This window comes from Eurosta solidaginis, unplaced genomic scaffold (assembly GCF_040869045.1).
Source record: "Eurosta solidaginis isolate ZX-2024a unplaced genomic scaffold, ASM4086904v1 ctg00001092.1, whole genome shotgun sequence".
In the NCBI taxonomy this organism is placed as follows: Eukaryota; Metazoa; Arthropoda; class Insecta; order Diptera; family Tephritidae; genus Eurosta; species Eurosta solidaginis.
In genome coordinates, this window is record NW_027137026.1 from 99,858 (window position 1) to 244,036 (window position 144,179).

The 144,179-nt window shown below is 40.3% G+C and overlaps 1 protein-coding gene across 2 annotated transcripts; it reads left to right on the forward strand.

Moving 5' to 3' along the window:
- Nucleotides 1–40,784: 40,784 nt before the first annotated feature.
- On the forward strand, nucleotides 40,785–114,451 carry LOC137236030 (uncharacterized). 2 transcript variants are annotated; one of them, XM_067758748.1, is made up of 6 exons: nucleotides 40,785–40,878; nucleotides 65,975–66,092; nucleotides 68,944–69,089; nucleotides 107,614–107,696; nucleotides 107,761–107,880; nucleotides 114,178–114,451. In XM_067758748.1, exons 1-6 carry the CDS (start codon nucleotides 40,856–40,858, stop codon nucleotides 114,354–114,356), a joined length of 669 nt encoding a protein of 222 aa, XP_067614849.1. In that variant the 5' UTR covers nucleotides 40,785–40,855; the 3' UTR covers nucleotides 114,357–114,451. The 2 variants fall into 2 exon arrangements, with proteins under 2 accessions (XP_067614849.1, XP_067614850.1); XM_067758749.1 differs by lacking the exon at nucleotides 40,785–40,878 and adding an exon at nucleotides 49,879–49,940.
- The last annotated feature ends 29,728 nt before the right edge of the window (nucleotides 114,452–144,179 follow it).

The following is a 144,179-nucleotide window of genomic DNA, read 5'->3' on the forward strand; positions in this document are numbered from 1 at the left end:
CCAGGGGTGACTCTAGAATGTGTTTGTACGATATGGATATCAAATTAAAGGTATTAATGAGGGTTTTAAAAGCGAGTGGCCCTTAGATGTATATGTGAAGGTGTTCTCGCGATATCGCCCAAAATGTGGACCAGGTGATCCAGAAAATCATCTGTCGGGTACTGCCAAATTATTTATATATGCAATACCACTAACAGTATTCCTGCTAAGATTCCAAGGGCTGTTGATTTCGCCTTGTAGAACTTTTTCATTTTCTTCTACTTAATATGGTAGGTGTCACACCCATTTTACAAAGTTTTTTCCAAAGTTATATTTTGCGTCAATAAACCAATCCAGTTACCATGTTTCATCCCTTTTTTCGTATTTGGTATAGAATTATGGCATTTTTTTCATTTTTCGTAATTTTCGATATCGATAAAGTGGGCGTGGTTATGGTCGGATTTCGGCCATTTTTTATACAAAGATAAAGTGAGTTCAGATAAGTAGGTGGGCTAAGTTTAGTAAAGATATATCGTTGTTTGCTCAAGTTATTGTGTTAACGGCCGAGCGGAAGGACAGACGGTGGACTGTGTATAAAAACTGGGCGTGGCTTCTAACGATTTCGCCCATTTTCACAAAGAACAGTTACCGTCATAGAATCTATGTCCCTACCAAATTTGAGAAGGATTGGTAAATTTTTGTTCGACTTATGGCATTAAAAGTATTCTAGACAAACTAAATGAAACTGGGCGGAGCCACGCCCACTTTGAAATTTTCTTTTATTTTTGTATTTTGTTGCATCAAATCATTACAGGAGTTGAATTTTGACTTAATTTACTTATATACAGTAAAGATATTAAATTTATTGTTAAAATTTGAATTAAAAAAAAATTTTTTTTTAAAAGTGGGCGTGTTCTTCATCCAATTTTGCTAATTTTTATTTGGCACATATATAGTAATAGTAGTAGCGTTTCTGCCAAATTTCATTATGATATCTTCAACGACTGCCAAATTACAGCTTGCAAAACTTTTAAATTACCTTCTTGTAAAAGTGGGCGGTGCCACGCCCATTGTCCAAAATCTTACTAATTTTCTATTCTGTGTCATAACGTCAACCCATCTGCCAAGTTTCATCGCTTTAACCGCCTTTGGCAATGAATTATCGCATTTTTTCGGTTTTTCGAAATTTTCGATATCGAAAAAGTGGGCGTGGTTATAGTCCGATATCGTTCATTTTAAATAGCGATCTGAGATGAGTGCCCAGGAATCTGCATACCAAATTTTATCAAGATACCTCAAAATTTACTAAAGTTATCGTGTTAACGGACGGACGGACGGACGGACATGGCTCAATCAAATTTTTTTTCGATCCTGATTATTTTGATATATGGAAGTCTATATCTATCTCGATTCCTTTATATATGTACAACCAACCGTTATCCAATCAAACTTAATATACTCTGTGAGCTCTGCTCAACTGAGTATAAAAATCAATAAGTTTTAGAACAAAAATGAATACCCAGCAGAAAATGAAGAGCGGGACATTTAGTATTCACACTTGTACCAATAGCGCTTAGGTTCGAGCTAGGTATATATATTTAAATAAATTAATCAAAGTCTGCGACTATTTCAAAACCACCTGCCACTGAATTAGTTAAAGACGCGTTCAAAAGGCAAGATCATTGTATACCTTTTTAAAGCGTTCCTAATTGGTGTCTTAGGTGGTTCTGAAATACTCGTAAACTTTTATTAATTAATTTAAATACATATTGGTCAGACTTCAGCATTGTTGATACAAGTGTGGCTACCTACTCTCCCGATATGCATCCGATTAGCACCAGTTTGGAGGTAGTCATTAAGGGCCGTTTTAGCATCTCCAGCTAAGGTAGATCTTATCTGGAGGATACCTACCTACCAGATAGATTAATTTGACACTTATGTTTTCACGTACACAGGGTGACCAACCAAGGGTTGAATCTATGATTGGGAAATTTTTTATTTATGGTAAAACTATTAAGGCGGATGATAAACAGTCCATTTCTGCTTGGCGAGGTGATGTTTAATGTCCCTATTAGGTCCTCTCGGTATTTCCAACCGCTATATTTAATACATGTATTTATCGAATTTTCAAATGCATGAACCTCTTCGTTGTCTGTGTCAAGATTTCAATAATATCTGCAATAATATTGATACTTGCGACACACTTTACAGTATAAAACAAGTAAGGAAGGTTAAGTTCGGGTGTAACCGAACATTACATACTCAGTTGAGAGCAATGGTGACAACATAAGGGAAAATAACCATGTAGGAAAATGAACAGAGGGAAACCCTGGAATGTGTTTGTATGACATGTGTATCAAATGAAAGGCATTAAAGAGTATTTTATGAGGGAGTGCGCCATAGTTCTATAGGTGGACGCCATTTAGGGATATAGCCATAAAGGTGGATCAGGGTTGACTCCAGAATGCGTTTGCACAATATGGGCATCAAACGAAAGGTGTTAATGAGTATTTTAAAAGGGAGTGGGCCTTAGTTCTATAGGTGGACGCCGTTTCGAGATATCGTCATAAAGGTGGACCAGGGGTGACTCTAGAATGCGTTTGTACGATATGGGTATCAAATGAAAGGTGTTAATGAGTATTTTAAAAGGGAGTAATCCTTAGTTCCATAGGTGGACGCCGTTTCGAGATATCGCCACAGAGGTGGACCAGGGGTGACCCTAGAATTTGTTTGTACAATATGGGCATCAAACGAATGGTGTTAATGAGTATTTTTAAAGGGAGAGGGCCTTAGTTCTATAGGTGGATGCCGTTTCGAAATATCGCCATAAAAGTGGACCAGGGGTGACTCTAGAATGCGTTTGTACGATATGGATATCAAATTAAAGGTATTAATGAGGATTTTAAAAGGGAGTGGTGGTTGTTGTATGGGTGGTCGCCTTTTCGAAATATCGCCATTAAGGTGGACCAGGGGTGACTCTAGAATGCGTTTGTACGATATGGATATCAAATTAAAGGTATTAATGAGTATTTTAAAAGGGAGTAATCCTTAGTTCCATAGGTGGACGCCGTTTCGAGATATCGCCATAAAGGTGGACCAGGGGTGACCCTAGAATTTGTTTGTACAATATGGGTATCAAAAGAAAGGCGTTAATGAGTATTTTAAAACGGAGTAATCCTTAGTTCCATAGGTGGACGCCGTTTCGAGATATCGCCATAAAGGTGGACCAGGGGTGACCCTAGAATTTGTTTGTACAATATGGGTATCAAAAGAAAGGTGTTAATGAGTATTTTAAAAGGGTGTGGGGCTTAGTTCTATAGGTGGACACCTTTTCGGAATATCGCCACAAAGGTGGACCAGGGGTGACTCTAGAATGTGTTTGTACGATATGGGTATCAAATTAAAGGTATTAATGAGGGTTTTAAAAGGGAGTGGTGGTTGTTGTATAGGTGGTCGCATTTTCGAGATATCGCCATAAAGGTGGACCAGGGGTGACCCTAGAATTTGTTTGTACAATATGGGTATCAAAAGAAAGGCGTTAATGAGTATTTTAAAAGGGAGTAATCCTTAGTTCCATAGGTGGACGCCGTTTCGAGATATCGCCATAAAGGTGGACCAGGGGTGACCCTAGAATTTGTTTGTACAATATGGGTATCAAAAGAAAGGTGTTAATGAGTATTTTAAAAGGGTGTGGGGCTTAGTTCTATAGGTGGACGCCTTTTCGAGATATCGCAATAAAGCTGGACCAGGGGTGACTCTAGAATGAGTTTGTACGGTATGGGTATCAAATTAAAGGTATTAATGAGGGTTTTAAAAGGGAGTGGTGGTAGTTGTATATGTGAAGGCGTTTTCCAGATATCGACCAAAATGTGGACTAGGGTGACCCAGAACATTATCGGTTGGATACCGCTAATTTATTTATATATGTAATACCTGGCAAGATTTTAAGGGTGTTTTATTTCGCCCTGCAGAACTTTTTCATTTTCTTCTACTTAATATGGTAGGTGTCACAACCATTTTATAAAGTTTTTTCTAAAGTTATATTTCGCGTCAATAAAACAATCCAATTACCTTACCATGTTTCATCCCTTTTTTCGTATTTGGTATAGAATTATGGCATTTTTTTCATTTTTCGCAATTTTCGATATCGAAAAAGTGGGCGTGGTCATAGTCGGATTTCGTTTATTTTTCATACCAAGGTAAAGTGGGTTCAGATAAGTACGTGAACTGAGTTTAGTAAAGATATATCGATTTTTGCTCAAGTTATCGTGTTAACGGCCATGCGGAAGGACAGACGGACGACTGTGTATAAAAACTGGGCGTGGCATCAACCGATTTCGCCCATTTTCACAGAAAACAGTTAACGCCATAAAATCTATGCCCCTACCAAATTTCAAAAGGATTGGTTAATTTTTGTTCGATTTATGGCATTAAAAGTATCCTAGACAAATTAAATGAAAAAGGGCGGAGCCACGCCCATTTTGAAATTTTCTTTTATTTTTGTATTTTGTTGCACCATATCATTACTGGAGTTGAATCTTGACATAATTTACATATATACTGTAAAGATATTAAATTTTTTGTTAAAATTTTACTTTAAAAAAAATTTTTTTTTAAAAGTGGGCGTCGTCTTTCTCCGATTTTGCTAATTTTTATTAAGCGTACATACAGTAATAAGAGTAACGTTCGTGCCAAATTTCATCATGATATCTTCAAGGACTGCCAAATTACAGCTTGCAAAATTTTAAATTACCTTCTTTAAAAAGTGGGCGGTGCCACGCCCATTGTCCAAAATTTTACTAATTTTATATTTTGCGTCATAAGTTCAACTCATCTACCAAGTTTCGTCGCTTTATCTGTCTTTTGTAATGAATTATCGCACTTTTTCGATTTTTCGAAATTTTCGATATCAAAAAAGTGGGCGTGGTTATAGTCCGATATCGTTCATTTTAAATAGCGATCTGAGATGAGTGCTCAGGAACCTACATACCAAATTTCATCAAGATACCTCAAAATTTACTTAAGTTATCGTGTTAACGGACGGACGGACGGACGGACGGACATGGCTCAATCAAATTTTTTTTCGATCCTGATTATTTTGATATATGGAAGTCTATATCTATCTCGATTCCTTTATATATGTACAACCAACCGTTATCCAATCAAACTTAATATACTCTGTGAGCTCTGCTCAACTGAGTATAAAAAATCTATTAAGCTTTGCCCTCGTCTTCTCCACGCCCAATAGCTTGTGTATTAAAGCGCATATATTTACAAAGTCACCTGTTTTAGTAGTGACAATAGCCGCTTTTTTTTGCTAGAGGAAATAAAACGCTAGGTATATTAGCGAATTGCATAGAAAGCAACAAAACAAAGTAAGCTAGTTCAGTTGGCTAAGCGGTTTGGTTGAGTGTCTAAAACGTACTGTTCCAGAAGTAGAAATGTCAAAGCAGCTAAAAAAACGTACCAATTAGCTGATAAACTTCCACCTTTAGGGTTCCGCTATGATGAGACTGTTTACCTAGTTGAAGCGTTTTTTCAAGCTCGTTTGCAAAAAAAAGCAATTCATGTTTTATGCCAGCGTACATTTGTATTCACATACGTACAATAATGAATGGAAAGCAATGGTAAACAAAATTTATGCACTGATCAAATTAAGCACTGGGGGGAGTGCAGACTAAAATCAAGTAAATGCTTACATACATTCTTACGTATGCATGGAAGAATGTATACCCATAAGGGTATGAAAAATTACATTAACACGAAAAAGTGATGATAAAAAATAAAAATGGATTAGTAGTTTATACTGAAATTCATATAAAATGAATTTCGTATCAAAGGCTGAAAAAACGTACATTTTGAACCCGACACCCTCAGAATTTGATGAAATTTTGCATGGGGTTACATCTTACCCACCCAAACACAACCTCATTTTTAGAAATTGCATTTTCGAAAAATTGTGGGCGTGGCAAGGTATCGAAATATCCGAAAATATTAGAAAAATTACGATAATAGGTACTTTTAAAGTGTGATTACTACGGAATGGCTTTACCGATTTCAAACATCTTCATACCATTAGAAAGGTATTGAAATAAGCTTTCAAAAAAGAACACTGTAAAAATTGTTTAGTACACTGAAAAAAAAAATTTTTTTAATAAAATTTAAAACTGAAAAAACACTTCAAAGATCAAGCGATTTTGAAAAATAAAATTTTATTTTAGAAAGGTCTATTTAATATATATAACATATCTGAAAACTAAAAAGGGGTTGTTTTTTAATTTATTTAAAACTGAAAAAACACTTCAAAGATCAAGCGATTTTGAAAAATAAAATTTTATTTTAGAAAGGTCTATTTAATATATATAACATATCTGAAAACTAAAAAGGGGTTTTTTTAATTTATTTAAGTAAATGCATCTCTTGGTTACTTTCTCATATTTGGATATCACGCGTAAATTAATCAACCAATTTGAAAAATTTTTATACCGTTAGAAAGGTATTAAAATCACCTTTGAAAACATATACTGTAAAGACTATATTAAACTGAAAGAAAACAAATTTTTTAATTTTTTTCTACATTTTTTTTTTTTTCAAACTGGGAAAACACTTCAAAGACCAAGCGATTTAAAAAAAAATTTTTTTAGAAAGGTCGATTTAATATAAAAGCTAGAATGGTGTTTTTTTTTTCTTTTAAAAAAATTTATAAGTAAAACCATCTCTTGTTAACTTTTTTTATACCTTTCATGAAAATGAAATGGTATATTAATTTCGTCACGAAACCGAAAATTGTAAGTCCTTAAAGGAAAATAGATAGACCCACCATTAAGTATACCGAAATAATCAGGTTGAAGAGCTGAGTTGATTTAGCCATGTCCGTCTGTCCGTCTGTCTGTTTGTATGCAAACTAGTCCCTCAATTTTTGAGATATCTTGATAAAATTTGGTGATCGGGTGTATTTGGGTGTCCGATTAGACATTTGTCGGAACCGACCGGATCGGACCACTATAGCATATATCCTCCATACAACCGATTTTTCAGAAAAAGAGGATTTTTGTAATATCTTACGCAATTTAACAGATTGAAGCTTCAAACTTCACCATATACTTTCGTAAATTGCACATATTGTTGCCTGAAAAAATTGATAAGATCGGTCGTATATATAGTATATATCCCCCACAACCGATTGTTCAGATAAGGAACTTTTCGTAATTACTGCCCCATTTTAAGAGCTAGAGGCTTCAAATTTCAACGAATGCTTAGGTGTATAGCATATATTGTTGTCTGAAAAAATCATAAAGATCGGTGGTATATATAGTATATATATGTTGGTATATATAGTATATATATATAGTATATATATATATATATATATATATATATATTTTTGGCAAATTTTAGCCCCATTTTAACAGCTAGAAGCTTCAAATTTCACCGAATACTTACGTATATAGCATATATTGTTGTCTGAAAAAATCATAGAGACCGGTTGTATATATAGTATATATCTCATACAACCGATTGTTCAGATACGAAACTTTTCGCAATTTCTACCCCATTTTAACAGCTATAAGCTTCAAATTTCACCGATTGCTTACGTATATAGCATATATTGTTGTCTTAAAGAATCATAGAGATCGGTTGTATATATAGTATATATCTCATACAACCGATTGTTCAGATAAGAAACTTTTCGCAATTTCTACCCCAATTTAACAGCTAGAAGCTTCAAATTTCACCAAATGCTTACGTATATAGCATATATTGTTGTCTGAAAAAATCATAGAGATCGGTGGTATATATAGTATATATCTCATACAACCGATTGTTCAGATAAGAAACTTTGCGCAATTTCTGCCCCGTTTTAACAGCTAGAAGCTTCAAATTTCACAAAATGCTTACGGATATAGCATATATTGTTGTCTGAAAAAATTATAGAGATCGGTGGTATATATATTATACACTTCATACAAACTGTCATTTTTGCCCCTTTTTTACGGCTAGAAGCTTCAAAATTCATCAAATTTCATCAAATAGTTACGTTAACGTCATATATTTTTGAAATACGTGATTCATAGTCATAGTTTTTACATGCAGACCACAAAAAACGTGAAGCTTTGCATCCTCACACAGATTACCTACCTATTTTTATACCTCTCATGAATTAATTTCGTCACGGAACCGAAAATTGTAAGTCCTTAAAGGCAAATAGATAGACCCACCGTAATTACTGCCCTATTTTAAGAGCTAGAGGCTTAAAATTTCAGCGAATGCTTACGTATATAGCATATATTGTTGTCTGAAAAAATCATAAAGATCGGTGGAATATATAGTATATATATGGTGGTATATATAGTATATATAAATAGTATATATATATTTTCGCAAATTTTAGCCCCATTTTAACAGCTAGAAGCTTCAAATTTCACCGAATATTTACTTATGTAGCATATATTGTTGTCTGAAAAAATCATAGAGATCGGTTGTATATATAGTATATATCTCATACAACCGATTGTTCAGATAAGAAACTTTTCGCTATTTCTACCCCATTTTAACAGCTATAAGCTTCAAATTTCACCGATTGCTTACGTATATAGCATATATTGTTGTCTGAAAGAATCATAGAGATCGTTTGTATATATAGTATATATCTCATACAACCGATTGTTCAGATAAGAAACTTTTCGCAATTTCTACCCCATTTTAACAGCTATAACCTTCAAATTTCGCCGATTGCTTACGTATATAGCATATATTGTTGTCTGAAAAAATCATGGAGATCGGTTGTATATATAGTATATATCTCATACAACCGATTGTTCAGATAAGAAACTTTTCGCAATTTCTACCCCATTTTAACAGCTAGAAGCTTCAAATTTCACCAACTGCTTACGTGTATAGCATATATTGATGTCTGAAAAAATCATTGAGATCGGTGGTATACATAGTATATATCTCATACAACCGATTGTTCAGGTAAGAAACTGCGCAATTTCTGACAAATTTCACAAAATGCTTTCGTATATAGCATATATTGTTGTCTGAAAAAATCATAGAGATCGGTGGTATATATAGTATATATATGGTGGTATATATAGTATATATATATAGTATATATATATATATGTTTTCGCAAATTTTAGCCCCATTTTAACAGCTAGAAGCTTCAAATTTCACCGAATATTTACTTATATAGCATATATTGTTGTCTGAAAAAATCATAGAGATCGGTTGTATATATAGTATATATCTCATACAACCGATTGTTCAGATAAAAAACTTTTCGCAATTTCTACCCCATTTTAACAGCTATAAGCTTCAAACTTCACCGATTGCTTACGTATATAGCATATATTGTTGTCTGAAAGAATCATAGAGATCGGTTGTATATATAGTATATATCTCATACAACCGATTGTTCAGATAAGAAACTTTTCGCAATTTCTACCCCATTTTAACAGCTATAAGCTTCAAATTTCACTGATTGCTTACGTATATAGCATATATTGTTGTCTGAAAAAATCATAGAGATCGGTGGTATATATATTATATACTTCATATAAACTGTCATATTGACCCCTTTTTTACGGCTAGAAGCTTCAAGATTCATCAAATTTCATCAAATATTTACGTTTACGTCATATATTTTTGAAATACGTGATTCGTAGCCATAGTTTTTACATGCAGACCACAAAAAACGTGAAGCATTGCATCCTCACGCAGATTACCTACCTATTTTTATACTCAGTTGAGCAGAGCTCACAGAGTATATTAAGTTTGATTGGATAACGGTTGGTTGTACATATATAAAGGAATCGAGATAGATATAGACTTCCATATATCAAAATAATCAGGATCGAAAAAAAATTTGATTGAGCCATGTCCGTCCGTCCGTCCGTCCGTCCGTCCGTCCGTTAACACGATAACTTGAGTAAATTTTGAGCTATCTTGATGAAATTTGGTATGTAGATTCCTGGGCACTCATCTCAGATCGCTATTTAAAATGAACGATATCGGACTATAACCACGCCCACTTTTTCGATATCGAAAATTTCGAAAAACCGAAAAAATGCGATAATTCATTGCCAAAGGCAATTAAAGCGATGAAACTTGGCAGATGGGTTGACGTTATGACGCAGAAAAGAAAATTAGTAAGATTTTGGACAATGGGCGTGGCACCGCCCACTTTTACAAGAAGGTAATTTAAAAGTTTTGCAAGCTGTAATTTGGCAGTCGTTGAAGATATCATGATGAAATTTGGCAGGAACGCTGCTACTATTACTATAAATGTGCTAAATAAAAATTAGCAAAATTGGATGAAGAACACGCCCACTTTTTAAAAAAAAAAATTTTTTCATTCAAATTTTAACAAAAAATTTAATATCTTTACTGTATATAAGTAAATTAAGTCAAAATTCAACTCCTGTAATGATATGATGCAACAAAATATAAAAATAAAAGAAAATTTCAAAATGGGCGTGGCTCCGCCCATTTTCATTTAGTTTGTCTAGAATACTTTTAATGCCATAAGTCGAACAAAAATTTACCAATCCTTCTCAAATTTGGTAGGTACATAGATTCTATGACGGTAACTGTTCTCTGTGAAAATGGCCGAAATCGGTGGAAGCCACGCCCAGTTTTTATACACAGTCCTCCGTCTGTCCTTCCGCTCGGCTGTTAACACAATAACTTGAGCAAAAACCGATATATCTTTACTAAACTTAGCCCACCTACTTATCTGAACTCACTTTATCTCGGTATAAAAAATAGCCGAAATCCGACCATAACCACGCCCACTTTATCGATATCGAAAATTACGAAAAATTAAAAAAATGCCATAATTCTATACCAAATACGAAAAAAGGGATGAAACATGGTAACTGGATTGGTTTATTGACGCAAAATATAACTTTGGAAAAAATTTTGTAAAATGGGTGTGACACCTACCATATTAAGTAGAAGAAAATGAAAAAGTTATACAAGGCAAAATCAACAGCCCTTGGAATCTTGGCAGGAATACTGTTAGTGGTATTGCATATATAAATAAATTAGCAGTACCCGACAGATGATTTTCTGGATCACCTGGTCCACATTTTGGTCGATATCGCGAGAACACCTTCACATATACATCTAAGGGCCACTCGCTTTTAAAACCGTCATTAATACCTTTAATTTGATATCCATATCGTAGAAACACATTCTAGAGTCACCCCTGGCCCACCCTAATGGCGATATCTCGAAAAGGCGTCCACCTATAGACCTAATGCCCACTCCCTCTTAAAATGCTCAGTAACACCTTTCGTTTGATACCCATATCGTACAAACATTCTAGAGTCACCTCTGGCCCACCCTAATGGCGATATCTCGAAAAGGCGTCCACCTATAGACCTAATGTCCACTCCCTCTTAAAATGCTCAGTAACACCTTTCGTTTGATACCCATATCGTACAAACATTCTAGAGTCACCCCTGGCCCACCCTATTGGCGATGTCTCGAAAAGGCCACCTATAGACCTAATGCCCACTCCCTCTTAAAATGCTCAGTAACACATTTCGTTTGATACCCATATCGTACAAACATTCTAAAGTCCCCCTGGCCCACCCTAATGGCGATATCTCGAAAAGGCGTCCACCTATAGACCTAATGCCCACTCCCTCTTAAAATACTCAGTCACACCTTTCGTTTGATACCCATATCGTACAAACATTCTAGAGTCACCCTTGGTCCACCTTTATGGCGATATCTCGAAAAGGCGTCCACCTATAGACCTAATGCCCACTCCCTCTTAAAATGCTCAGTAACACCTTTCGTTTGATACCCATATCGTACAAACATTCTAGAGTCACCCTTGGTCCACCTTTATGGCGATATCTCGAAAAGGCGTCCACATATAGAACTAAGGATTACTCCCTTTTAAAATACTCATTACCACCTTTCATTTGATACCCATATCGTACAAACACATTCTAGAGTCACCCCTGGCCCACCCTAATGGCGATATCTCGAAAAGGCGTCCACCTATAGACCTAATGCCCACTCCCTCTTAAAATGCTCAGTAACACCTTTCGTTTGATACCCATATCGCACAAACATTATAGAGTCACCCCTGGCCCACACTAATGGCGATATCTCGAAAAGACGTCCACCTATAGACCTAATGCCCACTCCCTCTTAAAATGCTCAGTAACACCTTTCGTTTGATACCCATATCGTACAAACACATTCTAGAGTCACCCCTGGCCCACCCTAATGACGATATCTCGAAAAGGCGTCCACTTATAGACCTAATGCCCACTCCCTCTTAAAATGCTCAGTAACACCTTTCGTTTGATACCCATATCGTACAAACATTCTAGAGTCACCCTTGGTCCACCTTTATGGCGATATATCGAAAAGGCGTCCACCTATAGAACTAAGGATTACTCCCTTTTAAGATACTCATTACCATCTTTCATTTGATACCCATATCATACAAACACATTCTAGAGTCACCCCTGGCCCACCCTAATGGCGACATTTCGAAAAGGCGTCCACCTATAGACCTATTGCCCACTCCCTCTTAAAATGCTCAGTAACACTTTTCGTTTTATACCCATATCGTACAAACATTCTAGAGTCACCCCTGGCCCACCCTAATGGCAATATCTCGAAAAGGCGTCCACCTATAGACCTAATGCCCACTCCCTCTTAAAATGCTCAGTAACACCTTTCATTTGATTCCCATATCGTACAAACACATTCTAGAGACACCCCTGGTCCACCTTTATGGCGATATCTCGAAACGGCGGCCACCTATGGACTAAGGATCACTCCTTTTCAAAATACTCATTAACAGCTTTCCTTTGATACCCATATCGTACAAACATATTCTAGAGTCACCCCTGGTCCACCTTTATGGCGATTTCTCGAAAAGGCGTTCACCTATAGAACTAAAGCCCATTCCCTTTTAAAATACTCATTACCACCTTTCATTTGATACCCATATCGTACAAACACATTCTAGAGTCACCCCTGGTCCACCTTAATGGCGATATCTCGAAAGGGCGTCCATCGATAGACCTAAGGCCCACTCCCTCTTAAAATGCTCAGTAACACCTTTCATTTGATACCCATATCGTACAAACAAATTCTAGAGTCAGCCCTGGTCCACCTTTATGGCGATATTCCTAAATGGCGTCCATCCATAGAACTATGGCCTACTCTCTCTTAAAATACTCTTTAATACCTTCCATTTGATACACATGTCATACAACCACATTCCAAGGTTACCCTAGGTTCATTTTCCTACATGGTGATTTTCCTTATTTTGTCTCCATAGCTCTCAACTGAGTATGTAATGTTCGGTTACACCCGAACTTAGCCTTCCTTACTTGTTTATTTTATATTTATCTTAAAAATCGTTTAGATATTTTCAAATTTCACCAAATGCTTACGTGTATAGCATATATTGTTGTCTGAGAAAATCATAAATACCGGTGGTATATATAGTATATATCCCATACAACCGATTGTCCAGATAAGAAACTTTGCGCAATTTCTTCCCCATTTTAACAGTCATAAGCTTCAAATTTCACCGATTGCTTACGTATATAGTATGTATTGTTGTGTCAAAAAATCATAGAGATCGGTGATATATATAATATATATATGATGGTATATATAGTATATATATATAGTATATATATATTTTTTTTACGATTTCGGCCCCATTTTAACAGCTAGAAGCTTCAAATTTCACCAACTGTTCACGTGTATAGCATATATTGATGTCTGAAAAAATCATTGAGATCGGTGGTACACATAGCATATATCTCATACAACCGATTGTTCAGATAAGAAACTTTGCGCAATTTCTGCCCCGTTTTAACAGTTAGAAGCTTCAAATTTCACAAAATGCTTACGTATATAGCATATATTGTTGTCTGAAAAAATCATAGAGATCGGTCGTATATATATTATATACTTCATATAAACTGTCATTTTGACCCCTTTTTTACGGCTAGAATCTTCAAAATTCATCAAATTTCATAAAATAGTTACGTTTTCGTCATATATTTTTGAAATACGTGATTCGTAGTCATAGTTTTTACACGCAGACCACAAAAAACCTGAAACTTTGCATCCTCACACAAAGTACCTACCTGTTTTTTATTTTATATTTATCTTAAAAATCGTTAAGGTATGTAGATCTGTTCACTATATATTTCTTATCTTATACATCCGATTATTCGGAGATTACGAACGGGATAAGATTATTGTTCAGCCCCATTCATGAAAGGTATGAAGTCTTCGGCACAGCCGAAGACAGTCCCGTTCTTACTTGTTTTATTTTGCTATTATTGTGTGACAAAAAAGGTACCTAGCTATACTTTGGAAGTTATACAGATACAGGTACTATGACTAAGTATTCTAATAGATTCGAACAAGAATCGTATTATCAAATTTTTCAGACACGCACAATAAATAGACATACACTTAATAAAGTTAATTTTTAATTTTTATTTATTTAGATTTAATATACAACTTTGCGCAGCTCATACTGCTGACTTTCGGAATATTTGCTTACTTTTAGTGATGTTTCATCTAAAGCTACAAAATAATGGAAGCTTTGAGTTCCTGTAATAGTTTTGGCATTTTTGTATCTTGAAAGTAAGTCTTCTTTAGTTTTGTTGTATTCATCAGCGTCTGCGTAAGCAACTTCTATGGAGGTGTTATACGTTTGTGAAGCCCAATGATAAAGGTCCTTCGCCGTTTGAATTTGAGTTTTATTTGCCATGCTATAATTCCGAGCGCCTCTTTTTAATGTCCCACCTATACCATCACATGCAGATTTTCCATGGCTAGTTGCGTAAAAGTGCCACTCAGCGAATATTTCGAAATCAATTTTATGATGACATAAATTAATTAAGTTGTATTTGTTTTTGTACTGTGCTCCTGCACCATCTGACACGTAGATAATTTTCGTAATTGAATTGCTTATATTAGTCTTAACAAAATTAATCAGTTTTGAAATATATAGATGAACTGCTAAGCTATCATGGATATTACAATCGGATATTATGGCAAAGGTTCTATGAATTAAATTATCGTTATCTTTGTAATAAATAATATATATAATAATATAGTAAGCTGGGTCGATTTATTAACCTATATCGCGCCATCGATTTTTCGATAGGTTTTGAGCTCAGGAAAAAAGATTCTACTACGCATATCCAAAAAAACATATATGTAATACTCCTACGTATATTACTAATAGAAAATGCTCGCAATGTGTTTTGAATTCGAAATCAAAACAAGACAGCCTATAAAATTTTTGTGATTGTAGCAGCATAAGTGTGACAAGACAAAATTCAAATTTAGGTACATTCGATTATTGAATACAAAAACAAAAACGTTTAAACAGCAATATATCGGCACTCTGATGTTTGGGAATGCACCTAGCCTGTTGTAGCAATATAGGAGTATTACATATATGCTGAAAATATATAAAAAATGAAAAACCAAACATTTGAGTAATCAGAAGGCAGAAAGACTTAAACTTAAAATTTGGAAAATAACCAGACGACTGAAAAAAAAAATTCAGAAGTTAAACTTCAGAAGTCAAAATTCAGAAAGTAATCAGACAGCAAAAAAACATAAAATTTTGCGCAAAATTTAATGTTTTTTTGCTGTCTGATTACTTTCTGAATTTTGACTTCTGAAATTTGACTTCTGAAATTTGACTTCTGAAAATTGACTTCTGCAATTTTGTTTTCTGAATTTTTGTTTCTGAGTTTTGACTTCTGAATTTTTGCTTTCTGAAAACAGAGTTCTGACTAATGTTTTCTGAAAAAATGTGTTTCTGAATTTTTGTTTTCTGAGTTTATGGGGGGAACCATCGAAAAGGCGACCACCTATACAACTACCACCAATCCCTTTTAAAACCCTCATTAATACCTTGAATTTGATACCCATATTGTACAAACGCATTCTAGAGTCACCCCTGGTCCACCTTTATGGCGGTATCTCGAAAAGGCGTCCACTTATAGAACTAAGGCCCACTCCCTTTTAAAATGTTCATTAACCCCTTTCACTTGATACCCATATCGTACAAACAAATTCTAGGGTCACCCCTGGTCCACCTTTATGGCGATATCTCGAAACGGCGTCCACCTATGGAACTAAGGATCACTCCCTTTTAAAATACTCATTAACACCTTTCATTTGATACACATGTCATACAAACACATTCCAGGATTACCCTTGGATCATTTTCCTACATGGTTATTTTCCCTTATGTTGTCACCATAGCTCTCAACTGAGTATGTAATGTTCGGTTACACCCGAACTCAACCTTCCTTACTTGTTAATCTTGTGTTGTTGTAGAAGGTCCTGCTACTGTTATATAAACTCTTTTTAATTGAAAATTATTTTCTATTTTTTAGTTCGGTTAGCTATAAAAGCGTGCTTTTTAGTTTTTTTAAACTATTATTTAGTTTTTACACTGTGTTTGAGGGCCACGCCCACTTCACAGTTTTTTTCAAGCTTGCTGGTAACAAAGAATTCAACTAAGATATACAGTCAAATGAAATTGATATAACTGAGCGAAGTTCGAAAGTTAGAAAATGTTTGAAAATGGGTGTGGCACCGCCACTTTTTTAGTAAATCTCCCTTATTCATATACATTGAAAATCAATGAGGTAAATCCTCGCCTAATTAATATCAATAAACAATTTTGGTAAATTCTATGTCTATAGTCAAGAGCCCTTTTGTGGGCTCACAGAGGCACATACTAGGAAAGCCATAAGTAACTGGGAAGCAAAACAATTCAGACAACACTGGATTTAATGCCCAGGGCAAAGACAGACCAATTCGTTTATGCCCCCAGCAATGAAAGTATCAGCCCACTCATTAATCTAAGGTGAGAGAACTCTCACTGGGTACTTTACGAGACACTGTAGTCTACGATATCACCTAAGTAATACTAGGTTCAAACACACACCAAATTAACAATTTATACTATTTGGGCAATTTATTACACAATTTATCATATAATAAATTGTAATAACAAATTGCCAATTTAAAAAGAATTGCGTAATAAATTGTTTCAAACTGCAAATGCAACCTTGTATAGTGTGTTTATTGAGTAGATTTCAACGTCAGTTCCGCATGGCTGAACTATATGGTTGGCTCATCTCATCAGCTGATTTTATGTCTTTCATTTCACTGTAGTAGGGATTGTCAAAAGAAGATGGCAAACTCAAAATGAAACCAAAACATTGAACACATTTTCTTACAACACACAAAAATTTCAAAGTTTTATGTTTTCATTCCATTTCATTCGCCTAATACCAACACGCACATTTTGACAGTCTGAACAAAGGTATGTTCTTGCTGTAGAGATGAGCCAACCAGCTATCAAATTACTATTGTGTAAGCTAAATCGAGTTGTATGAACAGCACTCAATTCAAATCGAAATTTCCTCAATTTATTTTTCTGTTTGAACATAGTATAAGTTAAATATATCCGACACACAAATACGTCACTTTTGTGAGCTGGAGGATGAAACGCTGTTAAGGCAGAGAAATTTCCGCCTAGGTAGCGCGTCTCTTATTTCCTTCGCGATTTGAACAAAAAAGCCTGAAGAAGTACTTAAATACATTAAAAGCCTCCACATACAGTAGAAGGTTGAGAGGCCAAGCACAAATAATAGATCTAAATAAAGGTTGCAGTTCATCGAGGCCTAATAATAATAAAATAATAAAAAAAGCTCTTTGTATTCCCATAAATATAACAAAGAAACCTGTCTTTTGAACCACCAACAAAAAATGCCTTGAGCCAAAGCTAACATACAAAGTGTGTACAGAATAAACTATGCAATGAAGGCAATTGGGGCACGTTGCATAACAAAAAGGACATAGCCCTTACTGAATGTGCTTCTAACGATTCAGACTTCGGAGGAGTGTTGGTTCGAATCACTCTCCCGTGAGAAAAGGCTCTGAAGATATTTACAAAGTATAATAGAAAAATCTGTCACATTGTCCGTCCTGATGCGACGTTTTTTAATTCTTTCCCAAATTATTAATATATTATCCACGAATTCTCACAATATTTGATGAGAGCATTGATTTTAAAACAATAACTGTTTATGGAAAAAATAGGCGGAAACAATTTGAAATCACGCTTACTTCTTATACCCAGCCTTCCATCTGTCTTTCCATATCGAAAGTTTCGAGATATAAAAAACTGGGACAATACATTAACAAGGACTGATAAAGTGCGTGAATGGAGCCGTGTGTAAAAGGCCACGAAAGTGGGCAAAACAAAACTTCTGATCGCCATTCACCTGTAAATAGCCAGAGCGATTCTTTTGCATGCTGTGCAAGCAGCTTACTACTTCCGGTCGCCTGCGGCCAAATATCCCCTGGGTAGCCACTAATGTGAGAATGTGAAAACTTGGCTAGGCCACTCAGATATAACCGGTTTAAGGGCTAGCAGGGTGCAGATGCCCGGCTGGTTGATGCCCTTGCCAAAGCAAAATCTGGCATCACCGCCATCCAATAAATGCCTTGGATGAAGCAAGGAAGAAGGAATCTAAAAAATTATGACATCTATTGGAGTGGCCATACAAATAAACGCAGTTTTGACTCTGAAATCCAGCGAAGAATGACTCTTGCCAATAAATGCTACTTTGGACTAGGTAAAAAAAAAAAAAAACAATAAATGTAAGGCGCAATAACCTCCGAAGGGATTTAAGACCGAGCTTCTCTTCCAATTTGTGTCGTGCTCCTCTTGATTTTCCCTACAAATTGGCCGGACGGGAACTACATGTTTATGCAGCGGAAAAATACACATAAACACATTAATCGTCGTTTACCAACATGCATACAAGGCAGCGAAGAGATAACTCACACACAGATGTACATAGTTAGTCAACAGTCAAATTATTACTCACATATATACACGCATATGCCTATGCGAGAGTCTATAAACTACAAATATGTATACATATATGTGGCTCAATTACTAGGGTAAAAAAGTAGAACATTCTACAAGGAGAAACATCTGGAATATCCCAACGATGCAGAAAAGAGCATAAAAGCGGCAAAAGCGGAGTAGTCTTACTTGAGTTTGATTTAAAACACGATAACAGTTGTGAAGTATAAGTGTTATTCAAAGTAGTCTAATAAAGACCGTTTTGCATAATTAAATATTTGATTTATTTATTCGACAATTTAGCGATACGAACGTAAAAAGCAAGTTGAAAATAATCGGCGTTACAGTAAAATCGTTACAATTGGTGTTACAATTCCTGTTGAATAAATTCCGAAGATTGCGAATACATCTTGGACATGGCAAGGTTAAGTGAATTAAGGATCCATCAACTGAAAAAGGAGTTGGAGAACCATGGATTGAATACAACCGGCAATAAGGTCGAACTTCAAGTACGGCTACAAGAGGTAATGGAGTCGGAGGGAATTAATGTGGACGATGATGTCTTTCATCCTGATGGCGAGGAGACAACAACAAAAATTGAGGAGAAAACCGAAACATCGCAGACAGTTACGAGCACAGACTTGAACATGATTTTGGCGGCAATATCTTCTCAAACATCGACAGTGTCATCTCAACTGGCAAAACAGAAGACATATATGTCATCTCAACTGCAGGAACAGAAGACATATACATATGACATCACAAATATCATCTCAACTAGAATCACAGGAGACACGCATAACATCACAGATTGAAGCTCAAGAAACGCGTATTTCAGAAATGTCGACACAGATTACATCGAAGATTGAAGCACAATAAACACGTATAACAGAAATTTCATCACAAATATCCACAAATATGGCATCTCAACTGGAAGAACAGAAGATATATATGATATCTCAGTTGGCTCAGCAGTTGAAAGCGCAAGAGAATCGCATATCATCGCAGTTGGAGGGTTTTAGTGAACGACAAGATAAAATGGAGGCTGAGATGGATGCTTTGAAAGATCGGATTCAGGAAACGGCGTCACTATTGAGTAAACCAGCATACAAAGCTCATCGTGTGGAAGTAGAAAGGCCAGAGTGGGTAGATACAATTTTGGAAGTTTTGAAGGGATCACAACAGAAAAATGCCGGAGTTATGAAATGTTTCAAGTGCGGTAACCCAGGTCACATTGCACGTCATTGCAGTAGCAATTCCAATAGTTCCAACAATGTGGGTGGCCGTAAACGCAGAGCTGAAGGAGATAAGCAAATCTCCAAGTATACTCAATCGTTAAACTAAAGCGAGTCATCCGCAAGGGGCGACAGCTGGCTCCCCCAATTGAATGCCCATAATCTCTATCTCGCAAATCGAAAGGAGGTCAAACAATCTTACTGTAGGAGGACATGTGGATGGCAAGGAACATTTACTGGCTGTAGATGCGGGTGCATCTCATTCCATTATTCGAGCGGATTTAGTCAACAGGAAGATAAGAACATTGCATGGAGCAAAATTGCGTACTGGAGAAGACACCACTGTCCTAGGAGAAGTAGTATGTGAAGTCGCAATTGGGAACATCACGGCAGTATACAATTTTTTAGTGGTGGAGATTCTTGATGAAATCATAATCGGAGTGGACTTCTTAATCGAACAAGGCATCAAGATCGATATGCAAAGAAATATGATGCGATATAAGGACATGGATGTGCCACTTAATTTCGGCTACGAGAGAGGCTACAGCAGGAAACGAGTGATGGTGGAAGAGAATCAGCAAATACCACCGAAATCAGAAGCAGTCATCTGGGCAAAGTTTGATGGAGATTGTGGGACAAACAAATTGTGGGTTGTCGAAGCAGCAAACAAATCAACACCGAATGTTCTTGTAGGAAAAACCCTGGCTATGACAAAACAAGGTGGACGTATTCCGATAAGAGTACTCAACGAGTTCAATTCACCAATCAAACTTACCAAACGAGCTACATTGGGAAGATGTCAAGAGGCTGATGTAATTATTAACTGTGATCAGCTCCAGGAGCACGTTCCAACCAGCAACAATGATCTTTCAAATGACATCATGGCATGGACGGAGGGGCTAGACGAAGATTATCAGAGTAAAGCAAAACAACTGCTCCTAAACTACGCGAATATATTTGACCAGGATGGCTTCAAACCAGGCCGGACCAAAGTTGTGAAACATCAAATTGACACTGGAGATGCGAGGCTGATTCGTCAAGCTCCTCGTAGTGTTCCACTTGCGAAGCGGGAAGTTTTAAGTCAAATCGTGCAAGAAATGAGCGACAGTGGCGTCATCGAACCATCAGCTAGACCATGGAGCTCACCCGTGGTATTTGTGAAGAAGAAGGCTGGAAAAATGAGGTTTTGCGTGGACTACCGCAAGTTGAACGACGTTACGAAGAAGGATAGCTACCCATTGCCAAGAATTGACGATACTCTGGACTCTCTAACTGGTACGAAATGGTTTTCCACACTGGACGTGAAAAGCGGCTACTGGCAAGTGGATGTGAAGGAGGAAGACAAAGAGAAAACAGCCTTCAGTGTTGGTGATGGTCTTTGGCAATTTACAGTGATGCCTTTTGGACTTTGTAATGCACCAGCTACTTTCGAGAGACTCATGGATGAGGTATTGAAAGACTACATTGGAAAACATGCTTGGTGTACCTGGGCGACATCACCGTATTGGGCAAGAACTTTGATGAACATCTTAAGAACTTGGAGGAAGTTTTCCAGAGAATAGCTGACGCTTGTCTGAAGTTAAGTCCCAAAAAGTGTGCGCTGTTTAAAAAGGAAGTAAATTATTTGGGTCACAAGGTAACGACAGAGGGCATCTGTACTTCGAATGAAAAAATAGAAGCTGTAAACGATTGGCCAAGACCACAGAACTTGCATGAATTAAGAAGTTTCCTTGGGCTGTGCACATATTACCGCCGAATTGTACCAAACTTTTCCAGCGTAGCGCATAGCCTTCACGAGCTTACAAGAAAAAATAAAGCTTTTCAGTGGAAAAGGGAGCAAGAAGTGGCTTTCCAAACATTGAAAGAGCGATTGTGCACTGCCCTGTGTTGGCATATCCGATTCCAGGAGCAACGTTTATTCTAGATACCGATGCGAGTGGATATGCTATAGGAGGCGTTTTATCACAACTGGTCGATGGACAGGAGAAGGTAGTTGCATATTACAGCCGATCAATTGGAAAACCAGAGGAACTATTGCGTTACACGGAGAGAACTATTAGCATTGGTAGAGTGCATTAAACATTTTCATAAATACCTCTACGGCAGCGATTCCGCGCCAGGACAGATCACGCAGCATTGAAATGGCTCCTACAGTTCCGTAACCCAGAAGGTCAATTGGCACGGTGGATCGAGCGACTACAAAGCTATGACTTTTCCATTGAGCATCGAAAAGGTAGTACCCATGGAAATGCTGATGCAATGTCACGAAGACCATGTAGTTTGGAATGTAAACACTGTTCAAAAGCTGAGGCTAAGGAAGACATTATAGATGTTCGGCTTATGACTATGACGTGTTCGGATCACTGGGACATGGAACAGCTAAGGAAGTGTCAGCTAGAAAATTCAGATCTGTCCCATGTTATGCACGGGCTCGAACGAAATGAGACACCGAATAAAGAGGAGATGTCAGCAGAAAGTCCTATTGTGAAGTCATATTGGGCCCAGTGGAATAGTTTACAATTGATATCCGGTTGCCTGTATCGAATATGGGAGGGTGAGGACGGCCAGTGCAAGAAGAAACTGATAGTTGTTCCCAGGAAAAGGATTCCTAACGTTCTCAATGAGCTACATAATGGTCCAAGTGGAGGTCATCTGGGAATCACGAAAACGCTCGAGAAGATTAAACAGAGATTCTATTGGGTTGGTTGCCGTCAGTCGGTCACTGAGTGGATTGCCAACTGCGAGGTTTGCAGCAGAGCCAAAGGGCCCAGAACACGAAGTCATGGCCAGATGAAGCAATATAACTCAGGTGCACCGTTTGAAAGGATTTCTTTAGATGTCGCGGGTCCATTTCCTACTAGTAAAAGCGGAAACAAATACGTATTGGTGGTTATGGATTATTTTAGCAAATGGCCAGAGGTATACCCAATCCCAAATCAAGAAGTGGAAACAATTGCAGTCTTGGTTGTAAATAATTGGGTTGCAAGGTATGTTGTACCAATGGAATTACATTTTGACCAAGGCGGGAATTTTGAATCAGCTGTGTTCCAAGAAATGTGTAAAATACTTGGCATTCGAAAAACACGGACAGCTGCATTGCATCCTCAGTCCGATGGTATGGTGGAACGATTCAATAGAACCTTGGAGGAGCACTTAAGGAAAGTAGTCGACAAGTACCATAAAGAGTGGGATACGCACATACAATTATTTTTGATGGCTTACCGATCGGCAGTGCATGAGACAACAGGCCAAACCCCAACAAAAGTAATTTTTGGTAATGACCTTCGACTGCCAGCCGATTTGGAGTTGGGATTAATGCCGATGCGGAGAGAAATGCCAAGAAATCCACTGGTGTCTTGGAAGAAGAGATGAGAGAAATACACGATCTTGTAAGACAACGGACAAAGATTATGAGTGACAAGATGAAAGCCAGATACGATAAAGCAATTAATTCGGAAGGTTTTCAGGAAGGCGATTTGGTGCTGTTATATAACCCACAACGGAAGAAAGGTTTGTCCCCGAAATAGCAGTGTAATTGGGAAGGCCCATACAAAATTTTAAAGCGAATCAACGATGTAGTTTACCGCATACAAACCATCGGCAAACCACGAACCGAAATGAAGGTGGTTCATTTGGAGAGGCTAGCAACGTTTAGATCAGGAGATTTGTCTGATCGGGACGATCCGACTTAGGTGGAGGGCAGTGTCACGAATATTAGAATCACTAAGTGATACTCACATCACATCGCTAGGGTGATTCTAAGCAGTATGTGCGTAAATAAATAAATCATTATGTACAAATTACGACAAGCAACATTTACATACATACACGCAGCGGGGAAATACACATAAACACATTAATCGTCGTTTACCCACATGCACACAAGGCAACCAAGAGATAACTCACACACAGATGTACATAGTTAGTCAACAGTCAAAGTATTACTCACATATATACACGCATATGCCTATGTGAGAGTCTATAAACTACAAATAGGTATACATATATCTAGCTCAATTACTAGGGTAAACAAGTAGAACATTCTACAAGGAGAAACATCTGGAATATCCCAACCATTCAGAAAAGAGTATAAAAGCGGCAAAAGCGGAGTAGTCTGACTTGAGTTTGATTTAAAACACGATAACAGTTTTGAAGTATAAGTGTTATTCAAAGTAGTCTAATAAGGCCGTTTTGCATAATTAAATATTTGATTTATTTATTCCACAATTTAGCGATACGAACGTAAGAAGCAAGTTGAAAATAATCGGCGTTACAGTAAAATCGTTACAATATATATCCCATACAACCGACTGTTCCGGTAAGAGGATTTTCATCATTTTTGTCGAAATCGATTTTCAGTCCGATTAAGACGATTTTTTCAGACAACCGTCTATGCCGAATGCGTAAGCTTGTGGTAGCTGTTAAAATTTGCTAGCTGTTAAAATGAGGCAGAAATAGCGCAGAAATGGCAAAAGCCCTCTTATTGAACAATCGGTTGTATGGGAGGTATATGCTATAGTGGTCCGATCCGGTCAATTCCGACAAATGTCAAATTCCCCATCAAAATATGCCTGCTTACCAAATTTCATCAAGATATCTCAAAAATTGAGGGACTTGTTTGCGTTCAAACAAACAGACAGACGGACATGGCTAAATCAACTCAGCTCGCTCCCTGATCATTTTGGTATACTTATTGGTGGGTCTAACGGAAACATATACATAAAAAATGATATGGAGCACTGAAAATTAAAAAAATCGATTTCGACCAAAACAAGTCCCAAAAACCAAAAAAAAAAAAATATATATATATTTTTTAAAACTGTTAATGCCAACGTTTTTATCGCATAATTTTAAGTGGGATAGGAACTATGAGGCAAATTCGTTTTCATCAGCAACACTTTTGCACGTTTCTGAAGAAACTCTTAAAAAAAAAAAACAGGCAAAAAAAATAAATTTTTTCACCAAAACACTCCTCAAAACCAAAAAAAATATTTTTTTTTTTTCAAAAATCTGTTATCGCCAAAGTTTTTAGCGGACAATTTTGAGTCGGACAGGGTATACATGAAAATTTTTTAGTAGGTCATGAAAAAAACCTTAAAAATCAAAGAAAAAAAAGTCAAATAAATAATAGTTTAAAAAAAGTAAAAAAAAAACGCTTTTATAGTAAACCGAACTAAAAAATAGAAAATAGTTTTCAATTAAAAAGAATTTATATAACAGTAGTAGAAGGTCAAACAATCGTTTATAGTTAATCACCTCAAAATAAAATTATAATAAAATTTAAGTTATTAACAGAATAATTTAATTCAGAGTAAAAAGCGTGGGGTACATTTGACTACATTTCATATCTTTCCTCTCAGATAGTTGCCAATAGAATGATTGTAACATTCAATATCAAGCACCCCACGCTTTTTACTGTGAATTTAATTATTCTGTTAATAAATTAAATTTTATTATAATTTTATTTTGAGGTGGTTAACTATAAACGATTGTTTGACCTTTCACTACTGTTATATAAACTCTTTTTAATTGAAAACTATTTTCTATTTTTATACTCAGTTGAGCAGAGCTCACAGAGTATATTAAGTTTGATTGGATAACGGTTGGTTGTACATATATAAAGGAATCGAGATAGATATAGACTTCCATATATCAAAATAATCAGGATCGAAAAAAAATTTGATTGAGCCATGTCCGTCCGTCCGTCCGTCCGTCCGTCCGTCCGTTAACACGATAACTTGAGTAAATTTTGAGGTATCTTGATGAAATTTGGTATGTAGGTTCCTGAGCGCTCATCTCAGATCGCTATTTAAAATGAACGATATCGGACTATAACCACGCGCACTTTTTCGATATCGAAAATTTCGAAAAATGGAAAAAGTACGATAATTCATTACATAAGACAGATAAAGCGACGAAACTTGGTAGATGAGTTGAACTTATGACGTAAAATATAAAATTAGTAAAATTTTGGACAATGGGCGTGGCACCGCCCACTTTTTAAAGAAGGTAATTTAAAATTTTGCAAGCTGTAATTTGGCAGTCCTTGAAGATATCATGATGAAATTTGGCACGAACGTTACTCTTATTACTGTATGTACGCTTAATAAAAATTAGCAAAATCGGAGAAGGACGACGCCCACTTTTAAAAAAAAATTTTTTTTAAAGTAAAATTTTAACAAGATTCAACTCCAGTAATGATATGGTGCAACAAAATACAAAAATAAAAGAAAATTTCAAAATGGGCGTGGCTCCGCCCTTTTCATTTAATTTGTCTAGGATACTTTTAATGCCATAAATCGAACAAAAATTAACCAATCCTTTTGAAATTTGGTAGGGGCATAGATTTTATGGCGTTAACTGTTTTCTGTGAAAATGGGCGAAATCGGTTGATGCCACGCCCAGTTTTTATACACAGTCGTCCGTCTGTCCTTCCGCATGGCCGTTAACACGATAACTTGAGCAAAAATCGATATATCTTTACTAAACTCAGTTCACGTACTTATCTGAACCCACTTTACCTTGGTATGAAAAATAAACGAAATCCGACTATGACCACGCCCACTTTTTCGATATCGAAAATTGCGAAAAATGAAAAAAATGCCATAATTCTATACCAAATACGAAAAAAGGGATGAAACATGGTAACTGGATTGGTTTATTGACGCAAAATATAACTTTAGAAAAAACTTTATAAAATGGTTGTGACACCTACCATATTAAGTAGAAGAAAATGAAAAAGTTCTGCAGGGCGAAATAAAACACCCTTAAAATCTTGCCAGGTATTACATATATAAATAAATTAGCGGTATCCAACCGATAATGTTCTGGGTCACCCTAGTCCACATTTTGGTCGATATCTGGAAAACGCCTTCACATATACAACTACCACCACTCCCCTTTAAAACCCTCATTAATCCCTTTAATTTGATATCCATATCGTACAAACACATTCTAGTGTCACCCCTGGTCCACTTTTATAGCGATATTTCGAAACGGCATCCACCTATAGAACTAAGGCCCTCTCCCTTTAAAAATACTCATTAACACCATTCGTTTGATGCCCATATTGTACAAACAAATTCTAGGGTCACCCCTGGTCCACCTTTATGGCGATATCTCGAAACGGCGTCCACCTATGGAACTAAGGATTACTCCCTTTTAAAATACTCATTAACACCTTTCATTTGATACCCATATCGTACAAACGCATTCTAGAGTCACCCCTGGTCCACCTTTATGACGATATCTCGAAACGGCGTCCACCTATAGAACTAAGGCCCACTCCCTTTTAAAATACTCATTAACACCTTTCGTTTGATGCCCATATTGTGCAAACGCATTCTGGAGTCAACCCTGATCCACCTTTATGGCTATATCCCTAAATGGCGTCCACCTATACAACTATGGCGCACTCCCTCATAAAATACTCTTTAATGCCTTTCATTTGATACACATGTCATACAAACACATTCCAGGGTTTCCCTCGGTTCATTTTCCTACATGGTTATTTTCCCTTATGTTGTCACCATAGCTCTCAACTGTGTATGTAATGTTCGGTTACACCCGAACTTAACCTTCCTTACTTGTTTTTTAGTTCGGTTTACTATAAAAGCGTGTTTTTTTAGTTTTTTTAAACTATTATTTTTTATTTTTAATTTTTTAGTTCAAGTAATTTTAAAAGTTTTAGTCGAGAGTGATGAAACCTCGAAACGCCAGCGGTCCATGGATGAATCCAACCCCATGGCACCGAAAAGGGCCAAGACGCAGGGAGGCTGGACGCGGTATTTCGCCGAAATTGCCAAGGGTCGGCAGATCATTGGCATTATAGACGAGAGCAGCGAAGATGGCAGGATCCCGAAACAACAGTGGAAGTGGATCGAGGCCGCGCTCGCTACGGTGGCCGTTAAGGTTAAGAAAGACAACCCTGGCCCACCGCCATCTTACATTGATGCAGGGTGGTTCCAGGGCAATGTCAAGCTAATTGCCTGTGACGACGCCAGATCGGTAAACCTCTACAGGGCCGCCGTCACACTGATAGGGGTGGTATATCCGGGCGCGCGCCTGGGTTCCAGTGACGCCAGCGGATCCAGCTGACATCCTGGAGCTGCTCCAGGAGTACAACCCGCCACAGTTTTGGAAGTCAACCGGGATAAAACCGAGCTTGTTTTCTTCACGAAGAGGTACAAAGTACCAAATCTTACACCGCCAAGAATTGGGGGAACGTTCTTAGCGTTTAGCGATCAAGTCAAGTATTTGGGAGTCATTCTGGATAGGAAGCTATTATGGAGTGACCATATAGTGGAGCGATCCAAGAAGGCAGCAACAGAGCTGTTCACCTGCAAAATGGCAATTGGCACGTCCTGGGTATTCTCCCATAAGGTGACCTACTGGATTTACACAGCCATTGTGTGCCCGATTCTTCCTTATGGTGCCTTGGTCTAGTGGCCTGCACTAGCTAAAAGTACCTATCTTAAAATGCTTCAAAAGTTGCAACGGAGTTTGGAGCTCTGCATTACCGGGGCTCTCGGCTCCACTACAGAGTCCGTTACATACATACATGGATACATAGATACATAGATAGATACAGGCCAAGCTAATAAAAGCGTGTTAAAAAGGGCTCCAGTATGCTCTTTCGTAGATGTGCCATGCATCCACTTCTATCATTAATAAAGGAATGCGTTTTTCGCATTATGTACAAGGTTTCAAATCTATGGCCATTTGGGGTGGTCATAAGTTCAATTGACCTTATGTCCGTTAACCTTATGTGACCCCCCCCCCCCCCCCCCCCCCCCATCACATTATCGCTTTGTCGTCGAGCCTTGATACGTGTGCAAAGTTTCAATCAAACTTATGGCCATTCAAAGTGGTAATAAGGCCAATTGATCTTATCGCCGTTGACTTTATGTCACCACACCATCACATTAATGCATTGTCATCGAGCCGTGATACGTGTGCAAAGTTTCAATCAAACTTATGGCCGTTCAAAGTGGTAATAAGGCCAATTGAACTTCTGGCCGTTAACCTTATGTGACCCCACCATCACATTATTGCATGGTCATCGAGCCTTGATACGTGTGCAAAGTTTCAATCAAACTTATGGCCATTCAAAGTGGTAATAAGGCGATGTGATCTTATGGCCGTTGACTTTATGTCACCACACCATCACACTAATGCATTGTCATCGAGCCTTGATACGTGTGCAAAGTTTCAATCAAACTTATGGCCATTCAAAGTGGTAATAAGGCCAATTGACCTTCTGGCCGTTGACCTTATGTCACCACACCATCACATTAATGCATTGTCATCGAGCCGTGATACGTGTGCAAAGTTTCAATCAAACTTATGGCCATTCAAAGTGGTAATAAGGCCAATTGACCTTCTGGCCGTTGACCTTATGTCACCACACCATCACACTAATGCATTGTCATCGAGCCGTAATACGTGTGCAAAGTTTCAATCAAACTTATGGCCATTCAAAGTGGTAATAAGGCCAATTGACCTTATGGCCGTTGACCCTATGTCACCACACCATCATATTAATGCATTGTCATCGGTCCTTGATACGTACGCAAAGCTTCAAATTAATCAGACTTCTAGAAACCGGTGAAAATTAAGCTCAAAGATTCCGTTACATAGATACAGGCCAAGCTAATAAAAGCGTGTTAAAAACGCAAATTTTGCGACTCGAAAATTATTTGTTTGCATATATTTAATACTCCTATATTGCCACAAAAGGCTAGGTACATTCCCAAACATCAGAGTGCCGATATATGTATTGCTGTTTAAAGGTTTTTGTTTTTGTATTGAATAATCGAATGTACCTAAATTAAGATTATTTCTTGTCACACATATGCTGCTAAAATCACAAAAATTTTATAGGCTGTCTTGTTTTGATTTCGAATTCAAAACACATTGCGAGCATTTTCTATTAGCAACATAGGAGTATTACATATATGTTTTCTTGGGTATGCGTAGTAGAACTTTTTTCTCCTGAGCTCAAAACCTATCGAAAAATCGATGGCGTGATATAGGTTAATAAATCGACCCAGCTTACTATATAACATTTCGGAAAACACAAAAACCTGATTATTTAGTAAATAATACACCTAGAATGTTGAAATTTGATGTGTGGACTGATATTGAGACTCTTGATAAAAATTTTAAAAAAATTTTTAAAATATGATAGAATCAATTTTACAAATATTATTAATCATAAATTAAAAATCGGTAAACCTATCGTAACAAAATTCGGCAAAGAGGCTGGCTTTACTATAAGGAATGCTTTAAAGAAAAATTTACGAAATCTTTTAAGGACCACGCCCACTTTTATGTAAGAGATCGTGGACGAATAATATAAGCTATATCTTTGCAAAAAAGAGCTTCATATCAATGATATTTCATTTCCGAAGTGGTTTTATAACAATAAATAGGAAAAATTTAAAATTAAAAAAATGGGCGTGGCACCGCGCCTTTTATGACTAAGCAATTTGATATGTTTCGGGAGCCATAACTCGAAGAAAAATTAGTTAAGAATAGAACCATATGTATATGTATTATTGCGCAGCCTTGTAACACTATTAAGCACACAAAACAAACAACAACAGCATTTCAAGTGTACAGCTGGGTATGTAAAGTTCGGTTTCACCCGAACTTAGACTTCCTTACTTGTTTAAACTGTATTTATTGAAGAACTTTATTTTGATTTTAAACACAAATTTTTAAAGTTTTAATCAAGGCGATTCCATAAAAGGTGATGACAAAACGAATTCAAACAATTAGCCGTGCAGAAGAACGTCAAGTCAAAACAAAATTTTCATTGATTTCGATTAACTGACATATTGTTGTACAAGGCGTTGCATGGAAAATAATCATGAAGAAGCAATCATCTGTTGGGATAACAACACCTGGTACTGAATTCGCCTTGGTTTTATTTGATAGGTATTTCCAATGATTCACAAAAATTTTTCAAATTTTAAATAAATAAAACAACTTTTTAGAATGAGATGAAATGAAATGTCAGACTGTTGCTTAAAAAGAGTCGCCGTGCGTAAATATGAGAAGCATCTCTAAAAGAGAATTTGCCGATAATCAGCAAGCAATGTAATTATCGCTTTTGACGTTGTATGAGAAGTCGTTTTTATTGATTTGACCAAAATTGTAAAACGAAAACCAAGCTATAGGTTGTTATAACGTGGATTTAGTCATTTTCAAAGGATTTGATGTTGGGAGTAGATGAGAATTTCTGCAGGTTAAATGCCACTTTATTTATTTTTCACGAAATACTTCTTTGTTTACTTTTGAACAGGTGAAAAATATCTTAAAAACAATTTTTTTTTTGTTCAAATAAATAGGTGATTAATTGTCAAACATCATAATTGAAACCTTAATTAATGTGCTTTGTTTGCTTTGTATAAACAAATGGCAAAAACTAGAAAAATAATACCTTAAAAATAACAAAATATTTCCCAATGAACCCATGGCAAAAGAATGTTTTAAGGTCAGTGACTAAAGTTGAAAGGGTTTTGGAACACTCTTTAATTTTTTTGTATGCTTGCACTGATCCCTTTCATGTTTATAACTAAATCCTTTACTGTACGAATGCATTAGGTATATTAAGTAAACAAATGTAAGCCCTAGATACTAAGGCATTGAGAACCGGGAATTCCCATGCCTTCACAGCCTTCTTTAGATGTTACACAACTCAATAATAGATATCAAAATAGATCTTTAAACTTCACTTCACTTATAAGGAACTGCATTATCGTTTTTTTTATTGCACCTTCGCTGACAATGCACATTCGTATGTGTAACCCGCAAACTTTCATTATTTCGTCGCTGATCCACAAATGGGATTTGCGTCTTGTCATTGCAATAGTGCCTATGCATTAGACTGGGTGATTTATTAACCGATATCGCGCCATCGATTTTTCGATAGGACTTGGGCTAAGGAAAACAAGTTCCACTACGCCTGAGAAATTATATTTTTGGGCCGGAAAGGTTATACATATGAAATTTTTTTTAGTAGGTCATGAAAAAAACCTTAAAAATCAAAGTCGAAAAAAGTCAAAAAATGAAATTTCGCAGGGTCGAAAATTATTTTTTTGGGTATGTGTAGAGGAACTTTTTCCTGAGCACAAATCCTATCGAAAGATCGATGGCGCGATATCGTTTAACTTTCGTCCATACAAATCGACCCAACCTAATTAAATAAAATAAGAGAAGTATTATTTTTTATCAAATAAAAATGTTTTCCGTGTTAAATTCGCTGAAAATTTCCTGAAAATTGAAATGAAAACAAAACAAAACCAATTAAAAGCATTGAAAAACAAATCGAAACAATCATATCTAATGCTTGTTTTTATTAGGTCAAAATGACTGACATCAAAACTGCAGCTTGACTGACCTTGTGATCAGTTGGGGTCAAAGCCGTTTCATTCTGACACATTACTAACTCAAAGTCGATAAAGGAGTTCATGGTCAAAATCCACGCTAAAATTTTGTGTTCATTTATTTCACAATCTATTTCATTATTTTCCGTTGTTTTACACGCGGTGTCATTATATGATGATCGGACGACAGTCGGCAAACGAAAATAAAATGCCAACATGTTAGCAAATGAAATTTTAATGGTAAATGGGCAATTGTCGTTTTCATTTATTGGTCAACTTAGTTGTCACTTTGTATTCAAAATCGACGGCGCACCATTTGTCATTGTATAAAAACCGTTTTTGTTGACATGGTCAAACATTACAGTATTTACCAAATTCAGTTGCATGTCGGAAAAGCGAACTCTCTTAAATTTGACACTGCCTTCACTTCATTGATTTCGTCATGGCTTGACTTTTAAAAAATTCACTTTGCATATGGGATAGCCCAAATCCGTATTCTCTTTTTCATTTTATTAGTTAGTGTGCACTTTCTTCAACAGAACGTAGGGTTGTTGATTTACGAATCACACAATCATACTTCTAGTCACTAAGTGCTGTAGTGCGTAGATATTTCACAGAGCTACATTTAAGACTTTTTTTAAAGCAAGTTGCAATCCAGTACGTTTAGTATTGTATCAGATTACATCTTTCCGACTTTAATTTATGATATATCTATATCCATATATAAATCTTTTAAAATAAAGTCGCTAATGTCATTATAGGCCCATCACTTCACACAGAGTGCTCCGATTTTAAAACGGTTTTCTGCATTTCAAAGCTAAGCTACATGAGATTGGCATTTTCGATATAATTTGAAGGTATATATTATAGTGGTGGGGAAATTTGCAAAATGCTCGGTTCCCGCAACATAAATGGTTAGAGGTTAAATTTACTTATAAAAAGGATGTATGTTTGCATACAACTTATGTACTCCGAAATCATTCCCCGATTTTGATCAAATTTCCAGGTTCGCTTCATGGCAAACCGAAGAGAATTCCTGTCAAATCCCTTCCTGGAAAGGGGACCGGGAACGATCCATTCCAACTAATTCTATTCACGGTTCGATTTGCCTGAAATTAGGTATTTAGGCAGCCCTTTGTCTGGATTAGTATATACGAGATTTTTCCGGGGAGCGGACCAGGGACTGACTGGGACTAAGACAGGGACTCCAACGGGGACTTGGGCTTTGAATGGGGCTGGGACTGTAACTGGAACTGGGGCTGGAAATAAGGGATGAGGAAGAATAAGAACTGTAGAGAGAAAAGAATGACGGAGAAAGAAACTGAGAAAGATATGGAGTTAGACGAAGATAGAGAAGAAAATACGGAGAAGGAGAAAGGGACTGTCAGGAATGTCCAAATGGATTAAAATAAATAGTCTCACCACGTTTATAAAAGTAATACATGTATTTGTTTATTTAATTAACAAAAGGTTTAGGTTAAATTATAATTCAAATGTTAAGGAAATTGATTGTACCAGGAACTGACTACCGTTCTGCTTCACAGTCAACCAGCGAATGCCCCTCAATGCTCTCACATGCAAACTGTCGGTGACAGCTCGGCCTTTCCTGACATTTCGTCCTGCATGGACGAATCATCGTCGTCGTCGATACCATCAAGTTCAGGAATCAATGCACACCACGGTTTTATGTTATCCACACTACATAAGTTGCAATAACGTCTTTGTGTATGTGTTGAGTCTGGTAGATCTTCGATAATATATCTGTCGTAGTTAAGTACTTTCGTAATAATATATGGTCCTTTAAATGCGGGATCCAGCTTATGGGAGAGACCTGTTGCATTTGGAACATGATCAATGACCACTAAGTCGCCAACATCATATTTCTTTGGAGTTTGGTGTCTTTTGTCATAACGCTCTTTCCACTTATGTCTCTCTGCCATTATATTGTTTGCTGCTTCATCACGTTTCACCTCGATATCTGGATTACCCTTATCATCATCGTTTATAGCTTGTATCATTCGGTTGTATGTTACATCTCTGGGATTGAAATAAAACACAAGTTCATTAGGCGTGTATTTTGTTACCTCATTACGTTGGGAATTAATCGTCCATTGAATGTTTGGAAGCATTTTATCCCATGTTTTGGCCGTTTCGCTCATACATTTCAAAGCGTTGATAACTGTTTTATTTACGCGTTCGGCCTGTCCGTTAGCTCTCGGTGTTCGTACTGCAGTTTTGTTGTGTTGAATACCATGATTGGAAATGAATTCTTCAAATTGCCTCGAAGTGAACGCCGTACCTCGATCTGATGTTATTTTAAGTGGTTGACCAAAAATGGCCATGATTTCTTCTAGTGCTTTTACGACTGGTTCAGTTTTCGTAGTTCTGACTGCCTTTAGGATTACGTACTTACTGAATCCGCATACAACTACTAATATGTACGAAAACCCTGATTTGCTGCGTTGGAATGGACCCACATGATCAATAAAAATGTGCCTAAATGGGATCGGCAACACATCGCTTACGTGCAATTGGCTTTGCGGTTTACCTCCCGTCATTTTATTTAAGCAACACTCTTCACAAGCTGCTATGTATGCTTTGACATACCTCCTCATGCGTGGAAACCAAAAATGTTTGCATAGTCGCTGTAATGTTTTTTCTAAAGAAAAATGTCCAGAGTCATCATGACATGACTTAACAACTCGCCATCTTACTGCCTTTGGTACTGCTAATTTCATTTCGCCCTTAGCTTTTCTAAATAATCGACTGTTATGCATCGTATAATCGGTTTTCATTTGCTTAATTGTAGCTTCATCTGCCGTTTCTTTCCCTGTAATTATATCGCTTATTCGTTTTAAATTTTCATCTTGGAGTTGCATTGAGTAAATCCAATCATCCATCGTATTGCCTCGGTTAAGTTTCAATACCTTTTCTGCAACAGTGTTTGTACCTTTCGATATTTCAACAGGCGCTCGACTAAGTGAGTCTGCGTGCTGCATTTTAGACCCAGGTCGATATGTACATGTAAAATCAAATTCTTGTAGTTTTAGCCACCATCTGGCAATGCGCGGCTTCAACGCTGTAGTGGACTTAGTTGTTGCAATTGCATTGCAGTCCGTTCGTACAACAAATGGAGTACCGACTAAATAAACTCGTAATCGTTCAAGCGTCTCTACGATCGCCAATACTTCTAATTCATGTGATGGATACGTCGACTCAGCTGCATTACATCGTCTGCTGTAATAGTGTACCGGCTTCCAATCCTCGCCTTCTAGCTGCAACAACACTCCAGATAGCCCTATGGAACTAGCGTCGGTGTGTACTTCGTGGCTCTTTGTTACGTCAAACAAAACTAACACCGGCTGAGTGCAAAGTGCATGTTTTAATTTTTCAAAAGCTATGGCATGTTCGTCTGTCCACACGAATGTTTGTGCTTTCTTTAGTAACGTTGTTAGCGGCATAGCGGTACTACCATAATCTGGTATAAACTTCCTGAAAAACCCTGTTAAGCCAAGGGATCGACGGACTTCACTTACATTAGTGGGTTGAGGAAAAGCTTTAATTGATTTTGTTTTCTCTTCACCAGGCTTAATACCATCTTGGCTTACGACATGGCCTAAGAATTTAACATTTCTTGACATAAAAGTACATTTACTTGGTTTTAGCGTGAGACCAGCATTTCGTACTGCATCCAAAAACTCGGCTAGGACATCAATACCTTCACTAACATTCTTTGTTGCAATTATAACCTCATCAACGTAGCTTATAATTTTATCTCGGTTTCTCAAACCACGTACAAGTTGAATAATCATCTCCTGAAAGACCATTGGTGCATTTCGCAGTCCAAATGGCATTACATTATACTCATATAATCCCTCAGGCGTCAAAAACGCTGTGAACTTCTTGCTCTCCTCATGTAATGGAATTTGATAATATGCTGCAGTCATATCAAGGGTGGTAAAAACCGTATTCCCCCCAAGCTTTGACAACTGCTCTTCTACTATTGGCATTGGGAATTGTTTTTTTTTTGGTGACCGCATTAAGTGCCCTAAAGTCAACGCACATTCTATCTTCCCCGTTTGACTTCTTCACTATTACAACTGGAGCTGCGTAAGGTGATGAACTCTGACGAATTATATTGTGCTTAAGCAATTCGTCAATTATCGTGGAAAGTACAGGTCTTTGGATAAAAGGTACCTGGTACTGCCTACCTGTAATTGGTTTCTCGGTGCTGACAACGATTTCCATAGTTGATGTTTTACAACGTCCAAGCTTTCCTAAATCTTCTGCAAAACAATCATCGTATTTTTCTAGTAAGTGAAGTACTTCATGCATTTCATCTTTGCTTAATGATACATTAACATTAAAACCCTTTGCCGTATTTTTCTGTATTTGCATATTTCCCGACTGTATAACCAGTGAACAATCTTTTCGACATAAAACATCTCGTCCAATGAACAGATCGTATGGCATAAACTCGTCGGGTACTACATGCAATTTCGTATTCAGTGTGCTGCCTTCTATAACTAATTCTACTTCAATCTCTTCTTTACTTTCAACGCTTGCACCCCCAAATCCCTCTAACTTTCTAGCACATACTTTCTTTTCCACATTGGTTGGTACTTTGGATTCGGATATGATTGATGTGTCGCTGCCAGTATCGATAAACGCCGAATACTGGTCACCATTCAGCAAGACACTTGACATTAAAGGTGGATATAAATTTTCACTAACTACCTTTGCAACCGTTGATTTTTCATAGCGGCAAGACTTAGAATCGTGTCCCACTTTGTTACATTTTGCGCATCTTTCCTTTCTTGCAGGCTTTGGACATTTTGCTGCAATGTGTCCATACTCGTTGCAATTAAAACATTTTGTATATTTTTTTTTCTGTAGTAACATTTCGTGTTACCTCGTTTACATTTCTATTACCACTATCTGTACCTTTGAACGCACAATATACATTTGCTAAACTATCAAGAGATCGCAATAAATCGTTACATGTTGATAATTTCATTGCCATAAGGGTTCGTGTTAAATTACTGTCATTTAACCCCCCAATAATATATGTATTGATTGATTCTTCATCAACCTTACCTCGCCTACCAATATTTAACATAGCGTAATAGTATTGACTATAAGTTTCATTTGTTCGCCTCTTTCTTCGTGATAATTCCGTGTGCACTTCTGCCGTACACATTGTGAAAGGAAAATCTGTTTGAAATGCTGATACAAAAGCTGACCATCGTTGAAATACGGTTTGTGCATCGAGCCATTCTTTGGCCACCCCTTTCAACTTTGATTGAGCGGCTAACAAAATTTCTTGCTCAGACCATCCGTATGCTTCTCGTAGCTGTATAACTTTATCAACAAACTGTTTCGATGTTAAACTCCCTTTTAATGGATCAAAATCCGGTAATATTGCGATGATGTCGTGTACTGAACTTCTTTTCCATTCACGTTGCGTCATTGGGACTAACAATGGACGAACTGCTATTGGTGTACCATTAAAATCATGTTCCGATGAACTCCTTGGTATTTCAGCGTGAACCTCTGTTGTGGCAGTTGAATGGTTGTCGTGGCAACTTGCTTCTGCTGGAATCGTTGTGGCGTTCGACGGTGTTAACGTTTGCCTTGTCTGTACTGTCACCAAATCGTTTACAGACTTAGCTAGCCCCGCAATAATGCCACGCATTTCTTCCATTTGCTTCTGCATAGCTGTAACTTCGCTGCTTACCTTCAACTCTTCAGCATCAACTTCATCAACGCCGTACATTTCTGTCAATTTAATAATTTTTGTTGCTTTATTGCCCATTACCGTCGCACCTTGGTTTTGTAGCAATTTGTTGATTTGATCAACCTTTAAAGTGTTTAATTTGATCATTTTTCCCATATTATAGTGCAATTAACTTTTCTGCATGCAATTGTCATCCACAAATATGCAAAAAAAATTGTCTTGCCTCTTTTTTTTCCCGTTCTGCAGAAATTCACTTGTAATCACGTTGGTTTTTCTTGAACGTCTCGCCGTTGTTCAGCCCGTATGGCACACAATAATTCTTCTCAATAGAATTCCAGAACGTTCTTTAATATTGCCGCTATAAACACCACTGCCCCTTTTACGTTGCTCTTAAGCCGTTGCCAAAAACACAAAACAAAACAAATCTACTCTTGCTGTTGTCCTATGTTTTTTTTTTTTTTTTTGTTGTTGCGTTCTCGTCGTTTTATTTGTATCGAAGTCGTTGCAAACACACAAACTGCCCTTCTGCTTGTGTTCTTACATTCGCTACTTCGATTGTTGATTCGTTTGCGTTTACCTTTTGTTTTGTACGTATGCAAAGTCACTTGCCGTTGTAACTTTTCGTATGTAACTGTTGCAAATGATCTCTTAAATATGTTAAGAGACGTTTGAAGCAATTTTGTTTGCTCTTTTTCTTTTTAAACTTATTCGTTGATTCGCTTACTTGTGGTATTTCCCCTCGGTTTATATCGTTGATTGAAAATTCAATTCGTATGTAGGAATGGATGTAAAATATGTTCATATCACTTCTGAGATGTCAGGAATGTCAAATGGATTAAAATAAATAGTCTCACCACGTTTATAAAAGTAATACATGTATTTGTTTATTTAATTAACAAAAGGTTTAGGTTAAATTATAATTCAAATGTTAAGGAAATTGATTGTACCACGAACTGACTACCGTTCTGCTTCACAGTCAACCAGCGAATGCCCCTCAATGCTCTCACACGCAAACTGTCGGTGACAGGACGTATAGAAAGAGAAAGGCAGAGGGACGAGTGAATAAAAGGACAAGAAAAAGGGGGAGGAAGAGCTAGAGATAAAAGCTTATTTGATAGATCAAAGTTAGGGCAGAACAATGTCTGCCAGGTCTGCTTATATTTATAGATAAAAGAGATGAAAATTGAGCTTTTTACATTTTGGAACTTTTTATGTACTGCTTACTGGGCTCATTATCAATATATGCAAAAAAGTGAACGAATTAGATAAATTAAACAACACGTGTCTCTTAAAGGTAAATAATTTTATTTTGTAGCTTATAATTGCGTTTTCAAAGCACTTTACGGAAACTAAAGTAGTATTGTGTGTTACTGAATTATAAAAATCAATAAGTTTTAGAACAAAAATGAATACCCAGCAGAAAACACGAACGGTGCTGAACGGGGACAAATCGGATGAAGAGCGTGACATTTAGTACTCACACTTGTACCAGTAGCGCTTAGGGTCGAGCTAGGTTTATATATTTAAATAAATTAATTAAAGGCTGCGACTATTTCAAAACCACCTGCGACTGAATTAGTTAACGACGCGTTCAAAAGGCAAGTTCATTGTATACCTTTTTAAAGCGTTCCTAATTGGTTCAGTCTCCCGATATTCATCCGATAGCACCAGTTCGGAGGTAGGCATTAAGGGCCTTTTTACCATCTCCAGCTAAGGTAGATCTTATCTGGAGGATAGCTACCTATCAGATAGATTCATTTGACACTTATGTTTTCATCAACACACGGTGACCTACCAAGGGTTAAATCGATAAGTAGAACAAAACATCTTTTGTGAATACACGAAAATTGGCCAAACAGTTTACTTTTTTTACACTGTGTTAGGAAATGCACATAACAGAGACGCGAGTATGTAGAAAATAGAAATTTGTATATGTAAATAAAATAAATGTAAGGCGCGATAACCTCCGAAGTGATCTAAGGCCGAGCTTCTCTGCTAATATGCGTCGTGCTCCTCTTGATTTTCTCTACAAATTGGCCGGACGGGACCTACTTGTTTTACGCCGACTTCGAACGGCATCTGCAGGCAGATGAGTTTTCACTGAGAGCTTTTCATGGCAGAAATACACTCGGAGCGCTTGCCAAACACTGCCGGGGCGAGCCCGCTTAGAAAAAATTTTTTTCTAATTGAAAAACCTTATTTCTAAAATTTTGATGTTGCTTTGCCCGGGATGGGAGCCCAGGGCATAAGGTGTGGTAGGCGGAGCACGCTACCATCACGCCACGATGGCCGCCAATTTGTATATGTATCTAAAGGGCGGACCTAAATCTATTGCGAAACTGTCGCTTTGCGTGATTGTCTCTCATTTTTTCTGTAGGGTATATACAATGTTACCCGAACTTAGGCTACTTTCTGTTTTTGTTTTGTTATTTGGAATGGTATAATGTGTTTTGTGTGTGTGTAGAAATTTCGCTGAAAAAATCGGCATAGATTGCAAGTATAAAAGGTGTGAAAAATTTTAATATCACATTGTCAGTTTTAGTGTTGAAGACGTAAGTGATATTTTTGTGATTTCTTCAAGCTAATACTTTACAAAATGGTGAAACATCAGATTGCTAGGTAAGTAACTAAATTATATTATCCTTTCAGAAAAAAATAGTATCGTAAATTAAAAGATATTTTAAGAGTCAAATGGATATATTAGTAAAGCACATACTGCTATATGTCCTTTGGTTTAAATTTAGAGAAATATATATGTACATCCTGTTTTTGAATTTTTCCTTTATTTAAATCTGATATAGTACAGTTAGTGGCATAGGTCCTAGAAAGCTTTATCAAAAGGACGGACTTATTTTATAAGATAGGTCCTGCTTTTAAATATTATTTCTCAGTTTGGTCGTTAAACAAACACAATGGACGAATATAGTATATTTGGGGTCCTCACAGACCAGCTAGTTCAACCTAACATAACCTCATTGAGCCCGCTGAATCTGATTTCTGATAGGCTATTGGCTACATTCAATGCGTTCACACGCAAACTGAATTTTAAAATACCGAGGGGATCGATTCGGCCACGTTATCAAATCGGTGATTTATTTCTGCAGTCGGTTAAAAACTATTCTATGCATTCCTTTTCAAAGTTTTCCTTCCAGATATTATTAGACAGTTTTAAAACCCAACATTTTTCTCTAGTCTGTGCATTCGCAGGAACACACTTTCGCACTTTCATTTATGGCAAACAAATTTATTTGCATTTTTCGTTTACTTGACTTCCCAGATGCGCTTCCTGTTAACCCAGCTTTGACGAGATATTCGCGAAGGTGTCTCTGTTTGCCACTCAAATGGCTTCAGTTCTGCGTATAACTTCCGTGATACAGATATACTTTCTCCTCGATACTTTTCGTCTTATCGTTTTAACAGCTTCCTATTCCTATCGAAATATTTTCCAAATGTCGTTTCGCTTTTGGGGAACAGTTCTTGCCGAAAGCTGATAAGAACTCGGAACAACGTCGATATCTTCGGCGAATATTTCTTCAGAAATGTTATATGGAATTAGTAGCATGCTTGTCTTCAACAGACAACAGAAATAACAGTACTATTGTGAGCATAGTGGACAAGTGCAATGACTTCTTTCTGACAGGCACTCGCTTTAGTTAACATAACGGGAAAATCTGAGTTGCCATTGTTGTTTCGGTTGAAAACGGTCAATTAGGGTTCTGTGCAGAGACGTAAAAGATTGAAACTGGGTTTATGTAGTCACAATAGTGTTGCTCCTGTTAAACAGTATTTTAAATTTATATCATGGCGAAAATTGTTCAGTTCAGTGTTATTGATTTTCATTAAAAATTTAATTTATTACATGAAGTTACTCTTCTAAGTGTAAAAAGCATAGAAAACATATAGTTTTTCTAATTATTGTAAACAACTTTTTAAACACAACAGCAAAGCAAGTCGGTAAAATATTTTTTAGGATTTCTGAATTTCTGTACCCAAGTTCATTATATTTGTGTAATACAAGAATTTGGTAACAACATTTCTAAATGAAACAAGTAAGGAAGGCTAAGTTCGGGTGTAAGCGAACATTACATACTCAGCTGAGAGCTATGGAGACAAAATAAGTGAAAATCACCATGTAGGAAAATGAACCTAGAGTAATCCTGGAACGTGTTTGTATGAAATGTGTATCAAATGAAATGTGTTAATGTGTATTTTAAAAAAAGAGTGGGCCTTTGTTCTATAGGTGGACGCGGTTTCGAGATATCGCCATAAAGGTGGACCAGGGGTGACTCTAGAATTTGTTTGTACGATATGGGTATCAAATGAAATGTGTTAATGTGTGTTTTAAAAGGGCGTGGGCCTTAGTTCTATAGGTGGACGCCTTTTCAAGATATCGCCATAAAGGTGGACCAGGGGTGACTCTAGCCTTTGTTTGTACGATATGGGTATCAAATGAAAGGTGTTAATGAGTATTTTAAAAGGGCGTGGGGCTTAGTTCTATAGGTGGACGGCTTTTCGATATATCGCCAAGAAGGTGGACCAGGGCTGACTCTAGAATGGGTTTGTACGATATGGGTATCAAATTAAAGGTATTAATAAGGGTTTTAAAAGGGAGTGGTGGTTGTTGTATAGGTGGTCGCCTTTTCGAGATATCGCCATAAAGGTGGACCAGGGGTGACTATAGAACGCGTTTGCACGATATGGGTATCAAATGAAAGGTGCTAATGAGTATTTTAAAAGGGAGTAATCCTTAGTTCCATAGGTGGACGCGGTTTCGATATATCGCCATAAAGGTGGACCAGTGGTAACCCTAGAATTTGTTTGTACAATATGGGTATCAAAAGAAAGGTGTTTATGAGTATTTTAAAAGGGAGTAATCCTTAGTTCCATATGTGGACGCCGTTTCGAGATATCGCCATAAAGGTGGAGCAGGGGTGACCCTAGAATTTGTTTGTACAATATGGGTATCAAAAGAAAGGTGTTAATGAGTATTTTAAAAGGGAGTGGGCCTTTGTTCTATAGGTGTTCGCCTTTTCGAGATATCGCCATAAAGGTGGACCAGGGGTGACTTTAGAATATGTTTTTACGATATGGGTATCAAATGAAAGGTGTTAATAAGTATTTTAAAAGGGCGTGGGGCTTAGTTCTATAGGTGGACGCCTTTTCGAGATATCGCCATAAAGGTGGACCAGGGGTGACTCTAGCCTTTGTTTGTACGATATGGGTATCAAATGAAAGGTGTTAATGAGTATTTTAAAAGGGCGTGGGGCTTAGTTCTATAGGTGGACGGCTTTTCGATATATCGCCAAGAAGGTGGACCAGGGCTGACTCTAGAATGGGTTTGTACGATATGGGTATCAAATTAAAGGTATTAATAAGGATTTTAAAAGGGAGTGGTGGTTGTTGTATAGGTGGTCGCCTTTTCGAGATATCGCCATAAAGGTGGACCAGGGGTGACTATAGAACGCGTTTGCACGATATGGGTATCAAATGAAAGGTGCTAATGAGTATTTTAAAAGGGAGTAATCCTTAGTTCCATAGGTGGACGCGGTTTCGATATATCGCCATAAAGGTGGACCAGTGGTAACCCTAGAATTTGTTTGTACAATATGGGTATCAAAAGAAAGGTGTTTATGAGTATTTTAAAAGGGAGTAATCCTTAGTTCCATATGTGGACGCCGTTTCGAGATATCGCCATAAAGGTGGAGCAGGGGTGACCCTAGAATTTGTTTGTACAATATGGGTATCAAAAGAAAGGTGTTAATGAGTATTTTAAAAGGGAGTGGGCCTTTGTTCTATAGGTGTTCGCCTTTTCGAGATATCGCCATAAAGGTGGACCAGGGGTGACTTTAGAATATGTTTTTACGATATGGGTATCAAATGAAAGGTGTAAATAAGTATTTTAAAAGGGCGTGGGGCTTAGTTCTATAGGTGGACGCCTTTTCGAGATATCGCCATAAAGGTGGACCAGGGGTGACTCTAGAATGAGTCTGTACGATATGGGTATCAAATTAAAGGTATTAATGAGAGTTTTAAAAGGGAGTGGTGTGAAGGCGTTTTCCAGATATAGACCAAAATGTGGACCAGGGTGACCCAGAACATCATCTGTTGGATACAGCTAATTTATTTATATATGTAATACCTGCCAAGATTTTAAGGGTTTTTTATTTCGCCCTGTAGAACTCTTTCATTTTCTTCTACTTAATATGGTAGGTGTCACAACCATTTTATAAAGTTTTTTCTAAAGTTATATTTCGCGTCAATAAAACAATCCAATTACCTTACCATGTTTCATGCTTTTTTTCGTATTTGGTATAGAATTATGGGATTTTTCGATATCGAAAAAGTGGGCGTGGTCATAGTCGGATTTCGTTCATTTTTCATACCAAGATAAAGTGAGTTCAATTAAGCACGTGAACTAAGTTCATTGAAGATATGTCGATTTTTGCCCAAGTTATCGTGTTAACGGCCATGCGGAAGGACAGACGGACGCCTGTGTATAAAAACTGGGCGTGGCATCAACCGATTTCGCCCATTTTCACAGAAAACAGTTAATGTCATAAAATCTATGCCCCTACCAAATTTCAAAAGGATTGGTTAATTTTTGTTCGACTCATGGCGTTAAAAGTATCCTAGACAAATTAAATGAAAAAGGGCGGAGCCACGCCCATTTTGAAATTTTCTTTTATTTTTGTATTTTGTTGCACCATATCATTACTAGAGTTGAATGTTGACATAATTTACTTATATACTGTAAAGATATTACATTTTTTGTTAAAATTTTACTTTAAAAAAATTTTTTTTTTAAAAGTGGGCGTGGTCCTTCTCCGATTTTGCTAATTTTTATTAGGCGAACATATAGTAATAGAAGTAACGTTCCTGCCAAATTTCATCAAGATATCTTCAACGACTGCCAAATTACAGCTTGCAAAACTTTTAAATTACCTTCTTTTAAAAGTGGGCGGTGCCACGCCCATTGTCCAAAATTTTACTAATTTTCTATTCTGCGTCATAAGTTCAACTCATCTACCAAGTTTCGTCGCTTTAGCTGTCTTTTGTAATGAATTATCGCACTTTTTCGGTTTTTCGAAATTTTCGATATCGAAAAAGTGGGCGTGGTTATAGTCCGATATCGTTCATTTTAAATAGCGATCTCAGATGTGTACTCAGGAACCTGCATACCAAATTTCATCAAGATACCTCAAAATTTACTCAAGTTATCATGTTAACGGACGGACGGACGGACGGACGGACATGGCTCAATCAAATTTTTTTTCGATCCTGATTATTTTGATATATGGAAGTCTATATCTATCTCGATTCCTTTATATATGTACAACCAACCGTTATCCAATCAAACTTAATATACTCTGTGAGCTCTGCTCAACTGAGTATAATAAAACAACTTTTTAGAATGAGATGAAATGAAATGTCAGACTGTTGCTTAAAAAGAGTCGCCGTGCGTAAATATGAGAAGCATCTCTAAAAGAGAATTTGCCGATAATCAGCAAGCAATGTAATTATCGCTTTTGACGTTGTATGACAAGTCGTTTTTATTGATTTGACCAAAATTGTAAAACGAAAACCAAGCTATAGGTTGTTATAACGTGGATTTAGTCATTTTCAAAGGATTTGATGTTGGGAGTAGATGAGAATTTCTGCAGGTTAAATGCCACTTTATTTATTTTTCAAGAAATACTTCTTTGTTCACTTTTGAACAGGTGAAAAATATTTTAAAAAGAATTTTTTTTGTTCAAATAAATAGGTGATTAATTGTCAAACATCATAATTGAAACCTTAATTAATGTGCTTTGTTTGCTTTGTATAAACAAATGGCAAAAACTAGAAAAATAATAACTTAAAAATAACAAAATGTTTCCCAATGAACCCATAGCAAAAAATCGTTCTGCGGTCAGTGACTAAAGTTGAAAGGGTTTTGGAACATTCTTTAATTTGTTTGTATCCTTGCACTGATCCCTTTCATTTTTATAACTAAATCCTTTACTGTACGAATGCATTAGGTATATTAAGTAAACAAATGTAAGCCCTAGATACTAAGGCATTGAGAACCGGGAATTCCCATGCCTTCACAGCCTTCTGTAGATGTTACACAACTCAATAATAGATATCCAAATAGATCTTTAAACTTCACTTCACTTATAAGGAACTGCATTATCGTTTTTTTGTATTGCACCTTCGCTGACAATGCACATTCGTATGTGTAACCCGAAAACTGTCATTATTTCGTCGCTGATGCACAAATGGGATTTGCGTCTTGTCATTGCAATAGTGCCTATGCATTAGACTGGGTCGATTTATTAACCGATATCGCGCCATCGATTTTTCGATAGGACTTGCGCTAAGGAAAAAAGTTCCACCACGCCTGCGAAATTACATTTTTGGGTCGGAAAGGTTATACATATGAAATTTTTTTTAGTAGGTCATGAAAAAAACCTTAAAAATCAAGTCGAAAAAATTTAAAAAATGAAATTTCGCAGGGTCGAAAATTATTTTTTTGGGTATGGTAGTGGAACTTTTTTTCCCGAGCACAAATCCTATCGAAAGATCGATGGCGCGATATCGGTTAACTTTCGTACATACAAATCGACCCAACCTAATTAAATAAAATAAGAGAAATATTATTTTTTATCAAATAAAAATGTTTTCCGTGTTAAATTCGCTGAAAATTTCCTGAAAATTGAAATGAAAACAAAACAAAACCAATTAAAAGCATTGAAAAACAAATCAAAACAATCATATCTAATGCTTGTTTTTATTAGGTCAAAATGACTGACATCAAAACTGCAGCTTGACTGACCCTGTGATCAGTTGGGGTCAAAGCCGTTTCATTCTGACACATTACTAACTCAAAGTCGATAAAGGAGTTCATGGTCAAAATCCACGCTAAAATTTTGTGTTCATTTATTTCACAATCTATTTCATTATTTTCCGTTGTTTTACACGCTGTGTCATTATATGATGATGGGACGACAGTCGGCAAACGAAAATAAAATGGCAACATGTTAGCACATGAAATTTTAATGGTAAATGGGCAATTGTTGTTTTCATTTATTGGTCAACTTAGTTGTCACTTTGTATTCAAAATCGACGGCACACCATTTGTCATTGTATAAAAACCGTTTTTGTTGACATGGTCAAACATTACAGTATTTACCAAATTCAGTTGCATGTCGGAAAAGCGAACTCTCTTAAATTTGACACTGCCTTCACTTCATTGATTTCGTCATGGCTTGACTTTTAAAAAATTCACTTTGCATATGGGATAGCCCAAATCCGTATTCTCTTTTTCATTTTATTAGTTAGTGTGCACTTTCTTCAACAGAACGTAGGGTTGTTGATTTACGAATCACACAATCATACTTCTAGTCACTAAGTGCTGTAGTGCGTAGATATTTCATAGAGCTACATTTAAGACTTTTTTTAAAGCAAGTTGCAATCCAATACGTTTAGTATTGTATCAGATTACATCTTTCCGACTTAAATTTATGATATATCTATATCCATATATAAATCTTTTAAAATAAAGTCGCTAATGTCATTATAGGCCCATCACTTCACACAGAGTGCTCCGATTTTAAAACGTTTTTCTGCATTTCAAAGCTAAGCTACATGAGATTGGCATTTTCGATATAATTTGAAGGTATATATTATAGTGGTGGGGAAATTTGCAAAATGTTCGGTTCCCGCAACATAAATGGTTAGAGGTTAAATTTACTTATAAAAAGGATGTATGTTTGCATACAACTTATGTACTCCGAAATCATTCCCCGATTTTGTCAAATTTCCAGGTTCGCTTCATGGCAAACCGAAGAGAATTCCTGTCAAATCCCTTCCTGGAAAGGGGACCGGGAACGATCCATTCCAACTAATTCTATTCACGGTTCGATTTGCCTGAAATTAGGTATTTAGGCAGCCCTTTGTCTGGATTAGTATATACGAGATTTTTCCGGGGAGCGGACCAGGGACTGACTGGGACTAAGACAGGGACTCCAACGGGGACTTGGGCTTTGAATGGGGCTGGGACTGTAACTGGAACTGGGGCTGGAAATAAGGGATGAGGAAGAATAAGAACTGTAGAGAGAAAAAAATGACGGAGAAAGAAACTGAGAAAGATATGCAGTTAGACGAAGATAGAGAAGAAAATACGGAGAAGGAGAAAGGGACGTATAGAAAGAGAAAGGCAGAGGGACGAGTGAATAAAAGGACAAGAAAAAGGGGGAGGAAGAGCTAGAGATAAAAGCTTATTTGATAGATCAAAGTTAGGGCAGAACAATGTCTGCCAGGTCTGCTTATATTTATAGATAAAAGAGATGAAAATTGAGCTTTTTACATTTTGGAACTTTTTATGTACTGCTTACTGGGCTCATTATCAATATATGCAAAAAAGTGAACGAATGAGATAAATTAAACAACACGTGTCTCTTAAAGGTAAATAATTTTATTTTGTAGCTTATAATTGCGTTTTCAAAGCACTTTACGGAAACTAAAGTAGTATTGTGTGTTACTGAATTATAAAAATCAATAAGTTTTAGAACAAAAATGAATACCCAGCAGAAAACACGAACGGTGCTGAACGGGGACAAATCGGATGAAGAGCGTGACATTTAGTACTCACACTTGTACCAGTAGCGCTTAGGGTCGAGCTAGGTTTATATATTTAAATAAATTAATTAAAGGCTGCGACTGTTTCAAAACCACCTGCGACTGAATTAGTTAACGACGCGTTCAAAAGGCAAGTTCATTGTATACCTTTTTAAAGCGTTCCTAATTGGTTCAGTCTCCCGATATTCATCGGGAGGATAGCTACCTATCAGATAGATTCATTTGACACTTATGTTTTCATCAACACACGGTGACCTACCAAGGGTTAAATCGATAAGTAGAACAAAACATCTTTTGTGAATACACGAAAATTGGCCAAACAGTTTACTTTTTTTACACTGTGTTAGGAAATGCACATAACAGAGACGCGAGTATGTAGAAAATAGAAATTTGTATATGTAAATAAAATAAATGTAAGGCGCGATAACCTCCGAAGTGATCTAAGGCCGAGCTTCTCTTCTAATATGCGTCGTGCTCCTCTTGATTTTCTCTACAAATTGGCCGGACGGGACCTACTTGTTTTACGCCGACTTCGAACGGCATCTGCAGGCAGATGAGTTTTCACTGAGAGCTTTTCATGGCAGAAATACACTCGGAGCGCTTGCCAAACACTGCCGGGGCGAGCCCGCTTAGAAAAATTTTTTTCTAATTGAAAAACCTTATTTCTAAAATTTTGATGTTGCTTTGCCCGGGATGGGAGCCCAGGGCATAAGGTGTGGTAGGTGGAGCACGCTACCATCACGCCACCATGGCCGCCAATTTGTATATGCATCTAAAGGGCGGACCTAAATCTATTGCGAAACTGTCGCTTTGCGTGATTGTCTCTCATTTTTTCTGTAGGGTATATACAATGTTACCCGAACTTAGGCTACTTTCTGTTTTTGTTTTGTTATTTGGAATGGTATAATGTATTTTGTGTGTGTGTGGAAATTTCGCTGAAAAAATCGGCATAGATTGCAAGTATAAAAGGTGTGAAAAATTTAGTGTTGAAGACGTAAGTGATATTTTTGTGATTTCTTCAAGCTAATACTTTACAAAATGGTGAAACATCAGATTGTTAGGTAAGTAACTAAATTATATTATCCTTTCAGAAAAAAATAGTATCGTAAATTAAAAGATATTTTAAGAGTCAAATGGATATATTAGTAAAGCACATACTGCTATATGTCCTTTGGTTTAAATTAGAGAAATATATATGTACATCCTGTTTTTGAATTTTTGCTTTATTTAAATCAGATATAGTACCATTAGTGGCATAGGTCCTAGAAAGATTTATCAAAAGGACGGACTTATTTTATAAGATAGGTCCTGCTTTTAAATATTATTTCTCAGTTTGGTCGTTAAACAAACACAATGGACGAATATAGTATATTTGGGGTCCTCACAGACCAGCTAGTTCAACCTAACATAACCTCATTGAGCCCGCTGAATCTGATTTCTGATAGGCTATTGGCTACATTCAATGCGTTCACACGCAAACTAAATTTTAAAATACCGAGGGGATCGATTCGGCCACGTTATCAAATCGGTGATTTATTTCTGCAGTCGGTTAAAAACTATTCTATGCATTCCTTTTCAAAGTTTTCCTTCCAGATATTATTAGATAGTTTTAAAACCCAGAATTTTTCTCTAGTCTGTGCATTCGCAGGAACACACTTTCGCACTTTCATTTATGGCAAACAAATTTATTTGCATTTTTCGTTTACTTGACTTCCCAGATGCGCTTCCTGTTAACCCAGCTTTGACGAGATATTCGCGAAGGTGTCTCTGTTTGCCACTCAAATGGCTTCAGTTCTGCGTATAACTTCCGTGATACAGATATACTTTCTCCTCGATACTTTTCGTCTTATCGTTTTAACAGCTTCCTATTCCTATCGAAATATTTTCCAAATGTCGTTTCGCTTTTGGGGAACAGTTCTTGCCGAAAGCTGATAAGAACTCGGGACAACGTCGATATCTTCGGCGAATATTTCTTCAGAAATGTTGTATGGAATTAGTAGCATGCTTGTCTTCAACAGACAACAGAAATAACAGTACTATTGTGAACATAGTGGATAAGTACAATGACTTCTTTCTGACAGGCACTCGCTTTAGTTAACATAACGGGAAAATCTGAGTTGCCATTGTTGTTTCGGTTGAAAACGGTCAATTAGGGTTCTGTGCAGACGTAAAAGATTGAAACTGGGTTTATGTAGTCACAATAGTGTTGCTCCTGTTAAACAGTATTTTAAATTTATATCATGGCGAAAATTGTTCAGTTCAGTGTTATTGATTTTCATTAAAAATTTAATTTATTACATGAAGTTACTCTTCTAAGTGTAAAAAGCATAGAAAACATATAGTTTTTCTAATTATTGTAAACAACTTTTAAACACAACAGCAAAGCAAGTCGGTAAAATATTTTTTAGGATTTCTGAATTTCTGTACCCAAGTTCATTATATTTGTGTAATACAAGAATTTGGTAACAACATTTCTAAATGAAACAAGTAAGGAAGGCTAAGTTCGGGTGTAAGCGAACATTACATACTCAGCTGAGAGCTATGGAGGGAAAATCACCATGTAGGAAAATGAACCTAGGGTAACCCTGGAATGTGTTTGTATGAAATGTGTATCAAATGGAAGGTATTAATGAGTATTTTAAAAGGGAGTGGGCCTTAGTTCTATAGGTGGACGCCTTTTCGAGATATCTCCAAAAAGGTGGACCAGCGTGACTCTAGAATTTGTTTCTACGATATGGGTATCAAATGAAAGGTGTTAATGTGTATTTTAAAATGGCTTGGGCCTTAGTTCTATAGGTGGACGCCTTTTCAAGATACCGCTATAACCGTGGACCAGGGGTGACTCTAGAATTTGTTTGTAAGATATGGGTATCAAATGAAAGGTGGTACCGAGTATTTTAAAAGGGCGTGGGCCTTAGTTCTATAGGTGGGCGCCTTTTGGAGATATCGCCATAAAGGTGGACCAGGGGTGACTCTAGAATTTGTTTGTACGATATGGGTAGCAAATGAAAGGTGTTAATGAGTATTTTAAAAGGGAGTGGTGGTAGTTGTATATGTGAAGGCGTTTTCGAGATATTGACCAAAATGTGGACCAGGGTGACCCAGAACATTATCTTTCGGGTACCGCTAATTTATCTATATGACGCAGGATGCGAAGTCATTATCAAAAGTCTAAGAGGAATTGACGCGCACGCATTTCCAATCAATAATAATTTTACTCTGCCTCATATTTTTTTACTACTCAAATATTTTCATTAATGTTTTTCTCGCCTACTAATTTTTAGTATGTAAACTTACAACAAGTGTTTTATGAAACAGTGCGCGTCACTTCATCAAAGTATGTCCCAATACTCTAAACTTATTGACAGATCCGACATATATATGTTATATCACGAACAGTATTCCTGCCAAGATTCTAAGGGCTTTTGATTTCGCCCTGCAGAACTTTTTAATTTTCTTCTACTTAATATGGTAGGTGTCACACCCATTTTACAAAGTTTTTTTCTAAAGTTATATTTTGCGTCAATAAACCAATTACCATGTTTCATCCCTTTTTTCCTATTTGGTATATAATTATGGCATTTTTTTCATTTTTCGTAACTTTCGATATCGAAAAAGTGGGCGTGGTCATAACCGGATTTAGGCCATATTTTACACCAATACAAAGTGAGTTCAGATAATTTTTTTAAGTGGGCGGGGCCGTTCTCCGATTTTGCTAATTTTTATTAAGCATACCTATAGTAATAGGAGTAACGTTCCTGCCAAATTTCATCATGATATCTTCAACGACTGCCAAATTACAGCTTGCAAAACTTTTAAATTACCTTCTTTTAAAAGTGGGCGGTGCCACGCCTATTGTCCAAAATTTTACAAATTTTCTAATCTGCGTCATAAGTTCAACTCACCTACCAAGTTTCATAGCTTTATCCGTCTTTGGTAATGAATTATCGCACTTTTTCGGTTTTTCGAAATTTTCGATATCGAAAAAGTTGGCGTGGTTATAGTTCGATATCGTTCATTTTAAATATCGATCTGAGATGAGTGGCCAGGAACCTACATATCAAATGAGATACCTCAAAACGGACAGACGGACGGACGGACATGGCTCAATCAAATTTTTTTTCGATACTGATGATTTTGATATATGGAAGTCTATATCTATCTCGATTCCTTTATACCTGTACAACCAACCGTTATCCAATCAAAGTTAATATACTCTGTGAGCTCTGCTCAACTGAGTATAAAAACAACAATTTTACACGTGTGGCACTTTATATTTTGTTAAGTTTCTCTTGACTTTTTTGACTCGAATTTAAATACATTTTGCTTTCCGTATGTTTCCGCATTCTTGGAGGCTACAAGTCTTCTATTATTTATATTTCCGTGGGAAATATGCAACTGTTTCATCTACTACAAAGTTTTATTAAACTATCAAATGCAACTCAGCTTAAAGTACTCTTACGTACCAAAAAAATGCAACTCTAGACCTGAGATTTTCGAGCGAGGCTGTTTGAATTTTGACATTTATCCCTTAGTTGACACACTTTATATTGTACACAATGATTGTGAAAGTACTATATTTTCTCTGTTTTAAATATGAGTCCACACAAATCAAAAGTGTCTAACTCCACAAATGGCATTCTTACAAGTATTTCGTGTATTACACATTAGTCGATCAAATCAAAAGTTTTTAATAAAACAAGCAAGGTTAAGACAAAATAAGGGAAAATCAACGTGTAGGAAAATGAACCTAGGGTAACCCTGGAATGGGTTTGTATGGCATGGGTATCAAATGAAAGGTGGTAATGATTATTTTAAAAGGGAGTGGGCCTTATTTCGCAATAAGGTGAACCAGGGGTGACTCTAGAATGTGTTTATACGATATGGGTATCAAATTAAAGGTATAAAGGAGGGTTTTCAAAGGAAGTGTCCTTTAGTTTTATATGTGAAGGCGTTTTCAAGATATCGACCAAAATGTGCAGGTTTATTTGCAGTACCTGCGCGCTCGCTAATGATCGGTTTCAGCATCGACGTCCATCCTCCGCTGATCCGCATAGTCGTATCCTCCTCCACGATAGTATCGTCGAATTCAGCATCCGACGGATCGGATTTCAACAGAAGTTGCTCGTCCATGCTAGTAAAGAACTATCCCTCAATCTCAGATACCGAGAATGTATCGCTCTCGGCATCCGGAGCCCCATGTCCACTCAAGGTGTTGCACGGGTCCTCGAGATTTGTTGTGGCGGTTGCGGGTTCGCTCGAGGCGGTGTCCACAATCACCAGATTTTCAGTCGGCTAAGAAGTTCTTAAAAAACAATAAAGAACTATTAGTCCTGAACCCTGACAAGGGCAACGTAACAGTTCTGATGGAAAAATCTGATTATGATAAGAAATTACAGGAAATGATAAACGATATTTCCTCATATCGGGTCAAACAAGTTACAGGACAAGAATAATGAAATTGTAGAAAAACTTTTTAAAAAAATGTGATAAATATAAAAGAAAAATATAGTCTCCTCAGTAAAACTGCAAATACGCCCTGGTTGTATGGTTTGTTGAAAATTTATAAAGAGGGAGTTCCACTTAGACCCATATGCTCGTCCGTTAATTCTCCGTCGTATAATTTATGTAAATATTGTAACGAATTTAGTGAAACTCCGTTTATTTTACACCTTCTGCTAACGTTCGAACCTCTAAATTGTCGAATAAATAACTCCAATATTTAGTAAAGCATAATGGTCTTTATTAGATTACTTTGGGAGTAGTACAATTATACTTCACAATTATACTTCACTTCGCAACTGATAGCGTGTTTAAATCAAACTGGTTACTAACTACTCAGCTTTCGCTGCTTTTATACTCTCTGTTGCACGTTCACCCATTTCTACTAAGGCCTAGTAACTTCGAGAATTTCACGCCTGGTTATCAACCATATATGTACATGTATATTTGTAGTTTATAGTCTCTCGCATAGCCACATGCATGTGGTTATGTGAGTACTACTTCAGCTGATGGTGAGTATCCCTCCGCTGCCTTGTGTGTACATGATGATTGATTTGTTCACGTACATACTGCTTATTATCGGCTTAGTGGTGGTAGTATCGCTTAGTGATACTAATAATCGTCACACTGCCCTCCACCTAAGTCTGATCGTCCCTATCAGACAAATCTCTCGATCTAACCGCTGCTAGCCTCTCCAAGTGAACACCCTTCTATTTCGTGGTTTCCCAATTGTTTGTATGCGGTAGATGACATCACTGATCCTCTTCACAACTCTGTACGGGCCTCCCAAATTGCACCAAAATTTGGATGGAGCACCTTTCCGCTGGTGAGGGTTGTATAGCAGTACCAAATCTCCCTCCAGGAAACCTTCCGAATTATTGTTCTTGTACCTGTGTTTCATCCTACTACTCATTATCCTGAACCGTTCCGTCACACTCTGTTGTTTGGCGAAAGAACTACTTCGCAGAGCTTTATCTTGACGGATTGACTTTGCATCCTCAGTATAGTCTTGACAGTTCAAATTCTTTCCTTCGTTTTAGTGCGTCCATTTGGTTTTGTCAATGCCAGCGTTTCTCTCGCAGATATTTTGATTTTTCTTTATTTGGCCCATTCGTTCCATCAACCTTTACCTTTGACTTCCGTGGTCTTTGTCGAGTCTCCTCCACCAGCACTCGCTTACTGCTGCACCCTTTCTCCAAACTGAAGTTAAGTGGCACATCCTGGTTCTCATAGCGCATAATCCTTCTCTGCATCCTGATGTCATGGTCAACTAAGAAGTCCACTCCCACTCGTATTGAAACACGTATTTTCCTTATAGCAGAAAATATTCCTAGTAAAAAATGGACGGGATCGGTTAAATACCACGGCAAGTTAGATATAAAACAAGTTTAAAGGGGTCGTAGACTAGAATAATAAGCTATAACTTAGCAAAAAATAGTTTTGAATCAATGATATTTCACTTATCAAGTTTTATTGTAAGAGGAAATCGGGAGAAATTTTTTTTAAACGGGCGGTGCCACGTCTTATGTAGACAAGTAATTTATCTGAAATGAAATGTACACTTAAAGTACACGCTGAGTATATAATGTTCGGTTACACCCGAACTTAGACACCTTTACTTGTTATATTTTATATTTACCTTAAAAATCGCTTAGGTATGTACATCTGTTCACTATATATTTCTTATCTTATAAAGCCGATTATTTGGAGATTACGAATGGGATAAGATTATTGTTCAACCCCATTCATGAAAGGTATGAAGTCTTCGGCACAGCCGAAGACAGTCCCGTCCTTACTTGTTTTTTGCGATTTTGCGAAGTGGAATTCCGGTTACAGTTAAGATAATTATTGTGTTTTTGTAGGGTCCTCTCCTTCATTGCCAGGAGGGAGGCGTATCAGTTTGACGAGGGCTCTCGTCACTTGGCCTCGAGCGGTCATGATTGCGACCACTTGAATTCGGTCGTCGTAGCCAAGGTGGACTTTGACCACCTTGTCTAGTCTCCATTCATTCGGGGGGAGGTTCTCTTCCTTTATGCTCATCAAATCCCCTATTGTCATATTTGTTTTTGGGTACCTCCATTTGTTAAGTTTTTGGATTTCGATTAGGTTGATGACCGATGGTGGTTTTCGCTGGCATCGGGTTGTAGAGGGGCAAGTAGTGCCCTGGCGTTAGTGGTTCCATATCGACTTTATCATTTGAGGATGGGGTTAAGGGTCGAAAATTGAGACAATACTTCATTCTGCGCAATAGCGAGGCAAAGTCCTCGTATGTTTATTTGGAGTTTTGAGACATTTTCGTGAAATGTTTTGTGAAACTTTTGACTCCTGCTTCCCACAGCCCCCCCCCCTCCCCCCCATGTGAGCAGCCGCAGAAGGGATAAAAAGCCACGCAGAAGGGATAAAAACCAACGCTATTTCTTGGTGGGAGTAAAGAGCTAGGATCTTGAGGCGGGCATCGGTTAATAATGCCTTAAATTCTGCTCTAAGCGCCCGAGCTGCCCCGACGAAGTTAGTTCCGTTCCACATGGATGGCCTTCGTAGAGAAGCAGATCCAGCCAAATACGGTCTCTTGAGCGATGAGAGTCCCTAGATTATCTTTTTTGATACCCCCTAACATGATTTGGACGTAAATGTCACCGTCTAAAATAAGGTCGACTGATTCGTTAATAAAGAACCGTTTGTCCGCTAATATGATATTAGGGAAAGCTTGTAATGCGGTTGGATTTGCCTGACAGGTTGGGAGGTTTCACTTTCGCGGAAACCTGATTAGTGATACCAGTGACAGCCTAGTAGGCGGCAAGTTGATACGGCCTTTGAGCCTTTCTGTAATAAAGGTGCATTCGGGCCCAGAATCATTTAAGGCACGCGCCGAAAAATTTGTATTATTGTAAAATACGTTGACGTGTGCTGTACCTAGTAAGGCTTCCGTATTTTATATTGGAAGCTGAGAAACATGATGTGACATTATTGACATTGTTGTTGTGCTTATTTACCGCATCATGCCTCTGCATTGCTTCGGCCGAAGTGCTTGGGATGTTGTCATTGGGGTATGATCCTTTTGGCCTACCCGTAGGTGTTGATGCAATTGCCTGAATATGTAGGAGCATGTGATGTCGTAGGTGGCAAGTGCTGTAGTTATATGAGCTAGTACACTTAGACACAGTATGTCCCGACGAGAGGCACTTGATACAAGTGTTGTTACTTTTAATAAAGTGTAATCTGATATCGGACAGCTTATGAGTTTGGGCTCGTTGGACTTGCACATACTGCACGCGCGCTTGGCCACGCTTCTTTGAAAGGCGCCAAGATTTCGGCGCGAAGAATCGGTAGATTGTCTACCGTTCTGCTGTTTAGGGGCTTTACTAGTATCGCTACCGGTAATGCCTGAAACAGTTTCCAGTGCCTGGAATCTATGGGAAGAATTTGTCCATTTCTTTCCACTTGGAGACTTTTGTCTTATTGGCGACTCTCTGTTCCCAGAGAGCTAAGGTACTTTCTGGCAGCTTGGTCGAGCATAGGTAAGTAATGATGGCATCCCAGTTTGAGATGTCGATCTGAGCGTTTTAAGGTACGCGATACAATTATTGATCTCGCGTTGCGTCGAGTTACCACACTCACCCAAAATTTTTTTAAATTAAATAAAATCTTTAGTTGGGTGTTGATCAGGATACTTTAGTTTGCGTACCTGTCAGTTAAATTCTTCCATGCTGTGGTGAAAACGTCGTTTGTGAATTGGTACTTTAGAACAATTTCCTTTGCTTCCCCCTCAGTCTTTTGAATGAGGTAATACAACCTCTCGGCATTAAGCGGACTCTTGTTGTTGATGTATATGGCCGTGAACATGTCCTGGAAAGTTGGACAAGATAGGTAATCGCCCTTAAATACTTCGGTGTCGCAAGTAAGTAAGTAAGTAAGTCGCAAAGAGGCAAGCGGATATTGCGTTCACGCTCGCGCTCTCCTTCGGGTCGAACCTCACTGTCTTTTTATACCTTTCATGAAAATGAAATAGTATATTAATTTCGGCACGAATACTAAAATTGTAAGTTCTTAAAAGAAAATAGATAGACCCACCAATAGGCATACCGAAACAATTAAGATGAAGAGCTGAGTTGTTTTAGCCATGTCCGTCTGTCCGTCTGTTCGCCTGTCCGTCTGTCTGTTTGCGTGCAAACTAGTCCCTCAATTTTTGAGATATCTTAATAAAATTTGGTGAGCCGGTGTATTTAGTTGTCCGATTAGACATTTGTTGGAACCGACCTGATCGGACCACTATAGCATATATCCTCCATACAACCAATTTTTCAGAAAAAGAGGATTTTTGTCATATCTTCCTCAATTTATCAGATTGAAGCTTCAAACTTCACCATATGCTTTTGTATATTGCACATATTGTTGTCTGAAAAAATGGATGAGATCGGTCGTATATATAGCACATATCTCCCACAACCGATTGTTCAGATAGGAAACTTTTCGTAATTACTGCCCCATTTTAAGAGCTAGAGGCTTCAAATTTCAACAAATGCTGCTGTGTGAATAAATGATAGAGATCGGTTGTATATAGAGTATATATCTCATACAAGATTTTTCAGATAAGAAACTTTTCGCAATTTCAGCCCCATTTTACCAGTTAGAAGCTTCAAATTTCACCAAATGCTCACATATATAGCATATATTGTTGTCTGAAAAAATCATGGAGATCGGTGATATATATCTAATATCTAATCTAATCTGGTCTAATCTAATGTATATTATAAATATGAAAGTTTGGATGTTTGTATGTTTGGATGTTTGTCCAGACGTTTGTCTTTGTGACTCAATAACGCACGAACAGACAGATTTGGATGAAATTTCCACACATGTAGCCAATAGTCTAGAAGGATCTACTAGCTATATTTTTTTGAAAACTTTTTGTGACTGAATCACGCCAGAATGGCTACACGGATTTAGGACAGAGACAATAGTCTACTGGCGAAATCTTTTTCGACCCCTTCGAATAATTACTTTTTAACAATTTTTACACATTATAACTGTATGTCTACTGACCTTCACCAATATTACAAACTCAATGGGTCAAATAAGTCGAGAGCTTACAAAGTGCGCAGTGACACCCCCCCCCCCCCCCCCTCGTCATCCCCTCTGGTGCACAATCTGTAAATTGGTATAACTCCATCTAAATTTTCTCCTAAATCAATAATTTTTGGTATCTGGCCCATACAGTTCGTGATCTAAACAATTTTGGAAAAACGATCAGAGGTGCTCTCCTTCTCCTCCCGGCATCCCCCCTCCTTCAATTGTTTTTGTTAGCTTTACCTGTATGTTTGTTTGTAACTCTACAACGCGCCTGCTGCCTTATTAACGTGCTTTTATTATTAATTACCTTCACCATATTTGTAGTCCCGTCAGGGTCATATCGAGACCCTTCCGGGATAATTTCTGGATGGTTTTCGGTATCCGACCGGGATCCCGTCGTGGTCTTTTCGGGACTATTTCGGAATTGTTCCGGGATCATTTCTGTACAGTTTTCGGGGTACGCCCGAAATCCCGTCGGTGTTATTTTGGGAGTTTTTCGGGATTATTCCGTGATCATTTGGGGATCATTTCCGGACTATTTCGGTATCATTTGGGGACTCTTCCGACATCATTTCTGGATGGGATTTGGGATCCCTCCGGAATCTCGTCGGGGTAATTTGGAGAATATTTATGGACTATTTCGGGATCAGTTGCGTACCCTTCAGAGATCAATACTGGATGGTTTTCGGGAGCCCTCCGGGATCCCGTCGGGGTCATATCGGAACTTTTTCGGTATCTTTATGGGACCCTTCCGAGATCATTTCTGGGTAGTTTAGGGGATCCGCCCGGCATCCCGTCACAGATTGATCCGAAAGCCATGCAGTACTGAAGCCGGCAAACTCTCCGTCCGTCCGTAAATCCGTTAGCACGATAACTTGAGTAAATATTGAGATAACTTCACCAAATTTGACACACTAGTTTATCTGGACCCAGAATATGTATTGAAAATGAGCGAAATCGAATGATAACCACGCCCACTTTTTATATACATATATAAAATTTTGGAAAACACAAAAAACCTGACAATTTAGTAAATAATACACCTAGAATGTTGAAATTTGAAATGGGACTGATATTGAGACTCTTGATAAAAATTTGGAAAAATTTTCCACTTGTGATAAAATCATTTTTATACTCAGTTGAGCAGAGCTCACAGAGTATATTAAGTTTGATTGGATAACGGTTGGTTGTACATATATAAAGGAATCGAGATAGATATAGACTTCCATATATCAAAATAATCAGGATCGAAAAAAAATTTGATTGAGCCATGTCCGTCCGTCCGTCCGTCCGTCCGTTAACACGATAACTTGAGTAAATTTTGAGGTATCTTGATGAAATTTGGTATGTAGGTTCCTGAGCACTTATCTCAGATCGCTGTTTAAAATGAACGATATCGGACTATAACCACGCCCACTTTTTCGATATCGAAAATTTCGAAAAACGGAAAAAGTGCGATAATTCATTACAAAAGACAGATAAAGCGACGAAACTTGGTAGATGGGTTGACGTTATGACTCAGAATAGAAAACTAGTAAGATTTTGAACAATGGGCGTGGCACCGCCCACTTTTACAAGAAGGTAATTTAAAAGTTTTGCAAGCTGTAATTTGGCAGTCGTTGAAGATATCATGATGAAATTTGGCAGGAACGTTACTACTATTACTATATATGTGCTAAATAAAAATTAACAAAACTGGATGAAGAACACGCCCACTCTTTAAAAAAGAATTTTTTTAAATTCAAATTTTAACAAAAAATGTAATATCTTTACTGTATATAAGTAAATTAAGTCAAAATTCAACTCCAGTAATGATATGATGCAACAAAATACAAAAATAAAAGAAAATTTCAAAATGGGCGTGGCTCCGCCCATTTTCATTTAGTTTGTATAGAATACTTTTATTGCCATAAGTCGAACAAAAATTTACCAATCCTTCTCAAATTTGGTAGGAGCATAGACTCTATGACGGTAACTATTCTCTGTGAAAATGGGCGAAATCGGTGGAAGCCACGCCCAGTATTTATACACAGTCCACCGTCTGTCCTTCCGCTCGGCCGTTAACACAACAACTTGAGCAAAATCCGATATATCTTTACTAAACTAAGCCCACTTACTTATCTGAACTCACTTTATCTTGGTATAAAAAATGGCCGAAATCCGACCATAACCACGCCCACTTTATCGATATCGAAAATTACGAAAAATGAAAAAAATTCCATAATTCTACACCAAATACGAAAAAAGGGATGAAACATGGTAACTGGATTGGTTTATTGACGCAAAATATAACTTTGGAAAAAACTTTGTAAAATGGGTGTGACACCTACCATATTAAGTAGAAGAAAATGAAAAAGTTCTACAAGGCGAAATCAACAGCCCTTGGATTCTTGGCAGGAATACTGTTAGTGGTATTGCATATATAAATAAATTAGCAGTACCCGACAGATGATTTTCTGGATCACCTGGTCCACATTTTGGTCGATATCGCGAGAACGCCTTCACATATACATCTAAGGGCCACCCGCTTTTAAAACCCTCATTAATACCTTTAATTTGATATCCATACCGTACAAACACATACTAGAGTCACCCCTGTCCCACCCTAATGGCGATATCTCGAAAAGGCGTCCACCTATAGACCTAATGCCCACTCCCTCTTAAAATGCTCAGTAACACCTTTCGTTTGATACCCATATCGTACAAACATTTTATAGTCACCCCTGGCCCACCCTAATGGCGATTTCTCGAAAAGGCGTCCACCTATAGACCTAATGCCTACTCCCTCTTAAAATGCTCAGTAACACCTTTCGTTTGATACCCATATCGTTCAAACATTCTAGAGTCACACCTGGCCCACCCTAATGGCGATATCGCGAAAAGGCGTCCACCTATAGACCTAATTCCCACTCCCTCTTAAAATGTTCAGTAACACCTTTCGTTTGATACCAATATCGTACAAACATTCTAGAGTCACCCTTGGTCCACCTTTATGGCGATATCTCGAAAAGGCGTCCATCTATAGAACTAAGGATTACTCCCTTTTAAAATACTCATTACCACCTTTCATTTGATACCCATATCGTACAAACACATTTTAGAGTCACCCTGGCCCACCCTAATGGCGATATCTCGAAAAGGCGTCCACCTATAGACCTAATGCCCACTCCCTCTTAAAATGCTCAGTAACACCTTTCGTTTGATACCCATATCGTACAAACATTCTAGAGTCACCCCTGGCCCACCCTAATGGCGATATCTCGAAAGGGCGTCCACCTATAGACCTAATGCCCACTCCCTCTTAAAATGCTCAGTAACACCTTTCATTTGATACCCATATCGTACAAACACATTCTAGAGTCACCCTTGGCCCACCCTAATGGCGATATCTCGAAAAGGCGTCCACCTATAGACCTAATGCCCACTCCCTCTTAAAATGCTCAGTAACACCTTTCGTTTGATACCCATATCGTACAAACATTCTAGAGTCACCCCTGGCCCACCCTAATGGCGATATCTCGAAAGGGCGTCCACCTATAGACCTAGTGCCCACTCCCTCTTAAAATGCTCAGTAACACCTTTCGTTTGATGCCCATATCGTACAAACACATTCTAGAGTCACCCCTGGCCCACCCTAATAACGATATCTCGAAAAGGCGTCCACCTATAGACCTCATGCCCACTCCCTCTTAAAATGCTCAGTAACACTTTTCGTTTGATACCCATATCGTACAAACATTCTAGAGTCACCCCTGGCCCACCCTAATGGCGATATCTCGAAAAGATGTCCACCTATAGACCTAAAGCCCACTCCCTCTTAAAATGCTCAGTAACACCTTTCATTTGATTCCCATATCGTACAAACACATTCTAGAGACACCCCTGGTCCACCTTTATGGCGATATCTCGAAACGGCGTCCACCTATGGAACTAAGGATCACTCCTTTTCAAAATACTCATTACCACCTTTCATTTGATACCCATATCGTACAAACACATTCTAGAGTCAGCCCTGGTCCACCTTTATGGCGATATCCCTAAATGGCGTCCATCCATAGAGCTATGGCCTACTCTCTCTTAAAATACTCTTTAATACCTTTCATTTGATACACATGTCATACAACCACATTCCAGGGTTACCCCAGGTTCATTTTCCTTATTTTGTCTCCATAGCTCTAAACTGAGTATGTAATGTTCGGTTACACCCGAACTTAGCCTTCCTTACTTTTTACAAATATTATTAATCATAAATCAAAAATCATTAAACCTATCGTAACAAAATTCGGCAGAGAGGTTGCCTTTACTATAAGGAATGATTTGAAGAAAAATTAACGAAATCTTTTAAAGACCACGCCCACTTTCATATAAAATATGTTTAAAAGGATCGTGGACGAATAAAATAAGTTATATCTTTTTGGAAAAGAACTTTATATAATGGTATTTCATTTCCCAAGTAGATTTATAACAATCAATAGGAAAAACTTCAAATTTAAAAAATAGGCGTGGTAGCGCCCCTTTTATATCTAAGCCATTTTCTGTTTCGGGAGCCATAACTCGAAGAAAAATTAACATATCGTAACAAAATTGTGTACACGTATTTTCCTTATAGCAGAAAATATGTCTAGTAAAAATGGACGGGATCAGTTAAAGACTACGGCAGCTTAGATATAAAATAAGCTTAAAAGGGTCGTAGACTAGAATAATAAGCTATAACTTAGCAAAAAATAGTTTTGAATCAATGATATTTCACTTATCAAGTTTTATTATACGAGGAAATGGGGAGACATTTTTTTTAAACGGGCGGAGCCACGTGTTATGTAGAAAAGTTATTTATCTGAAATGAAATGTACAATTGAAGCTCACGCTGAGTATATAATGTTCGGTTACACCCGAACTTAGACACTTTTACTTGTTATACTCAACTGAGCAGAGCTCACAGAGTATATTAATTTTGTTCGCATAAATGTACCCCGTACCGGCATAAACTAATCTAGATAGATATAGACTTCTATATATCAAAATGATCCGGGCGAAAAAAGAAATCCATTTAGCCATGTCCGTCCGCCCGTCCGTCCGTCCGTCTGTCTCTCCATGAATACGATAACTTGAGTAAATTTTGAGGTATCTTGATGAAATTTGGTATGTGGGTTCCTGGGCACTCATCTCAGATCGCTATTTAAAATGAATGAAATAGGACTATAACCACGCCCACTTTTTCGATATCGAAAATTTCGAAAAACCGAAAAAGTGCGATAATTCGTTATCAAAGATGGATAGAGCGATGAAACTTGGTGGGTTGATTGACCTTATGACAGCAGATTAGAAAATTAGTAAAATTTTGGACATTGGGCGTGGCACCGGCCACTTTTTAAAGAAGGTTATTTAAATATTTTGCAAGCTGTAACTTGGCAGTCGTTAAAGATATAATGATGAAATTTAGCAGGAACGCTACCCCTATTACTATATGTTTGCCAAATAAAAATTAACAAAATCGGATGACGAACACGCCCACTATAAAAAAAAATGTTTAAAAGTCAAATTGTAATAAAAAATTTAATATCTTTAGAGTATATAAGTAAATTATGTCAACATTCAACTCCATAAATGATATGGTGCAACAAAATACAAAACTAAAAGAAAATTTCAAAACGGGCGTGGCTCCGCCCTTTTTCATTTAATTTGTCTAGAATACTTTTAATGCCATAAGTCGAACAAAAATTTACCAGTCATTTTGAAATTTGGTATTGGCATGGATTCCATGACGATAACTGTTTTCTATGAAACTGGGCGAAATCGGTTGAAGACACGCCCAGTTTTTATACATAGTCGACCGTCCTTCCCTTCCGCTCGGCCGTTAACACGATAACTTGACCAAAAATCGATATATCTTTACTAAACTTAGTCCACGCACTTATCTGAACTCACTTTATCTTGGTATAGAAATGGCCGAAATACTACTATGACCACGCCCACTTTTTCGATATCGAAAATTACGAAAAATTCCACAATTCCATACCAAATATGAATAAAGAGATGAAACATGGTAATTGGATTGGTTTATTGACGGAAAATATAATATATTTAACTTTAGAAAAAAACTTTGTAAAATGGGTGTGACACCTGCAATATTAAGTAGAAGAAAATAAAAAAGTTCTGCAGGGCGAAATCAAAAGCCTTTGGAATCAGGGCAGGAATACTGTTCGTGGTATTACATATATAAATAAATTAGCGGTACCCGACAAATGATGTTCTGGGTTACCCTGGTCCACCTTTATGGCGATATCTCGAAAAGGCGTCCACCTATAGAACTAAGGCCCACTCCCTTTTAAACAATCATTAACACCTTTCATTTGATACCCATGTCATACAAACACATTCCAGGGTTACCCTAGGTTCATTTTCCTACATGGTGATTTTACTTTATTTTGTCTCCAAAGCTCTCAGCTGAGTATGTAATATTCGGTTACACCCGAACTTAGCCTTCCTTACTTGTTTTTTAATTAATTTCATTTTTTTTTTGCAGTTCCCCTTTGTTAGTTTTAATTTTTTTGACATCATCATATTTGGTGGCCGGACAAGGTCGAAAGCCAGGTTCGTGTCGAACAGATATACAATATGTGCAAAACGTGGAGAGAGAAGCGGTGAGTGTGAAGTTTTATATACTTAAATAAATTAAGTGTCAGCTCTATGTATATAGCTAGGCCAATTTTATAGTACTATGCATAGACTTTAAAACCATTTTAAAAGCTTATCGTCGCTGCGCTAACGAAAACAGTTATGTGTTTTTCTTAAAATTTTTTTTATTGCATATTTTATTATCACTATATAGAGCCCACATTTCTGCATATGCAGTTTTCTTATATATCTTTTGGTTTAGAAGTGAATGAAAACAACTATGTGCTCACAGTACTGAAAAACGGTTATGTACTTACTCACTAGCTTATAATTTTTTTGAATCGCTCGCGAAAGTGCTTTGATTTCAATGTAAAAAATAATTACAAACCATCTCGCTTCCCAAGGCAGCAGGTTCTATGAACCGGAGCGACTCGGGATTTTTCCCGACCAATTCAGTGTAACCCCATTTAATTTGTTGCGTCCCTCCCACAAATTGTCATCCTCCCAGCAGATCCTTGCAGCGTGACTGCGCAATATTCTCCTGCTCCGGGAGGGTATCGAACACAATCCAGGACCTGTACTGACCCCGGTGCAGAGAAATGGTTTTGCCGCGTTTGCCGGAAAATAATCTTTTTAGGACGGGCACACTCTTGTCAATGTGTCACGTGCAAGAGATGGTTGCATCGGACAGGATGTTCTGGGCTAGAGCCCAAAACCCGAAGCCCTCATAACTTTTATAAATTTGGCTCCTTGCTGATTACGCCCAAGGGAGTCCCGTAGTCTGCGTGTACTTCCTTCTAGCTGCCCCGCTTCTCAGCAAGCCATAACAAGTAACCACTGCTGCTCCGGCCCCATGGCGCCACCAGCTCATACGATCGCTCCTCCCCCGATGGGTAAGGGGGTAATATACCCGCGGTAGGTATGCCTGTCGTAAGATGCGACTAAAATACCAGGTTCAAGGGGTGTGTAGCGTAACCCTTCAGGTTCCCATCGCAATATATAGCTTCTCCAACCCAATTGTTAACCTCACCTATCCGCGGCGAATCCTGTTTCACTAACAGGCGAGGCTCTGGCGACCCCAAGCTCCTCATGGAACTTGGGGGTGGGGAGGGAGGTGATGGCCTGAAGGTTTAATGTGGCCACATAAATCGTTCCCGAGATGGTCGGGATAGCACCTTAATGGTGTTGTGTTACCGGAGCGTACCGGATCTATATCCGGTAAAGGACCATCACATCGACAACCCTCCCCAAAGCCTTCGGGGAGCAACCTTATCGCTACAACAACAACATAACCGTATTTTTAACCATTTCAGGCATATGCGACACAGGTGTCCCAAAAATATTTCCTTGTACAGCAAGTAGGCCGTCAATATTTTACTAGTTTTTTCGTTATGAGTTACGGACCATCACATCGATAACACTCCCCAAAGCCTTCGGGGAGCAACCCTATCGCTACAACAACAACAACATCGCTCCTCCTCATAACTACAATCTCCGTAGTAGAGTCGGTAGCAATGCCGAGCATCAGCCCCCGCCCCCGTCTTCTTCTCCCCCTCTTTCCGGCACTAGCACTCGAGTAGGTCAGAGAAACAAATTCTTAGGTCTCTACCACCTTTTGCAACGTTTGCCAGCACAGAATATATATGGTTGCAACATGTGTCCAATGCAGCTCCTGCCTTGGACGATGCCACTTTCTTAGATGTTCTGGTCTCAGCGACGGCAATGCCCCGACGGGTTTTATCGCGCCATACTGCTAGGCCGCAAACCCAACTACATCGGTTACCCAAATGCTTACCCAGGGAAGTCTAGTCCCAAGGCCCCAACAGCAATTGCGCCCTGGCCTCCCTCAACTCAGACGTACCCCCAGAGTAACCGCGTTAACCCCGTTGCGCTTCAAAAATCTGCAGTTAAACTGTTGTGGCTTAACTGGGAAGATCACGGAGATATGTAGTTGATTTCATGAAGCGGCATAACATGCGCATTGCAGCGATCCAAGAGACCAAATATACAGCAATATCTGCTGAGGACCTGCTCTGGACATAACGTCCACAGAAGAGATCGCGAGAGCGGAAATGCAGGCGGTCTCGCGTTTATCACCCACCACATCTATTTAATCCCGACATCGGCATTACGTTACCGACTGTCTTACACCCTAAAATCTTGGATGTGACGTTCGATCAGGATCTACATTTTGGATTGTACCGAAAATCCAGAGCCGTAAAAAATCGCCAAACCTCTTTCCGGCAGCACTTGGGGTAAAGACAAAGAAACGCTCATTACTACTTACAAAGAAATTGGACGGCCGGTTGCATGCTTCGCGTCCCGATATGGTCGCCAAGCCTAAAGGTTACTCACTGGAAGAAAATACAGGCCTGCCAAAATACTGCTCTCAGAACCGCTACGGCCTGTTTTCTTACGTCCCCAGAACACCACGTACACAATGAGGCGATAGTACTCCCAAACAGTTCTGTTTCTGTTGAAAAACATACCCAGAAACCTGGGCAGCCCAACAGACATCTGATTGATGAAGCTGCACCTCCCATGGGCTTAAGGGGTAATCTCCGTAATCATAATGAGGAATAACGGCAAAAATTGCATGCATTTCCCTACCGCCGAAAGCAAATTTGAATCATGTTTGAAAGCAGCTATGTGCTATAAAACGGCGAAAATATTTATCACGTCATAATGGGTTAAAAATAATGATTTTTTCCTTCACACATCAATAACGTACTTTCCATAAAATATTTCAAAATACGACATTTGCAAAATATTGCAAATGGACACCAGAAATAAGTTTTTTTGATCTCCTGAAAAGTTACTGAAAAACACATAACTGTTTTTGTGAGCGCAGCGACGTTATGCTTTAATTATTTACAGTTCGAAGGAATCTGGTATATGCACCGTGGAATGACCCTTGACGATGCTAGGGCTTTCCGCTGCCGAAGAATGAATTTCACGTATTTTTATACAAGGCCACATGAAACGGCGTATAGAGCAGAAGAATTCAAAATACGTACTGAAGGGTAAGTTTTTTTAATTGCAGGCAAAGCTTTTGGTTTTAGTTGAAATTGAATTGTTGTCTTTTATGTTGTTGATTTTTCGATAGGGTGCAAAAGTGAAGACTTGTGTCAAAAGAAACTTTTCTCAAATACCAAGTGCATAGGTAAAATATTAGTTTCCCTTTTCGTTCTCAAAAAATAGCACTGAAGATGGCACAACACCGAACCCGGTTCGTTTTCAAATCAAATTTGACAAGGAATGATGGAAAATTGTTCCAATATACAGCAATTACTTGAATTGGAACCATTTCCCGCCATTCCTCGTCAAGTTTGGTACGGAGACAAACCGGTTTCGGCGTTGCGCCATCTTTAGTGCAATTTATCGAGAACGAAACAAGAAAAACAATTTGACTATAAAATTTGATTTTGAAAAAAATTTCTTTCAACCCAAATAACTACACTTTTCTTTATATTGCAAAGAATTTCGGGGAAATTCCGCTTATTTCAAACTTTCTGCTATCGTTCGAATCGCTAAACTGTCGAAAAATTCACTGCAATTTTCAGTATTTCAAACTGGTCTTTCTTTAGATTTTGGGAGTAGTACAATTATACTTCAATATCAAGTACTTAACAAAAGCGTGTTTAACTCAAACTGATTACTCGTTCGTCAGCTCGCGCTGCTTTTATTCTATCTATTGTCTCTTCCGCATATTTCTCCAAAGGTCTAGACGTTTCACCTTCTGCAACTGTTGTATCTCCTGCTTGGTTACCAGCTATATATGTACATGTATATTTGTAGTTAATGCTTTTCTACTGGTCATATGCGTGTGTATGTATGAGTAACTACTTCGGCGATGACTACATCTGTGTGTGTGGAATATCTCTTCGTCGCCTTTATGTACGCGTGTAAATGGATTAAATTGATGTGTTCGTGTACACAAGAGAGGCAGCTTGCTTTATTGTTGTTGTGCCTTTATTTACTAACAGTCTAGTTATGCTAACATTCGCCACACTGCCCTCCACCTAAGTCGGCTCGTCCCCGATCTAAACCTGCCAGCCTGTCCAAATGAACCACTTTCATTTTCTTTCGTTGTTAGCCAATGGTTGTATGATGCAAACTACATCGTTGATTCGTTTTTACAACTTTTATGGGCCTTCCCACTTACACTGTAATTTCGGAGGACAAACCATTTTTTCGTTGTGGGTTGTATAACAGCACCAAATCTCCTTCCCCGAAAGCCTTCTGAATGAATTGCTTTATCATATCTGGCTTTCATCTTGTCACTCATAATCTTGGTTCGTTCTCTTATAAGATCGTGTATTTCCTTCATCTCTTCCTCCAAGACGCCAGTGGATTTCTTGGTATTTCTCTCCGAATCGGCATTTATCCCAAACATCAAATCAGCTGACAGTGGAAGGTCATTGCCAAAAATTACCTTTGCGGGAGTTTGGCCGTTGTTTTATGCACTGCCGATAGGTAAGACATCAAGAATAATGATATGTATGTATCCCCACTCTTAATGGAACTTGTCCTCTACTTTCCTCAAGCGCTCCTCCAAGGTTCTTTTATATCGTTCCACCATACCAACGGACTGAGGATGCAATACAACTGTATCCGTGTTTTTCGACTGCCAATGTCTTACACATTTCTTGGAACACAAGCTGCATTCACATTCCTGCCTCGGTCACAATATAACTCCATTGGTACACCTCCATCCCAATTGTTTGCAAACACTTCTGATACTGTTTCAGCTTCTTGATTTGGGATGAGTATACCTCTGGCCATATGCTAAGTAATCCATAACCACCAGTACATATTTGTTTCCGCGATTGTTAGTAGGAAAATGGAACTGTGATATCCATAGCGATCCTTTCAAATGGTGCACCTGAGTTATATTGCTTCATCTGGCCACGACTTGGGGATTCGGGCCCCTTCGCTCTGCTGCAAACCTCGCAGTTGGCAATCCACATCCATGACCGACTGACGGCAAAGAACCCAATAGAATCTCTGCCTAATTTTCTCAAGCGTCTTCGTGATCCCCAGATGGCCTCCACTTGGACCATTATGTAGCTCGTTGAGAACGTCAGGAATCCTTTTCCTGGGAACAACTACTAGTTTTCTTCTTACATTGACCATCCTGTATCCAAACTGTTCCCATATGACTTCGCAATAGGACTCTCTGCTGACATATCTTTATTTGGTTTTCATTTCTTTCGAGCCCTCGCATAACCTGTGACAGATCTGTATCTTCTTGCTGACACTTCCTTAGTTGTTCCATGGCCCATTCATCCGAACACATTATAGTCATAAGCCGGACATTCTATGATGTTTTCCTTAGCTCAGCTTTCGAACAGTGTTTGCATTCCAAATTACATGGTCTTCGTGACATTGCATCGGCATTCCATGGGTACTACCTTTCCGATGCTCAATGTAAAAGTCATAGCTTTGTAGTCGCCCGATCCACCTTGCCAATTGACCTTGTGAATTACGGAACTGCAGGAGCCATTTCAACGACATCTGTCCTGATGCGGAATCGCTGCCCGTAGAGGTACTTGTGAAAATGTTTAATGCACTCTACCAATGCCAGCAACTCTCTACCGCGTAACACAATTGTTCTTCTCTGGTTTTCCAGTTCGTCGGTTGAAATCTCCTGTCCGTCGACTAGTTGTGATAAAACGCCTGCTATTGCATATTCACTGGCATCTGTATCTAGAATAAATGTTGCTCCTGCAATCGGATATGCCAACATTGGGGCAGTGCACAAACGCTCTTTCAATGTTTGGAGAGCCACATCTTAGCTCCTTCTTCCATTCAGAAACTTTATTTTTTCTTGTAAGCTCATGGAGGCTATGGGGCTACGCTGGCAAATTTTTGGTACAAATTGGCGGTAATAAGTGCACAGCGAAAGGAAACTTCTCAAATTCATGCAGGTTCTGTTGTCTTGGCCAATCCTTTCACGCCTCTATCTTTTCATTCGCAGTGTAGATGCCCTCTGTCGTTACCACGTGACCCAAATAACTTACTTCCTTTTTAAACAGCGAACACTTTTTGGCACTTAGTTTCGGACCAGCGCCAGGTATTGTCTGGAAAGCTTCCTCTAAGTTCTTAATATGTTCTTTAAAGTTCTTTCCCAATTCGATATTATCGTCTAAGTACACTAAACATGTTTTCCAATGGAGTCCTTTCAGTACCTGTGTAAAATATATTAAATTATTTATTTGAGTGGAGGCACCACACATACCCCAAAATAATTAAACAAGATTATTTAAGGAGGTGGCACCCTTGAGTGCCGAATACCGAATCTTCTTTATTAATAAAAACTTCAGCGTATTTATACATAATTCTTATGCGCTACTTAGTTACTAGATAAACATAAACAATACCCAGTAGCAAAAGGTAATATATAGGAAATGAGTTAGTAATAGCCAAGGTGGGGGTCCACTGCTGAATTCATCGCTGAATTTTAACACAGCGATGTCCCTACGACAATTCATACCTGAACAACTCGCTTACGCGTGGATATTAACCAGTCAATTATATGAATTACCAATTCACATACTTGGGGAAATGAATTGATCAGCTCTTCACATTACCGACATACATACTTTGATTTAAATACTTCTGTTCAAAAATAACAACAACGATTTTAAAACGAACATTTGTTTCTTCTCTCACCCCGTAACCTATTACCAACTCGCTTACCTTTTTCAGTTCTGAATTATTTTGCTACTGGGTATTTACTCTTAATTCTTACATTCTTACTAAGTCTAACAAAATAACAAAAGTCATGTAGCCAAGCGTATGCATACACATTCGTACACCACATTCATAAGTTGCTTCAATGTACTTGCTGAAAACGTGTGAAAATGTTGGAGTAGAGGAATACGCGGTGTCAGCAAATTCTTAGTTACAGACTAAACAACTTAGGACACCGCGTGTGTTATGTGTGTAGATATGTATGCAGAAACTTTGGATACATTACACCTGATCCATAAATCTTTAAAAAGTAGCTGGTGCATTACATAGTCCAAAGGACTGTAAATTTCCAAAGACCAGCACCGACACTCAAGGCTGTTTTCTCCTTGTCTTCCTCCTTCACTTCCACTTGCCAGTAGCCGCTTTTAAAGTCCAGTGTGGAAAACCGTTTCGTACCAGAGAGCAAGTCCAGAGTGTCGTCAATTCTTGGCAAGGGGTAGCTATACTTTTTCGTGACGTCATTCAACTTCCGGTAGTCCACGCAAAACCCCACCACCGGTGAGCTCAATGGACTAGCTGTCGCTTATTTCTTGTATGATTTGACTCACAACTTTCCCCTTCGCCAGTGAAATACTACGAGGAGCTTGATGGATCGGCCTCGCATCTCCAGTGCCAATTTGATGTTTCACAACCTTGGTGCGGCCTGGATTGGAGCCATCTTGGCCAAATATATTTGCGTACTTTAGGAGCAGTTGATTTGCCTTATTCTGATAGTCTTCCTCTATACCCTCCGTCCATGCCGTGATGTCATTTGAAAGATCAATGTTGCTTGTTGAAACGTTTTGCTGGATCTACTCACAGTTAATAATTACATCAGCCTCTTGGCATCTTCCCAATATAGTATCAGTTTGAATGGTGACTTGAACTCATTGAGTACTCGTACCGGAATACGTCCATCTTGTTTAGTTGTACCCAGGGTTTTTCCTACAAGTATTTTCGTTGTTGATTTGTTTGCTGCCTCGACAGCCCACAATTTGTTTGTTCCACAATCTCCATCAATCTTTGCCCAGCTGACCGCCTCCGATTTTGGTGGTATTTGCTGATTCTCCTCCACCAGTACTTGTTTACTGCTGTAGCCTTTTTCGTAGCCAAAATTAAGTAGCACGTCCATGTTCTTATATCGCATCTTCTTGCTTTGCATGTCGATCTTGATGCCTTGGTCGATTAAGAAGTCCACTCCAATTATGATGAGGTATTTTTGATTGTTTTAAATAATTGTATTAATTCATCCTCTTTCCAACAATCACAATATATATTAATATACACTTCTTAAAAATGTGTAGAAGCCAATTTTCTAATACCCGCCAATCAGGTACATCTACTATATATTTGTGAAAGTATGTCTGTATGTATGTTTGGACTTGCAGCCTAAACCGCAGAATGGAATCGAACGAAATTTTGCCATGACATACCCTGAGTGCGTCAATCTATGGTAGGCTATATAAAAATAGTTTTCGACAAGGGCGCGTGACACCTCCCATACAACTGGAATTTTTCGTAGTCAATATATTAAGGCTAGACGACTGAAATTAAGTGAGTAGTTATATGAGACCAATCCCTACCCCTCCAGAAAAGCTGGGTATAACGAAAAATAAAAATGTGTAGAAGCCAATTTTCTAATACCCGCCAATCAGGTACATTACAAATAAAAATTGAAATGACGTCTCTTATTCTATCTATCCTCTCTGACGATATCTTTGTCATTGTTGAAACTTGGCTGACTCCAGATTTTTTTGATGGCTAATTCTTCGATCCCAATTTGTTAGTCGTTTTCCGTAAAGACAGGGATGCAGGAAAAACTGGGCGTTTGCGAGGTGGAGGTGTACTTATTGCAGTTCAACGCAAGTATAATACTTCCCTAATTCAGCTGGATAATAACGATTCGCTACTTGACCAGCTCTATGTTAATGTTAGTGGCTCTACGTACTCCGGCTCTCTATTCGTGATGGCATCTTATATTCCGCCGAATAGTTCTGAAGATCTTTATAAAGCTCATGCTGACAATATTTCGTCTGTAGTTCTTAATAAGCCTTTGAGATTTATTTTTTAGATAACATGCTAAGCTTAAATTTACTACAAATCAATAACTTCACTAAAAAAGACAGAATATTAGATCTTATACTGATAATATTAATTTTAACATATCCGAATGCCATGCACCATTTGCTCCGTCGGATATGCATCATACTACTATTGTTCTTAAACTTGAGTTTTATGAGTTTTGTTTACCCTCTATAAATGATGATATCGCTTTTAATTTTGCACGGTGCGATATGTCTATCCTTAACCATGTTTTCTCGGAAATTAACTCGGCCGATCTTTTTTCCACCTCAGATATTAGCATTTCCTATGAAATATTTATATCATAGCTCTTTGACCTATGTTTAGGGCATGTTTCAGTCTTTAACAAAGGGTTTAAAAAAATTGAGGAATTTGCGAAACAAATACTACAAAAAGTTTAGTCAGACCAAGAGTCTCTCCTTTTACGAGAAGTATCAGCAGTATCTAAAGGAGTTTAACTGTCTGGATAAGTTTCTTTACAAAAACTATATTCTTAGCTTTCAGATAAACATTAAGTCCAATCCTAAAACATTTTGGAATTTTATTAAATCTAAAAGGACCTGCTCCTCGGTTCCTGCTTTTGTCTTTTACCAAGATAATGTAGCTAAAAATCCTAGTGCGGTATTGAACCTGTTTGCGGACTTTTTCAGTGCTAATTTTGCATCCTATGATGATGCCCCTTCTTTCTGATTTAAATTCTTCTCTGGATTCCGGTTCAATGTCAATTTCATGTGACGATATCTCAAGTGTTATTACTAAATTAAAGCAATCGGTCAAGACATATTCTGATGGTATCTCAAGTGCCTTGATTAAAGGTTGTCCGGCCTTAGTTTTGCCTCTTGAGATCCTGTTGACATATTAACTTTAGTGCGGGGAGTTTGTTGATGCTTGGAAACTTGCATCAAAAACTCCTATCTACAAATCTGGAAATAAGAGTGATGTCTGTAACTACAGAGCTATATCAAAGCTCACTACTGTTTCGTGTTGTAAAAGACAAGTTATACTTTTCAGTGAAGAGCCTAATTTGTGCCAAGTGGCATGGTTTTGTTGCGGGACGTTCGACGGTCACCAATCTAGTGGAGTTTAGTGAGTATTGTATATCTGCTTTTGCATCTGGATGCCAGGTAGATTGTGCTTATTCTGACTTCCCCAAAGCTTTAGATAAGGTATCACTTATTCATAAACTTTCCTGTCTTGGTTTTCACTCAATTTTTCTGTAGTGGCTAAAATCATATTTAATTAACAGATGGTGTATTGACTGTACTGATGGTGTATCATTCGATCCTTACGTTTCGACTTCCGGCGTTCCGCAAGTCAGTATTCTTGGACCCTTGGTCTTTGTCCTGTTCGTCAAGGACATCAGCGCTTGCTTTTCGTATGCTAAGTTTCTCTTGTATGGTGATGATCTTAAAATTTTCTCCTATATAAAGTCTTCGCGTGATATTTTCGAACTTCAGTATGAAATTAATAGTCTCCATTCCTGGTGCGTTAGATCGCACCTCTCTTTAAATATTAGTAAATGCTTTCACGTAACCTACTCTAAATTGAGCTTTAAGTTTAATAGTTCATATACCATTGATAACAATCCAGTGCAGACTGTTGATAAAATCAAGGACCATGGTGTGGTTTATAATACCAAACTTTCTTTCAACAGCCATGTAAACTTTATCATAGCCAAATCGTATGCAATGCTTGGTTTTATTCGGCGTAATAGTTCCGAGTTCTTTGACCCATATACACTTAAATTGCTCTACAATTCATTTGTACGATCTCATCTCGAGTATGCCACTATCCTTTGGCGACCGTTCCAACAGTTTGCAATTAACAGGATTGAGCGAGTTCAAAAAGTTTTCTTAAATACTGTCTGCGGTCGCTTAGATATACTAGCCCGCTTCCCGCATATAATGCACGTTTACTTCTTTTAAATCTTAAACCTTTAGAAGCGAGAAGGTCTATTCTTTCTTTGACCTTTTATATTGCATCATCCATGGGGATACAGATTGTGCTGCTCTTCTTAAGAAAATTTATTTTAATGTTCCCAGAAGAGAACTTAGAAGCTTTTACCCTTTTTATGGCATTAATAGTAAATGAATTATGCGTGAAATTCCCCAATTAATTACCCGCGCTGTGAGTGAAATTAATAAGATCGCATATTTTATCGAGCTTGATTTCTCTTTGTCGAAGAATGTTTTTATTAATTTATTGAAGTGTGTTTTTTTAGTTATCAATACTTTTATATTAGTCTGTAAGTGCTAGTTTTTCATTGACTTGTTAAATTTTGTATTTCTTATTTGTAGTCTGTTTTTTAATTGTATGAAAATTGTTAGTAGCCTGTAAGAATTTTGTTAATAGTATGCTGTATAATTTTTGAATTGGTAGTCTGTAAGAACTTGTGTTGGTTTACTTAATAAACAAATAAATCAATTCCACTTCTGACACCAATTGTATCGAATTTCGGTGAAATTCTGCTTATTCCAAACCTTCTGCTAACGTTCGAATGGGTAAACTGTTGAATAGTTCACTCCAATTTTGAGTATTGCAAACTGGTCTTTATTAAGATTACTTTGGGTGTAGTATAATGGTACTTCAATATGACTTACTTAACAAAAGCGTGTTTAAATCAAACTGAGTAAACATTCCTCAGCTTGCGCTGCCTCTATACTCTCTGTTGTCTCGTCCGCATATTTCTCCAAAGGTCTTGACGTTTCACCTTCTAGAAATGTTGGATCTCCTGGTTAGTTACCACCTATATAGACGTATATTTGTAGTTAATGCCTTTCTACTGGCCATATGCGTGTGTATGTGTGAGCAACTACTTCGGCGATGACTACATCTGTGTGTGTGAGATATCTCTTCGTCGCCTTTTATGTACGTGTGTAAATGGGTTAAATTGATGTGTTCGGGTGCACAAGAGAGGCAGCTTGCTTTACTGTTGTTGAGCCTTTATTTACTAACAGCTTAGTGATGCTAAAAATCGCCACAATATTATGATGTTATTATGATATAGATATGGCCCGAATTCGATCGAATTATTTTCATTGCGTAGCAGAGAGGGATGAGAGCTGGGTTCAGTATGCTCTACACTGCAACTTTAAAACCAATTGCTGCCAAGTGTTTGCCTGCATAGATGACCTAGACATGCTGGTTAGGGGTAAATTTCGTGTAAAACAAAAAATTGAGCCAAACAAACATTGGACTGAAGAACTGGTCTACCTAAATAATTGCTCTCAACAAGGCTCAAGCAGCCCTGGTGATTAGGTTTCCGATAATATTCATTAGAGATCTGACGAATACTCAAAACCTCTTCGTGTTGAGGCTGTATTGAGGACGATGATATTAAATCATGTTGTCGATACATTCTTTAAGGGTTCGCCGCTAGGTTATGGTATTTTGTTCTAAGTTAGTCAGGTCTCCGGAGGATATATCGATGATCTAATTTAGGGGTATTTGAAAACACATCCTCGCCACGAATGAGTTCTACAAGTGGAAAGTGGGGGGCAGGCAAGGGGAGCATTTGCACCGGGCGCTACACACAGGGGCGCCAAATGGTTCGCAAAGCAGAACTTCCTGGATAATTTGTATTTTTATTATAAATGATTTCTGGAAAGTATTGATTTCTGGAAAAAATTTTCTATACTAAAAAATGCATGCATATATCCGGAACACTTACGACAGGTTCTGGAATAATTGAAAGCATATATGTTTTTTCTCACGTTCAACGTTACGATGTCAAACGTGAATCTGATACACGATGCAGCGCCAGAATACAAGCGCTTAGCGTTATCCTCGATGGGCTAGAGAATGTAGTACAACCCATAGAACAATTTGCAGATTAGCACATAACAAGTGACACCAGAAGCGAAGCTACAATCCTTTCCAAAATATACTAAATTTCAGTTTAATAATCCCCCTAACAATCCCGAAATGACCCTGACGGGATCCCGGACGGATCCCGAAAACCATCCAGAAATGATGCCGAAAGGGTCCCCAAATGATCCGAAATAGTCCCGAAATGACTCCGACGGTATCCCGAAAACTATCCAGAAATGATGCCGGAAAGTACATTAAATAATCCCCTAATAGTCCCGAAATGACCCTGAAGGGATCCCGGACGGATCCCGAAAACCATCCAGAAATGATACCGAAAGGGTCCCCTAATGATCCCGTATTAGTCGCGAAAAAGTTCCGAAATGACCCCGACGAAATCCCGGTCGAATTTCGAAAACTATCCAGACATGATGGCGGAAGGGACCAAAACTGATCCCGAAAAGGTCCTAAAAAGACTCCGACGGCATCCCGGACGGATCCCGAAAACTATCCAGAAATGATGCCGGAAAGGTCCTGAAATGTTCCTCTAATAATCCCGAAATGACCCTAACGGGATCCCCGACGGATCCCGGAAACTATTCAGAAATGATGCCGGAAAGGTTTCCAAATGATCCCCAAATAGTCCCTAAATGACCCTGACGGGATCCCGGAAACCATCTAGAAATGATGGAGAAAGGGTCCCCCAAATGATCCCGTATTAGTCGCGAAAAAGTCCCAAAATGACCCCGACGGGATCCCGAAAACCATCTAGAAATGGTGCCGGAAGGTACCCCAAATGATCCCGAAAAAGTCCTGAAATTACCCCGACGGTATCCCGGACGGATCCCGAAAACCATCCAGAAATGGTACCGAAAGGGTCCCCTAATGATCCCGTATTAGTCGAGAAAAATTCCCGAAATGACCCCGACGGGATCCCGCTCGAATCCCGAAAACCACCCAGAAATTATGCCGGAAGGGACCCCAAATGATCCCGAAATGATCCCGACGGGATCCCGGACGGATACCGTAAACCATCCAGAAATGATCCCGGTAGGTATCCCAAATGATCCTGAAAAGTCCCGAAATGGCTCCGTCCAGATCTCAACTATCAGAAATGATGCCAGAAAGGTCCGCAAATGATCCCCTAATAGTCCCGAAATGACCCTGATGGGACTCCGGACGGATCCCGAAAACCATCCAGAAATAATGCCGGTAGGTATGTTCCCGAAATAGTCCCGAAATGACCCCGTCGCGATCCCAGTCGGATCCCGAAAACTATCCAGAAATGATGCCGGAAGGGACCCTAAATGATTCCGAAAAAGTCCCGAAATGACCCCGACGGGATCCCGGACGGATCCCGAAAACCATCCAGAAATGATGCCGCAAGGGACCAAAAATGAACCCGAAAAAGTCCCGTAATTATCCCGGAAACCATCAAGAATTTATCTCTCAAAGATACGCAAACGATCCCGAAAATACCCCGACGGGATGCCGGACGGATCCCGAAACCCATATAGAAATGATGCCGGAAGAGTCCCAGGGCAGGACGGATCCCGAGAACTATACAAAATGATCCCGAAATAGTCCAGAAAACCATCCAGAAATGATCCCCTAACGGGATTACAAATAAGGTGAAGCTAATTATAAAACCATGTTAAAAGGCAGCAGGCGCGTTGGAGCGATTGAAAAGTTACAAAGAAACATACAGGTAAAGCGGAGGGGGGGGGGCGAAGGGTGTCACTGATCATTTTGTAAGCCCTCGACGTATTTGACCCATTGAGTGTGTAATATTGGTAAAAGCCAGTATACGTAAAGTTATAATGTGTAAAAATTATTAAAAAGTAATAGTTGAAGTGGTCGTGGGACCCCCACCCCCCTTTCCATGTTCGAAAAAAATTTCACTAGTAGACTATTGTCTGTGTCCCAAATTTCATCAAAATATAATAATTTAATTATAACTGTTCCTAGGGGGCGAAGACCTCCCCCATTTGAAAAAATATATAGCTTATAGATCCTTCTAGACTATTGGCTATATGTGTGCAAAATTTCATCCAAATCCGGCCAGCCGTTCTTGCGTGATTGAGGCACAAAGACAAACGTCTGGACATCAAAACATCCAAACTTTGCCATTTATAATATATATTAGACTAGCCTTTACCCGCGGCCCCGTCCGCAAGCAGAAAATGAAATATATGGGCTATTCACGTTAGCCTGCTTATCAAGTGATCTGTTTAAAATTTTTTTTCTCTCTAATGCATTTTATTTTTATGATTGAGTAAAAAAAAGATCTAAATGAGCTGATAACCTGATCACCAAATGATCACGAAGTTATCCAAAAAAAGTCGCGAAATTACCCCGACGATATAGCGAATGGATCCCGAAAACCATCCAGAAATGCCCCGGAAGGGTCTCCAAAAGTTCCGGAAATAGTTCCAAAAAAACCCGAAATAACAACGACATGATTCTAGACTTATTCAGAGAACCACACAGAAATGATCTCTGAAGGGTACCAAAATTATCACGAAATAGTCCCGGAAAAGTTCCGAAATGACCCTGACGGGCTCACGGACGGATCTCAAAAACCATCCAGAAAATATCCAGGAAGGGTTCCTAAATTATCCTGACATAGTCCAGAAAAAGTTCCGAAATGACCCCGAGGGGATCCACGACGGTTCGCGAAAACCATACAGAAATGATTCTGGAAGGGTTCCAAAATTATCCCGAAATAGTCTGGAAATTACCACGATGGGATCCCGCACGGATCCAGAAATGATCCCGGAAGGGTCTCAAAACTATCCCGGAAAAGTAACAAAATAATCTCGAAATTACTCCTATGGCATCACGGATGGATCCAGAAATGGCCCCTAAAGGGTCCCCAAATGATCCCGAATTTACCCCGATGGCTTCCCGTACAGATCCAGAAAACTATCCAGAAATGATGCCGTAAAGGTCCTCAAATGATTCCCCTAATAGTCCCAAAATGACCCTGACGGGATCCCGGACGGATCCCAAAAATCATCCAGAAATGATGCCGGAAGGGTCCCGAAATGATCCCTTATCAGTCGAGAAAAAGTCCCAAAAAGACGACGACGGGATCCCGGACGGATCCCGAAAACCATCTAGAAATGATGCCGGAAGGTACCCCAAATGATCCCGAAATAGTCCCGAAATGACCTCGACGGGATCCCAATCGGATCCCGAAAACCATCCAGAAACGATACCGAAAGGGTCCCCTAATGATACCGTATTAGTCTAGAAAAAGTGCCGAAATGACCCCGACAGAATCCCGAAAACCATTCAGAAATTATGCCGGAAGGGACCCCAATTGATCCCGAAAAGGTCCTGAAATGACACCGACGGGATCCCGAAAGGGTCCCCTAATGATACCGTATTAATCCCGAAAAAGTCCCGAAATGACCCCGACGGGATCCCGGATGGATCCCGAAAACCATCTACAAATGATGCCTGAAGGAACCTCAAATGATCCCAAAAAAGTCCCGAAATGACCCCGATGGGATCCAGGACGGATACCGAAAACCATCCAGAAATGATGCGGGTAGGTACTAGAGATATACGCCGCCGATAAACGCCGCCGCCGCCGCCGATTTAGGACGTTTTTCACACGCCGCCGCCGAATGTCAAAAATATCGGCGCGGCGGCGGCGGCAGTTTAAGACTGTTTAGGCCATTTATTATTAATGCCGAAAATTGGTCGGATATGGTCGAAACTGGTATCAACGGATGCGCATCGCTGCCAGTTATAAGAAACTAATTGCCAAATTTAAATCTTTCTAACTTTTCAAAAGTTATTTAAAAAAACAGGCACTTTCAATGCTAGCTTAACACGGACTTATTAAAACAAAACACTAAAAGAAGAGTTACATTATAAATTTGTATGCTCATTTTGGACATTTTTTTCAAAAAATTAATAATGAACAATCAATTCAAATAAAGTTACCCAAGGCGGATTTGTTTTCGAATTGTCCTCAAGTTGTTACCCAAAAAGGTGGTGATTTTTTTTTTAATTTTATATTGCGATTGGCTGAAAGAATAAGCGAAATCAGTGATGCCAAATCCTTTACTAGGTTCTAGGGGCATAAACACTCGTTTGAAATGATACTTACCTCATACTTAAGTTGGGGATTTATGTACGTATGAGAAGGGTTGAAAAATCACTTGGGTTTACATTCAAATATCTGTTGTTCATTTGCGAAACTATAAAATAGCGTCTGAAATGTTAATTTTGGTTTTCACACTTCATCCTTCAACACCCAAACCTCCCGCTGTTTTGACAAAGTTGGCGGCCCTATCCAAAACTAGTCCCTAGACCCAAGTTTAAATATCACCTACACGTTACGGCTCCTTTTACACATGTGAATACATAGGCACATATACTATTTACCTGGTGAGGCTTTGTCCTTCGCACGAACACTCAAAGTGGTGAAGCAAAAGCTTTCCCAAGACAGTCGAACTAATGACCGTGTGTGCTACTACCCTAACGTAGTGGACAGTGGAACTAGTCTGAAAACTGAAGCTACGCGGTCATCCATAAGGGGCTCTTATATCATAAGGCCGGAAAACAGCAGTTAACATCTTTCAAGTTAAAATCGGTCGACTTTCAAAAAAAAAATATCGTTTTGATTTAACGAAGACTATTGAAATCAATGTTGTGAACACAGACCTCTGCAAACTTTGGTCTAAATTTTAAAAATTTTATCCGGGGTCCTTGTAAAATTTTAATTATGTAGATGCGCCGAGGATTATACGATTTTCACACATTACGCAATAACATACACTTAGACTGCTTATGATTTCGAGGGCGGCATCCTTGGCCGAATAGTCACTCCCTAACGTTTCAAGGTGTTTCTCTGGTGTAGCTCGGCAGCATAACGCGACAAAAGCATCCGTTGGAAAGTCTTCGGAGCTACAACTAGAGCTTCTAGGAAAGTGACGTCGACGAAGGTATGAGTTCAAAGTCGCAGTCCTATAGGTTCTGTGCTGGCATATGGTGTGAGGGTTGGTAGGCGTGGTAGCGACTGGTGTGCGGGATTGCTACTGTTCGCCCATCGGGAATTGTAACTCTTAAAAATTATAAATAATATTAATAGACCATTAATAGCAACCGTAAGTCGCCTTTGTGCGTGACCGCCAAGGAGCCACCAATGGTTTAGAGAAATTGTATTCGCGACGATTATTGGGAGTTAACACTAGGTGAAACTACCCTTTGCACGAGATACATATACAGACAAAAATGTGCATATTTCATGTATATATATTTCTTTTCTGCAGACGCAGCAGTACCAATTCCAAAGACCGGGGATAGGCTCGAAGCCTCTCCGGAGTAGGTGAACGAGGGACAATCCCTCCGCAAGGAGCTGCGCCTGAACATTTTTGAACGGTCTTGAGGCAAAAACCACGGATCTTTCGAAATGGCTAACACGTTGATTTCCTTAAATACATACAAAACAAAACCTATCCTAAATATTATTTTTTTAAATGGAAAAATCAAGCTTTTTAAAGTAAGAACACCGGCGTACGCCGGCGCGCCGCCAACGCCGCCGGCGCCGGTATAAAATAGAACCTACGCCGCCGCCGCCGAGGAAGTGATTGGCGAAAACCTCTAGTAGGTACCCCAAATGATCCCGAAATAGTCCCGAAATGACTTCGTCCGGATCCAAGACGGATCCCGAAAACTATCCAGAAATGATGCCGGAAAGGTCGTCAAATGATCCCTTAATAGTCCCGAGATGACCCTGACGGGATCCCGAACGGATCCCGAAAACCATCCAGAAATGATGCCTAGAGGGTCCCCAAATGAACCCGTATTAGTCGAGAAAAAGTCCCGAAATGACCCCGACGGGATCTTGGACGAATCTCGAAAACCATCCAGAAATGATGCCGGAAGATACCCCAAATGATCCCCAAATAGCCCCGAAATGGCCCCGAGGGTATTCTGGACGGATCCCGAAAACCATCCCGAAATGATGCTGGAAAGTACCCAAAATGACTCCGAAAAAGTCCCGTAATGAACCCGGAAACCATCAAGAATTTATCTCTCAAAGGTGCGCAAATGATCCCGAAAATACCCCGACTGAATGCCGGACGGATCCCGAAACCCTTCCAGAAATGATGCCGGAAGGGTCTCGAAATGATCCCGGAATAGTCCCGAAAATATCCCAAAATAACCCCAATGGGATCCCGGACGGATCCTGAAAACTATACAGAAATGATCCCGGAAGAGTCTCAAAGTGATCCCAAAATAGTCCCGAAAAAGTTCCGAAATGACCCCGGCAGGCTCCCGGACGGATTCCAAAAACCATCCAGAAATGGTCCCGGAAGGGTCTCGATATGACCCTAACGGGATTACAAATAAGGTGAAGCTAACTATAAAACCATGTTAATAGGGCAGCAGGCGCGTTGGAGCGAATGAAAAGTTACAAAGAAACATACAGGTATAACTAATAAAAGCGTGCTATTAAAAAAAACAATTGAAGGAGGGCGGATGGCGGGAGGAGACGGAGAGCACCACCGATCGTTTTTCCAAAATTGTTTAGATCTCGATATGTATGAGCCAGATACCAAAAATTATTGATTTAGGAGAACATTTATATTGAGGTATAACAATTTATAGATTTTAGACCAGAGAGGGTGAGAAGGGGGAGAGGCGACGGAGGGTGTCACTGCTCATTTTGTAAACCCTCGACTTATTTGACCTATTGAGTTGTATTATTGATGAAGGTCAGTAAGGTAAAGTTATAATGTGTAAAAATTATTAAAAAGTAGTTTTTCGAAGGGGTCGTGGGACCGCCACCCCTCTTTCCATGTTCGAAAAAAATTTCGCTAGCAGACTATTGTCTGCGTCCCAAATTTCGTCAAAATCCGTGTAGCCGTTCTGGTGTGATTCAGTCACAAAGACGAAAAAATATAATAATTAAATTATAACTGTTCCTAGGGGGCGGGGTTCTCCCCCCTTTTGAAAAATATATAGCTAGTAGATCCTTCTAGACTATTGGCTATATGTGTGCCAAATTTCATCCAAATCTGTTCAACCGTTCTTGCGTGATTGAGGCACAAAATCAAACGTCTGGACATCCAAACATCCAAACATCCAAACTTTCCCATTTATAATATACTAGCCTTTACCCGCGGCCCCGTCCGCAAGGAAAATTTTAAATATATGGGCTATTCGCGTTAGCCTGCTTATTATCTGTTTAAAATTTTGTTTTCGGTCTAATGCATTTTATTTTTGTAATTGAGTAAAAAAAAGAACTAAATGAGCTGATAACCTGATAGGATCCCAAATGATCCCGAAATTATCCAGAAAAAGCTACGAAATGACGCCAACGCTATCGCGGACGGATCCCGAAAACCATCCAGAAATGCCCCGAAAGGGTCTCCAAAAGTTCCCCGAATAGTCCCAAAAAAACCCGAAATGAGAGCGACACGATTCTAGACGTATCCAGAGAACCATACATAAATGATCCCTGAAGGTGTTCCAAAATGATCCCGAAAAGGTTCCGAAATGACGCTGACGGGCTCCCGGGCGGATCTCAAAAACCATCCAGAAAATATCCAGGAAGGGTCCCTAAATTATCCCGACTAACTCCAGAAAAAGTTCCGAAATGGCTCCGAGGGGATCCACGATGGATCGCGAAAACCATACAGAAATGATTCCGGAAGGATTCCAAAATGATCCCGAGATAGTCCGGAATTGACCCAGATGGGATCCCGCACAGATCCAGAAATGATCCCGGAAGGGTGCAAAAACTATCCCGGAAAAGTAACAAAAAATACCGAAATGGCTCCTCCGGCATCCCGGACGGATCCAGAAATGATCTCGGAAGGGTCCCCAAATGATCCCAAAATGGTCCCGTAATGACCCTGATGGATCCGGCAAACCATCAAGAAATTATGCCAAAAGGGTCCCAAAATGATCCCGAAGTAATACAGAAAAAGTCACGAAACGACCCCTAGAGGATCCCCAAATGATCCCGTATTAGCCCCGAAAAGGTCCCGAAATAACCCCGACGGGATCCCGGACAAATCCCGAAAACCATCCAGAAATGATGCCGGAAGGAATCCCAAATGATTCCGTAAAAGTCCCGCATTGATTCCGACGGGATCCCGAACGGATACCGAAAATCATCCAGAAGTGATGCCGGAAAGGTCCTCAAATGATCACCTAATAGTCCCGAAATGACCCTTAAGGGGTCATGGCCGGATCCCATAAACCATCCAGAAATGATCCCGATATAGTCCCGAAGAAGTCCCGAAATGACCCTGACGGGATCTCGAACGCACCCCTAAATGACCCTGACTGGATCCCGGACAGATCCCGAAATCCATCCAGAAATGATCTTGGGAGGGACCCCAAATGATCCCGAAAAAGTCCCGCAATGATTCCGAGGGTATCCTGATCGGATACCGAAAATCATCCAGAAGTGATGCCGGAAAGGTCCTCAAATGATCACCTAATAGCAAAATGACCCTGACGGCATCCCGGACGGATCCCGACAACTATCTAGAAATGATGCCGAAAGGGCCCGCAAATGATCCCGTATTAGTCGAGAAAAAGTCCCGAAATGAACGCGACGGGATGCCGGACGAATCCCAAAAACCATCCAGAAATGATGCCGGAAGGGACACCAAATGATCCCGGAAAAGTCCCGCAATAATTCCGACGGGATCCTGAGCGGATACCGAAAACCATCCAGAAGTGATGCCGAAAAGGTCCTCAAATGATCACCTAATAGTCCCAAAATGACCCTGACGGCATCCCGGACAGATTCCGAAATCCATCCAGAAATGATCTTGGGAGGGTCCCAAAATTATCCCGAAATAGTCTGGGAAAAGTCCAGAAATTACCCTGACGGATCCCGGACGAATCCTGAAAATCAATCTTAAATGATGCCGAAAGTCCCGAAATGACCCTGATGGGACCCGGAAAGGATCCCGAAAACTAACCAGAAATGATGCCGGAAAGGTCCTCAAATGATCTCCCAATAGTTCCGAAAAGACCCTGACGGGATCCCGAACGGATCCCGACAACTATCCAGAAATGATACCGAAAGGGCCCGCAAATGATCCCGTATTAGTCGAGAAAAAGTCCCGAAATGACCCCGAAGGGATGCCGGACGAATCCCAAAAACCATCCAGAAATGATGTCGGAAGGGACCCCAATGATCCCGAAAAAGTCCCGCAATTATTCCGACGGGAATCTGAACGGATACCGAAAACCATCCAGAAGTGATGCCGGAACGGTCCTCAAATGCTCAACTAATAGTCCCAAAATGACCCTGAGGGCATCCCGGACAAATCCCGAAATCCATCCAGAAATGATCTTGGGAAGGTCCCAAAATGATCCCGAAATAGTCTCGGAAAAGTCCAGAAATTACCCTGACAGGTTCCCGGACGAATCCTGAAAGCCATCCTTAAATGATACCGAAAAAGCACCGAAATGACCCTGACGGGATCCCGAAAGGATTCCAAAAACAATCCAGAAATGATGCCGGAAAGGTCCTCAAATGATCCCCTAATAGTTCCGAAATGACCGTGACGGGATCCCGAACGGATCCCGACAACTATCCAGAAATTATGCCGGAAGGGTCCGCAAATGATCCCGTATTAGTCGAGAAAAAGTCCCGAAATGACCCCGACGGGATCCCGGACGAATCCCAAAAACCATCCAGAAATGATGCCGGTAGGTATCCCAAATGATCCCGAAATAATCCCGAAATGACCTCGTCGGCATCCCGGACGGATACCGAAAATTATCCAGAAATGATGCCGGAAAGGTCCACAAATGATCCCCTAATAGTCCCGAAATTACACTGATGGGATCCCGGACGGATCCCGAAAACCATCCAGAAATGATGCCGGAAGAGCCCCCAAATGATCCCGAAAAAGTCCCCAAATGACCCCGACGATATCCCGGACGGATACCGAAAACCATCCAGAAATGATGCCGGAAGAGCCCCCAAATTATCCCGAAAAAGTCCCCAAATGACCCCGACGAGATCCCGCACGGATCCCGAAAACCATCCAGAAATGATGCCGGAAGAGCCCCAAATGATCCCGAAAAAGTCCCCAAATGACCCCGACATACTCCAGAAAAGGTTCCGAAATGGCTCCGAGGGAATCAACGACGGATCGCGAAAACCATACAGAAATGATTCCGGAAGGATCCCAAAATGATCCCGAAATAGTCCGGAAATGACCCAGATGGGATCCCGCACAGATCCAGAAATGATCCCGGAAAAGTAACAAAAAATCCCGAAATGGCTCCTACGGCATCCCGGACGGATCCAGAAATGATCTCGGAAGGGTCCCCAAATGATCCCAAAATGGTCCCGAAATGACCCTGATGGATCCGGCAAACCATCAAGAAATTATGCCGGAAGGGTCCCCAAATGATCCCGAAATAAAACAGAAAAAGTCACGAAACGACCCCTAGAGGATACCCAAATGATCCCGTATTAGCCCCGAAAAAGTCCCAAAATGACCCTGACGGGATCCCGAAAGGATTCCGAAAACAATACAGAAATGATGCCGGAAAGGTCCTCAAATGATCCCCTAATAGTCCCGAAATGGCCGTGACGGGATCCCGACAACTATCCAGAAATGATGCCGAAAGGGTCCGCAAATGATCCCGTATTAGTCGAAAAAAAAGTCCCGAAAGGACCACGACGGGATCCCGGACGAATCCCAAAAACCATCCAGAAATGATGCCGGTAGGGTTCCCAAATGATCCCGTATTAGTCGCGAAAAAGTCCCGAAATGACCCCGACGGGATCCCGGACGGATCCCGAAAACCATCCAGAAATGATGCCGAAAGGGTTCCCAAATGATCCCGTATTAGTCGCGAAAAAGTCCCGAAATGACCCCGACGGGATCCCGGACGGATCCCGAAAACTATCCAGAAATGATGCCGGATGAGCCCCAAAATGATCCCGAAAATCCCGAAAATCATGAAGAAATTATCCTGGAAGGGTCCCAAAATTACCCCGAAATAACTCCGACGGGATCCCGGACAGATCCCGAAAATCATCCAGAACTGAGCTCTGAAACGTCCGCAAATAATCCAGAAATAGTCCGGAAAAAGTCCCGAAAAAACTCCGTCGGGATCCCAGACAGATCCCGAAAATCACCCAGAAATTATGCCGGAGGGGTCCCAAAATGATTCCGAAATAGTCCCGAAATGACCTTGAGGGGATCCCAGACCGATACCGAAAACCATCCAGAATTGATCTCTAAAGGGTCCGCAATTTATCCCAGATAAAGTTGCGAAAAAACTACGAAGGGATCCCGAACAGATCCCGAAAATCATAGAGAAATTATCCCGGAAGGGTCCCAAAATGATCCCGAAATAGTCCCGAAAAGGCGCGAAATAGCCCTGACGGGATCCCGGACGGATCCCGAAAACCACCCAGAAATGATCTTTAAGGGCAACTGACCCCGAAATAGTCGTGAAAGTCCCGAAATTACCCCGACGGGATCCCGAAAACCATCCAGAAATTATCCCTGAAGGATCCCCAAATGATCCAAGAACAGTCTCGAAATTCCCTGACATTTTCCCGAAAAAGTAAAAAAATAAACCCGACGGGATCTCGGACGGATCCCGAAAACGATCCAGAAATGATGCCGGAAGGGTACCCAGATGATCCCGAAATAGTCCCGAAATGATCCCGGACGGATCCCGAAAACCAACCAGAAATGAGGCCGGTAGGTACCCCAAATGGTCCCGATATGACCCCGTCGGGATCCCGAACGGATCCCTAAAACTATCCAGAAATGATGCCGAAAAGGTCACCAAATAACCCCCTAATAGTCCCGAAATTACGCCGACGGAATCCCGGACGGATCCGGAAACTATCCAGAAATGATGCCAGAGGAGACCCCAAATGATCCCGCAAAAGTCCCAAAATGACGCCGACGGGATCCCGGACGGATCCCGTAAACCATTCAGAAATAATGCCGAAAGGTTCCCCAAATGATCCTGTATTAGTCGAGAAAAAGTTCCGAAATGACCCCGACGGGATCCCGGATGGATCCCGAAAACCATCTAGAAATGATGCCGGAAGGTACCCCAAATGATGCCGTAATAGTCCCGAAATGACATCGACGGGATCCCGGACGGATCCCGAAAACCATCCAGAAATGATGCCGGAAGAGACCCCAAATGATCCCGCAAAAGTCCCAAAATGACCCCGACAGGATCCCGGACGGATCCCGAAAACCATCCAGAAATGATGCCGGAATGGACCCCAAATGGTCCCGAAATGATACCGACGGGATCCCGGACGGATCCCGAAAACCATCCAGAAATGATGCCGGAAGAGACCCCAAATAATCCCGCAAAAGTCCCAAAATGACCCCGACAGGATCCCGGACGGATCCCGAAAACCATCCAGAAATGATGCCGGAATGGACCCCAAATGGTCCCGAAATGACACCGACGGGATCCCGGACGGATCCCGTAAACCATCCAGAAATGATGCCGGAAGATACCCCTAATGATCCCGAAATAGCCCCGAAATGGTCCCGACGGGATCCCGGACGGATCCCTAAAACCATCCAGGAATGATTACGGAAAGGACCCAAACTGACCCCGAAAAAGTCCCGTAATTATCCCGGAAACCATCAAGAATTTATCTCTCGAAGGTACGCAAATGATCCCGAAAGTACCCCGACGGGATCCCGGACGGATCCCGAAAACCATCCAGAAATGATGCCGGAAGGGTCCCCAAAAGATCGCGAAATAGTCCCGAGATGATTCCGGAATAGTCCCGAAAATGTCCCAAAATAACCCCGACGGGATCCCGGACGGATCCCGAAAACTATACAGAAATGATCCCGGAAGGGTCCCAAAATGATCCCGAAATAGTCCCGAAAAAGTCCCGAAATTACCCCGGCGTAATCCCGGACCGATCCCGAAAACCATCCAGAAATGATCCCGGAGGGTCTCGATATGACCCTTACGGGATTACAAATAAGGTGAAGCTAATTATAAAACCATGTTAATAAGGCAGTAGGCGCATTGGAGCGAATAAAAAGTTACATAGAAACATACAGGTAAAGCTAATAAAAGCGTGCTAATAAAAACAATTGATGGAGGGCGGATGGCGGGAGTAGAGGAGAGGACCACTGATCGTTCCTCCAAAATTGTCTAGATCTCGTTCTGTATGTACCAGATACCAAAAACTATTGATTTAGGAGAAAATTTATATTGAGTTATAACAATTTATAGATTTTACACCAGAGGGGGAGATAAAGGGGGGGCGGGCGGAGGGTGTCACTGCTTACTTTGAAAGCCCTCGACTTATTTGACCCCTTGGGTCTGTGATATTGGCCAGTATACGTAAAGTTATAATGTGTAAAAATTATTGAAAAATAATTTCTCGAAGGGGTCGTGGGACCCCCACCCCTCTTTCCATGTTCGAAAAAAATTTCGCTAGTAGACTACTGTCTGTGTCCCAAATTTCATCAAAATCCGTGTAGCCATTCTGGCGTGATTCAGTCGCAAAGACGAAAAAATATAATAATTAAATTATAACTGTTCCTAGGGGGCGAGTACCACGCCCCTTTTCAAAAATATATAGTTAGTAGATCCTTCTAGACTATTGGCTATATGTGTGCAAAATTTCATCCAAATCGGTCCAGCCGTTCTTGCGTGATTGAGTCACAAAGACAAACGTCTGAACAAACATCCAAACATCTTCACATCCAAACTTTGCCATTTATAATATACTAGCCTTTACCCGCGGCCCCGTCCGCAAGGAGAAAATGAAATATGTGGGCTATTCACGTTAGCCTGCTTATAAAGTTATCTGTTTAAAATTTTTTTTCTGTCTAATGCATTTTATTTTTGTAATTGAGTAAAAAAAAGAACTTTATGAGCTGATAACCTGATAGGATCCCAAAATGATAACGAAATTATCCAGAAAAAGCCACGAAATGACCCCGACGCTATCGCGGACGGATCCCGAAAACCATCCAGAAAAGCCGCGGAAGTGTTTCCAAAAGTTCCCGAAGTAGTCCCAAAAAAAACCCGAAATGACAACGACACGATTCTAGACTTATCCAGATAACCACACAGAAATGATGCCTGAAGGGTACCAAATTGATCCCGAAATAGTCCCGAAAAAGTTCCGAAATTACCCTGACGGTCTCCCGGACGGATCTCAGAAACCATCCAGAAAATATCCAGGAAGGGTCCCTAAATTATCCCGACTAACTCCAGAAAAAGTTCCGAAATGGCTCCGAGGGGATCCACGATGGATCGCGAAAACCATACAGAAATGATTCCGGAAGGATTCCAAAATGATCCCGAAATAGTCCGGAATTGACCCAGATGGGATCCCGCACAGATCCAGAAATGATCCCGGAAGGGTGCAAAAACTATCCCGGAAAAGTAACAAAAAATCCCGAAATGGCTCCTACGGCATCCCGGACGGATCCAGAAATGATCTCGGAAGGGTCCCCAAATGATCCCAAAATGGTCCCGAAATGACCCTGATGGATCCGGCAAACCATCAAGAAATTATGCCGAAAGGGTCCCAAAATGATCCCGAAATAATACAGAAAAAGTCACGAAACGACCCCTAGAGGATCCCCAAATGATCCCGTATTAGCCCCGAAAAGGTCCCGAAATAACCCCGACGGGATCCCGGACAAATCCCGAAAACCATCCAGAAATGATGCCGGAAGGAATCCCAAATGATTCCGTAAAAGTCCCGCATTGATTCCGACGGGATCCCGAACGGATACCGAAAATCATCCAGAAGTGACGCCGGAAAGGTCCTCAAATGATCACCTAATAGTCCCGAAATGACCCTTAAGGGGTCATGGACGGATCCCATAAACCATCCAGAAATGATCCCGATATATTCCCGAAGAAGTCCCGAAATGACCCTGACGGGATCTCGAACGCACCCCTAAATGACCCTGACGGGATCCCGGACAGATCCCGAAATCCATCCAGAAATGATCTTGGGAAGGTCCCAAAATTACCCCGAAATAGTCTCGGAAAAGTTCAGAAATTACCCTGACGGGTTCCCGGACGAATCCTGAAAGCCATCTCTAAATGATCCCGAAAAAGTCCCGAAATGACCCTGACTGGACCCCGAAAGAATCCCGAAAACTATCCAGAAATGATGCCGGAAATGTCCTCAAATGATCACCTAATAGTTCCGAAAAGACCCTGACGTGATCCCGAACGGATCACGACAACTATCTAGAAATGATGCCGAAAGGGCCCGCAAATGATCCCGTATTAGTCGAGAAAAAGTCCCGAAATGAACCCGACGGGATGCCGGACGAATCCCAAAAACCAGCCAGAAATGATGCCGGAAGGGACACCAAATGATCCCGAAAAAGTCCCGCAATAATTCCGACGGGATCCTGAGCGGATACCGAAAACCATCCAGAAGTGATGCCGAAAAGGTCCTCAAATGATCACCTAATAGTCCCAAAATGACCCTGACGGCATCCCGGACAGATCCCGAAATCCATCCAGAAATGATCTTGGGAGGGTCCCAAAGTTATCCCGAAATAGTCTGGGAAAAGTCCAGAAATTACCCTGACGGATACCGGACGAATCCTGAAAACCAATCTTAAATGATGCCGAAAAAGTCCCGAAATGACCCTGAAGGGACCCGGAAAGGATCCCGAAAACTAACCAGAAATAATGCCGGAAAGGTCCTCAAATGATCTCCCAATAGTTCCGAAAAGACCCTGACGGGATCCCGAACGGATCCCGACAACTATCCAGAAATGATACCGAAAGGGCCCGCAAATGATCCCGTATTAGTCGAGAAAAAGTCCCGAAATGACCCGGACGGGATGCCGGACGAATCCCAAAAACCATCCAGAAATGATTTTGGAAGGGACCCCAATGATCCCGAAAAAGTCCCGCAATTATTCCGACGGGAATCTGAACGGATACCGAAAACCATCCAGAAGTGATGCCGGAACGGTCCTCAAATGCTCACCTAATAGTCCCAAAATGACCCTGAGGGCATCCCGGACAAATCCCGAAATCCATCCAGAAATGATCTTGGGAAGGTCCCAAAATGATCCCGAAATAGTCTCGGAAAAGTCCAGAAATTACCCTGACGGGTTCCCGGACGAATCCTGAAAGCCATCCTTAAATGATCCCGAAAAAGCCCCGAAATGACCCTGGCGGGATCCCGAAAGGATTCCAAAAACTATCCAGAAATGATGCCGGAAAGGTCCTCAAATGATCCCCTAATAGTTCCGAAATGACCGTGACGGGATCCCGAACGGATCCCGACAACTATCCAGAAATTATGCCGAAAGGGTCCGCAAATGATCCCGTATTAGTCGAGAAAAAGTCCCGAAATGACCCCGACGGGATCCAGGACGAATCCCAAAAACCATCCAGAAATGATGCCGGTAGGTATCCCAAATGATCCCGAAATAATCCCGAAATGACCTCGTCGGCATCCCGGACGGATACCGAAAATTATCCAGAAATGATGCCGGAAAGGTCCACAAATGATCCCCTAATAGTCCCGAAATTACCCTGATGGGATCCCGGACGGATCCCGAAAACCATCTAGAAATGATGCCGGAAGAGCCCCCAAATGATCCCGAAAAAGTCCCCAAATGACCCCGACGATATCCCGGACGGATCCCGAAAACCATCCAGAAATGATGCCGGAAGAGCCCCCAAATGATCCCGAAAAAGTCCCCAAATGACCCCGACGAGATCCCGCACGGATCCCGAAAACCATCCAGAAATGATGCCGGAAGAGCCCCAAATGATCCCGAAAAAGTCCCCAAATGACCCCGACATACTCAAGAAAAGGTTCCGAAATGGCTCCGAGGGAATCAACGACGGATCGCGAAAACCATACAGAAATGATTCCGGAAGGATCCCAAAATGATCCCGAAATAGTCCGGAAATGACCCAGATGGGATCCCGCACAGATCCAGAAATGATCCCGGAAGGGTCCAAAAGCTATCCCGGAAAAGTAACAAAAAATCCCGAAATGGCTCCTACGGCATCCCGGACGGATCCAGAAATGATCTCGGAAGGGTCCCCAAATGATCCCAAAATGGTCCCGAAATGACCCTGATGGATCCGGCAAACCATCAAGAAATTATGCCGGAAGGGTCCCCAAATGATCCCGAAATAAAACAGAAAAAGTCACGAAACGACCCCTAGAGGATCCCCAAATGATCCCGTATTAGCCCCAAAAAAGTCCCAAAATGACCCTGACGGGATCCCGAAAGGATTCCGAAAACAATACAGAAATGATGCCGGAAAGGTCCTCAAATGATCCCCTAATAGTCCCGAAATGACCGTGACGGGATCCCGACAACTATCCAGAAATGATGCCGAAAGGGTCCGCAAATGATCCCGTATTAGTCGAAAAAAGTCCCGAAAGGACCACGACGGGATCCCGGACGAATCCCAAAAACCATCCAGAAATGATGCCGGTAGGTATCCCAAATGATCCCGAAATAGTCCCGAAATGACCTCGTCGGCATCCCGGACGGATCCCGAAAATTATCCAGAAATGATGCCGGAAAGGTTCCCAAATGATCCCCTAATAGTCCCGAAATTACCCTAATGGGATCCCGGACGGATCCCGAAAACCATCCAGAAATGATGCCGAAAGGGTTCCCAAATGATCCCGTATTAGTCGCGAAAAAGTCCCGAAATGACCCCGACGGGATCCCGGACGGATCCCGAAAACCATCCAGAAATGATGCCGGATGAGCCCCAAAATGATCCCGAAAAAGTCCCCAAATGACCCCGACGAGATCCCGGACGGATCCCGAAAACCATCCAGAAATGATGCCGGAAGAGCCCCCAAATAATCCCGAAAAAGTCCCCAAATGACCCCGACGATATCCCGGACGGATCCCGAAAACCATCCAGAAATAATGCCGGAAGAGCCCTCAAATGATCCCGAAAAAGTCCCCATATGACCCCGACGAGATCCCGCACGGATCCCGAAAACCATCCAGAAATGATGCCTGAAGGGTCCCCAAATGATCGCGAAATAGTCCCGAAATGATTCCGGAATAGTCCCGAAAATGTTCCAAAATAACCCCGACGGGATCCCGGACGGATCCCGTAAACTATACAGAAATGATCCCGGAAGGGTCCCAAAATGATCCCGAAATAGTCCCGAAAAAGTCCCGAAATTACCCCGGCGTAATCCCGGACCGATCCCGAAAACCATCCAGAAATGATCCCGGAAGGGTCTCGATATGACCCTTACGGGATTACAAATAAGGTGAAGCTAATTATAAAACCATGTTAATAAGGCAGCAGGCGCATTGGAGCGAATAAAAAGTTAGATAGAAACATACAGGTAAAGCTAATAAAAGCGTGCTAATAAAAACAATTGATGGAGGGCGGATGGCGGGAGTAGAGGAGAGGACCACTGATCGTTCCTCCAAAATTGTCTAGATCTCGTTCTGTATGTACCAGATACCAAAAACTATTGATTTAGGAGAAAATTTAGATTGAGTTATAACAATTTATGGATTTTACACCAGAGGGAGAGATAAAGGGGGGCGGGCGGAGGGTGTCACTGCTTACTTTGTAAGCCCTCGACTTATTTGACCCCTTGAGTCTGTGATATTGGTGAAGGCCAGTATACGTAAAGTTATAATGTGTAAAAATTATGAAAAATAATTTCTCGAAGGGTCGTGGGACCCCTACCCCTCTTTCCATGTTCGAAAAAAATTTCGCTAGTAGACTACTGTCTGTGTCCCAAATTTCATCAAAATCCGTGTAGCCATTCTGGCGTGATTCAGTAGCAAAGACGAAAAAATAAAATAATTAAATTATAACTGTTCCTAGGGGGCGGGGACCACGCCCCTTTTGAAAAATATATAGCTAGTAGATCCTTCTAGACTATTGGCTATATGTGTGCAAAATTTCATCCAAATCGGTCCAGCCGTTTTTGCGTTATTGAGTCACAAAGACAAACGTCTGGACAAACATCCAAACATCCAAACATCCAAACATCTAAACATCCAAACATCCAAACATCTTAACATCCAAACTTTCCCATTTATAATATATATTAGATACTAGCCTTTACCCGCGGCCTCATCCGCAAGAAAAAATGAAATATATGTGCTATTCACGTTAGCCTGCTTATCAAATTAATAAGTAAAAAAAGAACTAAATGAGAAGATAAGCTGGAAGGCACGCTTTCATGAATAGTACAATACAGTTTTTTCGAATAAAAAAAAATACATTTTGTTTTTAAATTAAATTAACTGATATGAGAGGGGTGAAAGAATTACTACTCATAGAACAAAGGAGTGAAACTACAATTAGCTAAAACCAAAGAGAATTTTTTAGATGAAAATAGTTTGCATTTTCGGGTATTTAGTTGGTTAAAATATTACAAAAAGTGTTTTTATTTATTGTTATAAGAGGTCGTTACAGGATTCATTTAAAATACTCAAAATTAGAACGAAAAAGCTGTGTTAGTTTGAAGATAAAACATACCGAATTTTAACTGCGAATAATTAGCAGCAAATCCACGGCCATAAAAGCTCATAATTTAAAAAGGCATGTGTGCTGAGCTACCGGATGCGAAGAGACCTAAAATGATCCCGGAAGGGTCCAAAGATGATACTAAAATTCCCGGACAGATCCCGAAAATCATCCAGAAATTAACCAGGAGGGGTCCCAAAATGATTCCGAAATAGTCCCGAAAAGTCGCGAAATAACCCTGATGGGATCCCGAACGGATACCGAAACCCATCCAGAAATGCTGCCGAAAGGGTTCCCATATGATCCCGTAATAATACAGAAAAAGTCACGAAATGACCCCTAAAGGGTCCCCAAACGATCCCGAAATAGTCCCGAAATTACCCTGATGGTGTACAGATCCCGAAATCCATCCAGAAATGATGCCGGAAGGGTCGCTAAACGATCCCGTATTAGTCCCGAAAAAGTCCCGAAATGACCCCAACGGGTTCCCAAAGGGATCCCGAAAACCATTCAAAAATGATACCGAAAGGCTCCCAGAATGATCCCATATTAGTCCCAAAAAAATACAGGAATGGCCCCGAAGGGATTCCTAACGGATCCCGAAAACCATCCAGAAATTATACCGGAAGGGACACCAAATGATCCCGTAAAAGTCACGAAATGGGACCTACAGGATCCCGGATGGATCCCGAAAACCATACAGAAATGATGCCGGAAAGGTCCTCAAATCATCCCCTTATAGTCCCGGAAAGACCCTGACGGGATCCCGGACGAGTCCCGAAAACTATCCAGAAATGATGCCGAAAGGGTCCCCAAATGAGCCCGTATCAGTCGAGAAAAAGTCCCGAAGCGACCCCGACGGGATCCCAAAAACTATCTAGAGATGATGCCGAAAGGTACCCCAAAATGATTTCGAAATAGTCCCGAAATTACCCCGACGGGATCCCGAACGGATCGCGAAAACTATCCAGAAATGATGCCGGAAAGGTCCCCAAATTATCCCCTAATAGTCCCGAAATGACCCTGACGGGATCCCAGTCGGATCCCGAAAACCATCCAGAAATTATGCCGAAATGGTCCCTAAATTATCCCGTATTATTCGAGAAAAAGTCCCGAAATTACCCGACGGGATAACGGACGGATCCCGAAAATAATGTATAAATGATGCCGGAAGGTGCACCAAATGTCCCGAAATGACCGCGACGGTATCCCGAAAACCATCCAGAAATGATGCCGGAAGAGCCCCCAAATGATCCCGAAAAAGACCCCAAATGACCCCGACGAGATCCCGGACGGATCCCGAAAACCATCCAGAAATGATGCCGGAAGAGCCCCAAATGATCCCGAAAAAGACCCCAAATGACCCCGACGAGATCGCGGACGGATTCCGAAAACCATCCAGAAATGATGCCGGAAGAGCCCCCAAATGATCCCGAAAAAGTCCCCAAATGACCTCGACGAGATCCCGGAAGGATTCCGAAAACCATCCAGAAATGATGCCGGAAGAGCCCCCAAATGATCCCGAAAAAGTCCCCAAACGACCCCGACGAGGTCCCGGACGGATCCCGAAAACCATCCAGAAATGATGCCGGAAGAGCCCCCAAATGATCCCGAAAAAGTCCCCAAATGACCCCGACGAGATCCCGGACGGATTCCGAAACCCATCCAGAAATGATGCCGGAAGAGCCCCCAAATGATCCCGAAAAAGTCCCCAAACGACCCCGACGAGATCCCGGACGGATCCCGAAAACCATCCAGAAATGATGCCGAATGATCCCGTATTAGTCGCGAAAAAGTCCTGAAATGACCCCGACGGGATGCCGGACGAATCCCGAGGACCATCCAGAAATGATGCCGGAAGGTATCCCAAATGATCCCCTAATAGTCCCGAAATTACCCTGATGGGATCCCTGACGGATCCCGAAAACCATCCAGAAATGATGCCGAAAGGGTTCCCAAATGATCCCGTATTAGTCGCGAAAAAGTCCCGAAATGACCCCGACGGGATGCCGGACGAATCCCGAGGACCATCCAGAAATGATGCCTAAAGGGACCCAAAATAACCCCGAAAAAGTCCCGTAATGATCCCGGAAACCATCAAGAATTTATCTCTCGAAGGTACGCAAATGATCCCGAAAGTACCCCGACGAGATCCCGGACGGATCCCGAAAACCATCCAGAAATGATGCCGGAAGGGTCCCCAAATGATCGCGAAATAGTCCCGAAATGATTCCGGAATAGTCCCGAAAATGTCCCAAAATAACCCCGACGGGATCCCGAACGGATCCCGAAAACTATACAGAAATGATCCCGGAAGGGTCCCAAAATGATCCCGAAATAGTACCGAAAAAGTCCCGGAATTACCCCGGCGTAATCCCGGACCGATCCCGAAAACCATCCAGAAATGATCCCGGAAGGGTCTCGATATGACCCTTACGGGATTTCAAATAAGGTGAAGCTAATTATAAAACCATGTTAATAAGGCAGCAGGCGCATTGGAGCGAATAAATAGTTACATAGAAATATACAGGTAAAGCTAATAAAAGCGTGCTAATAAAAACAATTGATGGAGGGCGGGTGGCGGGATTAGAGGAGAGGACCACTGATCGTTCCTCCAAAATTGTCTAGATCTCGTTCTGTATGTACCAGATACCAAAAACTATTGATTTAGGAGAAAATTTATATTGAGTTATAACAATTTATAGATTTTACACCAGAGGGGGAGATAAAGGGGGGCGGGCGGAGGGTGTCACTGCTTACTTTGTAAGCCCTCGACTTATTTGACCCCTTGAGTCTGTGATATTGATGAAGGCCAGTATACGTAAAGTTATAATGTGTAAAAATTATTGAAAAATAATTTCTCGAAGGGGTCGTGGGACCCCACCCCTCTTTCCATGTTCGAAAAAAATTTCGCTAGTAAACTGCTGTCTGTGTCCCAAATTTCATCAAAATCCGTGTAGCCATTCCGGCGTGATTCAGTCGCAAAAACGAAAAAATATAATAATTAAATTATAACTGTTCCTAGGGGGCGGCGACCATGCCCCTTTTGAAAAATATATAGCTAGTAGATCCTTCTAGACTATTGGCTATATGTGTGCAAAATTTCATCCAAATCGGTCCAGCCGTTCTTGCGTGATTGAGTCACAAAGACAAACGTCTGGACAAACATCCAAACATCCAAACATCCAAACATCCAAACATCTTCACATCCAAACTTTGCCATTTATAATATATACTAGCCTTTACCCGCGGCCCCGTCCGCAAGGAAAATTTTAAATATATGGGCTATTCGCGTTAGCCTGCTTATTATCTGTTTAAAATTTTGTTTTCTGTCTAATGCATTTTATTTTTGTAATTGAGTAAAAAAAAGAACTAAATGAGCTGATAACCTGATAGGATCCCAAATGATCCCGAAATTATCCAGAAAAAGCTACGAAATTACCCCAACGCTATCGCGGACGGATCCCGAAAACCATCCAGAAATGCCCCGAAAGGGTCTCCAAAAGTTCCCCGAATAGTCCCAAAAAAACCCGAAATGAGAGCGACACGATTCTAGACGTATCCAGAGAACCACACAGAAATGATCCCTGAAGGTGTTCCAAAATGATCCCGAAAAGGTTCCGAAATGACCCTGACGGGCTCCCGGGCGGATCTCAAAAACCATCCAGAAAATATCCAGGAAGGGTCCCTAAATTATCCCGACTAACTCCAGAAAAAGTTTCGAAATGGCTCCGAGGGGATCCACGATGGATCGCGAAAACCATACAGAAATGATTCCGGAAGGATTCCAAAACGATCCCGAAATAGTCCGGAATTGACCCAGATGGGATCCCGCACAGATCCAGAAATGATCCCGGAAGGGTGCAAAAACTATCCCGGAAAAGTAACAAAAAATCCCGAAATGGCTCTTACGGCATCCCGGACGGATCCAGATATGATCTCGGAAGGGTCCCCAAATGATCCCAAAATGGTCCCGAAATTACCCTGATGGATCCGGCAAACCATCAAGAAATTATGCCGAAAGGGTCCCAAAATGATCCCGAAATAATGCAGAAAAAGTCACGAAACGACCCCTAGAGGATCCCCAAATGATCCCGTATTAGCCCCGAAAAGGTCCCGAAATAACCCCGACAGGATCCCGGACAAATCCCGAAAACCATCCAGAAATGATGCCGGAAGGAATCCCAAATGATTCCGTAAAAGTCCCGCATTGATTCCGACGGGATCCCGAACGGATACCGAAAATCATCCAGAAGTGATGCCGGAAAGGTCCTCAAATGATCACCTAATAGTCCCGAAATGACCCTTAAGGGGTCATGGACGGATCCCATAAACCATCCAGAAATGATCCCAATATAGTCCCGAAATGACCCTGACGGGATCTCGAACGCACCCCTAAATGACCCTGACGGGATCCCGGACAGATCCCGAAATCCATCCAGAAATGATCTTGGGAGGGACCCCAAATGATCCCGAAAAAGTCCCGCAATGATTCTGAGGGGATCCTGATCGGATACCGAAAACCATCCAGAAGCGATGCCGGAAAGGAGTCTCAAATGATCACCTAATACCAAAATGACCCTGACGGCATCCCGGACTGATCCCAAAATCCATCCAGAAATGATCTTGGGAAGGTCCCAAAATTATCCCGAAATAGTCTCGGAAAAGTTCAGAAATTACCCTGACGGGTTCCCGGACGAATCCTGAAAGCCATCTCTAAATGATCCCGAAAAAGTCCCGAAATGGCCCTGACTGGACCCCGAAAGGATCCCGAAAACTATCCAGAAATGATGGCGGAAATGTCCTCAAATGATCACCTAATAGTTCCGAAAAGACCCTGACGGGATCCCGAACGGATCCCGACAACTATCTAGAAATGATGCCGAAAGGGCCCGCAAATGATCCCGTATTAGTCGAGAAAAAGTCCCGAAATGAACCCGACGGGATGCCGGACGAATCCCAAAAACCATCCAGAAATGATGCCGGAAGGGACACCAAATGATCCCGAAAAAGTCCCGCAATAATTCCGACGGGATCCTGAGCGGATACCGAAAACCATCCAGAAGTGATGCCGAAAAGGTCCTCAAATGATCACCTAATAGTCCCAAAATGACCCTGACGGCATCCCGGACAGATCCCGAAATCCATCCAGAAATGATCTTGGGAGGGTCCCAAAATTATCCCGAAATAGTCTGGGAAAAGTCCAGAAATTACCCTGACGGATCCCGGACGAATCCTGAAAACCAATCTTAAATGATGCCGAAAAAGTCCCGAAATGACCCTGATGGGACCCGGAAAGGATCCCGAAAACTAACCAGAAATGATGCCGGAAAGGTCCTCAAATGATCTCGCAATAGTTCCGAAAAGACCCTGACGGGATCCCGAACGGATCCCGACAACTATCCAGAAATGATACCGAAAGGGCCCGCAAATGATCCCGTATTAGTCGAGAAAAAGTCCCGAAATGACCCCGACGGGATGCCGGACGAATCCCGAAAACCATCCAGAAATGATGTCGGAAGGGACCCCAATGATCCCGAAAAAGTCCCGCAATTATTCCGACGGGAATCTGAATGGATACCGAAAACCATCCAGAAGTGATGCCGGAACGGTCCTCAAATGCTCACCTAATAGTCCCAAAATGACCCTGAGGGCATCCCGGACAAATCCCGAAATCCATCCAGAAATGATCTTGGGAAGGTCCCAAAATGATCCCGAAATAGTCTCGGAAAAGTCCAGAAATTACCCTGACGGGTTCCCGGACGAATCCTGAAAGCCATCCTTAAATGATCCCGAAAAAGCCCCGAAATGACCCTGACGGGATCCCGAAATGATTCCAAAAACTATCCAGAAATGATGCCGGAAAGGTCCTCAAATGATCCCCTAATAGTTCCGAAATGACCGTGACGGGATCCCGAACGGATCCCGACAACTATCCAGAAATTATGCCGAAAGGGTCCGCAAATGATCCCGTATTAGTCGAGAAAAAGTCCCGAAATGACCCCGACGGGATCCCGGACGAATCCCAAAAACCATCCAGAAATGATGCCGGTAGGTATCCCAAATGATCCCGAAATAATCCCGAAATGACCTCGTCGGCATCCCGGACTGATACCGAAAATTATCCAGAAATGATGCCGGAAAGGTCCACAAATGACCCCCTAATAGTCCCGAAATTACCCTGATGGGATCCTGGACGGATCCCGAAAACCATCCAGAAATGATGCCGGAAGAGCCCCCAAATGATCCCGAAAAAGTCCCCAAATGACCCCGACGAGATCCCGCACGGATCCCGAAAATCATCCAGAAATGATGCCGGAAGAGCCCCAAATGATCCCGAAAAAGTCCCCAAATGACCCCGACATACTCCAGAAAAGGTTCCGAAATGGCTCCGAGGGAATCAACGACGGATCGCGAAAACCATACAGAAATGATTCCGGAAGGATCCCAAAATGATCCCGAAATAGTCCGGAAATGACCCAGATGGGATCCCGCACAGATCCAGAAATGATCCCGGAAGGGTCCAAAAACTATCCCGGAAAAGTAACAAAAAATCCCGAAATGGATCCTACGGCATCCCGGACGGATCCAGAAATGATCTCGGAAGGGTCCCCAAATGATCCCAAAATGGTCCCGAAATGACCCTGATGGATCCGGCAAACCATCAAGAGATTATGCCGGAAGGGTCCCCAAATGATCCCGAAATAAAACAGAAAAGTCACGAAACGACCCCTAGAGGATCACCAAATGATCCCGTATTAGCCCCGAAAAAGTCCCAAAATGACCCTGACGGGATCCCGAAAGGATTCCGAAAACAATACAGAAATGATGCCGGAAAGGTCCTCAAATGATCCCTTAATAGTCCCGAAATGACCGTGACGGGATCCCGACAACTATCCATAAATGATGCCGAAAGGGTCCGCAAATGATCCCGTATTAGTCGAAAAAAAGTCCCGAAAGGACCGCGACGGGATCCCGGACGAATCCCAAAAACCATCCAGAAATGATGCCGGTAGGTACCCCAAATTATCCCGAAATAGTCCCGAATTGACCTCGTCGGCATCCCGGACGGATCCCGAAAATTATCCAGAAATGATGCCGGAAAGGTTCCCAAATGATCCCCTAATAGTCCCGAAATTACCCTAATGGGATCCCGGACGGATCCCGAAAACCATCCAGAAATGATGCCGAAAGGGTTCCCAAATGATCCCGTATTAGCCGCGAAAAAGTCCCGAAATGACCCCGACGGGATCCCGGACGTATCCCGAAAACCATCCAGAAATGATGCCGAAAGGGTTCCCAAATGATCCCGTATTAGTCGCGAAAAAGTCCCGAAATGACCCCGACGGGATCCCGGACGGATCCCGAAAACCATCCAGAAATGATGCCGGATGAGCCCCAAAATGATCCCGAAAAAGTCCCCAAATGACCCCGACGAGATCCCGGACGGATCCCGAAAACCATCCAGAAATGATGCCGGAAGAGCCCCCAAATGATCCCGAAAAAGTCCCCAAATGACCCCGACGATATCCCGGACGGATCCCGAAAACCATCCAGAAATGATGCCGGAAGAGCCCCCAAATGATCCCGAAAAAGTCCCCATATGACCCCGACGACATCCCGCACGGATCCCGAAAACCATCCAGAAATGATGCCGGAAGGGTCCCCAAATGATCGCGAAATAGTCCCGAAATGATTCCGGAATAGTCCCGAAAATGTTCCAAAATAACCCCGACGGGATCCCGGACGGATCCCGTAAACTATACAGAAATGATCCCGGAAGGGTCCCAAAATGATCCCGAAAAAGTCCCGAAATTACCCCGGCGTAATCCCGGACCGATCCCGAAAACCATCCAGAAATGATCCCGGAAGGGTCTCGATAGGACCCTTACGGGATTACAAATAAGGTGAAGCTAATTATAAAACCATGTTAATAAGGCAGCAGGCGTATTGGAGCGAATAAAAAGTTAGATAGAAACATACAGGTAAAGCTAATAAAAGCGTGCTAATAAAAACAATTGATGGAGGGCGGATGGCGGGAGTAGAGGAGAGGACCACTGATCGTTCCTCCAAAATTGTCTAGATATCGTTCTGTATGTACCAGATACCAAAAACTATTGATTTAGGAGAAAATTTAGATTGAGTTATAACAATTTATGGATTTTACACCAGAGGGGGTGATAAAGGGGGGCGGGCGGAGGGTGTCACTGCTTACTTTGTAAGCCCTCGACTTATTTGGCCCCTTGAGTCTGTGATATTGGTGAAGGCCAGTATACGTAAAGTTATAATGTGTAAAAATTATGAAAAATAATTTCTCGAAGGGGTCGTGGGACCCCCACCCCTCTTTCCATGTTCGAAAAAAATTTCGCTAGTAGACTACTGTCTGTGTCCCAAATTTCATCAAAATCCGTGTAGCCATTCTGGCGTGATTCAGTCGCAAAGACGAAAAAATATAATAATTAAATTATAACTGTTCCTAGGGGGCGGGGACCACGGCCCTTTTGAAAAATATATAGCTAGTAGATCCTTCTAGACTATTGGCTATATGTGTGCAAAATTTCATCCAAATCGGTCCAGCCGTTCTTGCGTTATTGAGTCACAAAGACAAACGTCTGGACAAACATCCAAACATCCAAACATCCAAACATCCAAACATCTTAACATCCAAACTTTGCCATTTATAATATATATTAGATTAGATTAGATTAGATTAGATATTAGAGTAGATATTAGATTAGATAGATTAGAATTAGATTTTTCCAGAGCAATTAAATTCTGCAGCTAGTAGAATTTTCTCCAGCAACCAATTAAAGAAATCGCACGATAGAGGGTCACCCTCTCTGAAACCTCGTTTAGTTTCGAACGACTCGAAGAGGGTTTTACCAATTCTAACTGAGCTGATGGTGTTGCTCAACGTTAGTTTTGCGGGCAAACCAAAAAAATATTTTCCCGGGCGCAAGAAAACCTCACTACGTCACTGATCGTCCGAGGTCTTTTTGTTTTTTAATCTGGTTATTGATATTCTGATTTCGTCATAGTCGGGTGGAGGAACATAAGTTTATCGATTGCGGGCTCAAAGTTGGGCGATAGGTACATCGCTGTCTCCATTTGGAAGGTCAGAGAAGTGTTCCCTGCACAATCTAAGTACTCTCTGAACATCGGTTAAAAGGTAACCGTTTTCATTCTGACAGTATTTTACCCCGGACTAAGAACTTTTCGTCTGTCGTCGAATTTGTTTGCTAAAACATGCAGGCGTCATTCGTGGTGACTAACAGCTCATGCTCCTCACACTCATGCCTTTCTGCCTATGCTTTTTTCCTCCTGCAAAGGCGTCTCACTTTCTCTTTAAAATCGCAGTAGCATTCACATACTCTTCTTGTTGTTTACTTTGAAAATATACACAGCAGCTTAACACATTTTTTTCATAATTACTAGGCAGACCCGAATTGCTAGCATCGGATCACTTAAATTCCCTTCGAATTGTGCAGGACAATTTCGAATTACATATTGGCCAAGAGGTATGTTATTATAATCATATCTTTCTAAGAAATTTAAACTATAAATTTTATTTATATTTTGCAGCTAATCCCGGAACTGGAGCGATTGATTGGAATAATCTTAGGTACAAAGTTCTAACTCTTGATTCACAGAAACTTATCATCTATGCCTGCCAGAATTTTCCATCGGGTTCAGAGCACGTTGGTTAGTAAGTTTTGATTTAACTAATCATTTCGATGTTTGTGTGTGTCCGAACGCCGCCAGACCAGGTCCCTATTAAGCATGTTCGTCACCGAAAGCTAATGGTCTGTCTGCAAGATCATTTGAGCGATATAAATATAAATAGAAGCGGTTTTCTTATTGGTGGAAAATCAGTTGTACAATTCTTATTTTACTAAAAATTATTTTCGCCAACTTATTCTCATTCTCTATGCCACAAAGGCAGTAAAGAAGATATAGGAGCTCACGCTAATACGACTCTCTCACATACATGACATGTATTTTAAAATGTATTGCAATGTATAGTTGATCTGGCCGATCCGTGAGGACGTCAAATAGGATGAATGAGCCCGCCGTTTTTTACTAATTATTTTTATTTTTATAAGTTTTTTTCTAAATTTACATATTTCTTTCTTCTTTTAAATAAATTTTTTTTACCAATATTCTTTACTAATTTTAATGAAATCAAGGCTTCGTTCTACTTTGTTAAATTTTCACAAATTTTATGAATTTTTTTGTTCTTGTTACTAATTACTTGTTTTTATTTTTTATACTTATTTCAAAAAATTACTTAGTTTTCATACTCAGCTGTACTTGTACGCAGAGTATTATAACTTTGATTGGATAACGGCTGGTTGTACAGGTATAAAGGAACCAAGATAGATATAGATTTCCGTATACTCGTATCAAAATCATCAGTGTCGAAAAAAATGCGATTGAGCCATGTCCGTCCGTCCGTCCGTCCGTCCGTCGATGCGTTAACACGATAACTTGAGTAAATATTGAGATATCTTCACCAAATTTGGTACACGAGCATATCTGGACCCAGAATAGATTGGTATTGAAAATGTGCGACATCGGATGGTAACCACGCCCACTTTTTATGTATATAACATTTTTATACTCAGTTGAGCAGAGCTCACAGAGTATATTAAGTTTGATTGGATAACGGTTGGTTGTACATATATAAAGGAATCGAGATAGATATAGACTTACATATATCAAAATAATCAGGATCGAAAAAAAATTTGATTGAGCCATGTCCGTCCGTCCGTCCGTCCGTCCGTTAAAACGATAACTTGAGTAAATTTTGAGGTATCTTGATGAAATTTGGTATGTAGGTTCCTGAGCACTCATCTCAGATCGCTGTTGAAAATGAACGATATCGGACTATAACCACGCCCACTTTTTCGATATCGAAAATTTCGAAAAACCGAAAAAGTGCGATAATTCATTACAAAAGACCGATAAAGCGACGAAACTTGGTAGATGAGTTGAACTTATGACGCAAAATAGAAAATTAGTAAAATCTTGGACAATGGGCGTGGCACCGCCCACTTTTAAAAGAAGGCAATTTAAAAATTTTGCAAGCTGTAATTTGGCAGTCGTTGAAGATATCATGATGAATTTTGGCAGGAACGTTACTCTTATTACTATATGTACGCTTAATAAAAATTAGCAAAATCGGAGAAGGACCACGCCCACTTTTAAAAAAATTTTTTTAAAGTAAAATTTTAACAAAAAATTTAATATCTTTACAGTATATAAGTAAATTATGTCAAGATTCAACTCCAGTAATGATATGGTGCAACAAAATACAAAAATAAAAGAAAATTTAAAAATGGGCGTGGCTCCGCCCTTTTTGATTTAATTTGTCTAGGATACTTTTAACGCCAGAAGTCGAACAAAAATTAACCAATCCTTTTGAAATTTGGTAGGGGCATAGATTTTATGGCGTTAACTGTTTTCTGTGAAAATGGGCGAAATCGGTTGATGTCACGCCCAGTTTTTATACACAGTCGTCCGTCTGTCCTTCCGCATGGCCGTTAACACGATAACTTGAGCAAAAATCGATATATCTTTACTAAACTCAGTTCACGTACTTATCTGAACTCACATTATCTTGGCATGAAAAATGAACGAAATCCGACTATGACCACGCCCACTTTTTCGATATCGAAAATTACGAAAAATGAAAAAAATGCCATAATTCTATATCAAATACGAAAAAACGGATGAAATATGGTAAGGTAATTGGATTGCTTTATTGACGCGAAATATAACTTTAGAAAAAACTTTATAAAATGGTTGTGTACCATAGTAAGTAGAAGAAAATGAAAACGTTCTGCAGGGCGAAATAAAAAACCCTTAAAATCTTGGCAGGTATTACATATATAAATAAATTAGCGGTATCCAACAGATGATGTTCTGGGTCACCCTGGTCTATATTTTGGTCGATATCTGGATAACGCCTTCACATATACAACTACCACCACTCCCTTTTAAAACTCTCATTAATACCTTTAATTTGATACACATATCGTACAAACTCATTCTAGAGTCACCCATGGTCCACCTTTATGGCGATATTTCGAAAAGGCGAATACCTATAGAACGAAGGCCCACTCCCTTTTAAAAATACTCATTAACACCTTTCACTTGATACCCATATCGTACAAACAAAGTCTAGAGTCACCCCTGGTCCAGAAAGGCCCACTCCCTCTTAAAATACTCATTAACTCCTTTCGTTTGATACCCATATTGCACAAACGAATTCTAGAGTCACCCCTGGCCCACCTTTTTGGCGATATCTCGAAACGGCGTCCACCTATGGAACTAAGGATTACTCCCTTTTAAAATACTCATTAACACCTTTCATTTGATACCCATATCGTACAAACGCATTCTAGTGTCACACCTGGTCCATCTTTATGGCGATATCTCGAAAAGGCGTCCACCTATAGAACTAAGGCCCACTCCCTCTTAAAATACTCATTAACTCCTTTCGTTTGATACCCATATTGCACAAACGAATTCTAGAGTCACCCCTGGTCCACCTTTATGGCGATATCTCGAAAAGGGGTCCACCTATAGAACTAAGCCCCACGCCCTTTTAAAATAATCATTAACACCTTTCATTTGATACCCATATCATACAAACAAATTCTAAAGTCACCCCTGGCCCACCTTTATGGCGATATCTCGAAAAGGCGATCACCTATAAAACGAAGGCCCACTCCCTTTTAAAAATACTCATTAACACCTTTCATTTGATACCCATATTGTACAAACAAAGTCTAGAGTCACCCCTGGTCCACCTTTATTGCGATACCTCGAAAATGCGTCCACCTATAGAACTAAGGCCCACTCTCTCTTAAAATACTCATTAACTCCTTTCGTTTGATACCCATATTGCACAAACGCATTCTAGTGTCACACCTGATCCATCTTTATGGCGATATCTCGAAAAGGCGTCCACCTATAGAACTAAGGCCCACTCCCTCTTAAAATACTCATTAACTCCTTTCGTTTGATACCCATATTGCACAAACGAATTCTAGAGTCACCCCTGGTCCACCTTTATGGCGATATCTCGAAAAGGGGTCCACCTATAGAACTAAGCCCCACGCCCTTTTAAAATAATCATTAACACCTTTCATTTGATACCCATATCATACAAACAAATTCTAAAGTCACCCCTGGCCCACCTTTGTGGCGATATCTCGAAAAGGCGAACACCTATAAAACGAAGGCCCACTCCCTTTTAAAAATACTCATTAACACCTTTCATTTGATACCCATATTGTACAAACAAAGTCTAGAGTCACCCCTGGTCCACCTTTATTGCGATACCTCGAAAATGCGTCCACCTATAGAACTAAGGCCCACTCCCTCTTAAAATACTCATTAACTCCTTTCGTTTGATACCCATATTGCACAAACGAATTCTAGAGTCACCCCTGGTCCACCTTTATGGCGATATCTCGAAAAGGGGTCCACCTATAGAACTAAGCCCCACGCCCTTTTAAAATAATCATTAACACCTTTCATTTGATACCCATATCGTACAAACGCATTCTAGAGTCAACCCTGATCCACCTTTATGGCTATATCCCTAAATTGCGTCCGCCTATAGAACTATAGCCCACTCCCTCTTAAAATACTCTTTAATACCTTTCATTTGATACACATGTCATACAAACACATTCCAGGGTTTCCCTCGGTTCATTTTCCTACATGGTTATTTTCCCTTATGTTGTCACCATAGCTCTCAACTGAGTATGTAATGTTCGGTTACACCCGAACTTAACCTTCCTTACTTGTTTTTTGATTATTTCGTAAATAATACACCTAGAATGTTAGAACTTGACGTGTGAAAATTTTCAAAACTTTTTTAAAATGGGCGTGGTACCGCCCACTTGTGATAAAATCAATTTTACAAATATTATTAATCATAAATCAAAAATCGTGAAACCTATCGTAAAAAAATTCGGCAGAGAGGTTGCCTTTACTATAAGGAATGCTTTGAAGAAGAATTAACGAAATCGGTAAAGGGCCACGCCCACTTTTATATAAAAGATTTTTAAAAGGGTCGTGAACAAATAAAATAAGCCATATCGTTTCAAAAAATAGCTTTATATGAATAGCATTTCATTTCCCAAGTTTCGGGAGCCATAACTCGAAGAAGAATTAGTTCAGAATAGAACCATATGTACACACCACATGCAGCCTTGTAACAATATTAAGAACACAAAACAAACAACAACAGCATTTCAAGTGTACAGCTGGGTATGTAATGTTTGGTTTCACCCGAACTTAGACTTCCTTGCTTGTGTTTACTAATTATTTCCAAAAAAATTCTTTGTTTATTTATTTTACTACTTCTAAATAAAAAAGTTATTTTTCGAATTTTTTTTATCAAATATCTGTACTCGTTTTAATTAAATCAAGTTTTTATCTATTTCTATTTTTCTTTTTATTAACAAGTTTTATAAGTTCTTAAATTTTTTTACTCCTTTATGGCTACTTATTTTTATCAAATACATTTTTAATAATTTATCAAACTACTTGTGCTTTTCATCATATTGTGGTGAACTAAATAAAGTAAACAGAAATCAGCTGTCTAGTGCAAGAATCGTGAAATGGAAAAAACGTAAGACGAAAAAAATCATAGTTTTTTCAAGGAAATCAAAAGTGGAACGTGCTACGCATGAGCAATTGGAGCAATATGTCTCATTTTATGCTGCTAACCCCGAAATGGAAATAGGAAAAAATAATCCGCTGGATTTTTGGGGGTCATTTCGGCATGACTTTGGGGACTCCCTCGGGTCATTTGGGGGTTATTCCTGGATCATTTTGGGGACTCCCTCAGGGTCATTTAGGGGTCGTTCCGAGATGTTTATGGGGACTCCCTCGGTATATTTCCGGGGAGGTTTTGGCGACTCCGTCGGGTTCATTTGCGGGTCGTTCCGGGATCTTTTTGGGGACTCTCTCGGGGTCATTTGGGGCACATTCTGGGATGGTTTTGGGGACTTCTTCGGTGTAATTTGGGGTACCTTCCGGGATGGTTATGAATACTCCCTTGGGGTGATTTGGGAGACATTCCGGGATGGTTTTGGGGACTCCCTCGGGGTCTTTTAGGGGTCGTTCTGGGATTTTTTTGGGGACTTCCTCGGCGACATTTGGGGGACATTCTGAAATGATTTTGGGGATTCCATTGGGGTCCCTTGGGGTAATTTGGAGGACCTTCCGGAATGGTTATGGGGACTCCCTCGAGTTAATTTGGTGGACATTGGGGACTCCCCAAAACCATCCCGGAAGAACCCGAATTACCCCGAGAGGGTCTCCGAAAAGATCCCGGAACGACCCCCAAATGACCCAGGGAAGACCCCGAGGGAGTTTCAAAAACCACCCAGAAATTACCCCAAAAATCCAATTCTCAAAAGTTGTAGAAAAATTTGGATCCCAATTTGATTCTCTGCATTGTTCATTCATCATGTTTGTGATGGGTTTGGGAATTCTAATTAAAAATCCCAAATTAACGTTAGCCTTGTTCTCAAATCTGACACGTTAGCTCTAAAAAGAAACTCAAACAACAATTGGTAGGCAAGTTTTTAATATGAGATTTTCACCAACTCTCAAATTAACATTAAGCAAAAAACAGCTGTATTGTTGGGCTTCGAGTATTATGTATTTGCAATATGTTTTAGCTATTTTTTCTACAAAATATTGGAATGCAGAAAGAACAATGACAATGAACATCGTAATAATTTCGTTAACAAACCAAATTCCAAAAGGGATGTGGGTAAATAATTCCCGCACTTATCTTCAACATAGTCTTTGAACCAAAAGTCTACATAATGGATTAGAGTTCAACAATCCATTCTTTAATAAAATTTGAAGAATGCTGCACAAATGGACGAACGTAGTCACAATTTTACATGCCATTCAAAAATCATATATAAACATATTTATAACATTATTTTCTCTTCCAAAATTTAGAACTCGTTTGGGTTTATACACGACAGCCTGATGTATTGTTTCCTATTGAAATCGCGTGCATGGCTGCTTTAAGGACCCAAGGGATTAACGTAAGGGAACTCTACCGTATCTATCACGTGGAATGCGAAGGTTATGAAATCCCACGAGCTGCAGCACCTTTGCTTGTTATACACATCTAGTTTTCATTTGTAATTGTCAGAAACTTTATTATAAAACTGAAAAATTTTGAAACTGATTACAAAATAGAGAATTATGAAATATTTTACATTTGTAATTTGTTTGTTCGGTAATTTTATTGACACTGTACGATATGGCTAGACACCGCATTGCGTAGGGTGGTAATAAGCATAGAGAAATCCCTGGAATATAAGGAGTGTGCTCTAGGAGTCTTCTTGTACATTGCCGGGGCTTTCAATAATGTTGCAAAATTGGCGATTATGGATGGTCTTAATTACATTAAAGTACATCCTGCCTTAATCAGATGGATCGACTGCATGTTAAATTGCAGAAAGATTACATCACAATGGGGATTGTACGAGGCCACGAAATCAGTGGACAGGGGCACGCCGCAGGTAGGGGTGCTATCACCTCTGCTGTGGATGCTGGCCATCAACCAACTGCTCAGGCGATTCGATGAGGGGCCGTAGTACTTACGGCTTACGCAGATGACGTTGCAATTGTCATAAGTGGAAAGTGCCTTCCAACGATTAGTTCTTTGATGGATCGGGCGCTTCGGGATATTCATACCTGGGCATCTAATGTCGGGTTGAAAGTCAATGCGTAGAAGACGGATATGGTCTTGTTTACAAAGAGGTACAAAGTCCGAAATTTGACCAGGCCTAAGTTGGGAGGGGTGACCTTAGAGGATAAACCTTGCACAAAATATCTAGGAATCATCCCAGACAATAAGATGTCATGTAAGCTCAACGTGGAGGAGAGGGTCAGGAAGACTTCAACGCCACTCTATGCATGTTAAAGAATGCTGGGGTGTACGTGGGGCCTATCGCCCTCTCTTTCTCATTGTGTTTTTACAGCGATTGTAAGCCCTATTCTATACTATGGAGTTCTTGTTTGGTGGAAAGCCACACAAAAAACAACATACCTCAAAAAATTAGAGGGGGTATGCAGACTATCAATGCTTAGCATTACGGGAGCCCTGAAAACAACCCACACAGCTGCACTGTATGCCATTCTGTACATTCCACCTGTAGACCTGGTAGCAAAGAACAATGCATTAACGACCGCAACCAGGCTCGGTGCCTCGGGACAGCTAGAGCGCCGACCATATGGCCATAGTAGTACAGCGTCATCAATCACAAGACGAACAGACTACCTGATTCCCTATCTGCGCTTCGAGGGAGATCTTAAGTCCACAATAGAGGTGGACGGTTGGCACAAGGGTGCGCAAATGGCGGACGAGGCGATACATGTGTACACCGGTGGTTCCAAAGTAGTGGAAGGAGTAGGGTCTGCTGTATACTGTGCTGATCCGGCAATTAGCAGATCCTACAGGCTGCCGGATTACTGTAGCGTTTTCTAAGCGGAAATATTAGCCGTAACCAAAGCAGTAGAAACCCTGGAAGAGAATAGCTTAAGCTGCAAACGTGTTACCTTTTATATTGACAGTCAAGCAGCAATTAAGGCAATAATCTCGCATAGCACAGCATATAAGTGCATGTTAGAGTGTAAGTAGTCTCTAGAGAGAAGGGGGACAGAGAGAAGCATACATCTAAATTGGATCCCAGGGCATATGGGAATAGATGGGAATGAAAAAAGAGAAGAGCTAGCTAAAAGTGTCCCATCCCTTGAAGCTTGCTCCGTAGACGTCCCAATGGACTGGGCGAGATTAAGCAAAAGCCAGAGGTGCACATGATCGACCAAGCGGGAAAGGCGTGGGTTCATGCGCGGTGCTGTAGGTCTTACAACCTTAGATTAAGAAAGTTGCTTCTATCATTAAAAAGAGAGGACTGTAGACTCATGACAGGTATTCTGACTGGACACTACCTTCTGGCGTCACATGCCTTTAAATTAGGCTTGGTCAGTGATAGCAGATTTAGGAAGTGCGGGTTGGAGGTGGAAACCATCGAGCTTGTTCTGTGCTCGTGCCCTGTACTTGCCAGGCTAAGACTCCAGCTGTTAGGAGTGACGCAGCTGTCAGGTCTAGAAGCAGCAAGTGGCTGAAATCCTAGGAAGCTTCTAGTATTTGTCAAGAGGACGGAGTTATTTTATAACATAGGTCCTCGTTTTTGATAGGGTTTTTCAGTTTGGTCGTTAAAACAAACTTCTGGTAACACTACGGACCCAATCAGTCTACGTGAGGTCCTCATGGAACGGCCAGTTAAATCTAACCCAAACTTACGATATGGCTGATCTAAGGTTGGCGATTACGACATTTCATCGCGATAAACACGAGCTGTGAAAATATAGAATGCAGCTTATTATGAAGATGGAAAAGGTTTGGGATTTCATTGAAAGTCCTGTTCGTGAAACTCGAGATGCCTCATGGAAGCAAAGAGACACGAATGCTTCAATTATTATTGGATTGACGGTTGAAGATACGGAAACCTTTCGGATAAGGTTAGGTTAGGTTGAACTGGCCGGTCCATGAGGAAATAAAAAAAGATTCAATGAGTCCGTAGATTTACCAAAAGTTTGTTTTAACGAACAACTGACAAACCCTATCAAAAACCAGGACGTATGTTATAAAAAACCTCCCTCCTCTTGGCGTATACTAGAAGCTTCCTAGGACTTAAGCCAATTTCTGCTTCTAGATCTGACTGCTGTATCACTCCTGGAGTCTCAGCCTGCCAAGCGCAGGGCAAGAGCACAGAATGTGCTCGATCGTTTCCTCCTCCAGTCCGTACTTCCTACATCTGCTATCACTGACCAAGCCTAATTTAAAAGCATGTGACGCCAGAGGGCAGTGTCCAGTGAGAATACCCGTCATGAGTATACAGTCCTCTCTTTTTAATGATAGAAGCAACTTTATTAGTCTAAGGTGGTAAGACCTACAAATAATTTTCGACACTTTACAGCCCCGCGCGTGAAACTACGCCTTTCCTCTCGCCCAGTCTAATTGAGAGCTTCAAGGGATGCGCCTTCTTTAGCTTGTTCATCCGCTTTTTCATTCCCATCTATTCCCTTATGCCCTGGGACCCAATATAAATGTATGCTTGTCCCTGTCCCAATTCTCTCCAGAGACTGCTTACACTCTAACATGCATTTAGATACTGTGCTATGCGAGATTATTGTCTTAATTGCTGCTCCACTGTCAATATAAAAGTTAACACATACAGTTGTCTGTTTAAATATTTGTTCCTAACTAATGCATTTTATTTTTGTGATTGAGTAAAAAAAAGAAACTAAATCAGCTGATAATCTGATAGGAAGGGTCTCCAAAATCTCCCGGAATAGTCCCAAAAAAACCGGAAATGACAACGACACGATTATCCAGATAACCACACAGAAATGATCCCTGAAGGGTACCAAAATGATCCCGAAATAGTCCCGAAAAAGTTCCGAAATGACCCTCACGGGCTCCCGGTCGGATCTCAAATAACATCCAGAAAATATACAGGAAGGGTCCCTAAATTATTCCGACATATGTAGTTCAGAATAAGTTCCGAAATGACCCCGAGGCGATCCACGAAAGATCGCGAAAACTATGTAGAAATGATCCTGGAAGGTTCCGAAAATGATCCCGAAATAGTCCAGAAAGGACCTCGATGGGATCCCGCATGGATCCAGAAATGATCCCGGAAGGGTCCCAAAACTATCCCAAAAAAGTAACAAAAAAATCCTGAAAGGACGCCCAAAAAAGGACTCCCCAGAAAGGGTCCCCAAATAATCCCATAATGGTCCCAAAATTACCCTGACGGATCCGGCAAACCATCAAGAAATGATGCCGGAAGGGTCTCCAAATGATCCCGAAATAATACAGAAAAAGTGACGAAATGATCCCTAAAGGGCCCCAACATATCCCGAAAGTGTCCCGAAAACCATCGAGAAATGATCCCGAAATAGTCCCGAATAAGTCCCGAAATGACACAGACGGGATCTCGAACGGATCCCTAAATGACCCTGACTTGATCCCGGACAGATGCGGAAATCCGAATGATCTTGGAAGGGTCCCAAAATAGTCTCGGAAAAGTCCAGAAATTACACTGACGTGATCCCGGACGAATCGTGAAAACCATCCTTAAATGATCCCGAAATGATCCTGACGGGATTCCGTACGAATACCGAAAACCATCCAGAAATGCTGCCGAAAGACTCCTCACATTATCCCGTATTAGTCCAGAAAAAGTCCCGAAATGACCCCGACGGGATTCCTGACGGATCCAGAAACCCATACAGAAATTATGCCGGAAGGGACCCCAAATGACCCCGAAAAAGTCACGAAATAACCCCGACAGGATCCCGGATGGATCCCGAAATCCATACAGAAATGATGCCAAAAATACTCCAAATCATCACGAAATAGTCCCGAAGAAGTCCCGAAATGACCCCGACGGTATCCCGAAAACAATCCAGAAATGATGGCGGAAAGGTCCTCAAATGATCCCACAATAGTCCCGAAATGACCCTGACGGGATCCCGGACGGATCCCGAAAACTATCCAAAAATGATGCCGGAAAGGACCCCAAATGATCCCGTATTAGTCGAGAAAAAGTCCCGAAATGACCCCGACGGGATCCCGGACGGATTCCGAAAACCAATATAAATGATGCCGGAAGGGACTCCAAATGATCCCGAAAAAGTCCTGAAATGACCCCGACTGGATCCCGGACGAATCCCGAGAACCATCCAGCAACGATGCCGGAAGGGTCCCCGAATGATCCCGAAAAGACACCGACGGGATCCCGGACGAATACCGAAAACTATCCAGAAATTATGCCGGAAAGGTCCTCAAATGATCCCCTAATAGTCGCGAAATGACCCTGAGAGGATCCCGGACGGATACCGAAAACCATGATGCCGGAAGATCGCCAAATGATCCCGAAATAGCCCCGAAATGACCCCGACGGGATCCCGGACTGATCCCGAAAACCATCCAGAAATGATGCCGAAAGGGTCCCCAAATGATCCCGTATTACTCGCGAAAAAGTCCTGAAATTACCCCAACGGCATCCCGAAAACCATACAGAAATGATGCCGGAAAATACCCCATACTGCCAAAAATGCAGATAACGTAAAAAGTCTAAATGCCGCCCCGTGGTTGGTATGAACGATAATTTGGAGCTTGATGTGGTTGCTAAGAAAAGATAGATTCACCTCTCTTATTTTAAAAATACCGTCAAAGGAGAGTATATTATCTCTTACGTAACAAAGCACACTGGGATTACTCGCGACCATCTATCGTGTTTTGCGCTTGTGAAGAAAGATGCAAATATCAATGAATTAAGGCGCATAAGCTTCAAACTCGGTGTATCTCCATGTCACTATGATGCCATATTTGATGCAAAGCTATGGACTGCTAATGTTAAAATCCGTCCATTTCAGTCTTTTCAAGAGGGAGCGGAGAATGTCGAAACGAGCTAACTGGCTCAATATCACTTGAATCATTTTCAATATACTATCAAAATTCAAGTGTTATACGAACAAAATCAAATGAATTTAGGATTGCTTCATCATTACGTGAATATGATATTGTTGCTATCACCGAAGCCTGGCTTTGTGCACAACCATTACACTGTTTATCGCCATGATAGATGCCCTATTGCTAGTGGCTGCGCTCGAGGTGGAGGAGTGTTATTAGCAGCTAAAACAAGCCTAAATAGCAGTTTGTTAGTTTTGCCCTTTGCTGATATGTTAGTCGAACAAGTCTGCATAGATGTATCAATTTCAAATGACAAACATATTTACATCTTGATATCATATATACCGCCTAACTCTAGTTTTAATGTTTATGAACAACATATTAATACATAAAATTTGTCAGTGAATCTGTTGCACTAAATGGGCAGATAATAGTTATGGGTGATTTTAACTTACCTGACATTATTTGGTCATTTGACAATGGCTGGCTACTACCTTTTAATATTAAATCCGATATTGAATCTTCTGTCACTAGTTTTTTCTTATCTAACAATTTTCAACAATTAAATTAGTTTGCAAATTCTAATGATAAAATATTGGATTTAGTATTAGCAACAGAAGATCTCAAATTAGCATGTGAATTGAATTTGTCACCTATATCACGTAAGACAATTCATCATAAAGCTTTAACTATTAAATTCGAATTTCTAAGTTTTCAGCGACTTAATGTGAACCACGAACCTTTATTATCTTTTAGAAAAGCCAACTTCGATGCATTGAATAACTCTCTTTATTGCACGAACTGGGATTTCATAGAAGATCCAGACTTAATATATACAAATATTTGTGACATTCTTTCTGATGCCGTCACCAAGTTTGTTCCTTTGAAATCCTCTAAGCCCAAAAATAAACCGCCTTGGTTCAACGCGGAATTAAGCCATCTAAAGAATATTAAAAATAAGGCTCTAAAAAAATACAGAATTTCAAAGTCTCCCGTGGACTTTCATAATTTCAACAATTATAAAAGCGAATTTGACAGACTTCATAAATATCTCTTTAATCAATATATAACCAAAATTGAAGACAGACTGAAACTCAATCCGTATTCGTTCTCGATTTACGTGAACTCTAGGCGTAAATCATGCGGCATACCTGATAGAATGGAATACAAAGGCTGTGTATCCAATACTACGCTAGAGACTTGCAATCTGTTTGCCTCATTTTTTCAAGAAGTTCATGAAAGCTACCAGTCCGAAGACACTCCTTCTACAATTTCAAGACCAACTGATTTTAATTTTATTAACGCATTTACTATCACTGAGGGTGATGTTGCAGATGCAATCTTAGACCTTAAACCAAGCTTCAACTGCACTAATGGTCTGCCCCCAATATTTTTCATTTGGTGCGTGGATTCTCTAGTAAAACCAATCACCAAACTCTTTAAGACATGTTTACGACAAGGAATATTCTTAGATTGTTGGAAGTCATGCTCAATTGAACACATCTTCAAATCTGGAAACAAAAGCCTCATCTCCAACTATCGAGCTATAGTAAAGCAGAGGGTCTTTCCAAAAATTTTCGATCACATACTTAACAAAAAACTTCTGGAACATGTTCAGCATGCCCTAACTAGCTGCCAACATGGGTTTTTGCCAGATAAATTAATAGTCACTAATCTATCTCTTATTTCACACAACATTATCACTGCAATGGAACAATATTCGTAACTCGATGTCATATATACCGACTTCACAAAAGCTTTTGATAAAGTAGACCATAAAATTCTTTTACTGAAGATCAATAAATTTGGTGTTTCCGGCCCTTTATTGAGTTTTTCAGAAGTTTTCTTTTTGGTAGGAAATTGTCGGTGATAATAAACTCAATACGCTCGAACACTGAAGTCTATGCCACATCGGGTATTCCTCAAGGAACTCACATTGGCCCTCTGTTATTCTTACTCTTCATAAACGACTTACCGTCCTATATCATATCGTCAAAGCGCTTAATGTTCGCAGATGATGTTAAAATATTCCTCAATATTAACAGCTTTCTCGATTGCCAAAAACTTCAGCAAGACTTAAACATCTTCTTAAATTGGTGTACCATCAATAACCTAAGCCTAAACATTAGCAAGTGCTGCGTTGTCTCTTATTGCGGCCGCGCATATGTCTATACTTTCAACTATTCTCTGGATGGCGTTGATTTGTTGCGTAAATCCGAAATTAAGGATTTAGGAATTATCTTTGACACAAAATTAACTTTTTCTAAACATATTGATCTAGTCTCTTCTAAAGCGTACTCGATGGTGGGTATCATAATCAGGAACACCAAAGATTTTAAGGAATCTATGACTCTGAAAACACTCTATATTGCTTTGGTACGGAGTATTTTATACGATCATTTGGAACCCATACTATACAAAGTACTCTGATAAAATAGAGATGATCCAGAGGAAATTTACCAGATTTGCTATCTCTTGCGGACAGAAGGTCATATCTGTCGCTGTTATTTGCCTACAATATTTTATCTGGCAATATTGACTGCCCAGGTATATTTATTCTGTTTCGAGTTCAGGAATCTAATATAAATCTCAGAAATCCCAGAAAGTTTACTGAGGGTTCACATAGGTCGCTTTATTCTTATAATGAACTGATAGCCAGAATCATTCGCCTGTGTAACACATTCGCTCCGCAAATAAACTTTAACGACAGCCTTTATTGTTTTAAGTTAAGCATATTTGCACTATTTAATTAAATATGTAAACATGATCATAGTCTGTAAGAAATCTTGTTTCGATGACTGAAATAAATAAATAAATAAATAAATGATCCCGAAATAGGCCCGAAAAGTCCCGAAATGACCCAGAAATGATACTGGAAGGGTCCCCAAATGATCCCGAAATAGGTCCGTAATGATCCCGGAAACCAACAATAATTTTTCCTGAAAATACCCCGACGGAATGCCAGACGGATCCCGAAACCCATCCAGAAATGATGCCGGAAGGGTCCCCAATTGATCCCGGAATAGTCCCGAAAATGTCCCAAAATTACCCCGACGGGATGCTGGACGGATCCCGAAAACCATCCAGAAATGATACCGGAAGGGTCTCGATATGACCCTGACGTTGTAATTCCGTGAATAAAGTGAAGCTAATTACATTGGTTTACAGCCAAAATGCATCAGAGACGGCATTTCGAAATTCCTATGTAAAATCACCCTGATTCCTAAAATAAAGGTTATTTTTAAACGTTTTTATTTAGGTTGATTTGACTGGCATGAATTTAGTAATTGAAATTTAAGTAACTTCCCGATAAGCTACAGGCTTGAAACTTGGAGTATAGTTCAGAACCCGATGACAATGCAATAATATGAAAAAAATCGCCGCTAGGTGCCGCAAGAATCGAGATATTCACAAAAATCGCATTTGTGGCCCGATTTGGCTCATATTTAGAACCAGACCTGTTAAATAATGATTACTAATGGTAATGATTAGCCGTTCCATTGATTATTTTCTTGAAACGCCATTTAATGATTTCTTGCCATTATTTTCTATTTTTAATGATTACTTTTCAATTGATTAAAAACAAAAATAAAAAAAAAATCATGATTTTTTCCGATTATTGAAAATAATAAAAAAAAAATCAAAAATTAGAAAAAAATTTTAAATAATCAAAAGTACATACAAGTACATTTTAGGATGCAATGGTAAATCGTAAGCGCTTATCGAGGCGAATATATACATGCAACATATAGGGCGAATAGTATATAAGCGTTGATTCAAACATATTCTCATTGTATAAAATAATAATGGATTCATCCTTCAGTCAAGCTGTTTTGTATCAAAAATTAATATATCTGCTATTTTGGATTAAGTTATGGCTATGCACTGATTGTTTTGTAATCAAAGTTTATCATATTTTTCGCTTTATTTTAATAATATTGGTTTCATATCATCGCCACTATGTGAGTGTTCTTCGTCCAATTTAGAGAGCTTTATCATATATAGGCATTTTTCTTCGTTAATACTCAATTAAAAACACAAAATTTTTGTTTTCCGCCTTCGGATTATTAACACTGAGGTCAATCTAAGTCTTTTAGGGTGCGTGTTAGCAACCGACCTCTTTTATAGACTTTTAAAATGTATATATTGTAACGATTTACTGCAAATGCTCTTATTTGCAACCTTCTTCTAAGTTCGAATCACTAAACTCTTGAATAAATAACTCCAATATTTAATAATGCAAAATGGCTTTTATTAAAGCACTTCACAATAAATAACTCTACTATTGCTCGACAGATAGCGTGCTTAATCAAAACTGACTCTCGCGCCTCTACTGTTGGTGCTTTTGTACTCTGTGATTTCCTCGTTGCATCTTCTAGGCGCTTCCAGAATTTACTTAATTACTGCCATATAATTATAACTACAGATGCACGTGTATAGCTTATCATATGCGCGTGTATTTGTGAGCGACACTTCCACAATTACAATTGCATACTTTTGGGAGCATCTCAGATAAGATATCTGTTTGTGCATGTCTTCTCCGCTGCGTGTACGTACATACATATGTGTAGACATAATGATTGATTCGTTTATGTATATACATAATGATTGATTTATGGATGTATTATTAATATATATATAATAAAATTAATATATATTGTAATGAATATTAGCAGCACTAAGGGATACTATCATCTCTAAGCCGATGCTAAGCAGTGACTTGATGCACATCAATAATTCAATCATTATATCTACACATATGTACGTACACGCAGCGGAGAAGCAACGCACAAACACATGCAGATATCTTATCTGAGATGCTCCCAAAAGAATGCAATTATAATTGTGGAAGTGTCGCTGACAAATACACTTGCATATGAGAAGCTATACACGTGCATTTGTAGTTATAATTTTATAGCAGTAACTAAGTAAATTCTGGAAGCGCCTGGAAGATGCAACGAGGAAATCAAAGAGTATAAAAGGCAGCAACAGTAGAGGCGCTACAATCAGTTTTGAATTAAGTACGCTATCTGTCGAGCAATAGTAGTGTTATTGTACTTTAATAAAGGCCATTTTGCATTATTGAAAAGTGGAGTTATTTATTCAACAGTTTAGTGATTTGAACCTTAGTAGAAGATTTGAGATAAGGGGAATTGCAGTAAATTCGTTAAAATTGGTGTCAGAAGAAGAATTGTGGAATAAATTCCAGAGGACAACAAGGACATGGCAAAGTTAAGTAAATTGAAGATCCAACAACTGAAGAAGGAGTTGGAAAGCCGTGGATTGAATACAAAAATCGACAGTGTCATATCAACTGGCAGAACAGAAAACACATGTTGCAGAAATGTCGTCAGAAATAACATCGAAGATTAAAGCACGGGAAACACAAATTTCATCACAACTGGAAGAACAGAAGACATATTTGGCATCTCAACTGGAAGCCCAAGAGGCACGTATATCTGAAATGTCGGCACAAATTTCGGAACAGGTATCATCGCAGCTCTTCGTGAAACTGGAAGAGCAGGATGCAAAAATTTTACAACTCGAGGACAAAATTGATGCCGAGATAGAAGCGTTGAAAGGTCATATGGCGCAGTTACAACTAAAGCGCCCAGCTGTTTCAGCAAGCAATCCAAATGTAAAAACACCATCATTTGATGGTTCTGTTCCTTTCCAGCTCTTTAAGCTGCAGTTTGAGAAGACCGCAACAGTGAACAACTGGAATGCTGAAGATAAAGTTGCAGCTCTATTCGTAGCATTGAAGACGCCAGCAGCTGAAATCCTACAGACGATTCCTGAAGGAGAGCGGAACAACTATGAAGCATTGATGGCCGCTGTAGAGAGACGTTATGGAAGCGAGCATAGAAAACAGATATACCAAATTGAGTTGCAAAACCGTTACAAAAAAGCAAATGAGGCATTGCAGGATTTTTCTTCGGATGTTGAAAAATTGGCTCATCTTGCAAATGCGGGCCGTGGAATACACTGAAAGGGTAAAGATTCAGAGCTTTATAGACGGCATACGGGACGTCGAAACGAAGCGAGCCACATACGCGAACACAAAGCAAACATTTGCTGAAAAGGTATCCCATGCATTGACTCAGGAAACTGCCTCACTTTTGAGTAAGCCAGCGTACAAAGCCCATCGTGTGGAAGTAGAAAGGCCAGATTGGGTGGACACAATTTTGGAAGCACTGAAGGGATCACAACAGAAAAACTCTGGAGTTATGAAATGTTTCAAGTGCGGTAACCCAGGCCACATTGCACGTCATTGCAGCACCGGTCCTAATAGTTTCAACAATCTGGGTGGCCGTAAACGCAGAGCTGACGGAGATGAGCAAATCTCCAAGTCCACTCAATCGTTAAACTGAAGAGAGTCAGCCGCAAGGGGCGACAGCTGGCTCCCTCAATTGAATGCTCCATAATCTCTATCTCGCAAATTGGAAGAAGGTCAAGCAATCTTACTGTCGGAGGACATGTGGATGGAAAGGAACGTTTACTCACTGTAGATACGGGTGCATCCCATTCCATCATTCGATCAGATTTAGTTAACAAGAAGATAAGACCATTGCTTGGAGCAAGATTACGTACAGCCACGGGAGAGGACAGCCAGGTAATTGGAGAAGTAGATTATGGGACAACAAATTGTGGGTTGTCGAAGCAGCAAACAAATCAGCACTCAACATACTTGTAGGAAAAACCCTGGCTATGACAAAGCAAGATGGACGTATTCCGGTAAGAGTACTCCATGAGTTCAAGTCACCACTCAAACTTACCAAAGGAGCTATTTTGGGAAGATGCCAAGAGGCTGAATTAGTTATTAACTGCGAACAGCTCCAGGAACACGTTTCATCTAGTAATACTGATCTTTCAAATGACATCGCGGCATGGATGCAGGGGATAGGGGAAGCCTATCAGAGTAAGGCAAAACAACTGCTCCTAAAGTACGCGAGCATATTTGACCAGGATGGTTCCAAACCAGGCCGCACCAACGTTGTGAAACATCATATTGACACTGTAGATGCGAGGCTGATCCGTCAAACTCCACGTAGTGTTCCACTGGCGAAGCGGGAATTTGTGAGTCAACTCATATAAGAAATGAGCGACAGCGGCGTCACCGACCATCAGCTAGTCCATGGAGCTCACAGGTAGTACTTGTAAAGAAGAAGGATGGAAAAATGAGGTTTTGAGTGGACTACCGGAAGTTGAATGACGTTACGAAAAAGGATAGCTACCCATTGGCAAGAATTGACGACACTCTGGACTCGCTATCTGGTACGAAATGGTTTTCCACGCTGGACTTGAAAAGCGGCTACTGGCAAGTTGAGGTGAAGGAGGAAGATAAAGAGAAAACAGCCTTCAGTGTCGGTGATGGTCTTTGGCAATTTACAGTGATGCCTTTTGGACTTTGTAATGCACCGGCTACTTTTGAGAGACTCATGGACTAGGTACTGAAAGGACTACATTTGAAAACATGCTTGGTGTACCTGGGCGAAATCACCGTATTGGGCAAGAACTTTGATGAACATCTTAAGAACTTAGAGGAAGTTTTCCAGAGAATAGCTGGCGCTGGTCTGAAGTTGAGTCCCAAAAAGTGTGCGCTGTTTAAAAAGGAAGTAAATTATTTGGGTCACAGGGTAACGACAGAGGGCATCTGCACTGCGAACGAAAAGATAGAGGCTGTAAAGGATTTGCCAAGACCACATAACCTATATGAATTGAGAAGTTTCCTTGGGCTGTGCACATATTACCGCCGATTTGTACCAAATTTTTCCAGCGTAGCCCATAGCCTTTATGAGCTTACAAGAAAAAATAAAGCTTTTGAATGGAAGAAGGTGCAAGAAGTGGCTTTCCAAACACTGAAGGAGCGTTTGTGCACTGCCCCAATGTTAGCATATCCGATTCCAGGAGCAACATTTATTCTAGATACAAATGCGAGTGGATATGCTATAGGAGGCGTTTTGTCACAACTGGTTGATGGACAGCATATTACAGCTCTGAAAAACCAGAGAGGAACTACTGCGTTATGCGGAGAGAGCTGTTGGCATTGATAGAGTGCATTAAACATTTACACAAATACCTCTACGGCCAGCGATTCCGTGTCAGGACAGATCACGCAGCGTTGAAATGGCTTCTGCAGTTCCGTAGCCCGGAAGGACAATTGGCACGGTGGATAGAGCGACTACAAATCTATGACTTTTCCATTGAGCATCGAAAAGTAGTACCCATGGAAATACTGATGCAATGTCACGAAGACCATGTAGTTTGGAATCCAAGCACTGTTCAAAAGCCGAGGCTAAAGAAGACATTATATATGTCCGGCTAATGACTATAACGTTTACGGATGATTGGGACAAGGAACAACTAATAAAGTGTCAGCTAGAAGATACAGATCTCTCACATGTTATGCAAGGGCCCGAACGAAACGAAAGACCAAACAGAGAAGAAATGTCAGCAGAGAGTCCCAATGCGAAGTCATATTGGGCACAGTGGAACAGTTTAGAATTGATATCCGGTTGCCTTCATCGAGTATGGGAAAGTGAGGATGGTCAATGCAAAAAGAAACTGATAGTTGTTCCCAGAAAGAGGAATCCTGACGTGCTCAGCGAGCTGCATAATGGTCCAAGTGGAGGCCACCTTGAAATCACGAAGACGCTCAAGAAAATTGAGCAGAGATTCTATTTGGTTAGTTGTCGTCAGTCGGTCACCGAGTGGATTGCCAACTGCGAAGTTTGCAACAGAAAGAAAGGGCCCAAACACGAAGTCATGGCCAGATGAAGCAGTATATTTCAGGTGCACCATTAGAAAGGATCGCCATGAATGTCGCAGGCCCATTTCCTACTAGCAACCGCGGAAATAAATACGTACTGGTGGTTATGGATTATTTCAGCTAATGGCCAGAGGTATACCCAATCCCAAATCAAGAAGCGGAAACAGTAGCAGAAGTGGTTACAAAATGATTGGGTTGCAAGGTATGGTGTACCAATGGAGTTACATTCTGACCAAGGCAGGAATATTGAATCAGCTGTTTTCCAAGAAATATGCAAGAAGTTGGGCATTCGAAAAACACAGACAACTGCATTGCATCCTCAGTCCGATGGTATGGTGGAACTTTTCAATAGAACATTGGAGGAGCATTTAAGGAAAGTAGTAGACAAGTACCATAAGGGCATGAGACATTGGGCCAAACTCCCGCAAAGATAATTTTTGGCAATGACCTTCAACTGCCAGCAGATTTGAAGTATGGGATAGATGCCGATGCGGAGAGAAATGTCAAGAAATTCCCTGGTGTCTTGGAAGAAGAGCTGAGAGAGATACACGATCTGTTAAGGCAACGAGCAAAGATTATTAGTGACAAGATGAAAGCGAGGTACGATAAAGCAATTAATTCGGAAGGGTTTCAGGAAGGAGATTTGGTGCTGTTATACAACCCACAACGAAAAAAAGGTTTTTCCCGAAATTGCAGTGTAATTGGGAAGGCCCATACAAAGTTATAAAACGGATCAACGATGTAGTGTACCGCATACAAACCATTGGCAAACCACGAACCAAAATGAAAGTGGTTCATTTGGAGAGGCTAGCAGCGTTTAGATCGAGAGATTTGTCTTATTGGAACGATCAGACCTAGGTGGAGGGCAGTGTAACGAATATTAGCAGCACTAAGGGACACTATCATCTCTAAGCTGATGCTAAGCAGTGACTTGATACACATCAATAATTCAATCATTATATTTACACATATGTACGTACACGCAGCGGAGAAGAAACGCACAAACACATGCAGATACCTTATCTGAGATGATCCCAAAAGAATGCAATTATAATTGTGGAAGTGTCGCTCACAAATACACGCGCATATGAGAAGCTATACACGTGCATTTGTAGTTATAATTTTATAGCAGTTACTAAGTAAATTCTGGAAGCGCCTAGAAGATGCAACGAGGAAATCAAAGAGTATAAAAGGCAGCAACAGTAGAGGCGCTACAATCAGTTTTGAATTAAGTACGCTATCTGTCGAGCAATAGTAGTGTTATTGTACTTTAATAAAGGCCATTTTGCATTATTGAGAAGTGAAGTTATTTATTCAACAGTTTAGTGATTCGAACCTTAGTAGAAGATTTGAAATAAGCGGAATTGCAGTAAATTCGTTACAATATATTACTCACTTACTTAATTGGCGCTTAACCGCCTAAACGGTTATGGCCGTCCAACAAGGCGCGCCAGTCGCTCCACCAACCCGCGCCAATTGGTGACACCAAAGGAGTTTATCTCGTTTTCCACCTGGTCCTTCCAACGGAGTGGGTGCCGCCCTCTACCTCTGCTTCCATAGGCGGGTTCCGATAGAAACACTTTCTTGGCCGGAGCATCATCATTCATTCGCATAACATGGCCTAGCCAGCGCAGCCGCTGCGTTTTAATTCGCTGGACTATGTTGATGTCTGCGTATAGCTCGTACAGCTCATCATTAAATCTTCTTCGGTGCTCGCCATCGCCAACGCGTAGAGGTCCATAAATCTTTCGAAGAACTTTTCTTTCGAACACTCCCAAAGCCGCTTCATCTGCTGTTGTCATGGTCCATGCTTCTGCCGCGTACAGCAGGACGGGTACGATAAGTGACTTGTAGAGTATGATTTTCGTTCGCCGAGAGAGGACTTTACTTTTCAATTGCCTACCTAGTCCAAAGTAGCATTTATTGGCAAGATTGATTCTTCGCTGGATTTCAGTGCTGATGTTGTTGCAGTGCTGATGGTGTTGCTCAACGTCATTTTGCACAGCCGTATAAGTTTTACGGGGAAATCAAATTCAGACATAGCGGCATATAGGCAGCTCCTTTTCGTGCTGTCGAAGGCAGCTTTAAAGTCGACGAAGAGGTGTTGTGTGTCGATTCTCTTTTCACGGGTTTTTTCCAAGATTTGGCGCATTGTGAAAATCTGGTCGATGGTAGATTTACCAGGTCTGAAGCCGCACTGATAAGGCCCAATCAGCCGGTTCACGGTGGGCTTCAATCTTTCGCACAATACACTTAAAAGGACCTTATATGCGATATTAAGAAGGCTGACTCAACGATAGTTTTTGCATTTTGCAGTATCCTCCTTCTTGTGGACTGGGCAAAGAACACTTAGATTCCAACCGTCGGGCATGCACTCGTCCGCCCATATTTTGCTAAGAAGCTGCTGCATGCACCTTACCAACTCCACGCCTCCGTACTTGAATAGCTCCGCAGGATACCATCAGCGCCCACGGCCTTGTTGTTTTTCAATCTGGTTATTGCTATTCTAACTTCGTCATAATCGTGCTGGGGGACATATGTTCCATCATCATCGATTGCGGGATCGGGTTCTTCATCTCTGCGCGGTGAATTGCTGCCTCCATTTAGGAGAGCAGAGAAGTATTCCCTCCATAATCTAAGCACTCTCTGGACAACAGTTACAAGGTCGCCGTTTTTATACCCCGTTAGTTTGCCCCGTTCTTAAAACCTTCCGTCTGTCGTCGTATTTTATGGTAGAATTTTCGGGCGTTATTCCTGGTGGCTAGCAGCTCAAGCTCCTCGCACTCACGCCTTTCTGCTTCTGCTTTTTCCTCCTGAAAAGGCGTCTCGCTTCCCTTTTCAACTCACGATAGCGTTCACACACTCCTCTTGTCGCGCTCGCTTTTAACGTAGCCCTGTAGGCAGCGTCTTTTCTTTCGGTTGCAACGCGGCATTCTTCATCGTACCAGTTGTTTTTTCGTGGCCGCCGGTAACCAATTTTTTCCTCGGCGGCAGTACGAAGTGCTTTGGAGATATGCTCCTACTGCTCCTGTATTCCTTCAGGATGAGTTGCGCTCTCAGAGAGCAGGTGTGAGAGTCGAGTTGCGAAATCATTGGCAGTCTGTTGTGATTTAAGCTTTTCGACGTCTAGCTTTCCTTGTGTTTTTTGTTCCTTGGTTTAGCCGCGTTGAGGCGGGTGCGTACATCTAAAACACTGGAGGCATGCCGTCCGTCTATCACATCGTGATCGATCTGATTTCGAGTATTTCGATCAGGAGACAGCCATGTAGCCTGATGTATCTTTTTATGCATGAACCTCGTGCTGGATATGACCATGTTTCGAGTACCGGCAAAGTCAATCAGCCTCAGTCCGTTAGGAGAAGTTTCATTGTGTAGGCTGAACTTTCCGACTGTAGGGCCAAAAACACCTTCTTAGCCCACCCTGGCGTTAGAGTCGCCAAGCACGACTTTTATATCATGACGGGGGCAGCGATCGCATGTGCGTTCTAATTGTTCATAAAAAGTGTCTTTCACCTCATCGTCTTTTTTCGCTGTCGGCGCATGGGCGCAGATGAATGATATATTAAAAAATTTTGCTTTTATTCGGATAGCGGCGAGACGCTCGTCCACAGGCGTGATCGCCAGCACTTGGTGACAAAGTCTCTCTCCCAACACGAATCCGACGCCGAAACTGCGCTTATTCGTATGGCCACTCCAATAGATGTCACAATTTTTGATCATCTTTCTTCCTTGCTTCGTCCAGCGCATTTCTTGGATGGCGGTGTTGTCAGATTTTGCTTTGACGAGGACATCAACCAGCCGGGTATCTGCACCAATCCCATTCAGGGAGCGGATGTTCCAGGTACATGCCCTCAATTCATTGTCCTTCAAGCGTGTGCCATGGTCGTCATCAATAGAGAGTGTATTTATCCGAGGCTTGTTGTTATATTTCATTGGAGTATGGTTTTACGTGGCGGTTCCCAAGCCCAGCGCACAACCCGCTCAGCGGGGGTGAAAATATTACTTGCACGTTTATATAGCGAGCCGCTTGCTCCAAGACAGACGCCCGCTTGCAGCCGCACCTAGAGGTGTACAGACGCTGCCGATGAGATCTCCCCCGGCTAGCCCTTAAACCGATTATGTCAGAGTGACCTAGCCAGGTTGTCGCCTTGTCACATTAGCTCACCGCTAAACGGATCTTTAGCGGCTACCCAGGGGATACTTGGCCGCAAGCGACCGGCAGTAGTGAGCTGCTTTAACCACATGCAAAAGAATCGCTCTGGCCATTCCCAGGTGAATGGCAGTCAGAAGCTTTCCCCACTTTCGTGGACTTCTACACACGGCTCCACCCTCCCAATGGAAAATATCCAACCATGTCGAAAAAATAATGTATGATTGGCAAACAAATGTGTTTGGAATTTCCATTGTTAGTAATACAAATATCGCTCATTATGCAAAACATAAAATTTTATAGGAAATATCCACGTAATCATAAGGAAATAAAAACAAGTTTCAATCTAATCGTTAATAAATTTATTTGGGATATAACAACCTTTGGTTAGACAACTGATCATGATGATGAATGACAACTTAGAGGATCGTTCCAGTTGGAAGTGAAGCTATCAACCTAAGTAGTATTACTCACATATTGTTTGAGCATATTGTTTAGTCGTAAAACAATTCGCACTCCCCCGCAAGGTATTCGTCGCAAACATCTATAGACACGATTATTTGTAGGTGGGTATGTATGTACCCATATGCCTAGATAAGCGCTCACGATATACCGTAACATCCAGCAATGTACTTGTATGTACAAAACAATCAGTGCATAGCCATAACGTTATCCAAAATAGTGGATATATTTATTTTGGATATAACAAAATTGGCTAGACTTAAATATGAAACCATAAAGAATCGTTGCTAAATGAAAGCTTTTGGATGCCAACCTACGAATCCAACATTTTTTTACATATTGTCTGGGCAATTAGAAAAACCGCCGTTTTCGATCATACATCTTCTCTATATATATAAAAAGAAGTGTATATTTTGATTGTCACTCCATAACTCGAGAACGGATAGAAAGATTGCCGTGAAATTTTTAGGAAAGATACAGGAAGGAGAGATGATGGTTAGTTGATTTTGAAATCCCAAATCGGTTTAGCCATTCTTTAGTTATGATTTTTTTTTTTATCTAATATATAAAATTCTTCTGTCACGGTGTTAGAGGCTTAACTCCTCCGAAACGGCTGAACCGATTCTCATGAAATTTTGTGATCATATTGGGTAGGTCTGAAAATCGGCCAACGTCTACCTTTTTTTCGCTACGTGCCTAGGGTCTTGAGATCAAAACGTGGACCCTGGTACCCCTAGAATGTGTTTATACAATATGGACATCAAATGAAAGCTGTTGATGAGTGCTCTAGTACAGGATAATTTGCATACAACTGGGAGGCTAGGGTCTCGAGATATAGCCCAAAACGTGGACCCGGGTACCCCTAGAATGTGTTTATACAATATGGATATCAAATGAAAGCTGTTGATGAGTGCTATAGTAGAGGATAGTTTTCATACAACTGGGAGGCTAGGGTCTCGATATAGAGCCCAAAACGTGGACCCGGGTACCCCTAGAATGTGTTTATACAATATGGATATCAAATGAAATCTGTTGATGAGTGCTATAGTACAGGATAATTTTCATACAACTGGGACGCTAGGGTCTCGAGATATAGCCCAAAACATGGACCCGGATACACCTAGAATGTGTTTTTATATTATGGGTATCAAATTGAAGTTGTTGATGTGTGCTATAATACAGAGTAAGTTTTACACCGCTGAGTGACTAGGGTCTCGAGATATAGGCCAAAACATGGACCCGGATACCCCTAGAATGTGTGTGTATTATGGATATCAAATGAAAGCTGTTGCTAAGAGCTCTAAAGTTCATTGTGATATTCGATTTAGTCGCATCAACCTGGCAAAACTGAAAAATATGCATGCGAAGCGGAAATAAAGACAAGAATTAATAATACCCACATACCTATTTACATACGTCCTATTCGATTTGCCTGAAATTTTGTATATAGATTTGCCTATATTAGTATTTACGATGCTTTTTATAGTATACCAGAGACGGACTGGGACTGGTATTAGGACTAGGACTGGGACTGAGACTGAGACTCCGAGTGGGACTGGGACTGATACTCCGAATGGGACTGGAACAAAATACATACCACCCTCCGGGGCTGGCAATAAGAGATGAAGAAGAAGGAGAAAAACTTGAGGGAAGAGAAAAGAGGGAAGGAGACTGAGAAAGAGATGGAATGAGACGAAGATGGAGATAAAGCAAAAAAGACGGAAGGAGGAGTGAATAAAAAGATTAGGAAAAAGTGTAGAGGGGTAGGGTAGAGTTAGATGGAAAAAGCTTATTAAAATGTATGCAGGAAGGAGGAGTGAATAAAAAGATTAGGAAAAAGTGTAGAGGGGTAGGGCAGAGTTAGACGGAAAAAGCTTATTAAAATGTATGCAGGTAGGCAAGAACAACGTCTACCGGATCTGCTAGTTATTTTATATAATGAGTGTAGTAAAATATGCACATGCGTGTATACTTACCGGAGAATATGTTTAGATCAACGCTCATATACCATTCGCCCTATATGATGTATGTATATATTCGCCTCGATAAGCCCTTACGATTTACTATTGCATCTTAAATTATCCCGTGCATGCAACAAAGGAGAATTTTTCTTTCAACAAAGCGGAAAAACAATCAAAAATAATTAAAAAAAAAAATTAAAAACAATCAAAAATAATTAAAAAAAAACCAAAGGTAATCGAAAAAATCAAAAGTAATCAAAAGTAATCACTTTGGTTACTTTTGATTATTTTTGATTTTTTTGATTTTTTTCAATAATCGGAAAAAAGATGATTTATTTTTTATTTCTTTCTAATGGTAATTAATTAGTAATTGTTTTTTCGGAAAACAATTGAAATAATCATTGGCCATTACAAAAAAAGGGGGCTAAGATACTTGGCTTGGATATCATAAGTGGTTTCAGGCTCTGGATCAGGGACTGATATCAGTCTTAGACCGGCCATAGTGACGAATGTCACGCGTGATTAGTTATCACGTCCTGCACGAGGTGCCCCTGCTTCTACTGGTAATGGCGGATCTAGAGAGGACAACTCGATAAAACCCGCACCCCTTGAGTCATTGTGCCGAGCTCAGGGGAGGGAGAGTCAAGATCGGTACACAACGGTGACGAACTGGACTGTTTTAGGACTTTGATTTCACATTACATTTTGACTTGATGACATTGGGCTGGTAGGTGCGGTATTCTGCCACTTTAGTAGGTCGGGGTGAAACCCTACCAAAATGGCTGGTAGGCTAATGCTGCACCTGCCCACGTCCCGTTAAAACCGTGGCGGGCCTCAAGGTACGTTCCGGCTCCGTCGCCGTTAAGTTGGTGGTGTAGGTGCGGTTGAAGATTTTCCCGCTTCGCGTCCGGTCTGGCTCTGAACGCATTACTCATAAGGTAATGCGTCAACCCTCGCGTGGCCTCCCTGCGTAGCATAGATAACCACGAGATCGTTAAAGCGCGACTACACAATCGGCTCCGGATAGCGGCCTTGAGGGGGGACTTTTTTAGAATGGACAATACTAATACGAATCCGCCAAGGATGGGGTGCGGAAGAAGAGCGCTTTTGATGGAAATCCGTCAAATCAATCTTCAGCACTCTAAGGCGGCTTCCGCAAATTTGTTGCTCTGCCTTGAAAAAGGCGGAGTGGATATAGTCCTTGTCCAGGAGCCGTGGCTGAGTAGTAACGGCAGTAAGATTTCTGGGTTAAGGACTGGAAAATTCAACACCTTGGTGCATGGGGAGGCAAGTAGGCCTAGATCCTGTGTGCTTGTTAAAAAAGAGATTAAAGCTTTTATTCTCTCTAATTTCAGCAATGCTGACGTAACCACGGTCTGCCTCGAGCGAGGAAGTAATGAAATGTGGGTGGTCTCAGCGTACATGCCCCACGGGGACGTAGTGGGACCACCACCTGCGATACTGGGTGAAATCACCGCTGAAGCAAGGCGGAGAGGTGTTGGCGTGATCATCGGTGCCGATGCAAATGCCCATCATAGCATTTGGGGAAGCTCGGATACCAACACTAGAGGTGAGTCGTTATTTACTTTTATTGTAGATGAGGGACTTTGTATATGTAATAGGGGGAATGACCCGACTTTTATTACTGCGTTAAGGGAGGAGGTCCTGGACCTCACCCTGGTTAGTAGAGAACTGGAAGGTCGGATATCTGGATGGAGGGTTCTCAACGAGCACTCCTTCTCTGATTACCGATATATTCAGTTCTCAGTGAACGAAGAACGTCCCGGTAAAATATCTTTTAGGAACCCTAAAAGTACTAACTGGGACTTGTATTGTAGGAAGCTGGGAGAGCTACTGCCTGCGGTGCCTATCATTAGTTCGGGCCTGTCCGAATCTGAGATAGACGTTCTGGTGGAAAACTTCACCTCGGCAAGCAATTGCGCCTTTCAGCTGTCCTGCCCATTGAAAACTTACAGGGGGAAGGGCAAGCCGCCCTGGTGGTCGGATTCTCTTGACGACCTAAGAGCGTCCAGTCGGCGGCTCTTCAACAGAGCCAGGAGGAGTAAATTACCCTCGGACTGGGAGCTCTATAAGGTGAGTCTGGGGATTTATAAATATGAAATAAGGATAGCCAAGCGAGATGCATGGCGAAGCTTCTGCGAAAACGTAGAAGGCTGCAATGAATCCGCGAGATTTAGGAAAATACTCTCTAGGAACCCCGCTCCTCTGGGGTATCTGAGAGATGATGGTGGGGACTGGTCGATGAGTAGCGAGGAGTCCCTAAGGCTTTTACCTGGACAATCATTTTCCCGATGTCCCAGTTGCGCAGGGATCTTCGCCTGCATGGTCGGCGGTCGTTGGCCATGCAGAAGTGCCTGCCATTCCAATACGGGAAAGTCAGATAACCTGGGCTATAGGGTCGTTCAAGCCCTATAAGTCTCCGGGCCAGGATGGAATCATTCCTGCGCAGCTTCAAAGGTCTTTGGGGATTTCATGCCGCTGGGTGGCTATCATATATACTAACTGCCTCAGGCTTAACTATATCCCGAAGTCTTGGCACACGGTTAGGGTTATTTTCATTCCGAAGGCCGGCAGAAGCTCTCATGTATCACCTAAGGATTTCAGGCTAATCAGTCTCTCGTCGTTTCTTCTTAAGACGTTTGAGCGGTTGATTGACCTGTACCTACGGGAAAGGATACCTCGGGGGTTACTGTCGGCTTCACAACATGCGTACTGCAAGGGCAGATCGACGGAAACGGCTCTCCATTCGATTGTAAAGCAAATAGAGGTGTCCCTAGAACACAAAGAGTATGCTCTGGGTGCCTTTCTAGACATCGAGGGAGCTTTTAACAATGTCTTACCGGGGTCAATCGAAAGAGCTCTGGTGGGTTTAGGAGTCGAGGCGGCTCTGGTTGAATTTATTAGCAAACTTCTATGCGGCAGAATTGTCGCAGCGGAGTGGGGAGGGGCCATAAATAAGAGGAAGGTGTGCAGGGGCACGCCACAGGGGGGTGTCCTATCTCCTCTCCTCTGGATTGTGGTAGTCAACGAGCTTCTTGTGGAGCTGGAAGCCAATGGTTGTCGGGTGGTTGCCTATGCAGATGACCTCGCTATCCTAGTCAGAGGCAAATTTCTGGGCGCCCTGCGCGATGTTCTTCAGGGCTACCTGGATACTGTGGCTAGGTGGGCTGAATCATGTGGATTGGCGGTCAACCCGGGAAAAACGGAATTGGTCCTTTTCACAAGAAGATATAAGGTGCCCGATTTCAGAACTCCCTCGATTGGAGGGGTACCGTTGGTACTTTCTGATAGGGTTAAATATTTGGGGATTGTTTTGGACAAGAAACTGTCCTGGAGACCCAATGTGGAAGATCGGGCCAGGAAGGCCGCCATTGCCTTGTACTGCTGCAGAGGAGCTATCGGAAAGAGATGGGGACTCTCGCCAAGAATAGTACACTGGCTTTATGAGATGGTGGTCAAACCGATTCTGCTATATGGGGTGCTGGTCTGGTGGAAAGCACTGGACACGGCGAGCACCTCCAAAATGTTAGTGTCAGTGCAACGGACGGCGCTGATCGGTATCAGTGGCGCTCTCAGAACAACGCCTACCTTGGCACTGAACGTCATGCTGAACATATACCCAGTAGATATTGCGGGAAAGGCGGCCGCGGCAAGGTCGTTGGTCAGGCTTCGTGATATGGGATATAGACTTTCTGACCGCGGACACTCTAGCCTTCTTACCAGTTTCGACTTCATTCCGGACAGAACGGACTACTGTATGCCGATAACAGATCCCTATACAACCTTCACCCCAGTTATTCCAGAGAGAGAGGATTGGGGAAGAGGAATTATCTGGGGCATGGGACCGGTTAACTTGTTCACGGATGGGTCAAAGCTGGATGGAAAGGTTGGTGGGGGGGTCTTTTGTCAAGAGCTAAATTTAAGCCGCAAGTTTAAGTTAGCTGATCACTGCAGTGTATTCCAAGCGGAAATTGCTGCGATTAAGGATGCGGTGGATGGAATGCTATCCAGTGCTAACACGGTTAGGGAATTTAACATCTACTCTGATAGCCAATCGGCTATCAAGGCCTTGAGCTCAACTACAGTGTGATCGAGGGTGGTCTGGGAGTGCCTGACCTCGCTTGCGATTGCATCGAATTATTTTACAATTAAGATTATCTGGGTCCCGGGCCATAGTGATATCCCGGGTAACTGTCCAGCGGATCTCTTAGCTCGCATCGGTACAACTGAACCGGATGAAGATGGCTGTAGGGACTTCGGGATCCCGCTGGCCACCTGTGGATTGCTCCTCCATAGCTGGGCCTCGAATCAGCTCAGCAAACGTTGGGCGAATACCACGTCTTGCAGGGTAGCAAGATCTTTCTGGCCGAAAGTGGATGGCAGGAGGTCTGCTGAAATAATTGGGTTCACTAAGGCTCACCTATCAATGGTCATTGGGGTTTTGACAGGGCACTGTCCCATGGGTATCCATGCGGTACGTCTCAATATACTGGAAACTTCATCCTGCTGCAGCTGTATGGAGGATGATGAGGTGGAATCACCAAATCACTTTATGCTTGATTGTCCAGCTTTTGCCAGAATTAGGCGAAAGTACTTCGGTCGCGACTCACTTGGATCTCCCGAGGATATATCCAAAGTTGAGATCGGTATCATTCGGAGCTTTATCGTTGCTACCCAACGATTCTCTAAGTAGCTGGATCTAGGTCACCGTTATTTTTGGTGTATGTGGTATCACAACGGGCCTTCGTGTTGTCCAAGTGAGCTATCCTTATCAGGGCAGCTACCACCTAACCTATCCTATCCTATCCATTACAAAAGGCATCTAATTAATTGATTACTAATGCTAATTCAAATTTAACAGGTCTGTTTGGAACACATAATACATACATGAATAGAAAGCGACCTATGATGTCCGATTTGTCTCATATGTGGAACAAATATTACATACAGTCCGGTAGAGCTGACATCAAAATATTTTGGAGTTGGAGGAGGGACAAGCATATGTGGCGCAGAGTAGAGTAAAGCCTTTGGAAGGATTATGTATTCAGGACTTAGATTGTAACAAATTGTCAGGAAAAAGTCCTTGTAATATTGAGTCACTAAATGAACTAAATAGAAAGAGAAATAATTGGCAATTAAATAAAGACTAAAAACTTGAAAATAAAATAATAAAACAAATTTTTTGAGTTAAACGGTTTTATTGAAAACAATACTTACATGAAGTAATAATAATACTAAAAGCTAGAAAATAAGTAGGTAGCATCAATATACGGCGTTGATCAGACAATTAAATAAAAGCGTTGGACGCGTCAAATTTCTATTGATAGTCATATATAAGACCAACTGAACCTTATTCAGGTTATGCTATGCCTCACACTTTTAGAAATTTCACGTGCTCAACGCTTTTATTTAATTATCTGATCAACGCCCTATATTGATGAGGAGTGTGATGACTAGTACCTAGAACCTACCTAATTATTTTCTAGCTTTTAGTATTATTATTACTTCATGTAAGTATTGTTTTCAATAAAACCGTTGAACTTAAAAATTGTTTTTAAATTTTTTTTATTTTTATTATACCTTTATATTAAGTCCCTTTCATGTTTGTAACCTCATTTCCATACGAATTTTTGACCCACGGAAAAGTCTTTTCGGTAACTTCCCGTTGAGCTAGACACTTGATACTTAGAACATAGTTCAGATCTGGGAGACATTACAATGCAAGTGAAAAAAATCCGCTAGGTGGCGCACGGATCGAGATATACAGAAAATTAATTTTAAAATGGAAATTTTGCCATCGACTTTTAACTAACTTCTCGGTGATCCAGGGACTTGAAACTTAACACATAGTTTGCGAGCCGATGGCACTACAATTCGTGGAAAACAAGATATCGCCAAGTGACAGACGAATCGAGATAAACGAAAAGCCCTGAAAATCTGTGAAAAAACGCAGGGAACTGAACTGGAGATATGAAAGTTGAGCCGTTAGTCAGAACCCGATGACAATGCAGTATTTTATCAAAAAAATTTCGCTAGGTGGCGCATGGATCGATATATGAAGAAAATTAGTTTTGATTTGGGAATCTTTCAATCCATTTTTAACTAACTTCCCGGTTACCTAGAGACTTGAAACTTGGCACAAAGTTCGAGGCTTGGTGACAATACAGTTTACAAAAAAAACAAAATTCCGCTAGGTGGCGCGCTAATTGAGATAACTACAAATCCTTTAAAACCGAGGAGAATCTTGCAATCGATTCTTCCCGGTGAGCTGGAGATATGAAACTTGAGCCGTAAGTCGGAGCCCGGTGACAATGCAATATTTGGTCAAAAAAATTCGTTAGGTGGCGCGTGGATCGAGATATTAAGAAAATTAATTTTGATTTGGGTATCTTTCAATCCATTTTTAACTAACTTCCCTGTGTCCTAGAGACCTGAAACTTGGCGCACAGTTCGAGGCTTGGTGACAATACAGTTTACAAAAAAACAAAATTCCGCTAAGGTGGCGGGCCAAGTGAGATAACTACAAATCCCTGAGAAACGAGGGGAATCTTGCGATCGATTTTCGAGTAACTTCCCGATGAGCTAGAGACATGAAACTTGGGCAGTAAGTCAGAACCCGGTAACAATGCAATATTTTATCAAAAAAAAATCCGCTAGGTGGCGCATGGATCGAAATATTGAGAAAACTAATTTTAAATTGGGAATCTTGCAATCGATTTTTAACCAACTTCCTGGATATCTAGAGACTTGAAACCTGAAATATAGTTTAAAACTCAGTGAAAGTGCAATGTTTGATCAAAAAATTTGAGCTACGTAACGCACAAGTTGAACTATTTAGAAGATTAGGCCATACCTTCATGGCTAGCCTCCAGAGTGTTGCAGGCATTGTAGAATCCCACCTCGTTGAAGGCCCAACTCAATGCACGTCCGTGCATAGTTTTAGGCATACGCGACTTTCACCACGATTCTTTTAGACTTTCAGGTGTATGTGAGTATCACCACGATTTTCAGCTGTGCAAATTAAGTAGCTGACAAACGAGGTGGAATTCTCTTCACCACATCATCAATTGTGTTGAACTTACTCCCTCAACAATTGTGATCATATTCACCAACATCGATTGCTTTGCACTATCCGGCTTCGGCTGGAGTCGAATAATCGCCAACAAGAACCATTCACCACATTCATCCTCTTTGTCCAACTCACCCGCTCCATCAATATCAAGAACATCGAACAGCTGTAATAATTTTCCGATTTATATGTAGCACACATGCATCTTTCCACAGTCACCTAAGCCCAATATAGATGTAGACGTAGTACGGCCGAGCAACGCCAAAGAACTGGTATCTATTTTGAACAAATAAATAAAGATAAGAATTTTCACTTAGGAATTACTGAAATTACTCATCAAAATTGCAATTGTCTTTTTGTAGGCAGTACTAAAAAATTGAAAATAAAAAGATGATAAAAATATTTTAAGGACTACCTTTATATAAATGGACGAAGAAATAGAAGGCAATTTTTCCTTTAATACAGACATAGTCTTCTTGAATTTTGACTAAAAAATTATAACAAAAGCTCTTGTAAAAGAATTTAAAGGTGGAGTGCAATCTTTCAATTTAAGGTAAACCATGTACTTGGGATTAACTAATTGATTATTTAAAATTTAAACACGCGCTCTACCTTTATAATTTTAAAACCCAAAATTCTTTTACAAGAGCTATTGTTAAAGTTTTCCAGTCAAAATTCAACAAGACTATGTCTGTATTAAACGAAAAATTGCCTTCCATTTTTTGGTCCATTTATATAAAGGTAGTCCTTAAAATATTTTTATCATCTTTTTATTTCGAATTAAAGAAAATACATTTTGTTTTTAAGTTAAATTAATTGATATGACAGGGGTGATAGGATTACTACTCATAGAACAAAGGAGTGAAACTACAATTAGCTAAAACCAAAGGGAATTTTTAGATGAAAATAATGTTGCTTTTTCGGGTATTTAGTTGGTTACAAAGAGTGTAATCATAGCTATAACATTTAGCTATAACATTTCCGAAATGGTCGCAAAATGATCCTGATAACTCCAACGGGATCCTGGACAGATCCCGAAAATCATCCAGAAAATATCCCGGAGGGGACCCAAAATGATTCCGAAATAGTCACAATAACCCTGATGGTATCCCGGATGGATCCTGAAAACTTCCCATATATGATCCCGAAATACTCCCGACGAAGTCCCAAAATGATCTTGACGGGATCCAAGACGGATCCCAAAACCATGCAGAAATATTTCTTTAAGGGTCCCTAAATGATCCCGAAAAAGTCTCGAAATTACCCTGACGGGATCCCGCAAGTCATCCAGAAATGATTTCGGAAGGCTCCCCAAATGATCCCGTATTAGTCCGGAAATTACACTGAATGGATCCCTAAGACCATTCAGAAATAATCCGGGAAGGATCCCCTAATGATCCTGGAATAGTTCCGAAATGGTCCCAAAATAACCCCGACGGGATTCCGGACGGATCCAGTAAACTATACAGAAATGAGCCCGAAAGCGTCCCGAAATAATCCCGAAATAGACCAGAAAAAGTCCCGAAATTGCCCTGACGGGATCCCGAAAACAATACACAAATTATCCCGAATGGATCCCCAAATGATCCACATATTCGTAAAATAAATATATGTGACCCGGCCTATGAAAAGATAGCTTATGACCCAAATTGTGAGAAACAGCTGTTAAAGATAAACAATGTATTTTCTTAGTAGTTTTCTTTTTTTTGAGTCATAAGCCACCTTTTCATAGGCCGGATCACATATTTTAAAAATTTTAAATGGTTAAAAAAATGTAGATTGTTTTTGTTCTTATTTAATCAATGAACAATTTTCATTCGGAATACGTAAAAATTTCGCGACAATTTTTTTTGCTAATTAGTCATTTTTTTTAATGCGTTTGTCAATTAACTCATTTTTATTAAATCGGAAAAGATATACGAAGTAAAAAATGTTTTATCAATATAAAGTTTTTTTATTTTTTATTTTGACAATGAACAATTTTCTTTTCCCAGCAAGGAAAAAATTCAGTCATGTTATTTTTTAAATAG

What these genes read in the sequence shown, in the direction of transcription:
- LOC137236030 (XM_067758748.1), top strand. Translation starts at nt 40,856, where the DNA reads ATGGTGAAACATCAGATTGCTAG. An exon ending in TTCAAAATACGTACTGAAGG is followed by an intron (nt 69,090 to 107,613) that starts GTAAGTTTTTTT and finishes CATAATTACTAG; the next exon opens with GCAGACCCGAATTGCTAGCA. An exon ending in ATCGGGTTCAGAGCACGTTG is followed by an intron (nt 107,881 to 114,177) that starts GTTAGTAAGTTT and finishes TCCAAAATTTAG; the next exon opens with AACTCGTTTGGGTTTATACA.